This window comes from Neoarius graeffei, chromosome 1, assembly GCF_027579695.1.
Source record: "Neoarius graeffei isolate fNeoGra1 chromosome 1, fNeoGra1.pri, whole genome shotgun sequence".
Taxonomy (NCBI): Eukaryota; Metazoa; Chordata; class Actinopteri; order Siluriformes; family Ariidae; genus Neoarius; species Neoarius graeffei.
Genome location: NC_083569.1, coordinates 34,160,131 through 34,304,309, shown reverse-complemented (window position 1 = coordinate 34,304,309; position 144,179 = coordinate 34,160,131). Strand labels below are relative to the sequence as shown.

The following is a 144,179-nucleotide window of genomic DNA, read 5'->3' as shown; positions in this document are numbered from 1 at the left end:
CCAGCCCGCTGATTGATCTCACTAAAAAGGGGGCACCAGATCCGGTCCAGTGGACGGAGCAATGCCAGCAAGCTTTTTCTGAGGTAAAGGCTGCACTGTGTGGGGGGCCACTGTTACACTCCCCTGACTTTTCTCTCCCTTTTATATTGCAGACGGATGTGTCGGACAGAGGGCTGGGGGCTGTTTTGTCCCAGGAGGTGGAGGGGGAGGACCGCCCCGTCCTGTACATAAGCAGGAAGCTGTCAGTGCGTGAGGGGCGCTACAGCACCATCGAAAAGGAGTGCCTGGCTATCAAGTGGGCAGTCCTCGCCCTCCGCTACTACCTCCTGGGGCGCTCTTTCACCCTCTGTTTGGACCACGCGCCCCTCCAGTGGCTCCACCGCATGAAGGATGCCAATGCGCGGATTACCCGTTGGTATCTGGCACTCCAGCCCTTTAATTTCAAGGTGGTCCACAGGCCAGGGGTGCAGATGGTTGTGGTGGACTTTCTCTCCCGTCAAGGGGGGAGTTGGCTGCAGGCCGGATGGCTGCCCGGCCTGAGTCGGGCGGTGGGGGTATGTGGCAGCAGGGGAGTGGTCAAGTGTCAGTCTGTGACCGGAGGGTGGAGTCAGGGAAGGTAAGTGGCAGAATCACTGCACCTGATGTTGGTTAATCTGTGTTTGTGTGTCTTCCCCAGTGACTGCACCCTATATGAGGAGAGAAAGAGCAGAGGAAGGCTCTCTCTCCCCAATGAGATGACTGGTGTGTGGGTGTGCGCGAGTATGCTTAGTAAAGCTGAAAAGCTAAAATAAAGAGGTTGGTAAACTGAATTCTGGCCTGCCATCTTTCTGTGCTCCACCCACACGAACTGCTACAAGCATCAAAAGGATTTCAATGTTGAAAGCTATCAGTCAGGAGAAGGGTACAAAAAAATTTCCACGGCATTAGATATACCATGGAGCATAGTGAAGACAGTCATAAAGAAGTGGAGAAAATATGGGACAACAGTGACATTACTGGGAACTGGACGTCCCTCCAAAATTGATGAAAAGACAAGACAAAAACTGGTCAGGGAGGCTGCCAAGAGGCCTACAGCAACACTGAAGGAGCTGCAGGAATTTCTGACGAACTGGTTGTGTACTGCATGTGACAACCATCTCCTGTATTCTCCATAATTATGTCTGTACTATGGGGTAGGTTCAAAGAAAAACATCCAGGCCCGGCTAAATTTTGCAAAAAAAAAAATACAATCAACTCTCCCAAAAGCACGTGGGAAAATGTGTTATGGTCTGATGAAACCAAAGTTGAACTTTTTGGCCACAGTTCCAAAAAGGTATGTTTGGCACAAAAACAACACACTGCATCACCAAAAAAAAAAAAACACCATACCTACGGTGAAGCATAGTAGTGGCAGCATCATGTTTTGGGGTTGTTTTTCTTCAGCTGGAACAGGGGCTTTAGTCAAGGTGGAGGGAATTATGAACAGTTCTAAAGACCAGTCAATTTTGGCCCAAAACCTTCAGGTGTCTGCTAGAAAGCTGAAGATAAAGATGAATTTCATCTTTCAGCATGACAATGACCCTAAAAAAGTTTTGGAATGGTCCAGCCAGAGCCCAGACCTAAATCCAATTGAAAATCTGTGGGGTGACCTGAAGAGGCTGTGCACAAGAGTTGCCCTCGCTATCTGACAGATTTGGAGTGCTTTTGCAAGGAAGAGTGGGCAAATATTCCACTCCTACCCAAAAAGTATGAATGTTGTAATTAAATCAAAAGGTGCTTCAACAAAGTATTAGTTTAAAGGTGTGCACACTTATGCAACCAGCTTACTGTACATTTTTAAAAATGTTTTTCCCCGTAACAGATTTGTTTGTTTTTCAATTGAATTGTACAGGTTATAGATCACATTAAAGGTGGAAAAAGTTTTGAAATTATTTATCGTTGTCTTATTTTTTACATCAGAAAAACCTATAATTTTAACAGTGTGTGTACACTTTTTATATCCACTGTAAGGATTCCTTTTTGCACAGTAAAGTTTTAACTGGCATTTGTGTCTCGAACCCCGTAGTGCAGTGCTTGACAAAGGTTTGCCAAAGTAATCCCGAGCCCATGTGGTTATATCAATGATAGATGAATGACAATTCTTGAAGAAATGCTCTCTGATGGATGGAAGATCATGGGTGTACAGCTTAGGTTTACCTTGCCCTTTATGCACTGAAATTTCTCCAGATTATGTGAATTGTTTAATGATATTATGCACCACAGAAGGTAAAATATCCAAATCCCTTCCTATTTTTCTTGGAGGAACATTGTTTTTAAACATTTCAATAATTTTCTCATGCATTTGTTGACAAACTGGAACTCTACAGCCCATTTTTGCTCCTCAAAGACTAGGCCTCTCCTGGATACTGCTTTTGTATCAACTCTTGATTACAATCACCTGTTGACATCACCTGTTTCAAATCACAACATTATTTAACTGTTTTATCTCATTACTAGCCATAAAGTTCCTCAGCCCAACTTTTTTGGGAATGTGTTGCAGGCCTGAACCACAGAAATGGATGTATATTAACAAATGAAATGATATTGACGAGACAAAACATTAAATATCTTGTGTTTATCCTGTCTGCAATGAAATACAAGTCAAAATAAATTTAGAAATCACTGCCTTCTTTTTTTAAATTTGCATTTTTAATACCATCCCAACTTTTTCTGATTTTGGGTTGTATCCTGGAAATTGTAGTCCTAAACCATTGTAGCAAAAGTGTTTGTATAAATTGCAGTCCAAAGCCATCTTCATAGATTCTAAGTACATCTTTAGACTATCCATTTGGAGCCATGCTCAGCAGGAACAATGTGATGAGAACTCCAATCAGATGTAGGGAATCAAGATAGATGGATCAGACAGGTCCTGAGGGCAGAAGGGGTCACTGGTATCTCAGAAGTAACATTGTAATGAGAGAGAGAGAGAGAGAGAGAGAGATGAGGATGGAGAGAGAGAAACACAGATTGTTAGGTACACTCATTGTCACATAATGTTAAGAACAGTGTACATTGTGTTCTGAATGCAATCAGTGACTCTGGCAAGACTAGTTTTGAAAGCATAACTAAAAGGGAGAGCCAAAAAGTAACACAGACATGAGGGCACCCATTGACATAAAGCAGTCAGCCACTCCAGCATCAACAAACCTGAGTGAATGTGTGAGAATGGGGGTAAGAGCATCCCAACATCTCAGTTAACCAAAATACTCTATGCTTGTGAACCCTTCAGATCTGCTTCTTTACTTAATAAATGGCTATTTACAAAAGGCTTGACTAAACAAATATAATTTCAGCTTAGACTTAAACACTGAGACAGTGTCTGACTCCTGAACACAAGTTTGGGGCTTTGTAAGAGAAGGCTGTGCCTACTGCTGCAACATTCAATGTTTGAGGTACAAACAAATAGCCTGCACCCTTTGATCTATGATGGCATGGTGGGTCATAAAAGTCCAGTTCACTCAGGTATTGTGGTGCAAGACCATTCAGTGTTTTATAGGCTTTATACAGTGGTGCTTGAAAGTTTGTGAACCCTTTAGAATTTTCTATATTTCTGCATAAATATGACCTAAAACATAATCAGATTTTCACACAAGTCCTAAAAGTAGATAAAGAGAACCCAGTTAAACAAATTAGACAAAAATATTATACTTGGTCATTTATTTATTGAGGGAAATGATCCAATATTATATATCTGTGAGTGGCAAAAGTATGTGAACCTCTAGGATTAGCAGTTAATTTGAAAGTGAAATTAGAGTCAGGTGTTTTCAATCAATGGGATGACAATCAGGTGTGAGTGGGCACCCTGTTTTATTTAAAGAACAGGGCTCTATCAAAGTCTGATCTTCACAACACATGTTTGTGGAAGTGTATCATGGCACGAACAAAGGAGATTTCTGAGGACCTCAGAAAAAGCGCTGTTGATGCTCATCAGGCTGGAAAAGGTTACAAAACCATCTCTAAAGAGTTTGGACTCCACCAATCCACACTCAGATTGTGTACAAATGGAGGAAATTCAAGACCATTGTTACCCTCCCCAGAAGTGGTCGACCAACAAAGATCACTCCAAGAGCAAGGCATGTAATAGTTGGTGAGGTCACAAAGGACCCCAGGGTAACTTATAAGCAACTGAAGGTCTCTCGCACATTGGCTAATGTTAATGTACATGAGTCCACCATCAGGAGAACACTGAACAACAATGGTGTGCATAGCAGGGTTGCAAGGAGAAAGCCACTGCTCTCCAAAAAGAACATTGTTGCTCGTCTGCAGTTTGCTAAAGATCACGTGGACGAGCCAGATGTTTTGTGGATGGATGAAACCAAAATAGAACCTTTTGGTTTAAATGAGAAGTGTTGTGTTTGGAAAAAGGAAAACATTGCATTCCAGCATAAGAACCTTATCCCATCTGTGAAACATGGTGGTGGTAGTATCATGGTTTGGGCCTGTTTTGCTGCATCTGGACCAGGACGGCTTGCCACCATTGATGAAACAATGAATTCTGAATTATACCAGCGAATTCGAAAGGAAAATGTCAGGACATCTGTCCATGAACTGAATCTCAAGAGATGGTGGGTCATGCATCAAGACAATGACGCTAAGCACACAAGTCATTCTACCAAAGAATGGTTAAAGAAGAAGAAAGCTAATGTTTTGGAATGGCCAAGTCAAAGTCCTGACCTTAATCCAATCGAAATGTTGTGGAAGGACCTGAAGCGAGCAGTTCATGTGAGGAAACCCACCAACATCCCAGAGTTGAAGCTGTTCTGTACAGAGGAATGGGCAAAAATTCCTCCATGCTGGTGTGCAGGACTGATCAACAGTTACCGGAAATGTTTAGTTGCAGTTATTGCTGCCCAAGGGGTTCGCACCAGATACTGAAAGCAAAGGTTCACATACTTTTGCCACTCACAGATATGTAATATTGGATCATTTTCCTCAATAAATAAATGACCAAGTATAATATTTTTGTCTCATTTGTTCAACTGGGTTCTCTTTATCTACTTTTAGGACTTGTGTGAAAATCTGATGATGTTTTAGGTCATATTTATGCAGAAATATAGAAAATTCTAAAGGGTTCACAAACTTTCAAGCACCACTGTACTTGAACATCCAGACAGCAAGGAATTACAATAATCCAACCAAGATGTAACAAAATCATGAACTAGTTTTCAGAAGGACCATCCAGATTTACTACATAGTCAGAAAGCTCACTCCTAGCTGTATGTGGTCCTGGTACAAGTAAATCTGTTTTGTTAGAATTAAGTGGAAGGAAATTAATAAACATACAGTGTCTAGTGTCCTTCACACATTCCTCAATTTTATTAAGCTAGTGTCTCTCTTCTGGCTTGGCTGAAACATATAATTGTGTGTCATCAGCATTAGAGTGGAAGCTCATACCGTATTTACGGTACAAATAATATTACTCAAAGGTAGCATATATATATATAAAAAAGCAGTGAGCCTAAAACACAACCTTGTGGAAAATGAAACTTTACCTGAATATGTGTAGAGAAGTCACCATTTATATCCACAAACTGATAATGATCAATCAAATAAGACCTGAGCCAGGAGAGCCCCATTCCCTTAACTCCAACAACATTTGCTAGTCTATCAAGAAGAACAGTATGATCAATGGTGTCAACAACTGCACTAAGGTCAAGCAAGGAGACACAACCCTGATCAGTGGGTAGTAGTAGGTCATTTACTACTTTAACCAGTACTGTCTCAGTGCTATGATGAAGCCTAAATTCTGTCTGATACATTTCATGAATATTATTCCTATGAGCATAACTGCTGTGCTCCAGCTTTTTCTAGGATCTTGGCAATAAAGGGGAGGTTTGATACTGGTTTATAATTATAGACAGCTGACAGGGGTCAAGGTCAGGTTTTTTAATCAGGAATTTGATAACTGCTTGTTTAAAGGATTTAGGTACATAACCAGTGCTCAGGGAAGAACTGATTATTTTTAGAATTGAACTGATAATTTTTAGAACTGATTATTTTGTCTTGAATAAGACATTAAAGTTGTGTCCCTCTTTTGCTATATTTAAGAGTCATACTAAAGCTGATTATATAAATAACCCTGCATTTCCCTAATTTGTTTTGTTTCCTTGTTTACTACTGGAAACTCCACATTTAATTTATATCCATGCATGATTACCTAAGTTACGGCAAATTTTTTATTGTACTATGTTCTCACTATATTGTTTTATTTATTTATTATCTATATTTATTTATTTTGTATAATTGATTTATCTAAATTGTTATAAGTTGATAAAGGGAAGCCTTTATATAAGCATAAGCTTCCGGCCTCCCTTGCACTGTTATATCTCATTTATATTTCATTGTTATGTATTTATTATTTTTTAAGTGCGAAATAAATAAATAAAATAAATAAATAGAAGATGTTTGATTACATCTGGTAGTGTTTTTTGAACAAGAAAGAAACTTGTAGGTAAGGGCTCTAATATACAATGTGATAATTTTGATGAGGAAATTAGTGAAATTACTTTGGTCTCTCAAAGAGGGCTAAAATATTCTAATTGCTGATCTGATATATTGTTAGTTAGGGCTAGTTATCATATCATCTGGCTTTAAATTTGCAGTCTGAATTGTTTTGTCTGGTATTTTCAATTTTGCCATTGGAAAAAATCATGAAGTTGTTGCTACTATATTTTGATGGTGTACTTGCGTCTGTGGTCTTATTCATAGTTAAGTTTGCTACAGTAATAAGAATTTAGGATTATTTTTGTTATCTTCTATTAGAATAGAAAGATAAGTTTATCTAGCAGCACTAAAACCTTTTTGATAGTTCAGGCTGCTCTCCTTCCATGTTTGCCATCATTTATGTTCAAAATTTTAAATGGTCTGTTTTAAGGTGCATGTGTAATCATTTTACCAGAGTGCTAGCATTTTCTCTCTAACTATTTTTCTTTTAAATGGAGCTACATTATCTAGAGTGTAGCGGTACTTTGATGGGGCGGCACAGCGGTGTAGTTAGCGCTGTCACCTCACAGCAAGATGGTTTCAGGTTTGAACCTTATGGCTGACAGGGGCCTTTCTGTGTGGAGTTTGCATGTTCTCCCTGTGTCTGCATGGGTTTCCTCCAGGTGCTCTGGTTTCCCCCATAGTTCAAAGACATGTAGATTAGGTAAAATACCCAGCCACTGGGGTTGTATAAGACTGCATATTTAGTGCTGGTCCCAAGATAGATTGGGGAGGTTTGCGTCAGGAAGGGCATCCAGTGTAAAACCTATGCCAAATCAATATGCAGAACAGATCCCCTGTGGCAACCCTGAATGAATGGGAGCAGCCAAAAGAAAAAGAAGTAGAGGTACTTTGACTCTGCTATGGGAACTTGCACCAGGAGATAAAGTGCTCATGTTACTTTTCACGTCAAGCTCGAAATTACTTGTGAAGTGGAAGTGGCCCTTTGAGGTTACATGGAGGATTGGGGAAGTCGACTCTAAGGTGAATGGACAGAGGCAAGGCACTACAAATATACTACCTCAATCTCCAAAAAACAGAGTGGTGGTTCTCTGGTGATGGTGGCACTGGAGAAAGAGGAGTTGGGACAAGAGGGGCTTTTTAAAAACTTGGCTCAGCCATATCCTGTCCCATGTGGAGGTCATCTCTCACCATCCCAAAGAGCACAGGTTGCCCTTTTGCAAGGGAAATTTTTTGATGTGTTTTTGCCTCTACCTGGTCACACAAACCTTCACTTTTGATTGAGACTCCCTGAAGTGTAGTGGTACACAGCTGCTCTTACCATTTACTAAAGCACAAGATAAATGAATCCACAGCTATAACTGACATGGGAATAATCAAGAGCCTCACAGTAATTGGAGCAGCCCTGTGGTTTTGGTGCCAAAGGCTGACAAGTCAGATTTTGTGCGGACTTTAGTCAATGCAGTGTCTAAATTTGATGCATACCCCATGCCATGCATTGATGAACTGCTCAATCAGTTCGACATGACTCACTTTGGTTCAACACTGTCATGTATGCCATGAACAACTCCCTTGAGTTTATTGTCCTTGGTCTTCCCTGGTTACACCTCCATAATCCCCACATTAACTGGAGTGATGAGATCATCCTCGCTTGGAGTACTTTCTGCCTGGCCTCCTGCCTATCATCTGCTCAGACTCACCTGGCTCCTCCTGTCACCAGTCCTAATGAGACTACTGATCTTTCTCATGTACCCCCCAAATATCTGGACCTTCATTTGGTGTTCAGCAAGGCTTGCACCACCTCTCTCCTTCCTCACTGACCCTATGATTGCACCATAGAACTGTTGCCTGGAACCATACCTCCCAGGGATCATACATCTACTCTCTTTTCCCCTTGGAGTGGGAGTCCATGGATAAATACATCTCAGAGTATCAAACAGCTGGCATTATTTGCCCATCATCCTCTCCAGCTGGAGCAGGGTTCTTCTTTGTGGAAAAGAAAGACAAGTCCCTCAGGCCCTGCATTGACTATCGAGGACTTCATGCTATAACTGTCAAGAACTGTTACCCTCTACTATTCATGTCCACAGCCTTCAAGTTACTTCAGGGGGCTCAGTTTTTTACCAAGCTGGACCTCTGCAATGCTTACCACCTGGTAAGAATAAGAGAAGGAAATTAATGGAAGATGGCATTTAACACGCCTATGGGCCACTACGAATATCTGGTTCTTCCGTTTGGGCTCACTAATGCCCCTCTGTCTTTCAAGCCCTGATCAATGATGTCTTGCGAGATTTCATTAACCAGTTCATCTTTGTTTACCTTGATGATATCCTCATTTTCTCCCCCACATTGGAGATCCATCAGTCCCATGTCAGACAGGTCCTGCAACAACTCTTAGAGAACCAACTCTTTACCAAAGCAGAAAAGTGCAAGTTTCACAAGCACACTGTGTCCTCCTTGGGCTTTATGATTTCCCTTGGGGTGGTCCAAATGGACCCCGACAAGGTCAAGGCAGTCCATGAGTGGCCTGTTCCTGCTTCCCGTAAGGAACTGCAACACTTTTTAGGGTTTGCTAACTTCTATCAAAGGTTCATCAAGAACTATAGCACCATTGTTGCTCCTCTGACTGAACTTGCATCTTCCAAGCACCCCTTCTCTTGGACTGTCCATGCTGAGAAAGCTTTCTCTTCTCTAAAGAGCAGAGTCACCACAGCACCAGTTCTCATCATCTGTGGACGCCTGACACTGGTGTCAGGGCTGTTCTGTCCCAGAGGTCAGCCATCGCATGACCCCAGCGGAACACAACTATGGCATTGGGGATCGTGAATTGCTAGCTATCATCTGGCCCTAGAAGAATGGAGGCATTGGTTGGAGGGGACTGTCAAGCTGGCCCTAGAAGAATGGAGGCATTGGTTGGAGGGGACTGAGATTCCATTTATCATTTGGACAGAACATAAAAATCTCAAGTACCTCAGGACTGCCAAACATCTCAATGCATGCCAAGCCAGATGGTCACTGTTTTTCTCCTGCTTCAACTTTGTGCTCTCCTGTTGACCTGACTCTAAGAATGTTAAGCCAGATGCTCTTTCCAGGCAGTTTCATCTGGACTCTCAGCAAGACACCTCTGAGCCCATCCTCCCTGCCCATTGCTTCATGGCTGCCACCTGACTCAACATAGAAACTACTGTCCAAAACGCCCTATCCAGCGATCCAGGACCAGGCAATGGTCCACCCAACTGTCTGTATGTGCCCCCTTGCGTGCACTTCCAAATACTTCAGTGGGGACACAACTCCCTCCTAGCCTGTCACCCTGGGGCAGCCCAGACCCTTGCTGTCTTCAGACAATGCTTCTGATGGCTGACCATGCAGCAAGATGTTAGGATCTTTGTGGCAGCCTGCAACGTCTGCTCCAGGAATAAGACTAGCAACCAAACTCCTCAAAGTCAAAGTGAACTTTGTCAATCAGACCATGTAACAGAATTACACAGAGGATTGAAATTGCGTTTCCCCAAACTCCAAATGTGTAGTATTAAAAAACTGACACACAACTAAACATAAAAGTGCACACAGACATCAACAGATAAGCAAATTAACACAACATATAGACAGACAGTAGGCATACAGTTCCCAGAATATTCACCGTGATCCAGAAATGTTGTCAAGTTTGAGGTAATGTAGTCCAGAATTGTAGTTCCAGAAATGTAGTCAAGTTTGAGGTAATGTAGTCCAGAATAGTAGTTCCAGAAATGTAGTCAAGTTTGAGGTATGTTACTGGGGTGCAATAGTACAAGGGTACAATAATACAAGGTGCAGTATGGTAAAGTGCAAAGTGAAGAATAGCAGCATGGAGATACAGTTGTGCTCATAAGTTTACATACCCTGGCAGAATTTTTGCTTTCTTGGCCTTTTTTCAGAGAATATGAATGATAACACACAAACTTTTTTCCCCACTCATGGTTAGTGGTTGGGTGAAGCCATTTATTGATAAACAACTGTGTTTTCTATTTTTAAATCATAATGACAACAAAAAACATCCAAATGACCCTGATCAAAAGTTTACATACCCCAGTTCTTAATACCGTGTATTGCCCCCTCTAACATCAATAACAGCCTGAAGTCTTTTGTGGTAGTTGTGGATGAGGCTCTTTATTTTCTCAGATGGTAAAGCTGCCCATTCTTCTTGGCAAAAAGCCTCCAGTTCCTCTAAATTCCTGGGCTGTCTTGCATGAACTGCGCGCTTGAGATCTCCCCAGAGTGGCTCAATGATATTGTGGTCAGGAGACTGAAATGGCCACTCCAGAACCTTCACTTTGTTCTGCTGTAGCCAATGACAGGTCAACTTGGCCTTGTGTTTTGGATCATTGTCATGTTGGAATGTCCAAGTACATCCCATGCGCAGCTTCTGGGCTGGTGAGTGCAAATTTGCCTCCAGTATTTGTTGATAACGTGCTGCATTCATCTTTCCTTCAACTTTGACCAAGTTTCCTGTGCCTTTGGAGCTCACACATCCCCAAAACATCAGCAATCCACCTCCGTGCTTTACAGTAGGAATGGTGTTCCTTTCATCATAGGCCTTGTTGACACCTCTCCAAATGTAACGTTTATGGTTGTGGCCAAAAAGTTCAATTTTGGTCTCATCACTCCAAATTACCTTGTTCCAGAAGTTTTGAGACTTGTCTCTGTGCTGTTTGGCGTAAATTTTTGTTGGTCTACTTGACTGTGGTTTGGTTTTAACAGAACCCCTGATTTTCCATTTGTTAATCACAGTTTGAACACTGCTGACTGGCATTATCAATTCCTTGGATATCTTTTTGTATCCCTTTCCTGTTTTATACAGTTCAACTACCTTTTCCCGTAGATCCGTTGACAATTCTTTTGCTTTCCCCATGACTCAGAATCCAGAACCATCAGTGGCTGGATGAAAGATGCAAGAGTCTGTCTGGATCCCAGAAACTCACTCAGCTTTTATGCACACACACTGATTACAAGCAAACAGATCACAGGTGAGGATGTTACCTTTAGTAGCCATTCAAACCCATTTGTGTCAACTTCTGTGCATGTTATCAGGCCAAAATCACCAGGGTATGTGAACTTTTGATCAGGGTCATTTGGGTAGTTTCTGTTGTCATTATGATTTAAAAAGAGAAAACACAGTCGTTTGACAATAAATGGTTTCACCCAACCACTAAGCATGAGTGGAAAAGATGTTTTTGTGTTATCATTCATTTATTCATTCATTCATTATCTCTAGCCGCTTTATCCTTCTACAGGGTCGCAGGCAAGCTGGAGCCTATCCCAGCTGACTACGGGTGAAAGGCGGGGTACACCCTGGACAAGTCGCCAGGTCATCACAGGGCTGACACATAGACACAGACAACCATTCACACTCACATTCACATCTACGATCAATTTAGAGTCCCCAGTTAACCTAACCTGCATGTCTTTGGACTGTGGGAGAAACCGGAGCACCCGGAGGAAACCCACGCGGACACGGGGAGAACATGCAAACTCCGCACAGAAAGGCCCTCGCTGGCCACGGGTCTCAAACCCAGGACCTTCATGCTGTGAGGCGACAGCGCTAACCACTACACCACTGTGCTGCCGTTATCATTCATATTCTCTGAAAAATGGTCAAAGAATCATAGATTCTGCCAGGGTATGTAAACTTATGAGCACAACTGTAAATAAGTATTGTAAACTTGTATGTTCTTGTGCAAAAAAGAATATTGGCATATGTGCATATAAAGAGCATTGTATAGACATTGAGTATACTGTTTGACAGTTTGCTGGTCTTTTGTGTGTGGGGGGGGTATGTTCTTGGAGTTTTCATGAGTGACTTGGGCAGTCTGATGGCCTGTGGGAAAAAGCTGTTGCTGAGTCTGGTAGTCCTGCAATGCATGCTGCTGTAGCGCTTGCCAGATGGTAGGAGGGTAAACAGTTTGTGTGCAGGGTGTTTGGTGTCTTTGATGATGTTGATGGCTCTTTTGCAACAGCGGGATGAGTATAGGTCCTGGATGGATGGTTGGGCTGATCTGGTGATCTTCTCTGCTGTCCTCACCACCCTCTGTAGGGCCTTCTGGTCAGCAACAGGGCAGCTGCAGTACCAGACTGAGAGACTGCTGGTGAGGATGCTCTCAATGGCACCCCTGTAGAAGGTGTTGAGTGCAGAAGGGGGGAGGTCGGCTCTCCTCATCCTGCATAGGAAGTGGAGGCATTACTGTGCTTCCTTGACAAGGGAGGTGGTGTTAGTTGTCCATGTCAGGTCATCTGTGATGTGCACCCCCAGGAACTTGGTGCTTTTCACTGATTCCACAGCACTGCCATTGATGGTGAGGGGTGTGTGTGACATGTGATTTTTCCTGAAGTCCACAGTTATTTCCTTTGTTTTATTGACATTGAGGTGTAAATTGTTGACGTCACACCAGTTGATGAGTTGGTGTACCTCCTGTCTGTAGGCTGAGTCATCGTCGTTGCTGATGAGGCCCACCACTGTTGTGTCATCTGCAAACTTGATGATGTGGTTCGAGTTGTCTGGCACAACGGTCATGGGTCATCAGTGTGAACAGCAGAGGACTCAGCACACATCTGTGGGGGACCCCAGTGTTCATGATGGTGGTCTCTGAGGAGTTTTTGACAACACTTACTGTCTGTGGTCTGTTGGTGAGAAAGTCCAGTAGCCAGTTGCATAGCGGGGTGCTGATGCCTATAGCACTGAGTTTATTCACCAGGTGTTGTGGGATGACTGTGTTGAAGGCGGAGCTGAAGTTGATGAACAGCATCTGCACGTAACTGTTTTTGTTTTCCAGATGAGCCAGGCTGATGTGAAGTGTTGTTGCTATGGCGTCATCAGTGGAGTGTTTGGGACGATATGCAAACTGGAATGGGTCAAATGTGGTGGGTAGGCTGGATGTTATATGATCCTTGACCAGCCTTTCAAAGCATTTCATTATGATGGGAGTGAGTGCTATGGGCTGGTAGTCGTTCAATGTTGTGGCTGGGAATTTCGGTATGATGGTGGTGGTTTTGAAGCATGCTGGTAAGATGGCTTGGCTCAGAGAGGTGTTGAAGATATCTGTGAGAACATCTGTAAGTGAGTCAGCACAGTCTCTAAGCACACGCCCAGGTATATTGTCAGGACCAGCAGCTTTCCTGGGGTTCACCTTTTGAAGGGTCCTCCACACGTCAGCAGGGTCCAGGTGAAGTCAAGTCAAGTTTATTTGTATAGCGCTTTTAACAATAAACATTATCGCAAAGCAGCTTTACAGAATTTGAATGACTTAAACCATGAGCTAATTTTGTCCCTAATCTATCCCCAATGAGCAAGCCTGTGGCGACGGTGGCAAGGAAAAACTCCCTCAGATGACATGAGGAAGAAACCTTGAGAGGAACCAGACTCAAAAGGGAATACATCCTCATTTGGGCAACAACAGACAGCATGACTATAACATTAACAGTTTTAACATGGGGGCGGCACGGTGGTGTAGTGGTTAGTGCTGTCGCCTCACAGCAAGAAGGTCCTGGGTTCGAGCCCCAGAGCCGGCGAGGGCCTTTCTGTGCGGAGTTTGCATGTTCTCCCCGTGTCCGCGTGGGTTTCCTCCGGGTGCTCCGGTTTCCCCCACAGTCCAAAGACATGCAGGTTAGGTTAACTGGTGACTCTAAATTGACTGTAGGTGTGAATGTGAGTGTGAATGGTTGTCTGTGTCTATGTGTCAGCCCTGTGATGACCTGGCGACACAGGGTGTACCCCGTCTTTCGCCCGTAGTCAGCTGGGATAGGCTCCAGCTTGCCTGCGACCCTGTAGAAGGATAAAGTGGCTAGAGAGATGAGATGAGTTTTAACATGAAGACAGTTTCGTTGATGTTGTAACTCTTCATTGATGGAAACTTGAGTGCAAAACTGTTCATGACAACTGCAGTCCTAAAGTTAGCAAGTTAACTGTAGTCCTCAGCCATAAAAGCATTACTGTAAGAGTCCAGAGCATCCTCCAGGTGTAACCCTCAACTGTCCTCATGGGGCCGTCCTCCACAGGAGCGATGTGATAAAACTCCAACCAGACACAGGGCACCAGGATGGATCAAGCAGGTCCTAGGGGCAGAAGAGGTCAGCATCTCAATCCCAGGACCAACATGTAACTCAGAGGGACAGATTGGGGGGGGGGGGGGGGGGAACACAGGTTGTTAGGTATGCCCTAAAAATTATACAAGTATTAAATCTGTGTGGTAGGCTCGCAGAGACGAGAGTCTTGACATCAGGCATAATACACAGCAATGGCATGTTAATATGGTTAAAAAATATCATGACCTGCTCTGGCTGGATGCTTGATTGGGTGATGGGAGCACACTCCTCAGCAATGATGGGATGCAGATGGGACCCTTAGGGCTGGCCAAGACAATTCAGTTACATTGTCTTACAATTCAGTTACTGTACATTGTCTTACATTGTGTTACACTGTCCGAGCAGTGAGGGGTTTTTGTTGGTGTGGTGGTGTTGTTTTCTTCAAACCGGCTGAAGATGATGTTAAGTGAGTTTAGGAAGTCTGTGCTATCCTCACACAGTGGGGGTATTGGCCTGTAATCGGTTACTGACTGGATGCCTTGCCATAGGCATCTGGGGTCTTTTGTGTCAGTGAAGTGTGATTGGATTTTCTGTCCATAGGCATGCTTGGCTGCTCTCACGCCCCGGTTCAAGTTGGCCCTAGCAGTTCTAAGAGCTACTTTGTCCCCGGACTTGAAAGCAGTATTCCGTGCTCTCAGGAGCTCACATACCTCCCTGGTGAACCAGGGTTTTTTGTTGGTCCTTGTGGTGATGTGTTTGATGATGGTCACATCTTCCATGCATTTGGATACAGTGGCAGCCATTGAATTTGTTCCACGTTTCCGTGACTGGCCCTCAGCAGGCCCTTGGCCGTCCCCTGACTGGTTCGTGACTGTCTGCCGATTGGTCCGTGCAGATAATTTATCCCCCACAATGACGTAGTCAATGCAGTCCTGACTGGAGACGCCCCTAATTAGCTTGTGTGAAAACCAGCTGCTATCCCTCATTTTTCCATGGGGAGGAGCAGTGATTGTCCGTTTCACAAAGCAGGTTTATCAAACGCTGAGAACAGCTGATTTCAGTTAGTTAATTCAACCCGGAGGACTTTCACCGGGAGTTAAAAAGCCATAAGATTTTAATGCGCTCATACAGCGAGTTTGAATATGTTTATATATAATTGAAATAAAAGATAGATTGATTGATTGAAGTGTGCATGCTCTCTACATAAACACTGTCTAGTGCAGCATGGATAGGCATAAATAAATAAATAAATACAGCCTCCACTACTGTCTAGTCCCAGAGAGGCTCGGCGTAGGCCACTGATGAAACTATTTGGCTGTCCTACTACTAGGCAACTACTTGTCTCAATACTAGGCCTTTTGTAGTAGTAGTAATCAGAGGTGGAAAGAGTACTAAAATATTATACTCAAGTACAAGTACTGTTACTCTGATGAAATTTTACTTAAGTACAAGTAAAGTTACCAGACAAAAAATCTACTCAAGTAAAAGTAAAAAGTAGATCATTTAAAATGTACTTTGAGTAAAAGTAAAACGTTACTTTTAACAATGGGTGTTTTCTGCCTCCATTGTGTTGTGCAAAAATGAAAAAGAAGAGGAAACAAGGATATATGTACATCTCAACCCAGATGTTTTATTTAAAGGAAGTGTATCAAATTGAATGCTTAGGATAATGCTGCATTAAAACTGAGACAAACAAAAAAGGTCAATACACACAGTCATGTCATTTACATCGCCCTGACCACACACAAAGCATTGTACACAAAATATGAAAGTGAAATGTTGCACCGAAATCTCGTAGCTTGCCTGTGTGCACTGTGTGTTATTGAACAATTCAATTCAAACATTATTTGTTTTGCTTAGTATTCCTTTCTGGCCTGTTGGATGTAGAATGGTAGGAGGACTGATCACGTCAGGTTGGCGAGCTAACTTGCTTGCATGATTAGCCAACCAAATAACAGACTAGTTACCATTATGTTACAGTACCAACAGGTTGCTACTTCAACATTAGCAATGCCATCCACTATTTTTGGAATATAACCAGCCTATTGTCGGTTTTACTATGGAAAGGAAACATTATGATCAGGGGCGCAGATACGTTTTTTGAACTGAGGGGGACAAAAAACTGGGGGGACAAAAAACTGGGGGGGACAAAGCTGCCAGCAAACCAACCCCAACCCCGATATGCCTGTCAAACTTGTTGTGGGTAACCATAGCAACCAAGCTCGAGCTCGCAACCTGTGCAGTCTGCGCAGCTCAACCAACCGAATATCAGTCTTTGTTTTGTTTTATGTGAGTTGTTGCAACTATGTATACACTGCTGTGCACCTCAATAAACCGAATGGTAATTAGTCTTTTGATTTTTCCGTGAGGTTTGCCTTATGCAAAGAAAGACAGCATAGACGTTTTTTCCTCCCTATAAGTGGGGGGGACCGAACGAGGTGAATTTAAATCTGGGTGGGACGAATCCCACCCGTCCCACCCTCTATCTGCGCCCATGATTATGATGCCAATGACAATACTTACCTCAACATGCTTGCGCAGATTAGACGTTGAATTTTTGTATGCCGCAATGGTTGTCTTCTTGGGCACACATAATCTGCATTGCATAATGAAACTGTCACCCCTTTTCTCTACGAAGCTGAAGTGATCACGTATGTAGGGCCAGGGGTGCACTTCATTACTGGAAGAAATTGCATTTTCTGCAGGGTCGTCCACCACAGGTTCCTCGGTCTCCTCCATGTCCGCAGGGGCGCTTTATCAACACCCGTGGCCCAGGGGCTAGGCCCCTCATAGGCTACCTGTCAACCCTACCCTTACCGTTGGACAGGAAAACACTCGTATTTTATTTGCAATATGTGTCAAGCATTTACAGTGTAAGCGCGTAATTAGCCTAGAAGCCTACGATAGGTTACGTTTGGCTCAGCGTAGCTGCACAAGGCCCACGCTCACATCGCTCAACACATCCGACCACAAAGGGAGAGAAGAACACGTGCATTATCATTACAGAGCCGGTTCTGATTATTACCACGGACAGGACAGTGATACTGCATAACTTTCACGCAGGGGCATGTCCAGAGATAACCACACAAGCGCGCGTGCGCTAATGTAGACCTGTGTGTTGTAAACATAAAACACACACACACCTACAGACAAGTCCTTTTAAAAAATAAAATACATAAAAATAGCTCAGCGGCATGAAAACAAACATTCACTGCAAGACAAGGTGCCCTAGAATCGCCATCAGTTTTTAATATCTATATGGACTTTGTTCTCAGGATTGCACAGCATGAGATATCAAAACTGTACCCAAATACAGGCTTCAAGTTCAGATATTGCATTCCAAATGAGGTATCCACAAGAGAAATGCGTACGAAAGCATGAGCATCAGGAGAGGGTTGCATAACAGAGATTCTATACGCAGATGATCAGGCCATACTCGCTGGATCCATCGAGGAGCTTCAGAATATTCTTCAGTTGTATGATAAGACCTACACCCGCTTTGGTTTACAAATATCATATGTCAAAACAGAAACAATGGCTTTTAACGTCAATGAGGATATCAAATGTAAACCAAGTATCATTTCCCTTGGCGGCACTAATATTAAAAACGTCCGCACCTTTAAATATCTTGGTTATAATGTCAGCAACTGTGATGAATCCTCACACTTCCTGCATGCTAGGATAAGTGCTGCATTCATGAAATGGAATGAACTGAAACAAGTTCTAACCGACCACCGAATACTACTAAAAACCCGTATAAAGTTCCTAGTGGCATGCGTTCGATCTCGTCTCCTGTACAGCACACAGGCATGGCAACTATCATCCAGTGAAATTCACAGAATTGAGGTAGTATGGCACGGCTTCCTAAGGAAAATGATTAAAGGTGGATATAAACAAAAGAATGCCCCTGACCAAAAGAACACTACAAATGAAGATATAGACTGGAGCTACAAGATGTCCAATGCTGACCTCCGGAAACTGACAGGAACCCAGGATATAAAACTATCCTGCTACGTACAACAGCTAAAATATATTGCTCACGTTTGCCGGATGGGCAATAACCAAGTGCAAAAGCAGCTCCTGTTTGACAAAAATGGTTACAAATGGACGAAATGAGAAAATCTGCTGGGCATAGACACCCAACAGATAAGACGTATGATGATGGACAAATCAAACTTTGAGCAACTGCTGCAACTGCTACAGCAGAAGCACCCCTAGAGAGTTTAACTTTTGACAGGGGAACATGATGATGATGATGAAGGTACTTGGCTCGGCAGCCACATGAAACGTAAACACCATGGACAGCAGCCAAACTCATAACTCTACAGACCGAAATACACGAAACCAAGTCCTACTAGGGTCTATTTTACCGATCTATGTTCAAGCATCATGCAAGTCTTCCTTCTCCTTGAAGACCGTGCATTCAACTGCCTTTTTGACATGACTGCATAGAAATACCACTTGCAACAATATTTCACGCACTCCATCAAGAAAAAAGTTAAACATGATGAACACGGGCATACTGTTTTGAGCATACGATTTTTTAAAAAGAAACTAGCTACATCAAAGTCCTTCAATAAACCCATCCTTTAGCGCAAATGAGCTTAACCTAGTTCAAAGCATGACGCTAGCAGTAGCTGCATAAGGCAAAATCATGTGGGCCTTTCGTCAACAACAAGCCACGGCGGGCAAACATTAATAATCAAGCGTCCTTACCTTAAAACGCTGTCTTGACCACAGAACTTCTCAAGTATTTCACTTAAATCCACATGGGTTAACAACACACCCAACACAGCTAGCAAGAAATGTGGATCTGCGCTAGCTTTGTATTGCTGTTCCCCTCAGTATGCTTACTCTGTCTGCTGCCCGAACTGTGAACATTATAGCCTACAATCTTTTCATCAATTTCTTCAGTAGATGCCGTTTTAGACATTTTATTATCCCCATCGAAACATGCTATTATACTAGCAGGATTATAACTCAAATCACACGACACATATTCAAATCACAACTGATTTATTTTACTGTTGGACAGATCATAGCATATCTAGCCTAGCTGCACATAGCCTAGCTGCTGGTAGGCTGATAACTGATAAGTAGCTGATATTCTGAACAGATTGGTGATCCTTACCTTAAAAAAGTCTGTGACTTTAGGCAACGATTCTATCATTACCTGCATCTCTCTCTTTTTTCCTTTTATGCGCCCCGCTAACATGTGAACGCTTCATCTTTCAAAGCCTCTAAATTTGTGTCTCTGTAGTCTGCAGTCTTTGGTGCGCTTTCGTGCATGACGTTACATTTTGTTACATTTTATTCTGGTACAGTTGTGGGTGTTCGTTTCGCGAACCACATCCACCATGTCTCTTACAGCAGGCTACTGTGCGCTCATTTATTTCTAACCTTATTTCTATCCGTACATTAATGTAGGCCCACGATTCCGACAGTTTATTATTTTATTAATATTACAAGGCCCCTGATTGGCTGTGGCCCAGGGGTTTGAGCCCCCCGAAGCCCCCCCCTTAAAGGGCCGGTGCATGTCCGCCATCGTCTGTGTGAGACTCTTGCGCGCGACAACTGTCCTTCCCATGATTCATTTCCAGAACGCATTTCCCCTTCTCCGTTTTAGCCTTTTTTTATTTTTTGTTTATTCATTTTTTTACTCAGTAACGGTTGTGATGTAAAATGTACCGAAGTACACTACTTAAAAGAAAACATACTTAAGTAAAAGTACACTCTTTAAAAATTACTTGAAAAAGTATAAGTACACAAAAAAGCTACTCAAGTACAGTAACGCGAGTAATGTAATTCGTTACTTTCCACCTCTGGTAGTAATAATGATATTTGCCTACTGAAAAGTGATCAGGTGAAAAGTTGAAGCCGCAGCAAGACCTTTGCTATTAAGCCTTTTGTAGGTTAAACAGGCTTCGGCAGACAACGTCCTGGAAAGGCTGTGTTTTTCTTTGGTTTGATTAGCCTACGATTTAATCTTTAAACATTATGGTTTCAGCAGTTCGCTTAAATATTGGAGGCTGCGGAGTCAGGCTGCAAGATTTCCCGATACTTGTTTAAGATGACAAACTTCATAGTAAGGAGAAAATAATTCCACAGTATTTACTGCCTTGTCAGTCTCAAATTAATAGTGAAGGACCAACGCGAATTAAGTCCCAAAAAAACATCTCGTAGGCCTATATTTTACATTTTCAAAAAAGTCCGGAATCGGAAGTCGGTCAGTGGAGTGTAATGAAGTGTCTCATTCACTAAGCACAAAAGGTCGGAAAACAGTGGAGAAAACAGCGATTGCTTAAATAGGCTACTAATGTTTTACATTAGTAATTTAATGTATGTGACAAATAAATTCATTGATTAAATAGATAAAGAAGCGAATACTCCGAAGCTCAAAATTCAGGAAAGTGGCTCCGGTGTCACAAGTGCACAAGAACAGTTATTTGAAAGTTAACCTAATGAATTTGTGCGTGTGTGTGCGATTTCATGAAAAACCGGGACAATTGGCATTCGGTGAAAGATTCACACCTATGACTCATTATATTCGTGCGTGCCCTCTCGCCCACTGTTGCTTCGTTTTCCCGATTTACACGCGTGTCTGAAGATGGAGTTTTCAGAAACCTCCACTCTGCCCAGAGTTTGCAAAAGTAGCTGTTTTCAGTGACTGAAACCTCCGTATAGGTGTGAATGAGAGGTGCAACTGAATAAATAAATATGCGTCTTTTTTATCCGGCTACATGTAGGCTATCACTGCTCAAAGCCTCTAATGTTGAAATGGTAGTAATATTTGTTAAAATAATAGTAGGCTAATTTCCACATTAATCGGTAAAATGGCACAAGGGATGTGATGGGGGGATGGCTGTTTTATAAGGGGAATGATTTGAGATTTTTATTTCAGAAGGGGGATGCCTCCCCCCACATCCCCCCTCAACTTGAGTACTGCGTATAAGGCCACCGGACATAGGCCCTTCGATTTCCATCACTAGAGCGCGTCAAATTACTTTCGGTTTTGCCAGCATGGACGCGCTTATTTTAAATGAAGGCACAGATGTGTCAGACATCGACAAAACAGTAAAGAATAAGTGGAGATGGGCTTGGCTAAATGAAATGGGCGATAATGGCAAGCCATTTAGTTCATGGTGCAAAAAGATGAAAATGGCAGGTGTGTGCTTTTGTGTAGTTTGCCATAAAAAAAGTCTATGGAAGCAATGGCAAGAAACTAGATGCCTTTGGCTTCACTGCGAAGAAGCAGAAAAAGTGAACTTTCACTTTACTTTTCTTGCAAGTTCTTTCTGTTCCACTCTTTTGAAAGCATGGTTAAAGTTCGACTGCACTTGCACTTTTCTCTTAACCACTATTGTGCATTACTAAAGTATTGTTGAAATAAATTTGCACTTTGCGCTGAAAACTTGATGTTTCATCATTTATAGCCAGTAATGACAATGGTAAAGTCTTGCTTTAGCTTTAGTCATTGTTAAAATTATGTAAATGTACTATAAGTAGGGGCCGAGGGGATAATGGACAACACGGCGTTTAAAATTTGACGCATCGCTGATGTGGTAGGGCCCAACGAAATGGAGCTTTTTTTTCAGTCAGATGATTTTTTTTTTTTTTTTTTTGCTTTAATCCATGAGTGCAGACATCCCAAGTCTCCCAGAAGTTCCGGGAGTCTCCCGCATATTGATAGTGGCTCCCTGATGCCCGCAAATTGGAGAATATCTCCCGGAATCTAGAGCAAGTGAGCAAGAGCGTGCACACGAAACATTAATGTCTACATCGCGCATATGATGGAGTGCGCGAGGGAGCCTGTGTGTGTGCCTGTTCATGTAGCGCATGCTCGACAAAAAGCATCCTGACTGGTTTACAGACATCCAAACTCATTTAGAACAGTGTAGAAATGAGCAGGAGAAAAACAGGGAGGGCTCAGAAAATGACTGCAGGCCGGAATCGAACCTGGGTCCCCGGATTTATGGTGTGGCGCCTTATACACCTGAGCCACAAAGTCCTGCTGGTATTGCTTTTAAATAGCCTACTTAAATCCTTAAAATGAGTCATGTAACGCATGTCTTCTGTGATCTGATCTCCAATGGTGAAATAAACCGGTTGTGATATGAGTACAGTCTGTTATTTTAGAAGATAAATTTAATATATAATTTAATATATAGCCTAATGAAAAATAATATTTTATAATATAATATCATGACATATTACTGTCTGTAACTGTTCATCACTAAAGCGTTTTCTAAGATCATAATGTCTGATATCACATCTCATCTCATTATCTCTAGCCGCTTTATCCTGTTCTACAGGGTCGCAGGCAAGCTGGAGCCTATCCCAGCTGACTACGGGCGAAAGGCAGGGTACACCCTGGACAAGTTGCCAGGTCATCACAGGGCTGACACATAGACACAGACAACCATTCACACTCAAATTAGAGTCACCAGTTAACCTAACCTGCATGTCTTTGGAGTGTGGGGGAAACCGGATCACCCAGAGGAAACCCACGCAGACACAGGGAGAACAGGCAAACTCCACACAGAAAGGCCCTCGTCGGCCGCTGGGCTCGAACCCAGGACCTTCTTGCTGTGAGGCGACAATGCTAACCACTAGGGATGGGACATGATTTTCGAATAGTCGAATATTCGTGACGAGTTCGAATAATGAATAGTAATTTCGAATGCCGTTTTGGCTTACGTTACATTCCACTAAAAAAAAATGAGCGCGGAAAGGCGTTTCCTTGTTCCTAACATACTCTGTTGCATTAATTCGGCCAGAGGGTGCCGCTATCGTACAGTAAAGGTAGTCAAAATAACAGAAGAAGAATTGCAATTTGCAACATGTGGTGCGATGCAGAGATGCAGCGAGGTAGCAAAAGTTCCGTATGGTCCTCATTTACTTTGATAAATGAAAATGAAGTGGAATGCAACATCTGTCAGGTAAAGCTGGCATACCACAGATCAACCACCACCATGCACAACCACCTGAAAGCGAGACATCCAGTAGAAGTGACTTCGGGCCAGCAGTCAGTTGCCGCTTTCATGGTGAGGTCATCTAAGTTGAATGCCGCCCGTGCCGAAAAAATATCAACTCTCCTCACTAAGATGATAGCTAAAGATATGCTGCCTGTTAGCTTTGTGGAAGGAGAAGGCTTTCAAGAGTTGATGAACTTTCTTGAGCCTGAATACAGAGTTCCATGTCGAAAAACAATCACTAGCAGGCTGGAAAAACTTCGTGATGAAAATGCAAGCATCCTACAAAGGAAATTAGCGAATGCCCATAAAGTGTCCATAACTACAGATTCGTGGACGGCGCTGACAACGGAATCCTATGTCACCATCACCTGCCATTACATGCTAGACTGGGAGATGCAGAGTGCTGTTCTGCAGACCAAAGCCATGCCCGAGAGACATACGGCTGAGAATCTCGCAAATGTACTGTCTAACGCAAGGGACCACTGGGGTCTCACTGGAAAAGTCATCGCGTGCGTGCATGATAACGCCAGTAACATGGTTCTAGCCAATTCCGACGCCGGGCTGGGGTGGGACTCGCAGCCTTGTTTTGCACACACTCTTCAACTGGCTACAAACGACGGTTTCAAACTGCAAAACATAAACCACGTCGTAAAAGCTGCCAATCGTCTGGTGTCTCACTTCCATCATAGCACGGTGGCAACAGAAGCTCTGAAGCAAAAGCAACAGCTCCTAAACGTTCCTGCACACAAGTTAGTGCAAAGCTGCTGGACGAGATGGAATTCGATACATGACATGTTCGAGCGCTTGTTAGAACAGAGATGGGCTGTGTGCGCTGTCTTGTCAGACAGAAATGTCACCAAATTATCGGATGCGCGCACCCTGGAATTGGCCGATGATAGCTGGGGTGTGATGGAGGAAATTTTGCCTGTGCTGTACTCACTCAAATGTGCCACCACTGCGTTATGTGGAGAGTCGAATGTGTCGCTCTCTATGATTTTTCCAGTGGTTGCAAACCTACTGTCCAAACATCTCGAACTCCCAGAAGAATCTTCCAAAGTCACCGATTTCAAAAAAGCGGTGTCTGCCTCATTGAAAGAGCGCCTTGCACCTGAAAATGCCAGCAGCGCACGCAAGGTCGCATACATTTCCTCATTTTTGGATCCCAGACACAAACACCTGAGGTTCGCAACTGACGAGGTGAGAAACACAGTACAGGCCGAGGTGAGAAACCTTCTGTCCATGGCAGATGATGAAGAGGCCGGAGAGGCGGCGGAATCGCATGAAGGGCCCAGCGAACCGAAACATTCCCGAAAGGATGGCCCATTAACAGCAGCAATTGCCATCATATTTGGCGAGGATTACAGCACAGAGAGGGCAACATGCGTGACTGAATTGACTCAGTACTGCCAGGATACATGCCCACCGCTCCACACTGACCCGATGACATGGTGGAAAGACAATCAACAGAAATACCCTCGCCTGGCAAAGTTGGCCAGCGCCTACCTGTGTGTGCCTGCAACGTCCGTGCCATCGGAGCGTGTGTTCTCCGCAGCTGGTCTAATTGTCAATAGGCTGTGTACCCGTCTCCATCCCGACCACGTCGACATGTTAATTTTTTTGAACAAAAATATGTCTTAAGTTTATTCTGCTCCGACTGTTCGAATGCTTTCATTATCGTTTCCTAAACGGGCAGTTTCACCCGCGGTTCCTTCTAACAGACGAAAATAGTTGTGGCTGCATAGAAATGTACAATAAAATTGGAAGCCTATATTATTGTTTGATACTGTAGGCTATGTGAGGTGAATGGAAGTTTGTTTTTTGATGACTCATTAAACCGTTACCACTTTCACCCTGTCTGTCATGTGTGCGCGCGTTTGGGTGGGGCGGGCGGGGTTCTGTCGATTTTCGAATCGAATTTCGAATATCTTTTAGCGAATTTCGAATAGTGTTTTTGATCAAAAGTCACATCCCTACTAACCACTACACCACTGTGCCGCCATGTCTGATGATATTATTTTTTATTACATATTAATATTACAACATCACTTTTAGCGATTTTAACAAAAGGTCTGCAAACATGTTGTTTTTTTTTTTTCTCAAGACCACATTTACACTGTAATGTAATCATATGAAAAATACCATTACAGACTGGTGGAGCAGCGTGCCGAAAATAATATGTATTTGGTCCAAGGTGTGGGTTTTTTTCATACGTCGCTGGCTCCTTTGCCAGTAGCGCATCACTTGCGCAGGTCTGAGGTTACCCTGCAATTTTCAGGTTGTTCTATTATTATTAGGCTACTGCATAAAAGCGGTCACATTGTGTGCTCAATACCTGTATACAGTGCTGAAATAAACGTTTTGCAATGAATAAGAAGTGTTTTGAGTTAACAGCATATTTTTAACACTAGAAGGCCCAAAGTGCAGACTTTAGTCTGCAATGAAATCCCCCCCAAATTTGTGAATAAGTCTAATGTACCATTACCTGCCTCCCATTGTTGTGTAAAGAAGCCTAATTATTGTGTTACCTGAGAAATAGCCTCTTTGTTTCTAACCCTAACCAGACTTCGTCACAACCAAGGCAATCAAGAAGGATCAGTTCTAACCCTAACCCCAAATCCTGGCTCTAACCCCAACCTGAGCTCACCCCTAACCCAACCCCTAGCCCAAAACCTAGCCTCAAATAATAATGGAATAATAACCCAAATATAACATGGGGGTGCTGACCAGGCACTTATGGAGCATTGAGGATGGGGCTTGGGAAGGACAGTGCACCCTGCAATAATAACAGAAGCACTGAACTTTGTGTATGCTGCCACAAATACACCTGTGGCAAATGTACCGTAGGAAAGACTCACCATGGGAATGTGGAAACTACTAGATGGGACAACTCTATGCTACATTTCTGTGCTTTGTATAGCCTCCATGTGTAGTGAGTCTGCTTTTCTTAGTGTGAAATAAATGTTTATTTTCTTCCTGAAGTTATACCGTCTGTAGTTTTTCCAAGCTGAAATTGTGTTTTTTGGGGCACTCAGTCCTCTGTCCTCTGACATTGTAAGCTTGGCAGAGTAAATTGTCACTGAAATTAGGGTGTAACCTAAAACCAAATTACCATTCATGAATAGCAACCTCAGTGGGGGGTGGAGTGGCTGTTCACAATACAATGGAGACAGTTAGCACCTTGAGAGGAATACACAATTTTTGCAGAGAGGAGGGGGCAGGCAGCAGAAGTGGGCCTTTTCACATACGGTAACACATTATCAACAAAGAAAGAAAAAACACAATGCCAAGGATCAGGAAAAGAACCACAGCGCTGTGATTAGTTGGGCTATCAATGACTGACAGAGCCCCGGGACGTAACCCGGGATGCAACACTTCCGGCACCGACGAGAGTGGCAGCAGGTCTCAGTAGCTCCGTGTTTTGTTTGTCTTTTTAGCTCGTTTCTGTGTCATTTTTTATAATTTTATAATTCCGTTTCTTTTCTTTCTAACTTCTGCTTGCTGCAAGAAGTGTTTTTTATTTCTATCCCATGGATATGGATAATACTATGCAACATTCCGGCAACAGCAAACTTGTTTACACAAGGAATCAGCTGTTTGCGTTACGTAAGTTTGCCAGCAGAGCAGCCCACGGGGATATCCCTAAGGAACTGTTTTGTTTTCGTGGATGCAGAGCTGGAGTCGCAGTTAAAGCTAGGCGACGTGAGAAGAAGTGGAGATTTAAGCCCTCTGTTCCAGCAATCGTGATGGGAAACGTTAATTCACTGACCAACAAAACCGACGAGTTGGCTGCTCTGGTAAGAAATCAAAAGTTGTTTAGAGAGTCGAGTCTGATTTGCCTGACGGAAACGTGGCTAACTAGCCTCACGCCTACTGCTAATGTTGACTTGCCGGGCTTCAGTGTGGTTAGACTGGACAGAGATATTTTACTCTCGGGGAAAAAGAAAGGCGGTGGACTGATCATGTACATCAATAACAAGTGGTGCCATCCGGGACATGTTACGGTGAAGGAGACAGTGTGCAGCAAAGATGTGGAGCTATTGGCAGTGAGTTTGCGTCCTTACTACATCCCAAGAGAGTTTTCACATGCCGTCGTTATCTATGTTTACATACCACCGCGAGCCGTACCCGACAATGCCTGTGATGTCATTCATACGACTGTTGCGAGGCTACAAACACAACACACAGATGCTTTCTTCGCAATAACTGGAGATTTCAACCATGTTACCCTCGACTCCACCCTAACAAATTTCCATCAGGTTGTCAACTGTGCTACAAGGAAAAATAGAACAATTGACCTCCTTTATGCAAACGTGAGGGACGCATACAGTGCAACTCCCCTTCCCCCACTGGGTTTATCTGATCACAATCTGATCCACCTTCAGCCAGTGTATGTTCCAAAAGTACAAAGGCTACCAGCTACCACACGCACCTTCAGGGAATGGACACCAGAAGCAGAGGAGGCGCTGAGAGACTGCTTCGACACCACTGACTGGAGTTTACTACAGGGCAGTGATGACCTGGAGGAGGCCACAGCATGTACAACGGATTACATAAACTTCTGCATGGACATTGTTGCACCAACTAAGACTGTGTGCTGCTACCCCAATAATAAACCCTGGATAACCAGGGATGTCAAACAACTCCTCAACAAGAAAAAGAAACTCTTCAAGGAGGGCAATCTGACGGAGCTGAGGGATGTACAGCAGGATCTCAAAAGCAGTCTGAGGGAGGCCAAGGTGGCATATGGGAGGAAGGTGGAATTGAAAATGAAAAACAGCGCTAAAGAGGCATGGCAGGGGATCAAAAACATTACTGGTTGTGGGAAGAAGAGAGGCATGGCTGATGGCGACTTGTCTATTGAGGTATTTCACCTGACGTCACAGGGTCACGTGACGCCCCGGTGTCCACCATTTTGGACGGCAAGCTAGCTAATGTCAACAACAGTAGCTAGTATGTTACTGTAGCAATATTTACGTTCAGTCATTTGGATGACTGTTAAAACCTTTCAGTCTCAAGTTTTTCCTTTACTGGATTTACTAGTTTACTGAGCTAGCGCGCGATGGCTCCCGGCTCGGCCGCCGAGCGCGCGATGGCTCCCGGCTCGGCCGCCGAGCGCGCGATGGCTCCCGGCTCGGCCGGAGAGCGCGCGATGGCTCCCGGCTTGGCCGAGCGCGCTAGCTCAGTAAACTAGTAAATCCAGTAAAGGAAAAACTTGAGACTGAAAGGTTTTAACAGTCATCCAAATGACTGAACGTAAACATTGCTACAGTAACATACCAGCTACTATGTTGTTGACATTAGCTAGTGCTAACAGCTAGTTGCTAATACACTGCTACAACTACACCGACCCTAATAATACAGTTCTTGGTCATTGCCTGGTAACAGCAAATTTATAACGGGCCATGTCTCAACAGACTAAGAAGTTATTTCAGTGACATTTAATAACATTTTGTTTATCCTGAGGACCGAAAGTAAATGAAAATGTGAACAAACCTTCGCTGTAATAAGATGGCGACCACCGGCTCCAGGGACGACCCGCTGATGTAGGCATGTTACCCAGCCTGACACAAAATATTTGTAGGCATCCAAACTCGTATACGCTTTCAGATCAATACCTGTGTATGGCGATGGGTTTTTAACGACATAGGTATACAGATCACGTGGGCCAAAGTCAGGTAAAGACGAGGGCTTCGTGTACTTCCGTACGTCAGTGAACAATCCTGGTGGAAGCAGGTAAACGTCGTTCTCTAAGCCTGCTAACCTCAATTTTTGCAAATACCTCTCCCTCTGCTCGCCCTGTAAATGCCCTACGTCGCTGGATAGTGAAGGTGTTTTCTGCATCTCGCTCCTTTTTCTTTTATGTTTTTCATTTGTCGCCTTCCTCGCATTCAAACTGATTCGAGCCGTGCTGTCCAAAATGGCAGCATCACATGACTTGGTCACGTGAGTGAAATACCTCAATGGCCAATGACCTAAACCACTTCTACAACCGGTTTGGCAACTCTGTGATGGGGGCAGCCAATTCTATTGTCACCCCTATAGCCCCCCCACCCCCGCTACCCCCATGTGATAACGACCCGGACATCGACTCCAGTGACTCCATTTTCCACCCTGTCCCCTCATCTCTGCTATCAGAAACAACCTACCCAACACCCACTTCCCCACACCCAAACCCAGCACACCCACCACCTACAGTCACTAGAGGCCAAGTGAGGGGGGCACTGAAAGGACTGAAGTCCAAGGCGGCTGGGCCTGATGGCATCTGTGCAAGACTGCTAAAGTCATGTGCAGAGTCACTAGCCGAACCACTTCATCATCTGTTCAATAGGAGTCTGCAGGAAGGCAAGGTACCTACACTGTGGAAAACTTCGTGTCTTATACCAATCCCAAAGAAAGCACATCCCAAAGAACTCAATGATTACAGACCGGTTGCTCTCACCTCTCACCTAATGAAAACATTAGAACGTGTGCTGCTGCGCAACCATCTCAAACCCCAGGTACAACATGCACTGGATCCTCTGCAGTTTGCCTACCAAGAGAACGTAGGAGTTGAGGATGCTATTCTGTATCTTCTTCACAGGGTGCACTCTCACTTGGACAAGGGTGGATGTGCTGTGAGAATCATGTTTTTTGACTTCTCCAGTGCTTTCAATACCATCCAACCACTGCTGCTGAGAGATAAACTGGTGCAGATGGGAGTGGAGCCTGGCCAGGTAACCTGGATTACAGACTACCTCACCGAGCGGCCCCAGTTTGTTAGACTGGGAGGCCTTACATCTGAAACGGTAGTCAGCAGCATAGGAGCACCACAAGGAACAGTGCTCTCCCCGGTGCTCTTCACTCTGTACACAACTGATTTTAGCTACAACTCTGCGATATGCCACATGCAGAAGTTTTCAGACGACACTGCAATTGTTGGTTGTATCAAGGAGGGTCAGGAAGAGGAGTACAGGGGTCTGGTGGAGGACTTTGTGGGATGGTGCCGGACCAATCAGCTGCACCTGAACACCACCAAAACCAAGGAAATGGTGGTGGATTTCAGGAGATCCACCCCGCCTGTGGTGCCGGTCTCTATTGAGGGAGAGAATGTGGAGATTGTCTCCACTTACAAGTACTTGGGGGTGCACCTAGACAATAAGCTGGACTGGTCTACAAACTCCGAGGCACTCTATAAGAAGGGCCAAAGCAGACTCTACTTCCTCAGGAGGCTGAGGTCCTTCAATGTCTGCAACCGACTTCTGCTGATGTTTTACCAGTCTGTCATGGCCAGCGTGCTCTTCTACGCTGTGGCATGCTGGGGTGGTAGCATTAGGAGGAGGGACGCTGGACGCCTAGATAGATTGGTGAGGAAGGCAGGTTCGGTGGTGGGCATGGAGCTAGAGACCCTCACCTCAACAGCAGAGAACAGAACTCTGAACAGACTGGATTCTGTAATGGACAATCCAAACCACCCCCTTCACACCATTTTCACCAACCAAATGAGTCTTTTTAGCCACAGATTCCGTGCCCCCTCAAGCAGGACAGATAGGCTACGGAGGTCCTTTGTCCCACGGGCCATTCAACTGTTCAACAGCACACAGAAGGACAACAAGGACATTATCATTAGGGACTGGACTGCCTAACACTCATGTCCTCCATTTATTCCAGGCTTCTATGCTTGTTTGTGTGTGTGTGTGTGTGTGTGTGTGGGCCTGAGCTGGCGTGTGTGTGTGAGTGTGTGTGTATACTGTGCAATACACTTTTCACTGGATTTCTCACTGTGAAAACTGATAAGTCTGTTCTTGTTCACTGTAATCCCTGTGTGTGTGTGTGTGTGTGTGTGTGTGTGTGTGTGTGTGTGTGTGTGTGTGTGTGTGATGTGTGTGGGTGGGTTTTTTGACTGTGCAATACTTTCTTCACTGGACTTTTTACTGTTACAATTGAGAAGCATCCCCTCTCTCATGGCTGACACTTGCTATTTGTTTACTTGTTATTTGTTCACTTAATGTTTTACTTTAATATCTCTCTTTGCACCATACTAGAAGTTTTTGCTCTTTGTTGAATTAGAGTAATTTAGTGTTGATTTAGTGTAATGTTGATCTAGTGTAATTTCTTCCCTCTCTGTATCTTAATATGTTTTTTTTTTTTTTTTTGTATTTTTGTATAAGCTACTTGACACTTTAATTTCCCTCTAGGGATCAATAAAGTTACTCTACTCTACTACTCTACTACTAACTAAGCATTATAAAGTTAAAAAATATTATTTTTATTGAAAAAACAAGAAAGTAATGATTTCCAAAATTTCTAAAATTATTTTACCTAATGCAATTTTCTGCTTTAATCCACATTTGCTGGTGTTGAGTGTTTTTTTTTTTTGCTTCTCAAAATCATCTCATCACAGATCATTCGCTGCTGTGTGCGAGCTTCCCTGCCCCCTATTTGTTGAAAATCTTCTGTAGATGTCGGGGTTTTATATTGATTTATTATTATAATTGTTAATAATTAAACGTGATAAATCTGGTTATTAGGAACAAAGGAAGGCATAGTGGGAAGTGATATGGTAACTGTCTCTTGTCGGTTCAAATACGATACTGTTTTGTGATTACACTGTACCGGTTAATAAAAATAGACAAATGGCATGAACCTCTCTACTGTCTCTTATTACACTAAAGAAAGGGCCTGGCCGAGTCATTGCGTATTACTGAAAAAAAGAAAGAACGAATGATACACGGATTGTGTATCATTCGTTCTTTCCATTTTTAATTGGCAATCAAAAAATGAAAAAAAATCGTTTTTCATTTCAATTTTAGGCTCATATAAAAAAAATGAAAAACCAGTCATTTTTTCATTTTTTTGAGTTAAAATAAAAACAAATAACAAAATAACCAGTCACTTTTTCATTTTTTGATTTTTGATTGCCATTTGAAAATAGAAAGAACGAATGATACACTGATTCATGTCCTCAAGCAAAGTTGGTCTGACACAATATGTTGAAAGTGACAAAATGAATGCCATGTTGTTATTGTTATCATTATTTATTATTACTATCAGTGGTCGAGTTGTAAAATCAAACCGGGGGGATGGTGAAATTTTTAGTCGCGTGTCGACCCATCGGTCGGTCCGTCGGTGGGAAACTGGTTTGCTTTTAGGAGGGTTTGCATGCAACGTAGGTCTGTGGACCTTGTTCATTTACCAGACATACAGTATTTTGTGCTGATAAAGTGTGTAGTACACACTGTGTACCGTTTTTATTGTTATAAAAAACATAATACACTGGCATTTTACTGTAAAACATGCACAGTGTGGATGTCGTGTCATATTTAGTCAGTCTCCTGGCTGACATACCTACCACATTCTCCATATTAGGGTGAAATGCAGATGACAAATTTGAAGTGCAACTTCATAGTCATGGTAGGCTCCTTTTAAATCATTTGGTAAATAATTTATTAAAACCTCAGCAGGCAATGTAAATGAACAACTGAATCTTTTCATATCAAGTCAATAGAATTTTTATTCAAAGCTGAACATTGGGAACATTGAATTAAATACAGAGGTAGGTAGGTAACCAATAAGCTAAAACAAGCAACAGTAAATTGTAAATCTTCAGCTCTTCAGCTGTTGGTTCTCCTGTATTGTCTCACACTCCGGGTCCTCCAGCTCCTGTCGCACTGTGTTGCAGTTGCTGCTGACTGTCATCTGGAATAAAGAGCAGTGGATAAGATAATTTAATTAAATATAATTATAATGTTATTTCTGTTTTATTTATTATCTGAACGAGGATTTGAGCTTTGAAAAATGACCGGATTCTGTAAAGTTGATTCCCGCTGTTATCTAGGTCACGTGACACCGTAACATTGATGGTTACCAAGGAGCTGCCTTGGATACTTTGATACTTTGCTTCGATACATACCAGCACTTTGATACATACTGGATACAAGCTAGCAAAATGAGTTAAAAGCAGGCATCTTTGGAAAGTTTCTTTGGAAAGGGGAAAAGGCCCATTGAGGAGACAGAAGAAGAGCCTATGACAAAGAAAAAGAAAGCTGCATTTTAGCAGACACTTTGTCAAGTCCTACACCAATCCTGCTCTGCCTTACATGTTGTGACCGGCTCTCTAATGAGGCAATGAAGCCTTCAAAACTGCTAGTGTCATTTATTTTAGCCTTCCTGTCTTGAATAACACTTTTTGTTGCCTGAAGAATAACAAACGAATGTCCAGGCTGATTAAATTAATGGCCTTATACAAGAAATCAAAGCTAACATGAACCTGAGTAAGCTATCGATAGCTGGATAGACTCCAAACTAACATTCATTATGATAGCTGTGTTGTTATCCGCCGCCCACAAATTAGGCTCCATATCAGTAACTTTACAGCATGATAGTGGGCTCACAGAAAGTGTGACTGATATTCGTAACTCTTGACTTACCTCCTGAAATGTTTTTTTCTTGTGATCTTAAAGCCGAACTTGCTTAGGTCTTGCTGTCCACTCCGCTTGGCCATGATGCTGCAATCCACTGCTGTTACTGATGCCGAATGAAATAAAAAATAATGGAACCCCAACTGAATGTCACCTCCTCAAACGCTTCGCTTGCGCGTGCCCTCTCTCGCGGTAGCTTACTGTATGCTCAGTTTCAGCAAAGCTACGTGGAATGGCATTTCTAATTCCAATGTTAAATAGAAGTAATGTCCACATTTATTGATAAAATTGCTCAAGGGAAGGGGGGGGATGCCCATTTTAGACGGGGGATGATTTTGACCATTTTTTATTCCAGGGGGGAAGGCATCCCCCCCATCCCCCCTCAACTCGAGTACAGATTACTATTATATTGAGAATAATAATTAAGAGATCATCAGCTTAACATTAACAGCTTAATATATTAAATGAATAGGATGTATGAATAAATTACTTGATATATACATGCACATGCACTTTTTCTGTTTCATAGACGCAGAGATGATGATGGACTGTCTCTGAGGATCATGGGAGGGCTAATGTAGCGTGGGGAATAGAGAAAATCAATAATCGTAAATTAGAGTTATTATTTCGTTTTGGTTTCCCTGTCTATTGTTTGTTCTGTTTTGAGTTGGAAAAAGGAAAACAAACACCAATCCCTCATTTTTTGGTCATACAGAAAAACAGGAAAACAAAATATTGAGTGTTTTTTTGTTTTTCAGATTAAATGGAATACTTGAATGATCGGATGATACAAGGACCTACACTAAAAAGTGCACAGTGCTTCATTGCAAGAGTCATTTTTTTTAAATATTTATTTTTGAGCGAGTAAACCCAAGGCAAGAATCAAACCATGTTTCAGGAGTTACCGGTACAGGACATGTGCAGTAACCACCAGACTACCAAGACCCGCAGTTTCGTCTGCTCCTGCACTGAAAAAGTAACCTACCATATAGAATTTACCCAATAAATCTGAGGTAACAATTTGCATTGACTTGTTTGAGGTAGATTTAATTCCATATATTGAGTATAAAATAACTGAAATAAAAAGCTATGAAATACTTAAATTGGGTAAAATTTACCTCACATTTATGTATCTATTCTACAGCTACTTTCTCACTGAAATCGGGAAGCGCAGTATAAAAGCTTCACACATCATTTCAAGATTTTTTTTTATGAGAGAAGCGCCATCTAATGGCGACACTGTGGAATCGAATGAATGGGCGTATTTAGAATTAAAATGGGGGAGGAAGGGGGGGTCTGAGCCATTCATGGCAGCCGCCTGGCGTTCAGCTGGGAACTGCACGGCAGTCACATGGCGTGCGGTTGGAACGGGAAAAATTCAGTTGCTGCTACTGTATGTATCCCGTCACAGACTCAGTGTATTCCGTTATGTTGACATGCTGGTTGGTAGTGGCAGCCTCCCTAAAAATATTCCAGTCTGTGCAGTCAAAACAGTCTTGAAGAGCTGAGGTAGCCCCCTCTGGCCATGTTCTGATCTGTTTCACAGATGGCTTGTTCCTGGTTAGCAGTGGTCTGTTAGCTGGAATTAGCATAACAGAGACATGGTCTCAGTTTCCCAGGTGGGGGTGGGGAACAGCTCTGAATGCCTGTTTAATGTTTGTGTAGACCTGGTCAAGAGTGTTATCTCCCCTAGTTGCAAAGTCCACATATTTGCGATAATGTGGAAGTACTGTCTTCAAATTGGCCTGATTGAAATCGCCAGTGATTATATAGACAGAGTCTGGGTTAGAGTCCTGCACTGAGCTCACAGACTGATACAATGTAGACAGTGCGTCCTTTGTATTTGCACTGGGAGGAATGTACATAGCTGTAATGGTGATGGCTGAGAATTCTCTTGGCAAGTAGACTGGACAACATTTAACTGTTAGAAATTCTATATCCTCAGAACAGTGACTTGAGATAACTTTGAAGTTAGTATACCAGTTGTTATTAATGAAAATGCACACACCACCTCCCCGAGATTTACCACTGAGAGCGTGGCTTCTATCCGCCCGGAACATTGTTAGTCCGTCCACCTAAATGGCGTTGTCTGGTACAGTGTGATTAAGTCACGTCTCAATGAGGATGATGGTGCTGCAGTCTCTCACCTTTCTTTGTGTAATTCAATCCAGTCTGAGGTAGTCCATTTTGTTTTCCAGTGAATGAACGTTGGATAGCAGGATTGAAGGAAGTGCGGGTCTGTATGGTTTAGCTTTTAGCCTGGCGCTGATACCCGCTTGACAGCCCCGCTTGCTGGGTCTAGCACACCGCTTGCAACGCATGCTAGGTCTCTCCCACCGCTTGCATCGCCTCCAGTGTCAGCCGGTGGCAGGAGGAGAGTCCGCTGCCTTGCAGGCCCCTGGGTCTTGCCGGTGTAGAATGCCTAGCTCACCGAGTGCTTTGGGTTCCAAAGCTAATCATAACTCCGGAAAGATCATTTGAAAGGTTGAAGTTTCATAGTCTGAGTACTAAGCTTCTGTTGTAGACTATTCTCGTACAAGACTGTGACGGTACAGACAACACATTTAACATAAAATGCACATCGCTATCAGGAGCTGGAGTAGCTGCTGCCATACAAGGCGCCGCCATCTTAGAAAACTCCTGCCAGACTATTAAGATCCCTGCCTGTACTTGCCCATCCTTGTTCCCACATTGTGGTGGATTTTGTCACTGGCCTCCCCAGCTCCAAGGGTAATACTTGCATCATGATGATCGTTGATTGCTTCTCTAGGGCGGCTCATTTTGTTCCCCTCCCTAAGCTGCCTTCAGCTAAAGAGATGGCAGAACTGTTTATCTACCATGTGTTTCGGATTCATGGTCTGCCTACGGACATTGTGTCCGACAGAGGCCCCCAGTTCTCTTCTCATTTCTGGAAAGAGTTCTGCAAGCTCATTGGGGCCACTCCCAGCCTCTCCTCAGGTTACCACCCCTAGACTAATGGGCAGACAGAGCACACTAATCAGAAGCTGGAGGTCACTCTATGGTGCCTAACATTTGTTGATCCATCTTCCTGGAGCCAGGCACTCCCTTGGATCGAATACGCCCACAACAGCCTTCCCTCATCATCCACTGGGCTGACTCCCTTCCAGTGTTGCCTCGGTTATGAGCCCCCTCTTTTCCCTGAACAGGAGGAGGAGGAATATGTTCCTTCAGCCCAAGCCTTTGTCTGATGCTGCCGCAGAGCTTGGATGCATGCCAGATGTCACCTATTATGCGTCAATCACACATACAAAAGGATAGCAGATCGACATCACAGGCCAGCTCCTGTCTACCACCTGGGACAAAAGGTCATGCTGTCTACAGCCAATCTCCCTCTCAGGGTCCCCTCACGCAAGCTGACCCCCAGGTTTTTGGCCCCTTCCACATTTCTAAGATCATTAACCCCACAACTGTTATATTGGCATTGCCTAAGTCTATGCAGCAGCTTCACCTATCTTTTCATGTCTCTCAACTGAGACCCCTGGTCTCCAGCTCCTTCTCCCCCCTTCCAAGACCCATCCTCCTCCCAGGATCATCAATGAAGGGTAGACCTACACAGTCAGGAAACTACTAAAGGTCTGTCAAAGAGGTCGGGGGCTACAGTATCTGGTCAACTGGGAGGGCTATGGCCCAGAGGAGAGGTGTTGGGTGCCGGCACGTTTCATCCTCAACCCTGTGCTCATCAGGGATTTCCACCACAAGAACTCAGGAGCCCTGTCTGGGATGCCCAGAGGCATCCATAAGAGGGGTGGGTATTGTCACGATCCAGCTCAGAGCTACCAGATCCTGATCTGCGCCTTTGCATTCCACTCTGCACTATTCCCCATTCTGCGCATGCTGCGTTAGCACATCTGTTAGGTGTTTGTCATCAGCCACTCGATATAAACACACCAAGGAGATTCACTCAGCATGGATAAATACTCGCTGTAAGTTTTGTCTAGTTCACATTCATGCTCTGTTCCTCAACTTTGTTTACGTTTCTCAGATTACAATTTTGCCTGCTGTTTTTGGGACCTGTTGCTGTGACTTTGGCTTGGGACTTTGTTTATGTTTTGGATTACAATTTTGCCTGCCATTTTTTGGGACTTGTTGCCATCACTCTGATTGGGGTCTTTGTTATTTTTTCCAGCTCAGGTTTTTTCTCTGGGATTATTGTCATTAGGCACTCTGCCCTTGTGCCACCTTCCTGGATTTCACTGAATGGGTTTTGGACTGTGTTGCTGCATCTGTCACCTGCCTGCCCTCCTCACAAGCCCACTCCTCAGGTACACTTCTGCTCATTTCCTGTAGCTGCACATTGGGTCCTATCTGTTTCCGTGACCTCCAGGTCATGACAAACACTGGATTTAAACAAGAGGTGTGTGGCAGCGGGGGCGTGGTCAAGCATCAGTCTGTGACCAGAGGGCAGAGTCAGGGAAGGTAAGTGGCAGAATCACTGCACCTGATGTTAATTAATGTGTTTGTGTGTCTTCCCCAGTGACCGTGCCCTATTTAAGGAGAGAGAGCGAGAGCAAAGGGAGCTCTCCCCCGAACCAGACGCTGGTTGTGTGTGCGCGTGTGTCTGTGTTTTATTAACAAGAGACCACTGAAAAGTGTTACAAATAAAAAGGTTTACCAACCTGAGCTCTGTCCTGCCGTCTTCTGTGCTCCGCCCATTCATAAGAACTGCCACAGTGGTGCCGTGGTCAGTCAGAATCTCTTTCGGGATTCCAACTCGGGAGATAAAGCGGAAGAGCACTTCCGCAATGCTGCGTGCTGAGATATTGCAAAGAGGCACCGCTTCCGGGTATCGCGTTGCATAGTCCACCAGAATTAATATAAAGCAGTACCTTCGTGTTGACCGATCTAATGGCCTGACGAGATCCATCCCAATTCTTTCGAACGGGGTCTCGATTAATGGTCAAGGGTGCAAAGGCGCTTTTGGAATGGCCGCTGGATTTACTAACTGGCATTCGCGGCACGCCGTACACCACCTACGGACATTGCCGCGAATCCCTGGCCAATAGAACCAGGCCATTATTCGGGCTACTGTTTTATCCTGCCCTAAGTGTCCAGCCATGGGATTAAAGTGAGCCGCCTGGAATACCAATTCCTGGCAGCTCTTCAGAATCAAAAGCTGCGTGACTTGCTCTTTAGTCTGAGTGTCCTGCGTCACTCAGTATAATCTATCCTTCATAATTGCGAAGTAGGGGAAGGACGGGGTGGCGTTTGGCTGGAGCGTTTGACCATCGATTACTCTCACTTGGTCAAATGCATGCCGCAGGGTCTCGTCTCGCGACTGATCTAATGGAAAATCCGCGAGGGATTCCCCAATAGAGAGAGGAGGAGCCGGTGGCTCCTCATTCTGACGCGGAGATGACATAGACAGCTCTGTGACAGCTGCTCCCGCCAACGCGACGCCAGGACCTCCCCCTATTAAACTACGGCAGGACCCACTCTTCAATAGATGACTCATTAATTCCCCAAATCCCAGCCAATCCGTCACCAAAATTATCGAGTGGGTAAGGCGAGGATTAACCACCACCTTTACTATAAATTTTTCCCCTCGAAAAAAAATGTGGACCGACACTAAAGGGTAGTTGTGAACATCCCCGTGCACACACAACACCTTCACCAATAGTGATCCCCCAGTGCCTTGTCTTGCACCAGGTTTTGGTGGATTGAGGTGTGATTACAACCAGAATCCACCAACGCCTGATATGTATCCCCTTGGACACTCACCGGTATGCAATATGCTCCGGCCTGATCGAGGGCGGCTCCTGGTGCATCAGGGGTCCGAACCACCGTGCCCACCTCCATTACCGAGCACTGCTGTTGGAGGTGGCCCGTCTCCCTGCAGCGCCAGCAAACCAGCCTGGGCTTTCTCTCTGCACTGGTGCTCTGGGGCTCACTCACCTGAGGGGGGGGAGAGACAGACACAGAAGGGAGAAACAGGAGGGCACCACGGGTGCGGCGGGCCGGCTGGGGTGGCGCCGGCCCCCGCCTCCGTGGTGGGGGAACAGGGCGAGGATGAGACACAGGAGGAGAGGGAGAGAAAGAGAGAGGAGAGGAGAGGAGAGAAGAGGTTGTCTGCTGTCCTGCCGTTGGGACAGCCACCAAAGGGTCCTCCGCCAGCTTGATTGCCTGATCCAGCGACGCCGGGTGGTGGCACTGGACCCACTCTGCGGTTCCGGCTGGTAAGCGCACGATGAACTGCTCCAGTACCACCTGGTCGATGATTCCCTCGGCGTCGCGGTTCTCGGCCCTCAACCACTGCCAGCAGGCATCCCGGATTTGCTGGCCAAACACGAATGGCCAGCCGAATTCCTCCAAGCGCAAAGCACGGAAGCGCTGCAGTTGTTGCTCGGGGGTGCGCCCCACATGCTGGAGGACGGCCCGGCGAAGGTCCGTGTAGGCCAGCCGGCGGTCGGCAGGGAGCTGTAGCGCAGCCAGCTGTGCCTCTCCCGTTAGCAGGGGGAGGAGGCGCGCCGCACGCTGTTCCACCGGCCACCCCGAGGTCTCTGCTACCTGCTCAAAGAGCGTGAGGAAGGCCTGGGGGTCGTCCTGTGGGCCCATCTTTGTTAGGGTGAGGGGGGAAGGGCCCACAGTGGTGGAGTTGGTGGACCCCGCCGACGCAAGAAGGTGCCGGAACGCCTATCGATTTTCCTGTTGAGCCAACACCAGGGCCTCGAACCGCTGTTCCTGCTCCTTCCGGAGGGTGACTAGCCGTGGCGAGGGTGTGGACCAGGTTGGCGAAAGGGGAGGACTCCATGGGGCTGTTCTACTTCTGCGCTCCAAGCTCCCGGGTTTCAGCACCACTGTGGCAGTTCTTATGAATGGGCGGAGCACAGAAGACGGCAGGCAGAGCTCAGGTTGATAAACCTTTTTATTTGTAACACTTTTCAGTGGTCTCTCGTTAATAAAACACAGACACGCGCGCACACACACACAACCGGCGTCTGGTTCGGGGGAGAGCTCCCTCTGCTCTCGCTCGCTCTCCTTAAATAGGGCGCGGTCACTGGGGAAGACACAAACACATTAATTAACATCAGGTGCAGTGATTCTGCCACTTACCTTCCCTGACTCTGCCCTCCGGTCACAGACCGACGCTTGACCACACCCCCGCTGCCACAGGGTGTTGGCAGTTTCCCTTGACTCCCGTATCCTGAGATAAATGGCCTTTTCCACTCCATTTACACTACACCAATTTGTCACCCTTCCATTTGGTTTGTTTGGAGCACAGCACTGTTTCATTGTCTCATGGACAGAAATCTCTGCCTGTACAGCACATATGCCACTGCTTATTTAGATGATATAATCGTGTACAGTAATGATTACCAATGGCATTGACAACATCTGAGAACAGTTCTGAGATCCTTAAGGTGGACAGAATTCATGGGAAACTCCAAGAAGTGTGCAAAAAAAGTGTGGGATTATGATATCTGGGTGTCCACTTGGGCAATGGGCAAGTGCATCCTGAAATTGCAGCGATTGTGACACAAGACCAAAAATTGGGTTAAACAGTTCTTGTGGCTAGCTGGCTATTATTGTAGGGTTGTGACTAATTTTTCAGACGTCACCAGCCTGTTGACTGCTCTCACCTAGAAAGAATCACCAGCTCCAGTCCAGTGAATGGAGCTGTATGAGCTGGCTTTTTGCAAAGTAAAAGTGGTTTTGTGTGGGGGTCTGCTGTTACATTCTCCTGACTGTTCTCTCATTTTTGTTCAGGAGACTTATGGATTGAATAAAGGTCTGGGGGTTGTTTTGTCCCAGGTAGTGGAGGGGAGAAGTGCTCCATGTTGCACATCAGCTGAAAGAAGAGTAGGTACAACATGAGAGAAAAAGTATCCAACCACACCCTCCCTCCAAAGCCACTCCTCCAAAACACATGAATGTGCATTGCCTGATTACTGCCAGAGGAAAAGAGAAATAGGGGGAGGGGATGGACTGTGGCACATTGTTGTCATATCCAACTACCTCATGTATGTAAATATAATGAATGTAAACAATGAGCATGGCTATTGTTAGTCCTTGCAGCTGTTAACTAGTTCACTAACTTATTAACTTCAGCAATATGTCTCCAATATGTCTGTCGAGCCTTGTGGAAGACTCTGGTCATGTGCAGTGAGTGCATGGTTAGAATGCACACAGGTAGACAGGCAAGTAGGTAGACAGGCTGTTAGGCAAGCTAATCATTTCATTTGGTCTAAATGAAATGATTGGATGGGCTTTTTACATCCCTGCGACTGCCACAGATGATTTTCTTTTTATTGTTAGAGCATCTGAATTATTCATTGCTGTTGGGATGTAATTTCAAGAAATATTACAAAACATCCTTCTAAAAATTACCTGCCCCAGCTTTAAATGACAAAATGAGTTAATTGCATAAAATGCATGTGTCTGTGTGAAAAGCAAGAGGGGGTGAACAAAAGAAAACAAACAAAAAATACATGTAAATGTAAATATTCTGATGTAGTTTAAGAATATAAGAGTATAAAAAATAAGAATATAATAAGTTGTCCAAAATCAAAAAAATTAGTAATTGTATGTGTAGAATTTTGAATTGATATATTTTTATGTGATGGCGTATGTTGCAAAGATGCAAAGAAAATTAAATGAAACACTTAAATACTTAAAGTACATATTTTTCACTTTTGATTAGTGTCAGTCCTGTGTGCTGTGGCGCATGCACCTGAAAGTGCGCCTCAGCCTCAAGCGCGCTGAGTGGAATCCAGCACGCACACCGTGAACAAGGCGCACCTGAACTCAATTAGAGAACACTGTGTTTGCCTATTTAAGGACTGCACCGATGCAAATGCATTGTAAAGTATTAAGCTATGTTAAGTATGCATTATCGAGTCTTTCTACCCGTGTTCTTGGTTTCCTGGTTTCTTGATTCTTGTGCCTGTTTCTTGTTCTCGTTCTAGTTTTACCTTTGATGTACTGTTTGCGCCTCGACCGATCCTTTGCCTGTTTTCACGTTTCTGCTCTAGCCTGCCAATTTGGACTATTTGCCTTTGTGTGTGTTTGTATATTTATGCACTTTATTAAACTGAACACTTCTGCACATACAGCCACCTCTCTCATGTACCTGACAATTAGCTTTTGAAAAATGTACTCTAAATTTATTTACATTTATGGCATTTGATACATGTCCTTATCCAGCACGACTTACAGAAGTGCTTTAAAATCTCTATCAATAAACATATTTTCATACTGGTTCACAGGGTCAGGGGCTACAAAGTACCATCAGCCTAAAAATCCTTTTGGTGAGTATAGTATAAAAAAGATAATTATTTTAAATAACAAAATGCCAATTTAAGTAGGTCTTGATTTATTTAATGGCAATTTAAATTTAAAATTAATGCCAATTTAAAATGGCCAGGGGTTTTTCTCAGGGCCGTGCAAAGACCTTTGGAGGGGCAGGGGCTCAACATTCAAAAAAGGGCACTTGGAACAAATTTTTCACACAAGTTAACTTTATTCAAAACTAAATTTCAATTGCAACTGAACATTCTGTGTCTTTTAACAGAATATGTTGTGGACGTCGTCATTCAGCCTTAAGTTTTCGAAGCTGCTAGAATATGTTATTAACGCCGTCGTTCAAACTAAAGTTTCCGAATCTGCCACGTTAATGAAATGGATGGAGCAAACGCTTTAAATATAGCCTAGGCGGCTTCATTAAATGATAAACAACCCTACGCATTTACTGTTGTGTTCTAAGCTACACAATATTGCATGTTCAGATAAGAAATGAAAGGAGACTTTCAGTGTGACCTTACCATGCCGTTCCTCGCACTGTCTCCCACTGTCAACCGCCTGCATGCGCTTTCTGCACGGAGGGTCACTGAATGCATGACGTCACGGATTGATGCCTGCATTTACATAGAAAAACGTTATTTTATAAATTTATAATTTCATATATTATTGTCAAATTGTAGAGAATATTGATGTTGGAGCTAACTTATCTTTTACAAATATAAAAAAAAAACAACAAAACAGTCCCTATGAAAAGGGCACTTTGGACAGCAAACAGAAAAGGGGCAGGGGCTAGAGCACCTGTAGCACCGGTTCATTGCACGTGGGTGGTTTTTCTAGAAAAATTTAGTATGAGGGTGCTCACCATGGCGAGGGAGCGAAGCGACCGGGGTGCAGGGGGGTTGTCCATCCCCCCCCCCGCCGTACAAAGCCTTTGAAAAATTGAGGCTACAATGGGACATTCTAAGGCTATCTGAGAGGGAAATTGTAACAAATTGTTTGTCAACATTGAAAAAGAAAGAAGTAATCTTCTTCTGCCCCGGACAGTCTTTGGCTTTCTTCCGTTTCGTGCCGCAGGATGACATCTTTAAATGCCCAAGTGTCAACAAAAACAACTCGCGAACTACTTCTGTCAAAAGCTCCCGCGCCAGTGGGTGAAAGGTCATTCAGTCTAGAGAAATCTCGCTCTACAAGTCAGCTGACCTTGTATGTAACCCATGTCAAATCTTGCGAGAGCAGCCGCAACAAGTAAACAACATGGTGCCTCAGTCTGGAAAATGCCAATTCGGATTGTTTTTGCACCATCTGGCGGTGTATCTACTATGATTGGAATATTTTTGGAGTAATTATAATGTATTTGATGATCAGACACATTGTCACGTGGTGTTGCTGGGATGTTTTCACGGAGAAAAGATCGTTTTGAGAAAGATTGCATGTTGTGCAGTAGCATATAAGTGCATGGCCTAAGTGTGACTTGGGGTTCAATCGGCATTTCGGTAAGAAGGCGCAGCACCCCTGTTCCCCGGTTTAGACGAAAGCCTGATGGCAATTAAATAGGTTCAAGTACATGAACAAATAGGTCTTTAGTTGTTGTTTGATGACAGGCAGTGACTCAGCTGTTTGTACAACTAGAAGTTTATTCCACCACCTAGGTGCCAGAACAGAGCCTTGATGCATGCCTTCCTTGTACCCTGAAAAATGGTAGGTCCAGTTGTGCAGTGCAAGAGGATTGGAGGGAGCATGGTGCAGTGCAAGGTGTGATACATAAGTGCTTAAATATGGGTGGGTATTGGTCTGTTTTTGCTTTCTTGGTAATCATCAGTGTGTTAAATCTGATGTGGGCAGCTACAGGAAGTCAGTGGAGGGAGGATAGCAAAGGGGCAGTGTGGAAGAACTTGGGAAGGTTGAAAACAAGTCATGTGACTGCATTCTAGACCTGTTACAGAGGTTGAATGGCACACAAAGGCAGAACTACCAGGAGCACGCTGTAGGTCTGAGTGAGCAACTGACTGACCTTTGTGGATAGAAACAGTTGATTCCTCAGAATAGTGTAAAGCAGAAACTGACAGTTTTACAGTGTGAGCTGCTGAGAAGGACAGTTGATTGTCCATGGATACCCCAAGGTTGTCTGCAGTGACCGATGGTGAGATCTGAGAATTTTCTAGGGATATCACAAGAGTTGATGGAGATGTACCCCCTCGGATGAACAACAGTTCAGTTTTGCTGGGATTAAGTTTCAACTGATTAGCATGCCATCCATGATTGCAGTAGAACCATAATGGTTGAGGGAGGAAAAGAGAGGATCAGTTGAGTGTCATCAATATTGCAGTGGTATGACGACACATGTGAGGATAGGAACCTCAGCAAGAGAATGGGTATAGGGGAAGAACAAAAGTGAACCAGGTGCTGAGCCTTGTGGGACACGAGTGGCAAGTCTGTATGGAGCAAATGCGGAGCCCCTCCAAGTCACCTGATATGACTGTCCCTTTGCCATGCTGTTTCACGAATTTCAAGACTCTTTAGGTTGGATGAGATAGTCTTGGGGTTGTCTGTATTAAAGCATTTTTGTGTCAAGTTAACAAACATTTAATGGGAAGAATAATGGCACATGGAAAATGTTTGTCCCCCATATCCAGCCCTGTCAATAACTGCCAGCAGCTGGAGATTTTGCCACCTATAAACACTTCATCGCTGGCTACTTGCAGTGGCATTTTCAAAAAATAAATTTTTTTCCTTGTGTTTTTATGACAGGCTTTTTTTTTAATTCACTGAGAAAAGTGATCTTTTTAGATAACAAGAATCGTATTTGTGCTACAGCAATGACCAATTTTTACAAGTATCTGTGGCAGTACTGCACATGCATTATCTAGCTGAATTAGATTTACACTTCATAAAAGTGATATCTGTTGATTGGCGTATTTTGTTGCTAGTAAAAAATCAGATGGTTTGTTTTACAGATCTTTATTGTCATTAATGAAGTACAAAGTTAACAAACAAGTAAAAAAGTGCAATTTGTGTTACCTTTTGTTCAGATTAATAGAATTAAAATTGAATAGAAGTTTCAGTAACATTTTTGCATTGTGTTTAATAGTAGTATAAATACAGACATATATAAATCATATTAAGAATAATTAACATTGAATCAGGTTTTAACTCAAATTTCTCATTTGAAATATTTTGTCTCTTAAGTTCTGATAAAGTTTATTAAATATATCAGTCTCACAATATCTCTTTATTTTCTTTGTTATTGCTCTTATATTGAAGCAGAAGGGTTTCCATTTTGCGGGTGGCACGGTGGTGTAGTGGTTAGCACTGTCGCCTCACAGCAAGAAGGTCCTGGATTCGAGCCCAGCGGCCGGCAAGGGCCTTTCTGTGTGGAGTTTGCATGCTCTCTCTGTGTCCATGTGGGTTTCCTCCGGGTGCTCCGGTTTCCCCCACAGTCTAAAGGCATGCAGGTTAAACTGATTGGTGGCTTTAAATTGACTGTAGGTGTGAATGTGAGCATGAATGGTTGTCTGTGTCTATGTGTTAGCCCTGCGATGACCTGGCGACTTGTCCAGGGTGTACCCTGCCTCTCGCCCATACAGTAGTCAGCTGGGATAGGCTCCAGCTTGCCTGTGACCTTGTAGGACAAGATAAGCGGCTACAGATAATGGATGGGTTTCCATTTTTCCTATTGAAGCCTTGGCCCCTGCAGAATTTTGAAGATAGTCTTGACCTTCACAATCATAATTGAATATTCAAGAATTTACTGCATATATTATAAGTTGACCCATGATTGACCTATAAAACTTGAAAATAGGTCAAATTAGTATGAAATCATCAGAGAGACTTTACTTTCATTTTCATTAATTTTATATTTTCCACATATTACCCACCTTAATCATGAGATCAAGAAAAACATTTTATTTACTCTGAGATGTGAAATGTTGCATTCTGGATCACTCAGAATGCACTGTTTTGCACCTATATTTAAAAAATTTTCAAGGACAGAACCCATGGACAATAGTTGTTACCTTGTTTCACATTTGCACTTTGGGTCTGCTTACTGCATTACATTAATGACATTTAGCAGATGCTGTTATCCAGAGTGCTGTACAACATACCCAGAGCAGCCTGGGGAGCAGTTGGGGGTTAGGTGCCTTGCTCAAGGGCACTTCAGCCATTTCTGCTGGCCCAGGGAATCAAACTGGTGACCTTTTGGTCCAAAAGCTGCTTCTCTAGCCATTAAGCCATGGCTTCCCCTACTACTACTACTACTCTTTTTCAAATGCCCCCTACTCCAAAAGTTATTGACAGGGCTGCATATCATGCATTATTATCCATACAGGAAACTTTTTTTGATTGAATAAATACAGTGGTGCTTGAAAGTTTGTGAACCCTTTAGAATTTTCTATATTTCTGCATAAATATGACCTAAAATTAGTTCTAAAATTCTAAAATTCTGTGGTGTAACAGATGCCTTTGGTCTTACTCAACATATAAACAAAGCTACTCATATCTTGGGACATACACTCGACCTTGTTCTATCCTATGGTTTTTCTGTGGATAACATTGTGATTGAGGATGCCATTTTTTCTGATCATAAACCTATTATGTTTAATGTTAGTTTATCAAATGCTCTGCAAACTGCCAAAATTCAAGGTCGTCACTTTCGTCACATTAACACTCAAACTGCATCCCAGTTCTCAGATAGTTTCATCAGTAACTCTGTTGCAGCTACCATTGCAACAGCGGCATCATCCTCTTCTGGGCCAGACGAATTAGTCAGTCTTTTTCAATCTTCTTGCTCTTCCATACTTAACTCTGTAGCTCCTCTCACATTCACCCGCCCTAAGCTAAAGTCTCAATATTGGTTGGATGAGGCCACCCGCTCACTCAGGCAAGCCTGCCGTAAAGCTGAAAGGAAATGGAAAAAAGACCATCTCACCGTTTCCTTTGAAATTTTCCAGTTGACTTTAGCTTCCTTCCAGACTGCAGCTAAAAAAGCCAGAACTACGCACCTCTCTGACTTAATTAGTACACATTCCAACAGACCCAATAGTCTGTTTAGCACTATTAACTCTTTTCTTAACCCTCCTAACTCTCCAGTTGCTGACGTATCCACTGAGACCTGTGAAAAATTCCTTAAGTTTTTCACTGATAAAATAGAGAACATCAGATCAGTGTTTACGCCCTCCTTATCAACTGCTCTACCTGTTCACTCTCGTGCACTAGCTATTTCTACTTTTAACCAATTTCAGCCCATCTCTCTCAGTGAATTGCGGGAACTAGTTTTACATATGAAACCCACTGGATCCCCCTATGATGCCATTCCCTCCTGTATCATAAAGGATGTTTTTGATGCTGTTGGGCCATCGATTCAAATAATTCTAAATTCATGTCTCACATCTGGTACTGTCCCTACCTTTTTAAAGCATGCAGTCGTCCAACCCCTGCTTAAAAAACCCAACCTCGATGCCCAATGTTTGCAAAATTATCGCCCCATCTCCAAGCTCCCTTTTTTTTCAAAAGTTCTAGAAAAAGCTATACTGTCACAGCTGATTCCTTTTCTGACCACCCATAACATACTTGAACCTTTTCAGTCAGGATTCAGATCCCTTCACAGCACTGAAACAGCCCTGCTTAAAGTAACTAATGATCTGCTCCTCACTTTAGATTCTGGTGATAATGCCATTGTGGTTTTACTCGACCTTAGCGCTGCATTTGATACTGTTGACCACAACATCCTCCTCAGCCGTCTAGACCAGCAGGTGGGCATCAGGGACACTGCTCTTCTCTGGTTCAGGTCCTACCTTAAACATAGGACCTTCTCTGTTTCTATTGGCCATTTCTCCTCATCAACTGCCTCTGTCTCCTATGGGGTCCCCCAGGGGTCCATCTTGGGTCCCATGCTTTTCAGTCTCTACATGCTCCCACTTGGTGACATCATTAGAAAGCACAACATTTCCTTTCACCTTTATGCTGATGACTCACAATTGTATTTGCCCTTAAAATCTAGGGACTCCATCCAATCTCTCCTTGTCTGTCTTGAAGACATCAGAAATTGGATGGCTAACAACTTCCTCCAGCTAAATGGTGACAAGACTGAAGTCATTATTTTTGGTCCCTCCAAGGCAAGATGCACTACAGTGAATGATTTAGGTCACCTCACTCCTCATGTCACACCCTCTGCCAGAAACCTGGGTGTCTTCCTTGGCTCCGATCTCTGTCTTGACAAACAGATTAGCACTGTGGTCAAAAATAGTTTTTACCAACTCAGAGTGATTTCCCGCCTCAAATCCTTCCTATCTCATAATGATCTTGAAATAGTCATCCATGCTTTTATCACATCACGACTGGATTATTGCAATTCCCTTTATCTTGGCCTCCCTCAAACCTCACTTAGACGTTTACAGCTGGTCCAAAACGCAGCTGCACGTCTTTTAACTGGTACCAGGAGACGTGAGCACATCACTCCCATTCTGGCCTCCTTGCACTGGCTCCCAGTCTTTTTCAGAATACAATTTAAAGTTTTATTATTTGTTTTTAAAGCACTCAGTGGGCTGGCCCCAGCCTACATCAATGACCTTTTACAGCCCCACTCAGTCCAAAGGTCTCTAAGATCCTTTAACGCAGGGCTTCTTCATGTACCTCGCTCGCGGCTGAAGCAGAGAGGTGACAGAGCTTTTTCTGTTGCTGCTCCACGCCTCTGGAATCAGCTCCCACCGGACATCAGATTTGCTCCCTCCATCTCTGCCTTTAAATCTAGGCTAAAAACCCATCTCTACTCCTTGGCCTTTCCTTAACCATCAGCTTATTGTTATTGTTGTTGTTATTATTATAGTTTCATTTTATTTTATTTTATTTTTCTTTTGATCATTTGTCTTTTAAATATTGACTCTGTACAGCACTTTGGTCAGTGTATGCTGTGTTTAAATGTGCTATACAAATTAAACTTACTTACTTACTTACTTACTTACTTACTAAAACATCATCAGATTTTCACACAAGTCCTAAAAGTAGATAAAGAGAACCCAGTTAAACAAATGAGACAAAAATATTATACTTGGTAATTTATTTACTGAGGAAAATGATCCAATATTACATATCTGCGAGTGGCAAAAGTATGTGAACCTTTGCTTTCAGTATCTGGTGTGACCCCCTTGTGCAGCAATAACTGCAACTAAACGTTTGCAGTAACTGTTGATCAGTCTTGCACACCGGCTTGGAGGAATTTTAGCCCATTCCTCCGTACAGAACAGATTCAACTCTGGGATGTTGGTGAGTTTCCTCACATGAACTGCTTGCTTCAGGTCCTTCCACAACATTTCCATTGGATTAAGGTCAGGACTTTGACTTGGCCATTCCAAAACATTAACTTTATTCTTCTTTAACCATTCTTTGGTAGAATGACTTGTGTGCTTAGGGTCGTTGTCTTGCTGCATGACCCACCATCTCTTGACATTCAGTTCATGGACAGATGTCCTGACATTTTCCTTTAGAATTTGCTGGTATAATTCAGAAATCATTGTTCCATCAATGATGGCAAGCTGTCCTGGCCCAGATGCAGCAAAACAGGTCCAAACCATGATACTACCACCACCATGTTTCACAGATGGGATAAGGTTCTTATGCTGGAATGCAATGTTTTCCTTTCTCCAAACATAACACTTCTCATTTAAACCAAAAAGTTCTATTTTGGTCTCATCTGTCCACAAAACATTTTTCCAATAGCATTCTGGCTTGTCCACATGATCTTTAGCAAACTGCAGATGAGCGCCAATGTTCTTTTTGGAGAGCAGTGGCTTTCTCCTTGCAACCCTGCCATGCACACCATTGTTGTTCAGTGTTCTCCTGATGGTGGACTCATGGACATTAACATTAGCCAATGTGAGAGAGGCCTTCAGTTGCTTAGAAGTTACCCTGGGGTCCTTTCTGATCTCGCCAACTATTACATGCCTTGCTCTTAGAGTGATCTTTGTTGGTTGACCACTCCTGGGGAGGGTAACAATGGTCTTGAATTTCCTCCATTTGTACACAATCTGTCTGACTGTGGATTGGTGGAGTCCAAACTCTTTAGAGATGGTTTTGTAACCTTTTCCACCCTGATGAGCATCAACAACGCTTTTTCTGAGGTCCTCAGAAATCTCCTTTGCTCGTGCCATGATACACTTCCATAAACATGTGTTGTGAAGATCAGACTTTGATAGACCCCTGTTCTTTAAATAAAACAGGGTGCCCACTCACACCTGATTGTCATCCAATTGATTGAAAACACCTGACTCTAATTTCACCTTCAAATTAACTGCTAATCCTAGAGGTTCACATACTTTTGCCACTCACAGATATGTAATACTGGATCATTTTCCTCAATAAATAAATGACCACATATAATATTTTTGTCTCATTTGTTTAACTTGGTTCTCTTTATCTACGTTTTGGATGTGTGTGAAAATCTGATGATGTTTTAGGTCATATTTATGCAGAAATAAAGAAAATTCTAAAGGGTTCACAAACTTTTAAGCACCACTGTACATGTATTCTATTCCCTTCTAGCAGGTTCCATTCATTTGGTTCGATAGCATACAATATTGTTTGCATATCGCTTATCCTATGTGTATTGCCTCACTCTACCCAATGGAGAATGAGCGTGGAATATGGTTTACAATATTGCATGGTTGTCAAGACAATATGATGTCACACTTCAGAGACATAAAACTTCCGTGTTACCAAGTGACTGACAATTTGTAAACAAACATGGCCACCAAGTTTGCTTCATTAAATATGGAAGATTTTGAGAGAATTTTGAAAGAGAAAGCTGCGTTGAAAACCTGAAAGGAATGTGTTTGTATAATAATAATAATAATAATACAACCCCGATTCCAAAAAAGTTGGGACAAAGTACAAATTGTAAATAAAAACGGAATGCAATGATGTGGAAGTTTCAAAATTCCATATTTTATTCAGAATAGAACATAGATGACATATCAAATGTTTAAACTGGGAAAATGTATCATTTAAAGAGAAAAATTAGGTGATTTTAAATTTCATGACAACAACACATCTCAAAGTTGGGACAAGGCCATGTTTACCACTGTGAGACATCCCCTTTTCTCTTTACAACAGTCTGTAAACGTCTGGGGACTCAGGAGACAAGTTGCTCAAGTTTAGGGATAGGAATGTTAACCCATTCTTGTCTAATGTAAGATTCTAGTTGCTCAACTGTCTTAGGTCTTTTTTGTCGTATCTTCCGTTTTATGATGCGCCAAATGTTTTCTATGGGTGAAAGATCTGGACTGCAGGCTGGCCAGTTCAGTACCCGGACCCTTCTTCTACGCAGTCATGATGCTGTAATTGATGCAGTATGTGGTTTGGCATTGTCATGTTGGAAAATGCAAGGTCTTCTCTGAAAGAGACGTCGTCTGGATGGGAGCATATGTTGCTCTAGAACCTGGATATACCTTTCAGCATTGATGGTGTCTTTCCAGATGTGTAAGCTGCCCATGCCACACGCACTAATGCAACCCCATACCATCAGAGATGCAGGCTTCTGAACTGAGCGCTGATAACAACTTGGGTCGTCCTTCTCCTCTTTAGTCCGAATGACATGGCGTCCCTGATTTCCATAAAGAACTTCAAATTTTGATTCATCTGACCACAGAACAGTTTTCCACTTTGCCACAGTCCATTTTAAATGAGCCTTGGCCCAGAGAAGACATCTGCGCTTCTGGATCATGTTTAGATACGGCTTCTTCTTTGAACTATAGAGTTTTAACTGGCAACGGCAGATGGCACAGTGAATTGTGTTCACGGATAACGTTCTCTGGAAATACTCCTGAGCCCATTTTGTGATTTCCAATACAGAAGCATGCCTGTATGTGATGCAGTGCCGTCTAAGGGCCCGAAGATCACAGGCACCCAGTATGGTTTTCCGGCCTTGACCCTTACACACAGAGATTCTTCCAGATTCTCTGAATCTTTTGATGATATTATGCACTGTATATGATCATATGTTCAAACTCTTTGCAATTTTACACTGTCGAACTCCTTTCTGATATTGCTCCACTATTTGTCGGTGCAGAATTGGGGGGATTGGTGATCCTCTTCCCATCTGTACTTCTGAGAGCTGCTGCCACTCCAAGATGCTCTTTTTATACCCAGTCATGTTAATGACCTATTGCCAATTGACCTAATGAGTTGCAATTTGGTCCTCCAGCTGTTCCTTTTTTTGTACCTTTAACTTTTCCAGCCTCTTATTGCCCCTGTCCCAACTTTTCTGAGGTGTGTTGCTGTCATGAAATTTCAAATGAACCAATATTTGGCATGAAATTTCAAAATGTCTCACTTTCAACATTTGATATGTTGTCTATGTTCTATTGTGAATACAATATCAGTTTTTGAGATTTGTAAATTATTACATTCCGTTTTTATTTACAATTTGTACTTTGTCCCAACTTTTTTGGAATCGGGGTTGTAATAATAATAATAATAATATTGGCTGGCTTTTTGCATGGTATATCAGATATATTCCATTCAGCTAGCATGATATTGAACTCGTCTTCGACTTGTTTGATTTCATGCTAGCCGAATGGAATATATCTGATACACCATTCAAAGCCAGCTAATATTATTTAAATGTAGTTCAACAGCTTTGGAATCTGGGCTTTTCCTGTGACTATCCTTGACTTGCAAGTGACGTCAAAGAAAAATACAAACCCGGATGTTGGCCATGTTGGTGGATATACAAATGCGGGGTCAAGCGACAATCCATACAAAACATAGTCGTGTGCAACTCTCTTTGTTTTTCCACTGCTTTAAATGTCCTTTTAGCTATGCCATATCTTTGTGCTATATATGGTTGAGGTCACAACAGTACTTGTGACCATGGCATATTCCGATTGTTTAGAATTCCGTCTATGATTCAGAAAGAGGGCGAGGAAACTCTGAGGCTTAGTACGGAGAGGAGACAAGCACGGTTGAACAACATCAGCAGGGCTGATCTAACAAAGGCTAAAACCAAAATAGCTCATGTTTGCTGTAATCGTTTTATCTCAGGTGTGATTCAAAAGCTTTCTCAATAATATCATGGAAGAATTTTATTTCATGTTGGTAGAATTTTGCTATAAAATGAGCATTCTCTTGTCGTGGTTCACTCGGTCGTTATTATAATTTTAACATGTGTATTACTATTTCGCTTCTAGGTGCGCCAACAAAATAATACGATAGAAACAATTCAGACTGGGCACTCACTCAGAAAATGGGCTATGTTTCGTCCAAGGTCACACCTGATTCTTCAGCAGCCAAATCAGATAGAACGTGATATCTGGTTTTTCGATGGGCGGTAGAAGCGTCTTATCTTCAGAAAAATCTGACATTTTAAAATAATATGGGTCAAAGCCACACATATCTTTCTTCTCTTTGTATCAAATCTTTGCTCAACTGTTCAAATTGTGGTAATACTGAGAAAATTCAGCATTGTTTACAGACACGCTTTCAGCAGTTGCCATCCTAGTTGCTTTGTATATCCATGTGGAATATCCCTGATGTGGGTGGAGTACAGAAGCACAGCAGGCGGGAACTGAAGTTCTTGCAACTTTATTCTTTTCAGCTGCACTCATGTACTAATCACTCACACAGACGTGCACACACACGTGACACATACCCACACTGCCTGACTCAGGCCGGGGAGCCGTCAGGTCTCAAGCAGACCCCCCCCCGGGACAGGAAGTCCACCACCACCAGCGTGAGGGTGCAGGACCCTGTCCATAAGCCACTGGAACATAGCGGGTGCCCCAAATAACCCAAAAGGGAGCATAACAAATTGGTGTAATCCAAACAGTGTGGAAAAGGTCTCTTTCTCTCGGGATAGAGGAGTCAAGGGGATCTCTCAATATCCCTTCATTAGATACAGTGTCGAATAAAAGTGAGCAGCGCCTAACTGATCAAGCAACTCATCAATGCGAGTCATTGGGTATGCGTCAAATTTAGACACCGCGTTGACTTTTCTATAGTCCACACAGAACCAGACCGATCCATCGGTCTTGGGAACCAGGACCCCTGGGCTGCTCCAGTCACTGTGGGACTCCTCAATTATGCCCATTTTGAGCATGGCCTTGAGTTCATCCGGAACCACCTTTTTCTTGTGTTTGGGCAAGCGGTAAAGGCGGCTACGCACTACCACCCCCGGGGGCATCTCAATGTGGTGTTCTATGAGGTGGGTACGACCGGGAAGGGGCGAGAACACGTCGGAAAATTCCTTTTGCAACTTGGCCACCTCCGTGAGTTGAGGCCGGTGAGAGGTGGTCTCCACAAGGGACTGGAGTGGTTCAAGATGTTACTTTTTTTTTACCTCTGGCCCCAGCTCCGCCTTCTCCGGAACTACTGATGCCAACGCCATGGGGACCTCCTTGTTCCAATGTTTTAACAGGTTGAGGTGGTAAATTTGCAATGCTCCACCCCTATCCGTTTGCCTCACCTCGTAGTCAACGTCCCCGACTCGTTGTGTGACCTCGAAGGGTCCTTGCCACTTGGTGATTTATTTGGAGCTCGATGTGGGCAATAATACGAGAACTTTGTCTCCTGGTGTGAACTCTCTAAGGTGCGTGCTCCGTCATACAGCCGAATTTGACATTCTTAAATTCTCCTGGGTTAGGTGTGTGAGTGTGTGGAGTTTTGCACGCAGCTCAAGAACTTATTGAATTTCGTTCTTACTGGGTGAAGGTCCCTCCTCCCAGTTTTCCCATAGCACATCCAAAATGCAACATGGCTTATGCCCATATAATAATTCAAATGGTGAAAAACCAGTGGAGGCTTGCGGGACACCTCGTATTGCAAATAAGAGGGGCTCGAGCCATTTATCCCAATTATGTGCATCCTCACTTACAAATTTCCGGATTATGTTTTTGAGAGTTTGATTAAAACGTTCCACTAAGCCATCCGTTTGTGGGTGAAAGACACTGGTGCAGATAGCGTTAATCCCCAATAACCCATACAGTTCGCGCAATGTGCGTGACATAAATGTAGTGCCTTGGTCTTTTAGGATTTCTTTCGGAATCCCGACCCGGGAGATAATATGGAAGAGTGCCTCCGCAATACTGCATGCAGAAATATTGCAGAGAGGCACTGCTTCTGGATATCGCATTGCATAGTTCCAGAACTAAAATAAAGCAATATCCACGTGCTGACCGATCTAATGGCCCAATGAGATCCATACCAATTCTCTCAAATGGGGTCTCGATTAGAGGGAGAGGGCGCAAAGGCTCTTTTGGAGTGGCCATGGGATTTAATAATTGGCATTCGCGGCACGCAGCACACCACCGACGGACATCCCCGCGAATTCCTGGCCAACAGAAATGGGCCATTATTCAGGCTAGTGTTTTATCTTACCCTAAGTGACCAGCCATGGGATTAAAGTGAGCCGCATGGAATGCGAGTTCCCTACGGCTCTTTGGGATCAACAACTGGGTTATTTGTTCATTAGTTTGAGTGTCCTGCATCACTCGGTATAACCTATCTTTAATAATAGCAAAATAAGGGAAGACCGGTGTCACGCTTGGCTGAAGAGTTTGACGATCGATTACTCTCACTTGGTCAAACGCATGCCGCAGAGTCTCGTCTCGCAACTGCTCTAATGGGAAATCCTCAAGGGAATCCCTGAGAGAGGGAGGAGGAGCGGGCTGCTCCTCACTCCTCGTGTCACTCTGACGCGGAGCTGATGTAGACGGCTCTGTGACAGCTCCTCCAGGATCTTCCCATGACATACTAGTGCAGGACCCACTACGTGTTAAATGTTCCATCAGCTTTTTAAACCCTGGCCAATCAGTCCCCAAAATCAATGAGTGGGTGAGACGAGGATTAACCGCCACCTTTATTCTATGCATTTGGCCCTGGAATAGAATACAGACAGACACTAAGGGATAATTGTGAATATCCCCGTGCACACACACCACTTTCACTGTTTGTGCTCTCCCCAATGCCTCACCTTGCACCAGGCGTTGGTGAATTGAGGTCTGATTACAACCGGAATCCACCAACGCGTGATATGTATCCCCTTGAACACTTACCGGTATGCGATACATTCCTGCTTGATTGGAGGCGGTCTCTGGCGCGTCGGAGATCTGGATCACAGCTTACACGTCCCTTGCGGAGCCCTGATTCTGGAGATGCTCCGGCTCCCCCCTCCCCACGCCAGCATACCGGCCCAGGCTTTCCGTCTGCACCAGTGTTATAGGCGTCACTCACCTGAGGGGGGAGAACACAGACACGGAAGAGGGAGACAGGAGGACACCATGGGTGTGATGGGCCAGCTGGGGAGGAGCCGGCCCCCACCTCCACAGTGGGGGAATGGGGCGAGGGCAAAAGAGAGAGTGAAGAGAGGGGGAGAGAAGAGAAACGAGGAGAGGCACCTTCGCCTTGTCCGCCTGCCATCGGAACCACCGCCAGATGGTCCTCTGCCAACCCAATGGCTTGCTGGAGCGACACCGGGCGATGACACTGGACCCATTCCACCATTCCTTCCAGAAGCCGAGAGATAAACTGTTCCAGTGCCACCAGGTTGATGATCCCATCGGCTTCGCAGTCTTCTGCCCTCAGCCTTTTATTTCGTGTTGGTAGAATTTTGCTATAAAATGAGCATTCTCTTGCCATGGTTCACTCTGTCATTGTTATAATTTTAACATGTGTATTACTATTTCGCCTCTCAGAGCGCCAGCAAAATTATATGATAGAAACAATCCAGACTGGGCACCCATTCAGAAAATGGGCTGTTTTGTCTAAGGTCAGACTTGATTCTTCGGCAGCCAAACCAGATAGAACACAATATCTGGGTATTTGATCATCGGTAGAAGTGTCTGTTGGTGTTTCTACTCTTTCCCACTTTGTTCTGGATATGTGTGCGCTTTTAATGGCTACCGGATGTTTACAACCATCCTGGCATTTTAGCGGAAATTATGTCACGTTCCGGCGTGTACATAGGGCAGGGGTTTTCAAAGTGTGGGAGAGTCAGCCCCCCCCTCAGAGAGCAAATAAACAACAGCACCCCCCCCCCCTTAGAATTTTTGTTGTTGCTATACTTAATGTTCCATTCGTATTTTAAAAAATGGTTGTTGTACACATTTTAATTTTTTTCTTTTACACATTTTAAACATATGAGCTTTTTTAAAACATCTTTTTTACACATTTTAAACATCTGTGCTTTTTAAAAACATTTTTTACACATTTTAAACATCTGTGCTTTTTTTAAAAAAAAACATCTTGTTTTACACCTTTTAAACATCTCATAGCATTGTTAGCTAGCACCTCTTGGCAGACAACACACTGTGGCAGTGGAGCATCTTCAGATCCAGTCCATGAAAATCCAAACTTTAAATAATCGTGGTCATACTTCCTTCTTTTTTTGCTTGGCCCAGACTGTCTCCTCACTCACTGTAGCTTTAAGCCCCGTCTACACGATCATACATTTGTCCATGGACATTGTCATACAAATGTATAATCGTGTGGACGGTTTTCCCAACAAACTTGAACAACGTCATACAAATGTTCACAACATCTTACAACATTTTGGGTCATCCACCAATCAGATTGTTACATGACAGGCAGTGTAGATCACATGACCCGAATTAACAATCTGATTGGTGGATGACCCAAAATGTTGTAAAATGTTGTGAACATTTGTTGGAAAGTAGAAACACGATTCTAAAAATTTGAACAACATCATATAACGTCATACAAGTATGACGTTGTTCAAGTTTGTTGGGAAAACCGTCCACACGATCTGGGTGCGATTTGCTGGGGGGGATGGGGGGATCATCCCCCCCTCTGGTTTTTATCTCTGCTGAAAAAAAATCCTCGGGGACAACCCCGTCAATAAAACAAACAAACCAAAAAAAAGTTGACATGACAGGCATGTTGTGACACAGTTTTCTATGGTCTACATTGCACTCACTTTCAGAATGACCTGAAGTGGCAGCTTTGATGTTCACGAACGTCCCCAGCAAATAGATACATTGTAGATAATAACAATATCTTTGCGTTCTATGCAGGGATGCAAACAGCGCGCCTTTTGGCGGATGCCGCCTTTTTCACGGCCGATTTTTTTTTTTTTTTTTAGGGGGGACGTTGGAGTGTCTGATTATAATTTCAAAGTAAATTCTGTATTAAAATGACTAAATAAGCAAATCCGTTACAGTCCATGAAACAGGAAGTATAAGGATGAGAAAAAAAAAAGTTTAAATCGGAAAACTGCGCACAATGTGAACTGCGCCATCAGAGCAAACTGTTCATTTAGTATTCATGTATTTTAGTGATTTTCGAGTCACTGTCCATTTAATCCGGAGGGAGAGAAACATCACAGCAACGCGACAAGCAATGCGAACTTTGTTGTGTTAGTGTTCGTGCATTTAGTCAGAGAGATAGGAAGATGAATTTACTATCTCTGGTTTAGTGTTCGTTTTCATTTAGCGTTATTCATTTGATATCATCGGATGTTATTGAGCTGTTAGCCTATTGTTACCTTAATTTTGTGACGTTTCATGATTAAAAAAAAAACATCCCCCCTTCTGGTTTTTTGACAAATCGCACCCTGCACACGATTATACATTTGTCCATGAACATCATCATACATTTGTATGACGATGTCCATGGACAAATGTATGATCGTGTAGATGGGGCTTTAGGTACTAAAAATCGATCCATTTTGTCTCTGGCAAAGGCTAGCTGAAGTTTGCTAAATGCCCGCAATAGTAACTTATTCTGGTTTATTTTTCCTCACGTTGCGCCCCCCTGAAGAACTCTGGCGCCCCCTAGGGGAGGCGCGCCCCACACTTTGAAAAGCCCTGACATAGGGTATTCCTGCAAATGGCCTACAGGTGGGCTTCGAAGCAGAAAAGGTCGAGAACCCCTGATCTCTAGAACTGATAACTTCACTTCCCCACCACACGGTGGCAGTAGAATCATGTTTGTTCGGTTGAACGTGTTCTTCTTCGGTGGATTGAGATGTGTTAAAAAAAACGGTTAAGGTTGTCAACAAATATCGTTGTACTAACAAATGCTCGAGTTTTGTTGCGTGGTTCAAGTTCGTTCCTGTTTTTAATGACAGTTCTCCACTGAACCTTTGATACAAACAAAAGCGCTGTTTTGTCGTGACAACTCTCAGCTCGGCCTTTGTGCGTTAAGGGGCTAAAACATAAAGCAGCTAAGCTAGCTAGCATTCGCCGCCCGGATGCGGTGAAAGCGCCTGGGGAAGCAAACGGCAGCGCGGCTTTTTGCTACAGACGGACCTCGAGAAGGAATCCAGAGGCGGTTTGAAAGATGTCAGGCTGTCGGCAACAGCAACAACATCCTGGTGGTGCTTCGGGATCAGTACCGGGGACGAGCTCTGGAAGCACGGCGTCTGCTAATGTTGCTAATAGTGGTGGGAGCAGCGCTAATGCTAATGGCAATGGCATTTCTTCACGAAGTCTCGGATCCGGGAACGAGGTGCAGCTACTGGGCGCACAGAGACCCAGTTTATCCGGCTCCAACTATAGCAAGAAAAGACCTCTCTGTAACGGTCTTATTAATCCATATGAAGACAAGAGTAATGATTTTGTGTGGTGAGTGTCGAAACAGTCATGATACAACTAGGATTTCAAGGTCCAAACATGGTTTCTTCCGAGTTAGTGAAGTAGCTCGGGTCTCTTCTTCTTCTTCTTCTTCTTCTTCTTATTATGACTTAGAAAACATATCTTCGTTTTCCTAAAATGTGATCATTATTTACGTGTTTAGCTGCCTATTAATGCTAGGTACTCGTAATGGCCTTTCTCAGCTGGCTAACTTTTAAATAGCTGCATCAAAATCATTGACATTTGGTGAAAAGGCAGAGATGGGGACAGATACACTACCGTTCAAAAGTTTGGGGTCACTTTGAAATGTCCTTATTTTTGAAAGAAAAGCACTGTTCTTTTCAATGAAGATCACTTTAAACTAATCAGAAATCCACTCTATACGTTGCTAATGTGGTAAATGACTATTCTAGCTGCAAATGTCTGGTTTTTGGTGCAATATCTCCATAGGTGTATAGAGGCCCATTTCCAGCAACTCTCACTCCAGTGTTCTAATGGTACAATGTGTTTGCTCATTGCCTCAGAAGGCTAATGGATGATTAGAAAACCCTTGTACAATCATGTTAGCGCAGCTGAAAACAGTTGAGCTCTTTAGAGAAGCTATAAAACTGACCTTCCTTTGAGCAGATTGAGTTTCTGGAGCATCACATTTGTGGGGTTGATTTAAATGCTCAAAATGGCCAGAAAAATGTCTTGACTATATTTTCTATTCATTTTACAACTTATGGTGGTCAATAAAAGTGTGACTTTTCATGGAAAAAACACAATTGTCTGGGTGACCCCAAACTTTTGAACGGTAGTGTATTACACTTTATTCATCACACACTTGTGAAATTTCCTCTCTGCGTTTAACCCATCTGAAGCAGTGAACACACACATACATACCCAGAGCAGTGGGCAGCCATGCTAACAGCGCCCGGGCAGCAGTTGGGAGTTAGGTGCCTCGCTCAAGGGCACCCCAGCCCAAGGCCGTCCCATATTAACCTAACCTGCATGTCTTTGGACTGTGGGGGGAAACCGGAGGAACCCATGCAGACACGTGAGACGGTGAGAACATGCAAACTCCACACAGAAAGGCCCTTGCCGGCTGTTGGGTTCGAACCCCGAACCTTCTTGCTGTGTGAGGCGACCATGTTAACCACGACACCACCGTGCCGCCCACAGCACAGCAGCGGTGTGTTTACCATTAGTTAAGTCTGACCAACATTCTTTGAATAATGCCATATTTCATTTAGTGCAGCATGTATTCGACCACTAGTTCTCCCCATTTAGGCCCTGTCCACACGGCAACGGATTCAGGTGAATCTGATAAAATTGTTTATCGTTTCGGCCTGGCGTCCACACGGCACCGGCGTTTTGGGTGCCCCAAAATGAAATCTTTGGAGAACGGGTTCCAGAGTGAAAAAAATCTGGCAACGGCGCCATTGCGAAGTCGTCTGGATGAGTAGAACGGATTTGTTTACGATGATGTCACAACCGCATGACTGTCAGTGCTTCATGCCGGGTAGAAGTGTAACGAACTCTATGCGAGTTGTCAACAAATCCTATAACTTGGTTCATGAAACGCGCTTACAAAATATTTTCACTGTGAATATTTATTGTGTAATGGTGCAAAGTGAGAGAGACAGAGTGAGAGAATAGCCCTTAGGGCAGAGTCTTTAGTCCAAACACTGCGGAAGCAGTACCAAACTGCGCACCGCCCGTGCGCTTTCCAAAAACAAAAACAATCCTGCCCGCAAAAATAGGAAAAAAAAAGGAGCGATCTCACCTCTTCAGCTGTTGGTTTAAGTCCGACAATACATTCCTCAAAAAGGGCGTAGAAGAACAAAGTAATCCATCAACGTGTAGCATTCAATTTATTCCGGACCATTAAAGAATTCTGGAGGATATCAGAATGTTGGCGTACCGGCTTCCATCTACCCCCATTCATTCCTCTTTCCGCGTCTTTCGTTTTACGCTACTGATTAATAATCAAAACTTTGTGGCTGATGCTACAGAAGAGGGGGTTTATGCGCATGCGTCTACTTCTATTGTTCTGGTGTCTCCGATGGGACCGTCTTACAGCGCACGTAGAGGTGTGGCATGTGTATTGCATCGTTTTCAGCAAGCGTTGCGTTGCCATATGAACCTGATATTTTACTGATCCGTTGCCCATGTGGACGCGATATTTAAAAAAAAATCTCGTTGCCGTTGTCGTGTGGATGTAGCCTTAATGACTGACTGACTGATTTAATGCCACTTTGTCTAAACGTCAAAGTTTGGGACATGTTTACTTTTTAATGATTTGACTAGATTTGCATTTCCTGAAGGAAATACGAGAGCGGCGGATACAATTATCGACTCATCTTTTGGTCAGTGCAAAAGTAGAAAAGACTTTCAATACGTAAATTGTGCATGAATAATTACTCAAACTTCCATTGGGTTACGGGTTATTCCCCGATGACTTGGTGTATCTGATCACGTGACATCGTTCCACAATTATTGACATCCAGATGATTATTTATATTAAACTTGGTATGTGGTATGAAGTGAACAAAACAGCTTTTATTTAAAATTTGTTTTAGATAGACTTGTATTTAGTACAAAATATCCTTTTTTTTTTTTTTTAAACTTCCTGGGAACCAAGGGGGAAAAAAGTCTCAATTTGTCTTGTGATTTTTCCTTATCAGGAATTTCCCAGCAACCCTCCTAGTCATATGATATATCATTGGAAAGCCCAGGATGTACTCTTTACAACACGCCAGGATTCAAGTGAATAGCTTGGAAGAGTAAGAGGGTGTGCATGTAAAACAGATGTCCACTACAGAGGACACAAGCCCATGGGTTGGTTCTCAGGAGGATATAAATACAGTGGTGCTTGAAAGTTTGTGAACCCTTTAGAATTTTCAATATTTCTGCGTGAATGTGACCTAAAACATCAGATGTTCACACAAGTCTTAAAAGTAGCTAAAGAGAACCCAGTTAAACAAATGAGACAAATATTATACTTGGTCACTTATTTATTGAGGAAAATGATCCAATATTACATGTCTGTGAGTGGCAAAAGTATGTGAACCTCTAGGATTAGCAGTTGATTTGAAGGTGAAATTAGAGTCAGGTGTTTTCAATCAATGGGATGGTAATCAGGTGTGAGAGGGCACCCTGTTTTATTTAAAGAACAGGGATCTATCAAAGTCTGATCTTCACAACACATGTTTGTGGAAGTGTATCATGGCATGAACAAAGGAGATTTCTGAGGACCTCAGAAAAAGCGCTGTTGATGCTCATCAGGCTGGAAAAGGTTACAAAACCATCTCTAAAGAGTTTGGACTCCACCAATCCAGTCAGACAGATTGCGTACAAATGGAGGAAATTCAAGACCATTGTTACCCTCCCCAGGAGTGGTCGACCAACAAAGAGCAAGGCGTGTAATAGTCGGCAAGGTCATAAAGGACTCCAGGGTAACTTCTAAGCAACTGAAGGCCTCTCTCACATTGGCTAATGTTCATGAGTCCACCATCAGGAGAACACTGAACAACAATGGTGTGCATGGCAGGGTTGCAAGGAGAACAAAAAGAACATTGCTGCTTGTCTGCAGTTTGCTAAATATCACGTGGACAAGCCAGAAGGCTATTGGAAAAATGTTTTGTGGATGGATGAGACCAAAATAGAAATTTTTGGTTTAAATGAGAAGCATTATGTTTGGAGAAAGGAAAACACTGCATTCCACCATACGAACCTTATCCCATCTGTGAAACATGGTGGTGGTAGTATCATGGTTTGAGCCTGTTTTGCTGCATCTGGACCAGGATGGCTTGCCATCATTGATGGAACAATGAATTCTGAATTATACCAGCAAATTTGAAAGGAAAATGTCAGGACGTCTGTCCATGAACCGACTCTCGAGAAGGTGGGTCATGCATCAAGACAACGACCCTAAGCACACAAGTCGTTCTACCAAATGTTTAAAGAAGAATAAAGTTAATGTTTTGGAATGGCCAAGTCAAAGTCCTGACTTTAATCCAATGGAAATGTTGTGGAAGGAACTGAAGCGATCAGTTCATGTGTGGAAACCCACCAACATCTCAGAGTTGAAGCTGTTCTGTATGGAGGAATGGGCTAAAATTCCTCCAAGCCGGTGTGCAGGACTGATCAACAGTTACTGCAAATGTTTAGTTGCAGTTATTGCTGCACAAGGGGGTCACACCAGATACTGAAAGCAAAGGTTCACATACTTTTGCCACTCACAGATATGTAATTCTGGATCATTTTCCTCAATAAATAAATGACCAAGCATAATATTTTTTGTTTTATTTGTTAAACCAGGTTCTCTTTTGTCTACTTGTAGGACTTGTGTGGAAATCTGATGTTTTAGGTCATATTTATGCAGAAATATAGAAAATTCTAAAGGGTTCACAAACTTTCAAGCACCACTGTACATGGATGTCAGTGCTTACGTAAATCAAGTAATTCTAATGCTTGTAAACAAATGAACTGATGTTGAACCTATGTCAGAAAATCTTTGTTCCACTTTCTACCCACTAAGTATTTTTGTAGATCACATTTTTACCTCCACCAAGGAGGTTATGTTTTCGGTAGCATTGGTTTGTTTGTTGGTTTGTCTGTTAGCAACATTACGGGAAAAGTTATGAACGGATCGCTCTGAAATTTTTTCCAGAGGTGTGACTGGGCACAAGTGACAATCGATTAAATTTTGGCGGTGATCCGGATCACCTTCTGGATCCTGGATTTTTTTAAAGGATTCTTGGCGGAGGTCTGCGCTCTCCGAGTGCTTTTCTAGTGTTAATCATGCGTTTTGTGTTAATTTCTAGTTTAGTAGTTTACTAATAAATGTCAACAGGCAAATATTGTAACCACATGAAAATCCAGGTCAAAGGTCGACCCCCCCCCCCCCCCCCCCCCCCCCGGGAAATTAAATTATATTTTAAACTAGAAAAGCACTCGGAGAGCGCAGACCTCCGCCAAGAATCCTTTTTAAAAAAATCCAGGATCCAGAAGGTGATCCGGATCACTGCCAAAATGTAAGGGATTGTTACTTGTGCCCAGTCACACCTCTGGAAAAGATTTCAGAGCAATCCGTTCATAACTTTTTCCGTAATGTTGCTAACAGACAAACCAACAGACAAACCAATAAACGCTACTGAAAACATAACCTCCTTGGTGGAGGTAAAAATGTCTACTGATAATTGTATTATGTGGTGGATATTTACAACAAGCTGCAAAAAAAAAGTTCTGAATAGAAAAAATCTGAATATTTCAAGCATGTAACTTATTTAATTTTTTTATATATGCTAGGAATTTAATTCTGGTCTAATTCTATTTATTGCAATAGGATTCCAAGTATTCTGCCAACATTCCATTCTGTTATGAATCAGAAATTATTATAAATTACAGCATTTTTATTTTTTACACAAAGATCGATCCATAACAGTTGTAAATGTCGCTTAATTCCACAGGGTGTTGATAATGGTGGACACCAGTGAAAGTGATCACTATTATCGACGCCTCACATGACTTCTCAAACGCAAGTTTAGATACAAAATGGCGACTGTCAAATGAGAGTAAGAAACTAAAGTAGTTTTCGACAAGGAGATCATGAAATATCGGTGAATTTGAGAAGTAGAAACATGTCCATGATCTTTCCACCATGCTTACCTGCGATGATGACGTCTGGGTTTTCCTCAAATTGCTGATCATGCTAAAAAAAAAAATGCCATCTCGGGAAACAAACGGCATCATCAGATAAGATCCAAGGGTGAGGGGGGATCTTCTGGTTAATAGATTAACCAGTAATAACTGTTGTAACTGAACTTTTTTTTTTTTTTTTACTTGGTAGATCTGAAAAGGTGTTTAATTATGGACTGCTGATAATTGTAGCTGCCACTCTGTCTACACACGTGTTTTGTTTTTTATATGGATAAAGCGGTTAGCGATAATGAGATGTATATGAGAGAGAGAGAGAGAAAATGATAAAATAGATGGGGAGGTTAGACCATAACATTGTGCTTTATTTCAGCAGTTGAATCCTATATAATAAATTTGGCAGTTCTATCTTAAAAGTTGAAGCAGCTGTAAAACCTATGGATTGCTGTAGAAGGATCGAGGGATGATTGAAAAAAATAGAATGATGAGACATGAGTGTCATTAGTATGAATAGCATCACTGTACTTTTGCAGTTGAATCCATATGTTTTGTGACTTTACCTTAAATTAGAAGGGCACTCAGAGTGGATACCTCTGCCAAGTCACATATTAGAATATCCCGGCTCCAAATGCATATCTGGATTTGCATCAAAATTTAATCAATTGTTCCTTGGTTCATGGCTCACCTTTGCTTAAAATGTCATCAAAATTCATTCATTACTTTTTGACCTATGCTGAGAAAAGGCAAAAATAAATAAATCTTGGATCTGGTTACAGCCAAGTTTAAGGTAAAGATGTAGGAGTAGTAAAATCAATGGTTTCTAATGGATGGATGAAAAGTCATGAAGGAAAGAGGAGCAGAGGCAAAGTTATGTTGTATTTATGCAAGGTACATAACGACCTAACATTTACCAACTTCGGTGGTTCTAGCTTTTAATCTCTAGGAGCAGTTAGGTGTTGAAAAATGAACTGAAGTTGATGGTGGAACAGAAAGCAGGAATGATATCAGTATGAAAATGGGTAATGTGCTCTGTAGTATGGCCCGGAACATGTAGTAAGTTTGGATGCATCATTTCAAAAATGGACTATAAGGCCATCCTTAAAAAAAAAAATCCGTTTCCTGTCCACGGGGTGAGCAAAAAAATTTTCGGGAGGGAGGGATTTAAAAAAAAAAAAATTTATATATATATATATATATATATATATATATATATATATATATATATATATATATAAATAAAAATATATAATATAAATAAAATGAGTGATTCCACGCTTATGGGTACTGAAATGGGGACATGAATTTATTTTTAAAAATTCACCTAAAACGACTTCTTTTTTTTACCATCAGGTCACAAAACATGTAATCTTTAATGAATGATATGTTAAAAGATAACTTTAATTTTCTGAGATGTAATAAAAACATTTATATGCCAAAGTCAGAACGTAACAGAAGTGTTGTGGACATATAGATTCTCAATTTTAACAATGTAGAATTACTTTTTGAAATATAGGAAGGTGATGTTTTTAGCAAATATAATTAATAAACATGTGTAGTAGAATAAACATACACATTCTTTCAATAAGATTAACATGGTATATAGCTAGATTGTAATTAATTTGTAACAGACGCGAGATGGACAATCGTAACAGAAGTAATGTAACAGACATCATTTTGGAACTCATAGGCTTGACTTTGGCATATAAATATGTTTTTATTACATCTCAGAAAATTAAAGTTATCTTTTAACATATCATTCATTAAAGATTACATGTTTTGTGACCTGATGGTAAAAAAAGAAATGGTTTTAGGTGAATAAGTTCATGTCCCCATTTCAGTACCCATAAGCGTGGAATCATATATATATGTGTGTGTGTGTGTGTGTGTGTGGATGGATGGATAATAAATTGCAATGCTGTTTGCTTTTTCTTTCAGTACTTTTTTTTATATTACAAAAGCAGACACATTTAATAAAATGACAGTTTAATCAACTGAAACTTGTACAAAAACTAAGTTAGCATTTTAAATGTTGACTGCAACATTTGCAAAACTCTTACAAAGGTACTTAATGTCCGACACACTGACTTTTTGTAGTTCTAAATCGACCGTTAGGCCTAGTTCGGATGAAATTACACTATTAAAATGATCACTGAATGATTTGTTTTTCTGAATTTTTACTATTTTGTTGTTCGCTAGAATACCATTTTGCGATTTCACACTTAAGCAAATGTTTGAAAACTCCAGATCTCCTTCCTTCATGGTGGCCGCCATTTTTTTGTGCCACACAGCGCATGCGCAGAGCTGATTCAGTTCTATATTCTCCGCGGAGTGCAGGGCTTTCCACAAGCGCCGGCTGCCAGCCATACAGCCGACTACACAATTAAGTCCAGCCGGCTACTTTAATGACTATTATTTTTGTAGCCCACAGGCTCTAAATATTAATTTTCAATTTTAATAAAATTAAATGTTTATCTAACGGACTGACAATGTCAAACTGAACCGCATTCATTTAAGTTGTGATTCGTGCTGTTTGTACCGATAATAACCACAAATTCCTTGCCGACTCGTTGATCAGGGGAGAGTAACTCATCCGCGGCCCCGACATCCAGTGAGCGCGCGCGCGCACACTCGGCGGAGGCAGTAGTGTGTCGGGGCCGTCGGAGGGAACAGAAGCAGAGATGACGCTTATTTTGTCCCCGGTAAACCAGTCTTCTGTCATTCAATTACGTACTGGCATCAAAAGACACCGTTGGTTGTAAATGAAACCAAACTGAGTCGTTGGAGTGTATTTTCATACACAAATGGAGAAATGTTCGCTGAGTGTTTTTGTGTAGCCCCACTGCAGACCGTTGTCGTTGTTAATTCATAGCATGCTCAGCTGCGTGAATGTGTCATGCACCGAAAATAAGAGATTTACAAGCCAGGAACGCCTCATGATGCAATACGCAAGAAAAGATTTACTGCCATTTTCCTTTGTATTTGAGTAAAGTGAATAAATAAATGGTCTGTGGAAAATACATTTAATCCTGGGAACTGCGTGCACAGGAGTTTTTGTGTTTACTCCCCCCCCGGCTGGTTATTTGTCATGGCTGGCTAGTATGAGCCTTTAGTGGAAATCCCTGGGAATGCGTAAATGTCAAGTTCGATTTTAGATTTACGAACCCGAAAAAAATGTCGAAAAACCAGCGTTAAAAAAAAAATTTCAACCGCACAAACGGCACTCACCCGGCCGGTGGACCGGAAACAGAATGTTTTTTAATAATGGCCTAAGGGGAGCAGTTTGAAAACTTTCCCATTCAAAGTCTATGGGGGGGACAAGTTACACCTGTGAAAGCAAATGTAGAAATGAAACACGCCTAGTTCCTCATTGTCCAACCTCAGAGAAGGGTTCCAGCTAACTTTTAATTATAGTTCTTGCAAAGGCAAGTGGAATATCAAAATGAAAATCATGTCGTTTACAAGCCCTACGCAAGAAAGTTTGAAGGAGATTTGTATAGGTAATCAATTCAAGCTGATTTAATCATATTGTTTAGAATCAGAAGCGAAGTGATGACAGTAAAGCACTTTGCAAGAACTATAATTAAAGTTAGCTGGAACTCTTCTCTAAGGTGGGACAACGAGGAACTGGGAGGCAGGCTTCGATAACAGGTGTGTTTTATTTCAACATTTTGCTTTCACTTTTCAGTGACTACACTTCTGTGTCCAAACGCAAACAATTCTGGGTGTTTCGGCTCATGCTCGCTCGCTCGCTCGCTCTTTTGACTGACTCACTGACTGAAAGACACCCATTAATAGACAGCCAATAATTAGACACAGGTGTAACTTGTCCCACGTGACCTGCTGGTTCAACCTGACTCCTCACTGTTCACAGCCGACGCTCGACCACACCCTTGCTGTCACATCAGTATATCCATCACTTCATATATTATGTGTGACTCCTGCAGTGGAATATTATGTTTAGGGAATAATTAGGCTCATCTTTATTTCGGATTAAAATGAACGTACCTTATACTGTACATCTCATTTCATTCCCTGTTGAACTGAAAAAGGGTTGGAAGAGTGGTTAAACTGCATGTTGCATCAAATTTGATTTTTTTTTTTGTAACTGGAATAGTGTGATTGTGTTTAAGATCCTTTTTTTTAAGATTTTAGCATCTGTGGATGAAAGTTAAATACTTCCTCTTAAATTTTGTGTTTCAGTCCCATATGTTTTGACATGATAGAGGAAGCTCATATGACTAAATGTGGTCACAGTTTCTGGTGAGACTTTAAAACTCCTTCTCCTTTTCTTGGATATAAAGAATAGTTTTGGTGTTGACGTTTTAATTTCATAATTAATGTGGAGTTTGTGCTTGCCTTTTTTCTTCAGTTACAAATGTATACGACGGAGTTTAGAGGACAGCAACAGGTGCCCGAAATGCAATTACATTATTGACAACGTGGATCAGCTGTACCCCAACTTCTTAGGTGAGTGCATGATGGATCAACTGGTGTTGGCTTTTTATTTTATTTATTTATTTATTTATTTTTTCCCTTTTAAAAGCTCAACACTTTCTTACTCTTTAATGTTCTCTCAATCTTCACAAAAGTTCCCTATGATTGCTAAAGTGCACATGGACTCCACCAACATCTCTGCACAGAAATATATTTCTATTGCTGTGTCTCTTTTTCTGCCACGTGAATGGTGTGAAAGGCGTCTTGTGATCAGATGACGCAGTTCACTTCTGGAGGTGGTCTGAGACACTTGTCCATATTACATTTGTAGTATGAACGGTAATGCATACTGATGTGTCCCAGACAGCATCAAAAGATCGGCTTGTCTCCAGTGTTCAACTGTTTAGCCATGATGTTGCTGATGTTCATAATGGGCTGATTTTTTTTTTTCCTCTTTTTTTAAAATGTGCTCTGTGGTTTTGATGTTTTTCAGACATTACTGGTATATCTGCATTAGTAATAAAAATATCTATGAAAATGCACCCAGCTATTATGACTGCTGTTAGCATTGTCTCCTTTTTAGTTCCTCATTCCAGGAAAAAGAGGGCATGGCTCACCCTTTTTTGTTTTTGGTCACTTAAAGTTTTAAATGAACTCTGTACACCATCCGTGTTTTCCCCATACTGACTTCCTGACTTGTTGTAATATGCATGAGTAATTTTCATGTTGCAAGTGAACAGATTTTCACCATATGCAACTTGTTGATGCGCACAATGGTGGACTCATATGAGCAACGTTTTTGTTTGATCAGCCGTCATGCCGGCTGTCCCTTTTACACCGATGTTGATTCAGGCTCTGTGACTACCTCCGCTGCTGGCTCAGGCTACATCCACACAACGGCGATTTTTTTTTTTTTTTTTTTTTAAATATCGCGTCTACATGGGCAACGGATCAGTAAAATATCAGGTACATATGGCAACGCAATGCTTGCTGAAAACGATGCAATACACATGCCACACCTCTACGTGCACTGTAAGACGGTCCCATCGGAGACACCAGAACAATAGAAGTAGACGCATGCGCATAAACCCCTTCTTCTGTAGCATCAGCCACAAAGTTTTGATTATTAATCAGTAGCGTAAAACGAAAGACGCAGAAAGAGGAATAATAATAAGTTAAATTTATATAGCGCCTTTCAAGAAACCCAAGGATGCTTTACAATTATAGACAAAGAAAAATAAATAAATAAAATAAAAATAATAAATAAAGTAAAAAGTCCACCGAGTAGGGGTCAGGATGTAATTCCCATGGTGTAGCAGCCACAGTCCCACCAAAAGGCGCACTAAAACGAGTCCCACATCTCCAGCACCGCCACCGTGATGCCGTCAGCAACATCGCTCAACACCACGCCGTGGATCCACAAAGCGAGCACAGAAGCTCCGCCACGCAGAGCGCTGGTGTGTCCCAAACCGCCTACGCAGCCGATGCGACGCCACCGAGTAACATCGCTCGGAACATCACGCCAAGCATTAAAGCACAGAGCGCTGGACAACCACAATGCAAAATGAGCAATGAGCTCACTGCAGTCCACAGCTGGGAGCGCAGGCATCACCCACGGTGATCCAAGGCCTGGAGGGAACGGACGCCCAAAACTGGGTCTGGAGCTACACCACAAACCTGCAGACGAAACACTCAAACATCAAACTACACAAACACACAGAAAAAAAATGAATTAAAAAATGAAAATAGAAAAAAAAAAAAAAAAAAAAAAAGCTCTGGTGAGAAGCGGCAGCCAGAACGCGCACGACGTACTCTCAACCGGAAATGGGAAAAAAAATTTTTAAAAAATGAATGGGCGTAGATGGAAACCGGTACACCAACATTCTGATATCCTCCAGAATTCTTTTATGGTCCGGAATAAATTGAATGCTACACGTTGATGGATTACTTTGTTCTTCTACGCCCTTTTTGAGGAATGTATTGTCGGACTTAAACCAACATCTGAAGAGGTGAGATCGCTCCTTTTTTTTTTTTTTTTTTTTTTCTCCTTCCCTATTTTTGCTGGCGGGATTGTTTGTTTTTGGAAAGCAGTGAAAATATTTTGTAAGCGCGTTTCATGAACCAAGTTATAGGATTTGTTGACAACTCGCATCGAGTGCGTTACACTTCTACCCGGCGTGAAGCACTGACAGTCATGTGGTTGTGATGTCATCGTAAACAAATCCGTTCTACTCATCCAGACGACTTCGCAACAGCGCCGTTGCCAGATTTTTCCACTCTGGAACTTGTTCTCAAAAGATTTCGTTTTGGGGCACCCAAAACGCCGGTGCCGTGTGGACGCCAGGCCGAAACGATAAACAATTTTATCAGTTTCACATGAATCTGTTGCCGTGTGGACAGGGCCTCAGAAGTGGACAAACAACGACCCTCATTTATGTTCAGAGGCATCATACAGAACAGCGAGGCAGAATAAAGGCACAACATTTCTGCCTCTAATGGGCTATGTAAAAGGGGCTTTTATTTTCTGTCAACCAAGAGGTGACAGGTTGTGCATGGTCCAGATTCGGAAAAGATTGCTCGTCATCTGTGCATGCTCATTAATCCACCTAATATAAATCATTACGCTAGCTTCCAAATCCCGGCCACTATACGTGTAATGGAGCTTGATTCAGAAGCACCTCTAGTTACAAGCATGCAGTAAGTGCTATATAATTTGGTGGTGCTGTTGCTGTTCCCAGTGGGTTTGCATTGTATTACCCACTACCCATAAATACAGGCTCATATGCTCCGATATTCCACTGTTTTATTGTTGGTTAAACAACAGCATGTTGCGTATAAAAATGAATGTCTATGCTTTAAAAAAAAAACCAAAAACTTAGTTGATTATGTCAACTATAGTTGTAGCCCTAGTCTTTTTAATTGTTAGGTGCAAAGACAGTTCACATACGTGCCAACCTTTAGTTACCCATGCCCTTATAAAATCTGTACTTTTCCCTTACATACACCCATGAGCCCTCATCTCATCTCATTACCTCTAGCAGCTTTATCCTGTTCTACAGGGTCGCAGGCGAGCTGGAGCCTATCCCAGCTGACTACGGGTGAAAGGCGGGGTACACCCTGGACAAGTCGCCAGGTCATCACAGGGCTGACACATAGACATAGACAACCATTCACACTCGCATTCACACCTACAGTCAATTTAGAGTCACCAGTTAACCTAACCTGCATGTCTTTGGACTGTGGGGGAAACCAGAGCACCCGGAGGAAACCCACGCGGACACGGGGAGAACATGCAAACTCCACACAGAAAAGCCCTCGCTGGCCACGGGGCTCGAACCCAGACCTTCTTGCTGTGAGGCGACAGCGCTAACCGCTACACCACCGTGCCGCCTCCCCATGAGCCCTTATACACCAGAAAAAAATTCCAATATATAATCCAAAGCACCGATTGTTTTATTCCACGTTATAGACTCCTATTGTACTAGGCATATTTATCACACTGCATCAAGTTAAAGGGCTCAAGTAAGCATGTACTGAATAAAAAGAAATTTTAGATCCCAGAGAAAACAACTGAATTAAAAAGGACTATATGTACTGTCAAGTAAACAATTATCTACTAAAGAGAGTGACTGACTGAACTATAAGCTTAATTATTTAATATACATTGCATCAGTAATACCAGAATTATTGATGTAAATTTTGCAAATAAAATGTATTAATATTAAATGGTTCATAAAAATTACACAAAGTTCTATTTGATAAGTCTTGACATCACCTACAATATTACATTCCACCAAAGAAAATTACTTGAAACAACAGCAGTACTAAGTAGTTATGTTAATTAAAATGGTAGGTTACATGTAATAAATTATATATAAATCATGTCAAACAGTAAATGAAGGTTCGTAAAAGTTCCATTTGAGAAGTGTTGACACCACAAGCAGTGTTTAGATCCAACTAAAGATGACTGAACCACATCAAGTATATTATGTAAACAAGGATAAGTGAAAATATTAATAAATTATGAAGTTTGAATTGAAAATCTTCGCAGTAATTTATAAGAATTTAAATCTTATTCCTTTTTGGAGTGTTCTTTGTTGTACAAAGATGTTGCAGATTTGGCACTAGCTATAATATCACTGCTTGGGTAGCAGTTGTAGCTCCTCATCACAGTTCATTTTAATTTGCAGATATGCAGTTCATGTGTCTGCAGCCATATTTTTTCTGTACTCAGTATGAATTTTCCTAACCAATGAAAAAGCCCTCTCACTATCTGCATTGCTATGTGGGAGGCACAGCAAAGCAGTAAAAAGTTGTTTCAGCAGTGGAAACCTGGCAACACCCAGAGCAGTTTTTGCATCGAAGACCTTTCCCCAATATACAGCTATTTATTTTCCTGGTCAATAAAAGAAAATCAGAGCACGGCAAACATGTAGATGGTGTTAAATTGCTTCCATCCCCTACTACACATTTTAGAGACAGGTTACCAACGGTCGTTACCACCATTACTCTTCCTTCAATACTTTTCCAGTTTACTGACGACTAATGGTAGTAATGAGTGTTGGTCATCTGTGTCTACATATAATGTCTATCAGCAATTAAAATGTTTAGGGAAGCGAAACCAGAAATCGCCGGGTAACTACAGTTGCCATTGTATAAACGGTGACTCCCAGTATCGCCTCCCTAAATTATCATCATAATGGAGAAAGCTTTCCTACATGCAAACAGTTAAAAAAAAAACCCCACAAATGCTTACCTGTGCAGTATTTGAATCGGGAAACGTTTTTTTTTCGCTAACTGTAAAGAATGGTCTGCCACAGTCGGGGGGGGGATGTTGTGTTCCACGAGAAATTGGCAGACCACAGCCATCACAGAAGTCTGGGCAATCCGAGCCGATGTATTTAAATGACAGAGAAAACCATGTGCAACTATAAAACCACATAAATCGAAAATGGTTTCGTTTCATTGGGCATGCGTGTTTTGAAAAAATAAATGGTGGATGCTAGGAGAATTTTTCTCAGAGTAACGGAAAAAATCTCTGATACAAAACGTAATTTTCCTGTCTGAAAATCAGTGTACGCCGTATTAGCCAAAAAATTGCATTTTCCCGTATAAAATACAGGGAAACCGTATAACTTGACATGTATGCATACAGTACCAGTCAAAAGTTTGGATACACCTGCTCATTCGTAATTTTTTTTTTTTTTTTTCCCCCTCTGTATTTTGACTATTTTCTACATTGTAGAACAATACTGAAGACATCAAAACTATGAAATAACATTTGGAATTATGGGGTAGACTGTTTAAACAAAATGTTTCATATTTTAGATTCTTCAAAGTAGCCAGCGTTTACCTTGATAACGCTTTGCACACTATTGGCATTATTTTAACCAGCTTCATGACGTAGTCACCTGGAATGCGTTTCCATTAACAGATGTGCCTCATCAAAAGTTAATTCGTGCAATTTCTTACCATTTTAATACATTTAAGATGAAACAGTAAATTATAAAAATACAGTAAATAGCCCTATTCCACAATTGTAGTAATCCATATTATGTCAAGAACTGCTCAGCTAAGTAAAGAGAAACGACATCCATCATTACTTTGACATGAAGTGACTTTTTTTTTTTTTTTAATTAATAAAAATAAAGAAAAGTCATTGAATTAGGTGTGTCCAAATGTTTTACTGGTATTGTACGTGTGGGGCAATCTGGTAAAACCGGTCAACTATCACATTGAATTCGGGCATATTGCAAACATCCAAAAATCTCATCTCATTATCTGTAGCCGCTTTATCCTGTTCTACAGGGTTGCAGGCAAGCTGGAGCCTATCCCAACTGACTACGGGCGAAAGGCGGGGTACACCCTGGACAAGTCGCCAGTTCATCACAGGGCTGACACATAGACACAGACAACCATTCACACTCGCATTCACACCTACGGTCAATTTAGAGTCACCAGTTAACCTAACCTGCATGTCTTTGGACTGTGGGGGAAACCAGAGCACCCGGAGGAAACCCATGCGGACACGGGGAGAACGTGCAAACTCCGCACAGAAAGGCCCTCGCTGGCTACAGGGCTCGAACCCAGACCTTCTTGCTGTGAGGCGACAGCGCTAACCACTACACCACCGTGCCGCCCACATCCAAAAATGATGGAAAAATAAAGACTTGACCAAAGTTAGGGTTTCCTGCTTGTAACATGCTCTGATGCTACTTTTAAGAAAGCATAAATATGTTTCACTGAAATGCTGTAGAAATGACCTTACCTATGCTTTTTGCAGAGCTATGGTGAGAGAAATAAGATGCCAGTTTACCCAAACGTGGCTGTACATCAGTCAGGCTGTTTTAGATATTTTAATTGCTAATTTGTTAGCTAAGTGTAATTTTCTCATGAAGTACAAATGTTATGCTTGGATCAAGTCATTGGTTGTGTCATAGCATAACAGACGTGAGTATTAGATTAAATTTAACAACATTCTAAATACCGACTGTGAAATTATCTGAGGCACGTGCATCAATGCTTGCACTATAGAGGTGGCCGCAAAAACGCATGCAAAAGTAACACTGTGTTCTGTTTTCAGAATGGTAGAAAGTGTCCACATTCCACCATATCTTCTAAGGCTGCCCCACACATACATGCTACTGTGAAAATTATGGTTTTGCTTACTATTGCTAACTTAAGGATATCAGGAGGGTGTTAGGTTAGCACATACAGGCTATGCAGCATGGGTGTTACATAATTTGTTTTATTGTTTTGCAGTTAATGAGCTGATCCTTAAGCAGAAACAGAGATCTGAAGATAAGCGACTGAAACGGGACCACCCCGTAAGTGTGCGTCAGCATGTCCTTTCCAAAGTTACACTGGAGTTTGTTCCAGACATATGGTCAGGTCCATGTATTTGGACAGTCAATTTTTTCATAATTTTGCCTCTGTACACCACAACAATAGATTTGAAATGAAGCCATCAATATGTGATTTGAAGTGTTGACTTTCAGCTTTAATTCAAGGAGGTTAATAAACATTGCATTAACCGTTTAGGAATTACCGGTACAGCCATTTATACATGGTCCTTCCATTTTCACAGGCTCCGAAGTAGTTTGATTGCCAGGTGTAACTTGTGTGTTATTTCTTGACCAAATTAAGGCGAAAGGTCTGGAGTTGATTGCAAGTTTTGAATTTGTATTTGGTAACTGTTCATGGGAATGCTCTTCGATATTTGAAGAGCATAATGTGCAGTAATTAATGTTCTGTGTTTATAGAATGGAACCAAGTGGCAGTTTTTCCAAGATGTTCTTGGCACAGACCAGGAGCATCTGGATTTAGCAAATGTCAACTATATGTTAGAACTGCTGGTGCAGAAAAAGAAGCAGCTTGAAGCGGTTGGTATACCTTTTTTTTTTAAATGGCTAAAAGGCATTTGATTTTTTTAATTTTTTTTTAAATTTGTCATTCTGTAATGTCCTATTACTAGTTAAGGGACCTTACCTGATCTTATGACCTTATTGGTAGGTGGTGAAATGGACAAAATTGATGTCTTAAAGTTCACCACAATTAGAAATGATAGACATTACCAGTACATTTACTTTGTGATGTGCGAAGCTCCATACTTAAGAGAATATGGTGCATCAACCTGATTGATAGATATACGTCATATGGTCGCAAAAACTATGTGCGTATGTACGAATGACATACATGTACCACCACAGGGAACCAGATCGTAAATATCAGGCAATGTAGCGCATAAACACTTGGCCACTGGACGACACAATTTGTATTTTTTACTAACCCCATTTCCAGAAAAGTTGGTATGTTTTCCAAAATGCAATAAAAAAGAAAAATCTGTGATTTTTGTTAATTCATGTGAACCTGTATTTAATTGACAAAAGTACAAAGAAAAGATTTTTGATAGTTTTACTGACCAACTTAATTGTATTTTTGTAAATATAAATGAAGTGAGAATTTGATGCCTGCAACATATTAAAAAAGTTGACAGAGGCAAAATAAGCCTGAAAAGTTTATAGGATGTGCACGTAGCACTATTTTGGAAGATTCCACAATAGGCAGGCTAATTGGTAACATGATTGGGTATAAAAAGAGCATACACCAAAGGCTCAGTCTTTGCAAGCAAGGATGGGTCATGGCTCACCCCTTTGCGCCAAAATACATGAGGGAATTTTTCATCAATTCAAAAACGTTTCTCAACACAAGATTTTTAGGTCTTTCAAAATCTACAGTACATGTTATTGTGAAAAAGATTCAGAAAATTCTGAGACATCTTGGTGAGTAAAGGGCAAGGTCAGAAACCACTGTCCAAGGTGCGTGACCTTTTGAGCCCTCAGGCAGCACTGCCTGAGAAACCATCATGCTAATGTGATACATATAGCAACATGGGCTCGAGAGGACTGGGGGGGGATTGTTCTCACTTAATGCAGTACGCTGCTGCATCTGGAAATGCAGCCTGAAACTGGATTATGCAAGGAGGAAGCCATTCATCAATTCTATGTAGAAACGCCACCAATTTCTCTGGGCCCAAACTCCTCTCGAATGGACTGAAAGATGGTGGAAATGTGTGCTGTGGTCAGATGAGTCCACATTTCAGCTTGTTTTGGGGCAAACCGGACATTGAGTTCTCCATGCCAAAGGTGAACACGACCATCCAGTTTATCAGAGAAAGGTGCAAAAGCCAGCATCTGTGATGGTATAGGGGTGCATCAGTGCCCATGGGATGGGTGAGTTGCATGTGTGTGAAGATGCCATTGATACATTGGTGCGCATATTGGGGTTTTAGAGAGACATGTTCATCAAGGTCTCTTCCTGGGAAGTCCATGCGTTTTTGAGCAGGACAATGCCAGGCCTCATTCTGCATGGGCTACAACAGTGTGGCTTTGTAGACATGGAGTGTGTGTGCTTGGCTGGCCTGCTGCCAATCTAGATCCGTCTCCGATTGAGAATGTATGGCGCATCATGAAGAGGAGAATCGGACAATGGCGACCCCGGACCGTTGAGCAGCTAAAGTATGAAGCAAGAATGGAGACGCATTCCAATTGCAACACTGCAACAATCAGTATCCTCAGATCCCATTTGATTTTAAAAATGTTATTAAAAGGTAAGGTGATGTAATGTAATGGTAATAATGCCTCTGTCCCAGCCTTTGTGTGTTGCAGGCATCAGATTCTAACTTTGTTTATATTTATGAAATACAATTAAGTTCGTCAGTAAAACTATAGAAAATATATTTTCTTTGTACTTTTGTCAGTTAAATATTCATGTGAATTAACAAACAAGAAGACGGTCATCTATATCCCCCACCGTATATACCAGGTTTCAAGATATTTGTCACATTTTTCAAGTTCTGCTGCAGGAAACCAACCCTACCTCTTTACACTGACCTCAGCAGCCCATGGCATAAGCCCACCAGACCTTTGGTCCAGGTGAGCTAAAAATTAAAATTTCTCATTTCTTAGTCTGAAAAAGCACGTACGTTACTTAACATATATCAACTTTCAAGACCATATCACTCATAGTTTTCAAGTTCTGCTCCGGAAACAAAACCTACCCCTAAGACTAACCTGAGAGACAAAGTCTGAAATTGTTTCTATGAAAAATTTAAAATTTCTCAAATTTTAGTATGAAAAGGCACCTCGACATCACCTCGTTAACATGTATACCAAGTTTCAAATCCGTATCATGAATAGTTGTGGATGTACACTCTGGACACGAACGTTGCTCTTAGAAACTAAGTCAAAATCAATTTTTTTTTTAATGTAAAAATTTGAAAAATACTCTTTTTTTTTTTTTTTCCTTTTTTTTTCCCCAAAAATCCAAAATGGCAAAAGGCCCTAGTTCACATGTAGCTTGACCAAAGGTCTGGTGGGCTTATGCCATGGGCTGCTGAGGTCAGTGTAAAGAGGTAGGGTTGGTTTCCTGCAGCAGAACTTGAAAAATGTGACCCATATCTTGAAACTTGGTATATACGGCAGGGGATATAGATGACTGTCTTCTTGTTTGTTAATTCACATGAATCTTTATTTAACTGATAAAAGTACAAAGAAAATATATTTTCTATAGTTTCACTGACTAATATATAAGTTTCATGCAGATATCTTGAGTAGTTTTAAAGATACGGCCCGGAAACGAAAACATGACCGGATGGACGGAACCTGTTTCTGGCAGGGGATAATCACAGATTTTTGTTTTTGTTGCATTTTGGACAATATCCTAACTTTTCTGGAAATGGGGTTAGTACGTACATAAGCGCTGGATAAAAACCCATTTTATATTTTTATTTGCTTTTTAAGAAGTGGGATTATTTACTCACACATTTCACAGAAAATATTGATACTTTTTTCCCCCAGAGCATGTAACATCTCTTTGCATTGTATTTTTTTTTTCTTTTTAATAATTTTTTTTAACCTGAACGGTTTCTTACTCTGCACACTCAGGTAAATGTAATTGCTGTTGAACTATGCAATAATTATGAGCATCTTTCCTTAGTTTTAGATAATCTAAAACTGCTGCATATTGATTAGTTCTCATGTCCGATAATATTCTATCATAACTATATAGTAATGATGTAAAGTGAAGGTGCTGGTTCACTGCTGTCCACCAGACACCCAGCAAAGTCGCATCATAATAAATGTCCTGGTGTTGTTTCTGGTACATGCCATGTGGTATCAAAGAAAGGAATAAATATGTATTTGTAACTGCAATGTGTCTCATTTTTTTGTATCACTGTCGCAGGACAGTGCAGCAGTTTATTGATGCAAAATACACGACACTACACAACTTGATGGTTCATATGTTATTTTATTCAGGTTGATTTTGTACCCTTGCAAATATTTTGCTCATACACTTATCAGGAGCTCCATTGTTAGGATTTATGTATGTGTAACAAAAATGTGGTGGTTTTTTTTTTTTAAATTGATATTACAAACCCGTGTGTGTACATGTAAGTCTTGCAAAAGTATTCATCCCTTTGGTGTTTGTCCTGTTTTGTCGCATTACAAGCTGGAATTAAAATGGATTTTTGGGGTGGTTAGCATCATTTGATTTACACAGCATGCCTACCACTTTAAAGGTGCAAATTGGTGGGTTTTTATTTATTTTTTTTTTGTGACAAACAATTATAGATTTAAAAAATGATAATGATAAACCCAGAAATCTGGAGTGTGCATAGGTATTCACCTTTTGTATGAAGCTCATAAATTAGAGCTGGTCCAACCAATTAACTTCAGGAGTCAAATAACTAGTTGATTAAGATCTACCTGCGTGCAGTCAGTGTCGCATGATTTGTCACATGATGTCTGTACCGGTATAAATCAACCTGTTCTGGAAGGACCCTGACTCTGCAACACTATTAAACAAGCAACATGAAAACTAAGGAGCACTCCAAACAGGTCAGAGACAAAGTTGTGGAGAAGTATAGATCAGGGTTGGGTTATAAAAAAAAATCCCGAACTTTGAATATCCCATGGAGCACTATTAACTCCATTATAGCAAAATGGAAAGAATGTCAAACAGCCCACCAAAACTCTCAGAACGGGTAAGGAGGGCATTAATCAGAGATGCGGCAAAGACACCAAAAATAACACTGAAGTAGCTGCAAAGATCCACAGTGGAGATGGGAGTATCTGTCCATAGGACCACTTTAAGCCATACACTCCACAGAGTGGGGCTTCATGGAAGAGCGGCCAGAAAAAAAGCCATTGCTTAAAGGAAAAAAAAAAGAAAACACATTTGGAGTTTGCCCAGTAGCGTGTGGCAGACTCCCCAAACACATGGAAAAAGATTCTCTGGTCAGATGAGACTGAAATTTAATTTTTTGGCCATCATGGGAAATGCCGTGTGTGGCGCAAACCCAACACTTCCCATCACCCTGAGAACACCATTCCTAAGCATGGTGGTGGCAGCAGCATGCTGTGGGGATATTTTTTTATCTGCAGGGATAGGAAAGCTGGATGGCGCTAAATACAGGGCAATTCTGGAGGAAAACCTGTTTGAGTCAAGCCAGATGTTTGAGGCTGGGATGAAGGTTCATATTCCAGCAGGACGATGACCCTAAACATGCTGCTGAGGCTACACTGGAGTGGTTTAAAGGGAAACATTTAAATGTCTTGGAATGGCCTAGTCAAAGCCCAGACCTCAATCCAATTGAGAATCTGTGGCATAACTTGAAGATTGCTGTCCGCCAATGCAACCCATCTAACTTGAAGGAGTTGGAGCGGTTTTGCCTTGAGGAATGGGCAAAAATCCCAGTGGCTAGATGTGCTCAGCTAATATAGACATTCCCCAAGAGACTTGCAGCTGTAATTTCAGCAAAAGGTGGCTCTACAAAGTATTGACTTTGGGGGGGGGTGAAGACCTATGCACACTCCAGATTTCTGTTTTTTCATCTTTATTGTTGGTGTCTCAAAAAAAAAAATCGCACCTTTTAAAGTGGTAGGCGTGTTGTGTAAGTCAAATAGTGCTAACCTGCCAAAAATCCATTTTTTTTATTCCAGCTTGTAATGCGACAAAACAGGACAAACATCGAGGGGGATGAATACTTTTGCAAGGCATTTATTTGATTTATTTATTTCACAGACTTTTTCAAAAATAATTCTTTATGCATCGCTGTCATACAGTCCTACACAGAATCCAAACAAAGCATAGAGCCTAGCTTTAATGGCTTTGGTCAAGGCCCCAACAGTGGCCCTCTGCTCTTGAGATTTAATTTCCCAGCCTTACTGCAGCATATAACCTAGATTACAGACATACCTTTGTTCTCCTCTATTAGATAGCTTACCTGATGTAAATGTGGAGAGTTGGTTCTCTGAAAATGTCATACATGTGTTTGTTTCTGCAGGAATCGCAAGCAGCTCAGCGTCAAATCCTAATGGAATTCTTGAAAGAAGCCAGGAGGAATAAGAGAGAGGTTGTTTTTCACATACAGTACATCCATTAGTTTTCAAACCTGGCAGAAACATAACAGGAAACATGACATTGTTCTTTTCTTACGTAGCAACTGGAGCAATTACAGAAAGAACTGAACTTTTTGGAAGAGGACATAAAGAGTGTTCAGGTAAATTGAAGCTGTTGAGGAATGGCATCATGGTCACTCTTTGATAGTTGTACTATTGGTAAGCTCATAGCTAGGGATTTTGTGTACTCTCTCTCTAGGATATGAATGGGCTGTACTCACCAGGGACTGATATGGACCCCAATTTGGACAGCACTGTTCCCCAGTGTGATGACGCACACTCTCCTGCACCCAGGTAAGGCCAGTTAGAGCCTCCAGTTGGTTTTAAAGGGGAACTGAAGGCAAATTTTATCAAAATTCTATTTCTCATTTTATAAAATGTAGGAATGCATTTCTGACAGCTTTTTTTATCACTGCTATAGCAAGTTATGAGTGTTTTTGAAATATGCTATGTAATATATCAGTTCATATGTCAAAGCAATGCCTGTAAACAAGATTCGCTGAGACCTGTGCAAGACTTCGTAGGACGGAAGTAAAACGTACACCAGAAATCAAAGTGATCAACATCTGCCAATGTTGTCAAGACGCGGGCGCTCTCCTTCGAATGCTGACATAATTAAGCTGGAAGTTTTCTTATATAGTGGGGACGCCATTTTGTAGTGCTGTCCGAAACCTTAGTGAGGATTATGTGGGGAATGCGCTCGGTATAATCTGTATTTATTATTTTGAAAACCCACCAGCCGCCTGATCTGGCACATTTTAATTGTGCAACAGTAATGACGTAAATACCAACTAATCCTTATCCTGTCATCTTTCCAACTCTTCTCTACTCCACGTTGGTTCGAAGTCATATAGAATAATCTCAATCACTGATGAAGCTGGCAAATCTCGAAATTAGTCTAAATTAGAATGATATGGTGATCTGCTCTGCTGTGTAAACAGTTTTCAAAATGGCGGCGCTGACACTTCACGTTTGAAGTCTTGCACAAGTCTCGTGAAGATCGCGCAGATAAGTGACGACTGCTGTGGACCATGCGAACTACATTCAGCGTGGATAGAAACCGAAAAGGCAGATAAGTGTAATATAGACCCCTTCGCATGTTTGTAAACAAACCGACCGTTGCCAGGATGTGCGCGCAGCCTGGACTCAGAAACAATGGCGCTGCCCATAGACCGGCATTATGAGCTGTCAGATTATGCAAAACAATTGTCGTTACAAGATCGAGAATGCTACATAAATAAGTTAACTCTAACAAGTGGACATCGCCTACCGGATCCGTATTTAATTAAAGAGTGGACGGACGATGTTAGTAAGTTTTCCTCTGATACCTGAAGGCAGTCATACTATTTACAAAAAATGTCAAACTCAAAAAAAAAAAACCTATTTACAAAAGTAGCCTGCCATCAACATTCTGGCTACAGCGAGACTACAACTTGATTAACAATGGGACATTCATATTCATTTTGTTTTAATCAAATTATGCCAGTGATGTGATGGCAATGTGGCTTTAGCTACAACAGCAAATACCAACACTAAACAGCAATTTGCAGGAGGTAATGGCATGAAAGGAATGATAGTGTAAAGAGTGCAGCTAAGAGAAATCAGAGCTGCGTAAAAAGCGAGAGGCAGAGATCAGAAATGAAACTGAACGGGGTGGGAGCTAGGTTAGAGCAGTCAATGTAAGTTGGCATTTAGAGTGAGGGCACACAATTTTACCTTTCCATCCTTGCTTTAAAATTGTGATTTTCGGCATACACAAATAATGATGGCACAAAATCTGGACTGCTTGAGTCAAGCGAGACCTCTCCTACAAACAAAATTGCATGCAAAGCTAAGGCCAAGTTTACATTAGACCGTATCTGTCTCGTTTTCTTCGCGGATGCACTGTCCGTTTACATTAAACCGCCTGGAAACGCCGGGAAACGGGAATCCACCAGCGTCCACGTATTCAATCTAGATCGTGTCTGGTCCGGTGCTGTGTAAACATTGAGATACGCGGATACACTGTGCTGAGCTCTAGCTGGCGTCGTCATTGGACAACGTCACTGTGACATCCACCTTCCTGATTCGCTGGCGTTGGTCATGTGACGCGACTGCTGAAAAGCGGTGCGGACTTCCGCCTTGTATCACCTTTCATTAAAGAGTATAAAAGTATGAAAATACTGCAAATACTGATGCAAATACTGCCCATTGTGTAGTTATGATTGTCTTTAGGCTTGCCATCCTTCCACTTGCAAGTGGTAAGTGATATGCACTGGGATCACACACACAGCGGCTCAGTCCCAAATCACAGCTTGTGCACTTCACTCGCGCGCTCTGTGAGCTGCGCAGGGCCGGAGTGCGCACCCTCCAGAGGGCACTCGCTGTTCAGGGCAGAGTGATTTGGAGCGCAGGATGCCTGCGGAGCCGAGCGTATCCGTGTATTGGCGTTGCTGTGTGCACGCGAATCGTGTATTGGTGTTGCTGTGTGCACGCTAATCGTTTTAAAAACGTTAATCTGATGATCCGCTGATACGGTCTAATGTAAACCCCACCTAAGTTAACATGCTAACAATATTCATTACATTGTGTAACTATGACCCAGCTAATCAGACAAACGTTACCAAAGTATTTTGCTACATCAATAAACGAAGACTAGAAAGAATAAAAAAGAAATATTTAATAAAAAGCCTGATCTTACCTGTGATGAAGTGGGTGCTGCAAACCCGCGCATTTTTGATGGTGCTTTCATCCCAGTCTACACGTTTGATGGCTTGTAGCCATAGACGTCGTCGATTTTTTTTTGGAATGGGTGAGATCCTGCTGGAATTCTGAACATTTTAACCCCATCACTGCTACGATTCTGACACCCAACAACACAACAACTAGGCATTTCTTCCAAATATTTCTTCTCGTTTCTACCGTTGCTGAGTCTTTTTTGGGTCCAGGCTGCGCGCGCAATTTCCTCTTACGTATGAATGACGTTTACTGCGAAGGGGTCTATAATATGCCAATACAAGTCACGATATAAGGTTAATAAAACCGAAAACGTAATTGAATAACATGTTAATTAAGAAATAAAGCAAGTTTAAGAGTGACTTCAGTTCCTCTTTAAAACCTTGCAACAGTGAAAAGAATACTTGGATATTGTACCTCAGCTAAAGCCTGCAGGGCCACTCTGCCTTTGAATGACTGTGGTTGCTAAGGGTTGATTGTGTCTGCAACTCCATACTGGATACTGCCCGTATACTGACCTTGGTGGAAAAATTGTAAGTCATGCGCAGTACATTTGCAGTATATGACAGTTACCCATATGATATACTACTCTGGTGAAAATTTTCAGTACATAGCCAGAGCTCACTTGGTCAGCTGCTACATCCCATGATGCAATGGGGTGATCTCAAAGAAATGAATTACGCGTGTAATGCTGTGTTCATGACATGCCAGAAATTGGGAAAATACAAACTCGGAAAAAATATAGTATATGCAGTGTAATTAAGTATATCCATAGTACATAAGATTAAAGGTAAGGAAAGATGAATAATATAATTAAAATATTACAATAATTAAACAGGTACTATAAGTGTATTCATGTAAAAGTTAATATGCTTCAGAGGCCTTGCAGGTAAGCTGAGCTGTTGCTGGTGGCATCTATGTTTTCCAATTTGATCAAGTCAGCACATGTTTTTCAAAGTCAGAAGTTCTTGGATGCAGCATAAGCCTGCCACCAGCCCCCTGTGTGATGTAGACTTTTGCCGCTTTTCCACTACCAACGCGGCTGAGTTGGGCTGAGCCGTGCGGTGCTGAGTTGGGCTGAGTCGAGCCGAGTGGGGCTGTTGGAGTTGCATTTCGACTACAACCGCGCTGAACCGTGCTGGCTGGAAGTGGGTGGACACATTGGGCGGAGTTAGCGAAAGTGGGTGGACGTCACGTGATGTCGTTAGGCGGCGCAAACAGTGACATCAGTGACCTTTTAAGCGGTAGTCTCACGACCCGGATAGTAAACAATAAACATGGAGGACATGGAGTCGTTAGTGTTGCTGGTCTTGGTGCTGTGGCTTGTTGTCACCGACAACGCCAACAGATACTGGCAAGAGCGTATAGATGAGGCGAGGCGCATAAGGCTTCAGAAATTCTCGTAATTCTTCTTCTTCCGGGTTTACGGTGTTTACAGATCCCAGCGTGCTCGCGGGGCGTGTGTGGGCATGTGAGGACACTCCTCCTCACCAGTCAGTGCACAGGGGAGTCTCTCCCCACGCCCCTAGCCCCACTCGGCTCGGTTTGGCTCGCTTCAGCCTCACTGCAAAACCGTGCGAGTTTTGGGTGCTGAGTAGGGCTGAAGTGAGCTGAGTCGTGCTGTTCTGAGGTAGTCGAAACGCAAGCCGTGTCAGGCTGAAGTGAGCTGAAAAAGGGTAGTGGAAAAGGGCCATTTGATGACAAGGATGTGCTCGTTTATAGTACATTACGTGGATGTTATCATACCTGTGTACTCAGCTGAGCAGTAGCCTACAGTACATGGTGTATACTGGACCAGTACGTGGTACACCAGTATGGCGTTTTGTACATAGCCATGGTTTGCCAAAATTAGAGTGGAAAAACTTGAGTGTCCTGCAGAGAGCCCTGACCTGAACAACCCCATTGAACACCTTTGGGATGAACTGGAACACAGATGCCACACTCCAGAGTCTAGTGTAGAAAGCCTTCCCAGAAGAGTCCAGCAAAATTGGAATAAATCTGAAATGGGATGTTCAGAAAGTACATCTGGGTATAAGGGTCTGATGTCCAAATTTTGGTTAGTGTGTGTGATGTGCAAAAATGTATCTTATGGCAAGTTGTTCCGTTTTCACTTTGTCTAACTGTTTCCTGCATTAGCCACAGTACCATTTGACTTCCTGCGGATAGGCCTAGTGTTAGCTGTTTTGGTATGTGTTAGGTAATTTTAAAATTCCAACAACACTGCTTCAGCTGATAAACTCGTATTACTTGCTAAAATGTCATGTCCTTGACTTAGAGTGGTTTATCACCTAAATAACATCTGGAATTTCAGCTCAGACTGTTGTTGAATGCCAAAACTATCCTCAGTTAGCAGGGTAACTTACTGCCTAGCAGCTGGCCAGTTGGAACATGCAGTCTGGTTTACCAGGGGAAGAGGGTGGGCATCTGATGCTCATACTCATAAGTTCCTGTTTATATAATTGCACTTTTTGACTGGAAAGAAGACAAATTATTTGTAATTGTACTATCCATTGTCACCCAGATTAGGATGAGTTCCCTTTTGAGTCTGGTTCCTCTTGCATTTAAAATTTATAGCCAGGATTTCTGTATTTCTTTAAAATAATATTTTTTGTAAAGAACACTATACAAATAAAATTTAATTTAATTTGTACACTTGGGCATTTTCCAAATTGTGTCTTGATCGAGTCTGTACTTTAGCAAAGTGTGGTGTGTGTGAGAGAGAGAGAGAGAGAGAAAATGCCACATCAAGTCACATTTCCTGATGGAGTGTAAAGAAAAAAAAAGATTTTCAAACAAATTATTAACATTTAGGTCATTTTCAGCATCTGAATTAAATATCAGCTCAGTAATCAGATAGCATGGATTAAAGTTTCCCGTCGCTACGACAGATTTCCGTCAACTGGGAGCGCTAAAGGTCAATAATGAGAGTGATGCAGATCCGAGGGAAAAAAAGGGGGTAGACCCATAGGTCTGACACCGATGTGATTTAGAACTTCACCAAGCTGCTGTGATTGCCTGTTGTTGAACCCTTTCTTGTGCTATGTTTGAGTATATGTAAAGGAATAAGTTGTTGCGCTAGATAGGCATAAATAAATAAATAAATAAATAAATAAATAAATACAGCCTCCGCTACTGTCTAGTCCCGGGGAGGCTCGGCGTAGGCCACTGATGAAATTATTTGGCTGTCCTACTACTAGGCAACTAGGTTACTTGTCTACTACTAATAGTAGTAGTAATAATGATATTTGCCTATTGAAAGGTGATCAGGTGAAAAGTTGAAGCCGCAGCAACACCTTTGCTATTAAGCGTTTTGTAGGCTTCAGCAGACAATGTTCTGGAAAGGCTGTGTTTTTCTTTGGTTTGTTTAGCCTACGATTTAATCTTTAAACATTATGGTTTCAGCAGTTCGCTTAAACATTGGAGGCTGCAGAGTCGGGCTGCAAGATTTCCCGACACTTGTTTAAGATGCCAAACTTCATAGTAAGGAGAAAATAATTCCACAGTATTTAGTGCCTCGTCAGTCTCAGAAATTAATAGTTAAGGAGCAACGCGAATTAAGTCCCAAAAAAACATCTCGTAGGCCTATATTTTACATTTTCAAAAAAGTCCGGAATTGGAAGTCAGTGGAGTGTAATGAAGTGTCTCATTCACTAAGCACAAAAGGTCAGAAAACAGTGGAGAAAACAGCTATTGCTTAAATAGGCTACGAATGTTTTACATTAGTAATTTAATGTATGTGACAAATTCATTGATTAATAGATAAAGAAGCGAATACTCCAAAGCTCAAAATTCAGGAAAGTGGCTCCGGTGTCGCAAGTGCACAAGAACAGTTATTTGAAAGTTAACCTGATGAATTTGCGCGTGCGATTTCATGAAGAACCGGGACAATTGGCATTCAGTGAAAGATTCACACCTATGACTCATTATATTCGCGCGCGCCCTCTCGCCCACTGTTGCTTCGTTTTCCCGATTTACACGCGTGTCTGAAGATGGAGTTTTCAGAAATCTCCACTCTGCCCAGAGTTTGCGAAAGTAGCGGTTTTCAGTGACTGAAACCTCCGTATAGGTGTGAATGAGAGGTGCAACCGAATAAATAAATATGCGTCTTTTTTTATCCGGCTACATGTAGGCTATCACTGCGCAAAGCCTCTAATGTTGAAATGGTAGTAATATTTGTTAAAATAATAGTAGGCTAATTTCCACATTAATCGGTAAAATGGCACAAGGGATGTGATGGGGGGATGGCCGTTTTATAAGGGGGTGATTTGAGATTTTTATTTCAGAAGGGGCATGCCTCCCCCTACATCCCCCCCCCCCCCCCCCCCAACTCGAGTACTGCGTATAAGGCCACCTGACATAGGCCCTTCGATTTCCATCACTAGAGCACGTCAAATTACTTTCGGTTTTGCCAGCATGGACACGCTTCTTTTAAATGAAGGCACAGATGTGTCATACATCGACAAAACAGTAAAGAATAAGTGGAGATGGGCTTGGCTAAATGAAATGGGCGATAATGGCAAGCCATTTAGTTCATGGTGCAAAAAGATGAAAATGGCAGGTGTGTGCTTTTGTGTAGTTTGCCATAAAAAAAAGTCTATGGAAGCAATGGCAAAAAACTAGATGCCTTTGGCTTCACTGCGAAGAAGCAGAAAAAGTGAACTTTCACTTTACTTTTCTTGCAAGTTCTTTCTGTTCCACTCTTTTGAAAGCATGGTTCAAGTTCGACTATACTTGCACTTTTCTCTTAACCACTGTTGTGCATTACTAAAGTATTGTTGAAATAAATTTGCACTTTGCACTGAAAACTTGATGTTTCATCATTTATAGCCAATAATGACAATGGTAAAGTCTTGCCTTAGCTTTAGTCATTTGTTAAAATTATGTAAATGTACTATAAGTAGGGGATAATGGACAACACGGCGTTTAAAATTTGACGCATCGCTGATGTGGTAGGGGCCAACGACATGGAGCTTTTTTTTTTTTTTTTCAGTCAGATTTTTTTTTTTTTGCTTTAATCCATGTAATATTGTCTGAAGAACAAATTTAAGAAAAAATAATCTGCCAAGTGTTGCCTTCTCATGCAAAATATTTTTTTTTCCAGCAGTAGCATCATTGAACCCACAGAGTATATCCAGGCTCCCCAGTTTGGAGGAAGCACACAGGTAAATTTGCTAATAATATCAAGAGAGTTCATGTCAGTATTACCTTATTAATATTTTAGATTGACACAGGGAGTTCTTTTTCACCAGAGAATAATTTTACTTGAGAGTCTGACCATATTTATGAAATGTGTCCAAAAGGGTATAAGACAGACATCATACAATAGCACTCTGGCCTCTCGGAGAAAGAGGCTAACGGCACACTTCGAAGACCTGGAGCAGTGCTACTTTTCCAACAGGATGTCTAGAATCACAGGTGAGGACAACCTTGGGTTGGTAAAGTTGGGGCGTTCAGCTCCAAAATATTTTCATCCTCGGTAAAGATGGACGTACAAAAGGTTATAGAAAATGTTATGGTTAATTAGCTTGGTCTCGCGCTGAAAATGAGTGAAATTTAACTTTTAATTGAACCTGTATTAATTCAAAGCTGTAATTTCTGCTGATGAACAATGCACCAGGTATTGGATATCAATTTGTGTGTGTGTTCAAAATGAATAGGAAATATACTATTGTAATTTACTTAAATTTGATGTAATACAGCAAAAAAAGAAATAATCACTGAGGGGTGAATACTTTCTGGAGGCATTGTACAGTACCAGTCAAAAGTTTGTACACCCCTACTCATTCATAGGTTTTTCTGTATTTTGACCATTTTCTACATTGTAGAACAATACTGAAGACATCAAAACTATGAAATAACATGGAATTATGCGGTAAACAAAGCCTTGATGATGATTTGTACACTATTGGCATTATCTTCACCGGCTTCATGAGGTAGTCACCTGGAATGCTTTTCAATTAACAGATGTGCCTCATCAAAAGCTAATTAGTGGAATTTCTTGCCCTCTTAATGCATTTTAGATCACAGTAAATTATAAAAATACAGTAAATAGCCCAATTCCACAACTGTAACGATCCATATTATGACAAGAACTGCTCAACCTAGTAAAGAGAAATGACATCCATCGTTACTTGAAGACACAAAGTGACTTAATTCATAAAAATAAAGAAAAACCATTGAATTAGGTGTTTCCAAACTTTTAACTGGTATATTCTACTTCTTTTAGTCAGCATAGCTGCAATGTACATTTTATTTTTTCATTTAATGAGCAGCATTAATTTCTATTGTAATGCTTATTTTGTCATTAGTCTTTTCTAGTGAGTGTTTGTGTCCGACTGTATGCTAGTAAACAGTGCGTACGTGACGCTTGCGGTTTTAGTCTTGTATTTAATTGTAAGCCTATACATCTGTTTTACAGATGACAGCAGAACTGTTAACCAACTGGACGACTTCATGGAGTGTCTCTCCAAATTCACACGTTACAATTCTGTACGCCCTTTGGCCACTCTGTCTTATGCAAGTGACCTCTACAATGGTTCTAGTATTGTTTCTAGGTAATTATTTCTTCATATGCAGTACTTTTTTAGAATTTGGAAGTGATTTGTTTCAAGACATTTTTTGGTGCAAAGAAAAAATCGTGGTGGTGTGTTTGTGTGTGTTTTAAATTTTTTTTTTGTAAGTTTTGCAAGCAGCTATAGAGGGCTACCGCATGACGTCACCGCGCTGCGAGATTTTATTAGGCGCTATATTGGAAGACCAAGTACATGCACTCACAATATAAAACAAACTATGAGCGAGAGTGAAGTGACACGATGGATGATAATTCGGGTTATGTGAGTACATTACCAGCTGCAGAAAGGGCACGGTATGTGGAGAAACTGGCTGTGATTGATGGGTTTGACCCATATGATAAGACTTGCGGCAAGGGAGAATGGAAACATAAGGAGGACCTGACACCAATTCTGCCATCTGTTTGCTACCCAGACATTGTAAACTATTTGTTGTTTACACCCAGTGCCTACACTGCTGATGACTTGAAGGCCTACAAAGGGCTACAGGCTTACAATTATGTTGTTAGTGGCTTGGTTCGTGATATTACAGCTGTTGTTAAGAATAACCTACACATAGTTATGGCCAAGGTAATCTTGTTGATATCTTTTAATAATATATCTTTTCAGTTGAAAAATTAATGCTTTTTGTTACTATTAAGGTATCCATAATTTAGGTTAATTTATCCAAATTATACATATGTATTTATGATCTATGCCTACACAACAACTATGCTTTATTTATATAATAGGAGGGAGAACAAGCCCCAAACCATCCTAAATTATTATTTTTATTAAATTGTAGAAGTCTGGGAGGCTTGCTCCTCATACAGTTATCAACTTGGGGCCAATTTAGCATGTTTTAAATCTGAATTTCTTGTGTTTGCTTACCTCAAAGTGTCCGCAGATCATGCACAGACTTATCCATTATATCCACAGTTTTTTGCCAAGTCTCACACAGGTTTCTTTCAAGTCTACTGTTGGGCCAATAAATCATAAATAAAACAGCTCAGATTTGTTTGTTTAAGTCGTTTGCCACTCCACTTTATTCTCGTGGGTTCACACACCGATGCCGTTATTTCCCCCAATCACGAGTTTGTTGGTCTTCCAATATGGCGCAGGGTCTGTTTACTTCCGGTTTCGGGTGACGTCAGTGAAATCCCTCTATAGCAAAGCTTCAGCGTTCCTCCTCCAGTTATTAGAACTTTTCAAGAAAATAATAGTCTAAAATAAATTACACACACTTATTAAAAAATTTCCACCTAACCTCCTGGAGAAACCATTAACCTTTCATGTAACGAATCATTCTTCATACAGTTGAGGCCAAAAGTTTACATACACCAAGGCTGAAGTTATTCAAGCTCATTTTTTTCAATTGTCATGTGCATTGGGAAGGCTAAGGGACAGGGTTTTTGACTGTAGAAACCTGACTGTTGCAACAAAGCTCCAAGGTATACTATTGGTGTGTCGTCCCGCTAATGATGTATGGAAGTGAGACCTGGACCATATATCATCAGCACGTCATGCTTCTCAGGACTGTCCAACAACGGCATTTGAGATCTATACTCAAAATCAAATGGAACTGCTACATTACAAACAACGAAGTACTGAATTGCACCAACACCACAAATATCGAGATCATTCTCATCCGGAACAGGCTTCGTTGGATGGGCCATGTATCACGCGTGCCAGATGAGTGACCGGCGAAGACACTTCTCTATGGTGTTCTGGAAGAGGGCTCCAGGAGAGTCGGTCACCCTCTTCTGAGATATAAAGACACTTTGAAGGACATCCTAAAGCGTGGTGGTGTATTAGATTCATGGAGTGATGCAGTGGTTGACAGACCAGCGTGGCGGGAGCCAATTGCATGCGTTAGCCACAAAAGAGATGACAGAAAGCTCTCTAATAAGGAGAAAAGGGAAAGACGACATGCTAAGAGAGGAAAAGAGAGACGAAACTAATTGATGAACTGGCTTATTCTCTTTTATCCATATTTATTGTATGATGTCCGTATCAGTCTTGATGCGTTGTTGTGTGGATTTATTTATCTCCCCACTCCCCCCAAACTCCACATATTTCATGTTGCCATACATTTCTTTTGCCAAGTCATTTAGGGTATGTACATTATTAACATCAGAGGTCATTTTAAAATGATTGAGTTAAATTTCAGCTTTAATTCACTATAATAGAATTTCACTGGGTCAGACATTTACATACACCACGCTGACTGTCTCTTTAAACAGTCTGGAAGAGTCGAGAATTTGTTCACCATGATTGGTAAAGAAGGCAACTGGACTTGCTTGAAATTCTTGATGTTTCATCTCTCATCCAAAAGGCTTCTTCAGTTCTGTCTGAGTAGTGGGGAGTTCCAGGTATTTATCCTCTATACATAGTTTTCACTGACATCACGGCATTCCGGGGAAAGCCCTCCAACCGCCATCTTGTGGGTCAAACAAAACGGACCATCGCCATTACCGGCTACGTTATCTCGGACGAATTCATGAAGTTATATAGTCAGCTTTCTAAAATAAAGATCAATGTCGGCAAAATCAAGCAAACAGAAGTATATAGATACATTAGACGACATCTCACGACAACGGTATGCAGCCAAACTGGCCTTGATTGGGGGAATTGACCCCTACAATGTGGACAAAGATGCATTTTCAAGTGACTATGCAGGGCTGCCAAAGCCTGAAACTGCCAAAGCCTGCTCCAAACCCTGAAACTGACTTCATCAAACTTTAAAGGCTGTCTGATATATACAACTTTATATATTCTACAGCACGCCTTTTGGCAGATGCCGCCTTTTTCACGGCTAAATCGCGCAGATCCGAATTTTTTTTTTTTTTTGGAGGGGGGCGTTGGAGTGTCTGATTATAATTTCAAAGTAAATTCTGTATTAAAATTACTAAATAAGCAAATCCGTTACAGTCCATGAAACATAGGAAGTATAAGGATGAGAAAAAAAACAGTTTAAATCGGAAAGCTGCGCACATTTGTGTGAAGCTGCACAAATGTGTGCAGCTTTCTGATTTAAACTGTTTTTTTCTCATCCTTATACTTCCTGTTTCATGGACTGTAACGGATTTGCTTATTTAGTAATTTTAATACAGAATTTACTTTGAAATTATAATCAGACACTCCAACGCCCCCCCCCCCCCTAAAAAAAAAAAATCGGATCTGCGCGATTCAGCCGTGAAAAAGGCTGCATCCGCCAAAAGGCGCGCTGTTTGCTTCCCTGGTTGATTAAACACAAATCAAATCATACAGAATAGACCTAAAATGTTTTTGAAAAATGACCCTTGCGTGAGTAAAGTGACAAGTGTCAAATAGAAACGTGACAAACGAGCGATATTAAGTGTACATTACAATGTAAACGTACACTCAGCGGCTCCAGTTAGGCATTCTCCAGAGATTGTTTACATGATGTTTTGGTTTCCAAAAACAAACTTAAACACAATTGATTGTTTGTTTATTTAAACAACTTACCACTTATAAAATGATCGGAGCAGACTTTGCTGTGTTTGGAAGGCTGATAGTCCTTGCGGTTGATTCTCGCAAGCCATAGATTTCTCCTTTGTATGCTGAGTTTCTTTGTTTGCTCGCCTTCATGCTCCCGTACAGTGGGAATTCCATAAAAGCTCCGCTTGACGTCATCATCTGACCTATTACGACAGCCATGAATACAACAGGTGTGCACCATTGTAACGCGCGAGTACAAAGTCTTCAAAAGAACCCAAGCAGGCTATTTAAAGCTAGCAATGTGTGCTCAGTGACCCGTACGGTAAGCTTGACCCACAAGATGGCCGCCACTAGGGAATCATTGAGGTCACCTGGGTCGTTGAGTCATCCTGTAGGTGTAGGTCCCCTGGGGGCTGGGTGTGAATGGTGTTAGCAGCCTAGAGTCGTTAGGGTGATCTGTGGGTCGTTGGCTCTCTCTGCCATCATGAATTTGTTGTCATTTGTCAAAGGTTCTGATTGGCTAATGGCATAATTAAGTTATGTGGGTGTGCATATGTAGCTTGAAAAGGGCCAACCTTTAGAGCAAGTGGCTTTCTACCCTTGATACCACAGGGAAATCCAAGCTAAGCCAAAACCTCAGAAAAAAATTACATCTGCACACGTCCGAGTCCTCCTTGGGGTCAATTTTCAAACAACTTGAAAGTACCATGAGCATTTCTACAAACAATTCTATGCAAACATGGAAAAAAAATTGGGACACTACTTTGTTCAGGAAATTAACTCTGTGGAATTAACAAACGTTGGTCAAGAAATTCAACTGAACCCCAAAACGGCACCAAAGGAATTGGTGAAAGGTTTGGAGGCCAAAGAATGTACAAAATATGTACATCTATCATTAAGAGAGTCCGACTTTATTATGGCTTGAAAGGCTTATTGTGCAAGGCAGAAGCCCCTGCTCCAAGACCAGCATAAAAAAAAAAGCCGGACTGAAGTTTACAGGTGATCACCAGGACAAAGATCTAGCCTTTTGGAGGAGTGTTCTCGAGTCAGATAATGGCACCATGAGGAATGATTTATGAAGCCATAAAAAACCACAAGACTTCAACCAGAAAGTTAAAACTTAGTCCCAGCTGGGTCTTCCAACAGGACAGTGATCCTAAACATTACCACCAAAGCTGTAACAAAATGGATCAAAGGCAATAAAGTGAAAGTGTGGTCATTACAAAGCCCTGACCCTTTAGAATCAAATAGAAAAGTTGTGCACTGAACTGAGAAAGTATGTCTGTCATGGGAGACCCACAAACCTGAATGACATCAGTTCTGTCAAGAAAAATGGGCAAGAATTTCAACCAATTGAGAGAAGCTTGTGGAAGGCAACCCAAGAGTTTGATTTAAATTTAGCAATTAAAGACGATGCCAAAAAATACTAACAAGGTGTATGTAAACTTTTAACCCACTGAAAATTTGGGAAAGGAAATAAAAGCTGAAATAAATCTGTCTTAAATATTATTTTGAAATTATCTTTTATGCACATAAAGTAAATGCACTAATTGACAATGCAGGAAATGTATAGCAACATGAAATGTATGGAGTTGTGAACAATTAAGTTTGCATTTGAAACTTAAGTTGCGTTAGTCTAGGTGTATGTAAACTTGAGGCCTCTGCTGTACAAAGATCTCTGGAAATTCCAGTTTTTGTTTTTTTTATAGTTTAGTTAATTCTTGTCAAGTTTCAAAATCTGTGACCTGCTCCTGACGTGTTGTATAGCCTGAGGGAGGAGCTGCGTGTTAACAAGACAATATTGTTTTTGTTAACAAATCATGAAAACTCTCTTAATTTGTGAACACATTGTGTTTTTGGTTATGTTTGTGGAGAATGGCATCAACTAAATTCAGTAGAAAATATTATTGTTACCATATTCACACCAACGGTCTGTTTAGAGTAGTCAGTCAACTTGCACGTTTTTTTGGAGGAGACCCTCACAATCATGGATACCCCTTTTCGACCATCAGGGAACAGGTTCTTGAACCGGTTATGTTAAGGATTCTTAGCCCATGTTTTCACCAGTTTTGAGTGGAACCATTATAATCAAGAATGCGTCATGAATGGAGGGCGTTGCATAATGCAAAACGGGAGTGCACAGTAGTTGCAAGATGTTGGAACGCATTGATTCCCTGTGGTTTTTTTTTTTTTTAATAATTGCAGATATTTGTTTTCCTTTTTTTTCTGAAGAGCTATCTTTTTCCATTGTGTTCTCCATTACTGCACTCTGCTTCCTTTCCAAACTAATGGCATGCCCACTGATGACGTCATCCTGTGTCACACTGGGGGAAGCTATATTTTGGTTCCAGCTGGGAATCAACCTTTTCAGGTTCCAAACCAGTTTATTCTTGGTTGAAATGCTCTGAAGGGTTCAAAATTTGGTGCGTGAATCAGAACTGAACCTGTTCCCTGTTGGTCAAAAAGGGGTAAGCAAGAACATGTAAGATACAGTAACCTGAGCTCAGGATTGCACTTCCTTCAGGAAAAGTCTTGCACACCAATAATTTAATGACTTCTTAACAATAGCATAATCACAAAATTAAGACATTAAATAATGTGCAAAAGAAAATGAATCAGGATCTCCTTCTGTACAATATGGATAATTGGAAAGGGATAATTGATAACTATGAACTATTGAGATGCACAAAAAAATGGCAGTGAGCAAATAAAGAAACTTAAATTGCACTTTAAGACTTGTAACATCTTCACACTTGCAACATTGTCTTCACAGCATTGAGTTTGACCGTGACTGTGATTATTTCGCCATTGCTGGTGTCACCAAGAAAATTAAAGTTTTTGAGTATGGAACGGTGATCCAGGATGCTGTGGACATTCATTATCCTGTCAACGAAATGACATGCAACTCCAAAATAAGGTGAAACAATTGTCAGTTCATATAAAGATACTTGAGGTGCATTTGTCAAAACATAATTGATGGAAATCCATCACTTCCATCACCTCTCTCCTTCTCCTCCTCCTTCTTCAGCTGTATCAGCTGGAGTAGCTACCACAAGAACCTGTTGGCAAGCAGTGACTATGAGGGAACAGTGATCCTTTGGGACGGGTTTACAGGCCAGAGGTCAAAAGTTTATCAGGTACATTGCCAACTGAAATAAAATATTCTGTGTGCTTTTGATGATCAGCTATAGCCACATTTTAGAGTTGTATTAAAAAAAAGTTTTGCTGCTTTGATCATAGTGATAGGATCAAGGTCAGAACAGGGTCATATGTCTGAAATGGTTTTTCTTCAGTAGTTTCCATCCTGTTTGAAGTACATTTTAAGGATATTGCTGGCATACAAATTAGTAACAATAAGGAGTAAACTTGTGGTGCAGGCATTTCTATTGATTTCTCTAGCCTTGGGTTCTATCTATTTAAATGTACACTTTATTAAAGCTACTGGAGAATAGTACAATGTAGCACTTATACTCTAACCATAATGACATACCATCTTATCAATACATCCTACTTTCTCTATTCAGTTTTTTTTTTTTCAGCATTTTAATCTCTGTAACCCATTCATGTTATCGTTCATTCCTTGTGTATATAAAATCACATCTAATTGAATTCTTTTGGACATTTTTTTTTTTTTCTAGGAGCACGAGAAGAGATGTTGGAGTGTTGATTTCAACCTTATGGATCCCAAACTTTTGGCTTCAGGCTCAGATGATGCAAAAGGTGTGTAATTGATGATCCCACTAATAATGTATGTAGCTCACAATAACATTAAGATTTACTGCTGTTGAATGTGTAATTAGAATATTAATTCTTTTTACTTCCCCACAGTCAAGTTGTGGTCCACGAACTTGGATAACTCCGTTGCCAGCATTGAAGCCAAAGCCAATGTGTGCTGTGTCAAATTCAGCCCAACATCTAGGTATCACCTTGCATTTGGCTGTGCAGGTATAGTATTCATTTGGCTGTTTAGTGCCACTTAGTAATGACCCTTGTTCCTTTCCAGTACCAATACTGGTAGTACCCAGAAAATATTAAAACTTTATATAAAAGATATTATACGGTTGTGCGAAGATGTGAAGTTTATCTTTGAGTGTTGAGCATATTCACAAGTGAGTGCAGTGAAAGAGTGAAATATTTTTCAACACGAGAAGATAAATTTCATATCTTCATGCCACCGTGTAACGTTCTTTATATGATATGGACACATCCACAAAAAAATAGGCAAATTTAACAAAAAGAATTTTAATTTTGAACAGGTTCGCCATTTTGACAGTGTGCATCCAGTCGGCGAGAAAACACTAGGAATGATTATACATACAATCCACTGTTTCCATGGAATAAAAGCATTTATTTTTTTCGTGGTGCGGTTTCCATCAAATCCTGCACTCTGATTGGCTGGCAAGAGGGTCTGTATCCTATGGTACGGACCTCTGGCGACTCACTCGTTCACAACAACAAATATAGTAGAATTTTTTTGTCAACATTTTATTTATTTATTTTTTTATATAAGATTTATTTATAAGGTTATCAAAAATCTTATAAATTTTTGCCAGCATTTCTAGCATGGATAGTGATGATGACCATCTTCACAGCGAAAGCGAGTTTTACTACCCTGAGGAAGAAGAAATAAAAGAAAACATTTCAGGAGAAAGCTAAAAACTTCTAACTTGCTAACGCTGAGCAAAAACATGGCTGAATCCTGAATGACTCCTATTTGTATAAACAGGGGACTACATAGGTGGCAAAATATAGGGTTTTTTTTTCCCTGCCATGGAAGTGCACTTGTATACTGAGGAGGAATCCATTTGTATTACAGCCGTGAATGAGGATTCAAAATGGCATTAATTTTACAGCATGGATAGTGATTAATGACAGTGTTCACAGCGAAAGCGAGTTTTACTACCCTGGGGAAGACAAATTTAAAGAGAACATTTCGGGAGAAGGCTAAAAACCTCTAACTTAGCCAAGCAAAAACATAGCCGAATCCTGAATGATTCCTATTTGTTTAAATAGGGGACTACATAGGCAGCAAAATGTAGTGGTTTTTTTTGTTTTGTTTTGTTTTCCTGCCATGGAAGTGCACTTGTATACCGAGGAGGAAGCAATTTGCATTACAGCCGTGAATGAGGATTCAAAATGGCAGCTCGGCTTTCCCTTTCAGGCGCTCTCATTTTCTGTTAGAATTTGGTAAAGAAAAAAAAATATTATTTAGCAGCTTAATCCATATGCTTAGTCCGTATGGTGAAATACCATGACCTCGGCTCAGAGGGCCTCGGTCAGTACTTTCAAGACCTCGGTCACGGTATTTCATGATACGGACCTCCCAGCTGGTAAATAACATATATATGAATATCCAATGGAGCACCATTAAATCCATTATCGCAAAATGGAAAGAATATGGCACCACTACAAACCTGACGAGAAGGCTGCCCAAACTCACAGACCAGGCAAGGAGGGCATTAATCAGAGATGCAACAAAGACACCAACGATAATGCTGAGGGAGCTGCAAAGATCCACAGTGGAGATGGGAGTATATGTCCATAGGACCACTTTAAGCTGTACACTCCACAGAGTGTGACTTCATGGAAGAGTGGCCAGAAAAAAAGCTATTGCTTAAAGGAAAAAAAAATAAGAAAACATATTGGCAGACTCCCCAAACACATGGAAGAAGATTCTCTGGTCAGATGAGACTGAAATTTAATTTTTTGGCCATCATGGGAAATGTCGCGTGTGGCGCAAACCCAACACGTCCCATCACCCTGAGAACACCATTCCTACAGTGAAGCATGGTGGCGGCAGCAGCATGCTGTGGGGAGATGTATCTGCAGAGACAGGAAAGCTGGTCAGGATTGAAGGAAAGCTGAAAGGCACTAAATACAGGACAATTCTGGAGGAAAACCTGTTTGAGTCGACCATATGTTTGAGACTGGGATGAAGGTTCACATTCCAGCAGGACAATGACCCTAAACATACTGCTAAATCTACACTGGAGTGGTTTAAAGGGAAACATTTAAATGTCTTGGAATGGCCTAGTCAAAGCCCAGACCACAATCCAATTGAGAATCTGTGGCATAACTTGAAGATTGCTGTACACCAAAGCAACCCATCTAACTTGAAGGAGTTGGAGCAATTTTGCCTTGAGGAATGGGCAAAAATCCCAGTGGCTAGATGTGCTAAGGTCAGGACTTTGACCTGGCCATTCCAAAACATTAACTTTATTCTTTTTTTTTAACCTTTCTTTGGTAGAACGACTTGTGTGCTTAGGGTCATTGTCTTGATGTATGACCCACCTTCCCTTGAGATTCAGTTCATGGACAGATGTCCTGACATTTTCCTTTAGAATTCGCTGGTATAATTCAGAATTCATTGTTCCATCAATGATGGCACACCGTTCTGGCCCAGATGCAGTGAAACAGGCCCAAACCATGATACTACCACCAGCACGTTTCACAGATGGGATAAGGTTCTTATGGTGGAATGCAGTGTTTTTCGTTTCTCCAAACATAACGCTTTTCATTTAAACTAAAAAGTTCTATTTTCGTCTCATCCGTCCACAAAACATTTTTCCAATAGCCTTCTGGCTTGTCCACGTGATCTTTAGCAAACTGCAGATGAGTAGCAATGTTCTTTTTGGAGAGCAGTGGCTTTCTCCTTGCAACCCTGCCATGCACACCATTGCTGTTCAGTGTTCTCCTGATGGTGGACTCATGAACATTAGCCAATGTGAGAGAGGCCTTCAGGTGCTTAGAAGTTACCCTGGGGTCCTTTGTGACCTTGTCGACTATTACATGCCTTGATCTTTGTTGGTCGACCACTCCTGGGGAGGGTAACAATGGTCTTGAATTTCCTCCATTTGTACACAATCTGTCTGACTGTGAATTGGAGGAGTCCAAACTCTTTAGAGATGGTTTTGTAACCTTTTCCAGCCTGATGCGCTTCACGTCCTCAGAAATCTCCTTTGTTCATGCCATGATACACTTCCACAAATGTGTTGTGAAGATCAGACTCTGATAGATCCCTGTTCTTTCTTTAAATAAAACAGGGTGCCCGCTCACACCTGATTTGTCATCCCATTGATTGAAAACACCTGACACTAATTTCGCCTTCAAATTAACTGCTAATCCTAGAGGTTCACATACTTTTGCCACTCACCGATATGTAATATTGGATCATTCTCAATAAATAAATGACCAATTCTAATATATTTGTCTCATTTGTTTAACTGGGTTTTCTTTATCTACTTTTAGGACTTGTGTGAAAATCTGATGTTTTAGGTCATATGCAGAAATTTAGGAATTCTTAAGGGTTCAAAAACTTTCAAGCACCACCATATCTGATATATATATATATATATATATATATATATATATATATATATATATATATATATGGGCGGCACGGTGGTGTAGTGGTTAGCGCTGTCGCCTCACAGAAGAAGGTCCGGGTTCGAGCCCCGTGGCCGGCGAGGGCCTTTCTGTGCGGAGTTTGCATGTTCTCCCCGTGTCCACGTGGGTTTCCTCCGGGTGCTCCGGTTTCCCCCACAGTCCAAAGACATGCAGATTAGGTTAACTGGTGACTCTAAATTGACCGTAGGTGTGAATGCGAGTGTGAATGGTTGTTTTTGTCTATGTGTCAGCCCTGTGATGACCTGGCGACTTGTCCAGGGTGTACCCCGCCTTTCGCCCGTAGTCAGCTGGGATAGGCTCCAGCTTGCCTGCGACCCTGTAGAAGGATAAAGCGGCTAGAGATAATGAGATTTTATATATATATATATATATATATATATATATATATATATATATGCTGCAAAAATAAGAAGAGAAGAACTGTGGCTGGTTCTGCAAGATGCTCAATAAACTAACTAGCAAATTTCCTTATAAAAGTGTACACAATGTACGTGTGACTACTAGAAAGTGTCAATATTAGAAACTAAGTTTATCGTCCCAGTAATCCTTGTATAACTTTGACACTGAAAGAAAAGCATGTTTGCTTGATATCTGATCATATTGGATTCATTCTTTATTTTCACTGATGGTGGATCTTGGTATTTTTATGCAATTTATCAGTGCAATACCAATACAAGATTACAGGATTGATCAGGTTTAGTCCTTCCCTACACTGAGTTGCCAGTTTTGCCAGATTGCTTTGTGTTTTCTATAAACTGGGCATCAGTATCTTCTTGCTGTGATGTAATTAGTAAGTGAAATATAGTAATTTCTGTCTTCACAATGCTAATGGCATCAAATTCTTCATTTTATGTGCATCAAGACCACTGTGTCCACTACTATGATTTGCGGAACACTAAGCAACCCATCATGGTATTCAAAGGTCACCGGAAGGCTGTGTCCTATGCCAAGTTTGTCAATGGAGAAGAGATTGTCTCTGCGTATGTATATGGCTAAACCTTCCTTAAGCTGTATAATTATTTCTACAATTTTAAACAAGTTCTATGTGGGACAATAGTAGTTCAGGCTGGAAAAAGCTGTGCTGAAATGAAAGCATGTACAATTGCTGTGTTTTCCCACAGCTCCACAGACAGCCAGCTAAAGCTGTGGAATGTGAACAAGCCCCACTGCCTGCGCTCTTTCAAAGGCCATATTAATGAGAAGAACTTTGTAGGTTTGGCCTCCAATGGAGACTATGTAGCATGTGGTGAGTGAGCCATAGCAGAAGTTATACACCCTATTATATACCTCCTTATTAGACTCAACTGTCCCCTGTCTCTCCCCCTTTTAAATTCCTGGATTCCTGCCTTTTATTCTAGCTTCTCAGTGACATTGACAAAGTGTTCTAATTAGTTATGAACACTTTATATCTTGCTGCCTTAGGTTTTAATACTCCATGAGCATTGGTTGTTGTGGGTGTTTTTGTTTTTTTGAGAATTATATGTATGTACATTTTTACATCGTAATTGAAGTTTTCACTCTGCTGCCCCCAGGAAGTGAGAACAACTCCCTATATCTCTACTACAAAGGGCTCTCCAAAACATTGCTGACCTTCAAGTTTGACACTGTGAAGAGCGTTCTGGACAAGGACAAGAAGGAGGACGACACTAACGAGTTTGTCAGTGCCGTATGCTGGCGGGCTTTACCAGATGGGGTAAGGTTTCTGGGTCCAAGTTCTGAGTTTATAGTGAAATTGTGTCTAAAATGAGTCCACAAAACTTAAATGTTTGTGAAATTTTGGTACACAGATTGGTAAACATAACCACATGTTTTGGATGTGCCTGAAGTAAGAATGTTTTGTGAACAGGTGTTTTGAGGGGCTTAAAGATGTATTCTACCAAAGTTTCACAAAAGATGCAAAGGCAGCACTGCTAGGAGTAATACTGGAAAGCATTAATGGAAGTGCCAAGAAATAGCTTTTACAAATGTTGCTTACAGCAGCAATTAAATGTACAACCCCGATTCCAAAAAAGTTGGGAAGCTGTGTAGAATGTAAATTAAAAGCAATGTGATCTGCAAATCATCAAAACCCTATGTTTCATTGAAAATAGGGCAAAAAATAGTACATATCAAATGTTTTAAGTTTATGCTCATTTTGCATTTGATGCTAACAGCATGTTTCAAAAAAGTTGGGGCAGGGGCATGTTGACCACTGTTTTGCATCGCCTCTATTTTTATCAACACACTGTGTAAATGTTTGGGAACTGAGGAGAGCGATTGCTGTAGATTTGAAAGAGAAATGTTGTCCCATTCTTGCCTGATATACAGTTTCAGTTGCTCAACAGTTCAGGGTCTCCTTTGTCATATTTTGTGCATAATAATAATAATAATAATTTTTTATTTGTAAGCACCTTTCAAAATACCCAAGGACACTGTACAGTTTAAAATTTAAGAACAGTACACAACTGTACACAAACACTGAGGACACTGTACACCCGAAGAGAACAGATGTACAGACAGAACTAAGTACAGAAAACATTTAAAAGAGGTGCTACAAGAGCACCACAAAGGAGGGGCAGCACAAAAATAAAAAGGAGTAAAATATGGAAATTTTTTAAATGAAGCAGTGGGAACAGTTAAGAGGCAGTGGGGAGAGCCATTCTGAAGAGGTGTGTTTTCAACAGAGTTTTGAAGGTGGATAGTGTTGTGCATTGGCGCAGTGCTAGTGGAAGGGCATTCCAGAGTTTAGGGCCAGCCACACTGAAGGCCCTGTCACCCATGGAGCAAAGCTGAGCAGCTAGTAGATGGGCATCAGTGGAGCACAGGGTGTGAGATGGTCTGTACAAAGTTAGGAGATATGATGGATAAGAAGGGACCAGGTTATGGAACGATTTGTAAACAAGTAGAATAATTTTGTATTGGATGTGGTACTGGACTGGGAGCCCATGTAATTGCTGGAGGATGGGGGTGATGTGATCCCATGATCTGGTACGGTGGAGCACACTTGCAGCAGACTTTTGGACATACTGTAGCCAGTTAATTCTCTTTGCTGAGACTCCAAAGAGTAGGGCATTACAGTAGTCTAACTTGGATGTAATAAATGCATGGATGAGTGTCTCGGCAGCTGATGAGGTGAGAGAGGAACGGAGTTTGGAGATGCTTTTAAGGTGGAAGAAGGCTGTTTTGGTAATTTATTTTTATTTATTTATTTTTTATATGAGAGTCAAAGGAAAGTGTAGAATCAACTATGATTCCTAGGTTTTGGCTTTTTTTTACTTCAGCAGAGGGTAGTGGTGAAGTAACCAGGGAAGGATAATTGTAAATATGCCAGTTTATGTAGGATATCGGGGGTTTGTATGAGAGTGGCTTCTGTCTTGTCTTGGTTAAGTTTGAGAAAGTTATGGGTCATCCAACTATTGACGGCAGTGAGACAATTAAATCGGTTGGAGAGTGGTAGGGTGTGAAAGTGCTTAGTATGTGTGTAAATCTGAGCAGTGTCAGCATAGCAGTGAAAGTCTAGGCCATGTTGGCGTAATATGCTGCCAAGGGAGCGGATGTAAATAATGAAAAGTAAAGGTCCTAGGACAGAGCCCTGGGGGACGCCATGGGGGAGGGATGAATTGGGGGGCTTAAAATTACCAATAGAAACAAACTGTTCTCTTGCTGTGAGGTATGATTTAAACCAGGAAAGTGGTGTGCCAGTGATGCCAAGTAATGTTTCCAGACGGATTAAAAGGTAGTTGTGACAGACCGTGTCGAAGGCAGCTGTGAGATCAAGTAGGATGAGGATGCTTACGTAGCCTGTGTCAGCAGCTAGGAGGTGGTCATTTGCGACCTTTCCTAGGGCAGTCTCAGTACTGTGCTTTGCCTGAAACCCAGACTGAATCTCTTCCCATAAGTTGTAATGGTTTAAGTACCCTTGGAGCTGATTGGCTACAGTCCGTTCAAGGAGTTTTGCAATGAAAGGGAGGTTAGAAATGGGTCGATTAGTTTTTCAAGTCATCAATGGCCCCTTCAGGGTTTTTTTTTTTTTTATTTATTTTCATAAACAGGAGTGATGGCTGCTGTTTTGAGAGAGGGTGGAACAGTACCAGTGAGGAGAGACAAATGTATTATTTGGACCAACAGGGGGCAGAGAAGTGGCAGGCAGGTCTTGACCAGTGGGGAGTGGGCTACAGTTTGTTCAAGGAGTTTTGCAATGAAAGGGAGGTTAGAAATGGGTCGATGGTTTTTAGCCTTTGCAACAAGGTCAAGGACAATGCATTCATTGACTTGGGGGGGGGGCAGAGAAGGATCCAGCAGGAGCTGTGAGGGGAGATGGGACATCATTAAAGGTGGTGGGAGTAGATTGGAGCAGATTGTAAATGGAGCTAATTTTGTTGTGGAAAAATTCAAGAAACTCGCAGCAGAGATCAGTTGAAGGAGTAAGTGGGAAAGGTTTCGCAGGTTGGCGTAGCCTGTTAATGGTGGAGAGCAGGGCTCTGGGGTTGCTTTGTCCTTTGGTGATAATGGTGGTGTAATGCTTGGGCTTGGCTTCATTTAGACTACGTTCAGACTGCACCCTGAAACGACCCATATCCGATTTTTTTTGCCCATATGCGACCTGTATCCGATTTGTTATTGACAATCTGAACGACACAGATCCGATTTTTTCACATGCGACCCAGGCCGCTTGGATATGTGGTCCTAATTCCGATGCATATCCGATATTTTCACATGCGACTGCAGTCTGACCGGACAGGTCGCATTCATGCGACCTACACGTCATCAACAAGAGACAAACGTCACTATTCTGCGTTGGCTAATCCCGCCTCTTTGGTGGAAAACAACAACATTTGTACAGTTTTCAGAATTTAAATAGACTTTTATAGAATTGATCAAGCTAATGGTGGATTTGGTAGGGACCTGGATGTTTATCTGTTAGCCTGATTAAATAAAACAGTTTCTATAACTGATTTATAACTTAAACCATCCTGTCTGTACCACATCGCCAGGTCTCGCCTCATCTCCATAGCAAACTGCACTGGTGTTTATGCACCTTGAGCCAGCGCTGAGAGAAGTTGCAGAATTCAGCTGGCTATAAACAATCTAAATAAATATTTATAAAAATGTAGAAAAAGTTTATTAATATGACGAAATAAATATGTGCAAATTATTAAGCCTGAATTAAGAGTTTGGTAATACAGCGGCCGTATCCCAAATGACTGCCTACTGAAGCTCGAGTGCACTATATAGAGTTTAAAAATCCATTACTTCCTAGTAACATGTAGTGCACTTATATAGAAATTAGAGAGACGTTTAGGAGTCAACCCTCGTTACCAGGCTACACGTTTTCATTTCAATTCAGAAACAAAAACACACACGAGACCTCACACTTTAACCAGATAATTAAACAAACAAACAAAAAAAGAAAATCATTAAACTTGAAGAGTGTGCTTTTTTTTTTTTTGTTTACGTATTAGGTAGAAGTGCTTATTACGTGTCAATTTGCGCATGCGGGACACTTTTGGGTCGTTTTCTGTTCATATTGGAGATCGCATACAAGTCTCATATAATTGGTAATGTGAATGGCCTAACAAAAAAATCGGATTTCACAACAAATCGGATATGGGTCGTTTCAGGTTGCAGTCTGAACGTAGTGTTAGAGACTCCTTGTAGGCTAAAACATGGTCATTATATGCCAGGGCATGGACTCTTAGGCCAGTCTTCTGGCTAATGCCGCTTTTCCACTACAAACGCGGCTGAGTCGGGCTGAGCCGTGCCGTGCTGAGTCGGGCTGAGCGGGGCTGTTGGAGTTGCATTTCGACTACAACCGCGCTGAACCGTGCTGGCTGGAAGTGGGTGGACACATTGGGTGGAGTTAGCGAAAGTGGGTGGACGTCAGATGATGTCGTTAAGCAGCGCAAACAGTGACATCAGTGGCCTTTTAAGCGGTAGTCTCACGACCCGAATAGTAAACAATAAACATGGAGGACATGGAGTCGTTAGTGTTGCTGGTCTTGGTGCTGTGGCTTGTTGTCACCGACAATGCTTACAGATACTGGCAAGAGCATATAGATGAGGCGAGGCGCATAAGGGTTCAGAAATTCTCGTAATCCGTAATTCTTCTCCTTCCGGGTTTGCGGTGTTTACAGATCCCAGCGCGCTCGCGGGGCGTGTGTGGGCATGTGAGGACACTCCTCCTCACCAATCAGTGCACAGGGGAGTGTCTGCTCACGCCCCCAGCCTCACTCGGCACGGTTTGGCTCGCTTCAGCCCCACTCCAAAACGGTGCGAGTTTTAGGGGCTAAGCAGGGCTGAAGCGAGCTGAGTCGTGCTGGTTTTTGGTAGTCGAAACGCGAGCCGTGTCGGGCTGAAGTGAGCTGAAGCGAGCTGAAGTGAGCTGAAAAAGGGTAGTGGAAAAGGGCCATAAGTCACCCCAGCTGACGGCCAGCAGCCTTCATTTTGTGAAGCTCAGGTGTAAACCATGGGACAGAGTGAGAGAAGGAGATGGTGTGTGTTCAGAGGGGAAGATGATTTAGAGAATCAGCCAGATGGGTATTGTACAGCAATACTAAATCATCTGGAGATGAGGTTAATGGTTCAGTATTAAGGTTAGATTGCAGTGTGTCTAATAAGGCAGCTACAGTGATGCTCTTTGTGTTCCTATATGTAAAAGGGCAAGAGGCACAGAGATGGTGGAGAGGCCCAAGAACAGCAATATTAAAAAGAACAGCCCTATGGTTAGAGATGGGAAGATCTTTAGGACAGAGTTTAGATGTGGTGATGCCAGTGGTGCAGACGAGATCCAGTATATGGCTTTTAGATTGGGTGGGAAAATTAACGTGTAGCAGATTCAGAAAATCGGCAGCAACGTTACAGCTTTTTGAATCTACATGTATATTAAAATCCCCAAGAACCAGGATAGATGGCTGTGTAGGACAGACAGATGAGAGTAGCTCAGAGAATTCACTAATAAAATCAGAAGTCACTTTTGGAGGCTGGTAGACGAGCAATAATAATGGAGGTAGACCACCAGTAAATTTCAGAGAAAGACATTCAAATGATGAAAAATCCTGTATGGGCACTGATACAATCTTAGAACTGGAGCGATAAAGCACAGCGAGGCCGCCCCCATGCCCAGTTGTACGTGGCTTATCAATAAATTCATAACCAGGTGGAGTAGCTTCATTCAATGTTATAAATTAATTTAGGTATCTGCCAGGTTTCAGTTAAACATAGCAAGTGGATAATCATGTGAAAAATTACATCATTAATGGATGGTGGGTTTTTGGGTTTTTTTGTGTTTGTTTGTTTTTTTTTTTAATTCAGAGACTGTACATTGAGTAAGGCACAATTCGCATTCATAGAAGCAACGGAAATTTGGGAGACTTTGCTTAAAGTTATGGGGCACAGGTTCTTAAAGTCCACAACACGACGCTCTGCATTATACCGATTTGAGTTCCGAGTCTGACTCCAGAACGAGTCACTGTTGTTCGTGTGGTGATGGCAGGCGAAACTCCAGCCAGAACCCCTGTGTCTGTATTTAGGGTGACGCAGGATGCCAAGGTGTTGGTGTGCAAGAAGGGTTTCAGGAACTTTGTTTTGCAGACTGTGGAGATAAGCAGACGAGTATCTCAAAGCCATTTCCATGTCTCTGGAACACCAGCATAATGTTCACTGTAAGGCCAGCAATAGTGCCGTAACTTGCAAAGAGCCAGAGCAGAACTACGATTGTAGAATGTATTTGCGTGGATGGCGTGCGATATGTAAAAATCCGATACGCTTGGTGGATTAAACCACCAATGTTCCAGCCTAATCCAGCTAGTGCAATACTACAACAAATGCACGCTAGACCAAACCCCTATGCCTTGGCAGTCTAGTACGTTAGACAAGAAGTGTAAACCACTGACATTCTTAAGGACAGGTGACCGAGGTAGCCAGGTCCTGCAGAGTGGAACAGCACCAAGTATGAAACTCGGCCACTAGTAAAGCAAACAAGAAACTAACCCAAAGAGTGATGTTCTAATCAGCAGAGTACCCATGAGAGGGCTTGCACAAGGCAATACCAGGAGCGGAGCCGGCGTAGCAGCAGTCCAGGTTGTGTTGGGTAAACAAACACTTCAGGCAGGTAGACAGTTCAAAGAGTTTCTTGTTGGCTAGACAGTTAGCTTATCCTTGGCAGTAGAGTGGATAGTAGACCTAGATATAAATCTATACAGATGAAGTAGTAGAACCACAGCTTGTGTTCCTGAGGCAGTGGCTCAGGTAGCTCAGTCCTGTAAACAGGTAGCCTATATTCCAGAAACAGCAGAAGCCAGACAGGTACTAAACAGCAGCAAGTTGCTCTGATTCTGAACATAATGGAGGTGTAAAAAAACAAACTAACTGTGTTTAAAGTAACGATGACCGGCAGATAGTGTGAAGAAAATCACTTAAAACAACACAAAGTGATTCCGTGGAGTAATGGCAGCCAAACATGCCAGCATTCACTCCCGGAGGTGAAACGGAAGTGTGCCAGATGTTTTAAATGTGAGACAGGTTTGGACTGCAGGCAAGCCAGTTTAGCACCTGGACTCTTTTACTATGGAGCCATGCAGTTGTAATACATGTAGAATGTGGTTTGGCATTGTCTTGCTGTAATGAGCAAGGCCTTCCTTGGATAAGTTGTCATCAAAATCCATATCATTCAGTATTAATAATGACTTCCCAAATGTGCAAGCTATCAAGGTCATGTGCTAATGCCCCGCACACCATCACAGAGGCTGACTTTTGAACTGTGAGTTCATTACAAGCCAAGTGGTCCCCCTCTTCTTTTTCCCAGAAGATGCAGTGTCCATGATTTTCCAAAAAGAATTTAAAATTTCGATTCGTCAGACCACAGAACAGCTTTCCACTTCATCTTAGTCCATCTTAAATGAGCTTGAGCCCAGAGAAAGCGGTGATGCTTCTGAATATTGTTTCATGTATGGTTTAAACTTTCATTTATGGATACAGTGATGGACTGTATTCACAGCCGATGGTTTTCGGAAGTGTTTCTGAACCTATACAGTGACTTCCACTACAGAATCCTGTCTGTTTTTAAGGCGGAGTCGCTTGAGGGCCTGAAAATCACAGGCATCCAATGTTGGTTTTTGGCCTTGTTTCTTACATATAGACATTTCTTTGGATTCTCCGAATCTTCTAATGATGTTCTGTAGATGATGTCCCCAAATTCTTTGCAATTTTACATTGAGGAAAGTTATTCTTAAATTGTTGCACTATTTGCCCCACACAGTCTTTCACAGAGCAGTGAACCACTCCCCATCTTTACTTCTGAGAGAGTCAGCCTCTCTGGGATGCTCTATTTATACCCAGTCATGTTACTGACCTGTTGCCAATTAACCTAATTAATTTTTTTTTGACACATTAGTTTTTCCAGTCTTTTTTGCCTCTTCCCACCTTTTTTGAAACGTGTTGTTTCTGCCAAGTTCAAGATGAGCATATATTTTTAACAACTATAATTTCAGTTCCACCATTTGATGTCTTTTTTTTTTATAATTTTTTTTTGTACTTTACTATTGTGCTATTTTTGTACTTTTTTTGTACTATTTTCAATGAAATATAGGGTTTCCATATTATTCCATTATTTATTCCATAATAAAGCGTCCATCGAATGGAACAAAGAACATACTCATTGAGACTCCAAAAAGATATTAAAAGATGGAGTCCTGCCATCAATATATTAATACAGTGAAGTGTTCCAAATCCTCCCACAACTTCTGAATTGCACAAGTATCTTCATTTTACCAACTTGTCATATACGACTACACATTTGTGCAACTGCGCTATAATGAACTCTCTTACTATGAATTTTCACATATAACAAACCAAGTTTGTGTCCCTTGCCTTTAGTGACAATAAGTCAGACTTTTCCAAAAAAAAAAAGTGTTCCTCTTCCCACCAGAGACAAACAATAAGTAATCCAGTCAAGTTAACAATGTGTATTGACACCATAAAACAAAGGCTTAACTAGCCTTGTTTAGGTGTCCGTCACTAACAAGCATCAAGAAAGGTGATCAAAAGATTGATAAAAGGAAGAAATGACTGCTGACCTCATTGGTGATTTGCAACACATGAATGAACTGAATGGTGAAGATTTAGAAAACATAGCAAGTCAGTGGGTGGACATTGAGGTTACCGGTGTATCGTTGTCAGTCATTTCTATAACAGATGAAGAAATCATCTCCTCCGTTTGTGAACCTTTAACTCAGTCAATGAACTTGGAGTGACTCGGAAGGAGAAATTCGTGATGAGGAGATTGAGCCGAAAATTAAAGCAATCCAGGATTGCAGCTTTCTTCAGCAAGTCAAACTGATGGGACACTAGTATTGTACTGTAACAGCTTCTATGCTGGGGTACTGGGAGACAGACACGACAGGTCATGGTGCATTTTGTTACTTGTCTTTTACTTTCACTTTTCAGTGACTTTAGGTTGCACTCGCGTGTAGGGGAATGCAGCTGTCTCTTGTTACTGGCCATCTGAAAGACACACAGACACATGAATAGAGATCTTGCAGTCACGTGACCGGAAAGTACACAGCCGCCATCTTGTCGGTAAAAAACACAGCTGAATACTGCTGCACTCGTGTACAGAATGGATCAATTTCAACCGACGGACTACACGGCTCATTTTTCTAATGAACAGATAATTAGATATATGTCTAAAATAAACGATCTACAGATTAGTGACCCTTATGGCTTACCGGACGGAGTTTTCACGACCGTGTCAGTGGATTTTGAACTGCCAGCGGAATATCCGGACGTGTATAATTACCTCATTAACTTTCCCTCGCTGTTCAGTGGTGAAGCACTGCGTGCTTATAAATCTCTGGACAGTTATCTTTACAGAAATTCAGGATTTGTCAGCGACTCAGATGTGGCATCTTGTAAACAAGAAAATAACAATCCTCATTGGACGGGTAAGTCACTTAAGTATTGAGTATAGCACTGACCAGCCGATTATAGAATAAAATAAAGTAATTCCAGCTGTAATTCCAAATCGTCCGTCTTGTTTACCATGGATCTGGCGTTGGAGAGATAGAGGCTTAGCAGTGGAGATTTGAGTGGCTGTTTTCTGAGCTTAGTCAACAGGCCGGCTCTGCAGCCTCGCTTTTGCTTCCGCTCCCGGCGCCGCCTCCTTCACTTTGCTTCCGATAACAATCCACGGAGACCCCGCTGGTCTCGCTATCTCGTCCGGAATGTTGTGCATGCGATGGAAATCGCTACAAACCGTCATTTTCTGCTGGAAACCAATGTCCAGTAAGTCCATACGGTTGTAGTGGATATTGAAGTCCGGTACAGACGAACAACACGCAAAAATACACATAAAAAAAGTGCACAGGTAGGGAGAGCTTGTAGCCGCAGCCGTTGTAGTAGAATTGTATATAGTAGGGTTTTCCAGAAGAAAAGGTAGAAGTAAAAGTATAAGTAGAACCAGAAGTAGAAGGCAGAAATATGGCGTTTGACCGACAAGATGGCGTCTGTCACAATCTGGATCGGCTGTGACGTCACATGCAAGCGCTCCATAGACAGCCAGTAATTGGGCATGGATGTAACTCATCGCATGTAACCTGTTGGTTCAACCTTACTCCTTGCTGTTCACAGCTGACATTTGACCATGCCCTCACTTCTACACGTACTTTTACTAAGTGGAAGTTTACATGAAAGTTTTTAATTGAATATTCACATTTATTTTTGACATTGAAAAGAGTGACTTATTTCCTTTACTTCATGAAGATGTAAGTGAATTAAGTGTAAATATAAGTTGCACACAGTTGGTCTTGTTTTATGTAAGAGTGAGTGAGTGGTGTGACAAGTGGGTCCATTTCAGTATTATGAACTTTTTGGTATAAGAAACTATTTGGACATCCTCAAGGAGTTAATTGTAGTGGGGTTGCAATGTATTTAGATATGACTGAAGGGGGGAAAAATGGAAAAACAGTTGGAAAAATTGTGAATATGATTTTAGGAGTTGCTGAAATAGAAACTAAGTTTTCAAGTACATGTTCATTAGTAAATTTTTAAAAAATGAGGAGATGCATAATTTAATATTTATGGAGTAAACAAAGCTAAAATGATCAATTTTAGGTGTAACAAATCTTTAATTCACCTATCTGGCTAAGGTGAGTGCTGTTTCCCCAAAAGCCTGAAAGCTGTAATAAGCTTTAGGTACCCAGGTCCAGAAAATAAAATGTGTAACTAAGTGTTAATTGTCGCAAATAAATCTTGAATGGTGACTGGTTCTATGTTTTAAATGTGGATATGTACAGAATGTTTGTGGCTGTAGTCTTAGTATTTTTTCTGTTGCACAATTCACAGGAGTCCAATGTGCTGATTGCAGCCAACAGTCAAGGAACAATCAAGGTATATAATTATAAAATATTTTAAATAAAGTATGCTTTTTCTCATTTATGATCATCCAAATCCCCCCCCCCAGTAGTCTATCTATACCATATTATTTTCAGTTACGGTACTCTTTTTCTGTCTTTCTGTGAAGAATGGTTCCTCTGGTACCATTTTTGTTCTTGTCTTACACTTGCTGAACTTAAAGCGCTTGAAAGACGTTAATTGTTAAATCTTTTTTTTTTTTTTTTTGCCCAATTGGAAAAATATTTGTATGTACACTCACTGTCCAGTTTATTTGGAACCAGTACACAGAAATGTGTATACACAGCTAATCAGATTTCAAACTTCAAGATTCTGAAGTGTGACCAGAAATGTGTACAGATGTGGCCTCTGAGGGCATTAGAGACTGAGATTAGGCTGGTTTAAAGTCTTGGTTTTTTTTTTTTTTTTTTTTTTTTTTTTATATATTACATGTTTTCACTCAGTCACACACAACTGAGGAGTAGAAGTAACAAAAAAAATTGATAAAAGAGTGACAAATGCATGTGAACTGGAAGTGTTAAATTGTCAGTTGATTTGATAAACTTGAATGACACACTATTTCAATTCACGTGTATTTTCATCACCTCCATTTTTATCAAACAAATTTGTTACTTCCACTCTTGAGGCTATTTTCCTTCAATGATAAATTGCAATTTTGTGTTGTGAATAATAAATGAATATTGAAACAGCTTTGCTTTTATCATATGACTGTTGAAATCAAATCAGCTTTAAATTGATCAAATCACGTGGTAATTTATCATTTTTTTCATTTTGCATCCAATTTTCCTCTATTTTTCAATTCACGTGCATTTTCATCACCTTTTTCTTTTTTCCAATTAGTTAATTTTTGTTACTTCCACCCTTCATATAAAACACTTTAGGGCCAGTATTTAGCAGATGTAAGGGTTTGTAGACTCACATTCACTTTATTAGGAACACCTGCTCATTTATGCAGCAATCAAATCGGCCAAACCTGTTGGTAGTAGCACAGTGCGTAAAATCAAGCAGATACAGGTCAAGAGCTATATATAATGTTCATAGCAAACATCAGGATTGGGGAGGGGAGTGATTTCTGTAATTTTGATTGTGGCATGGTTGTGGGTGGCATGGTTGTGGGTGCCAGATAGGATGGTTCAGTATTTCAGAAACTGCTGGTCTCCCGGGAATTTCACACACAACAGCCTCTTGATGATGCACAGAATGGTGCAAAAAAAATAAACACTGAGTGACAGTTCTGTGGGTGGAAATGTCGTCTTGGTGAGAGAGGTTAGAGGGAATGGGCAGATTGGTTTGAGCTGCCAAGAAGGATTTTGTAACTCAAATAAGCACTTTTTTAAATTTTTATTTATTTATTTTAAACAACTGTGCTGTGCAGAAAAGCATCTCAGAATACACAACACCTTAAACTTTGAAGTGGATGTGCTACAACTGCAGAAAACCGTGCTGGGTTCTACTCCTGAAGCTACGAGCAAGTATTTGAGGCCATCATGGGAATTGGCTCACCCAAACTGAGCAACTGAAGATTAGAAAAATTTAATTTGGCCTTTTTTTTTTTTAATAAGTCTTCAACTGTCTAGTTTGGATGAGTCTGTGCCCATGTGTACAGGTGTTCCTACTAAAGTGGACTGTAGTTGTACATACCCACATATCTGATAAACACTGGCCCTAAAGTGTTTTACATGACTGAATGGAAAACACATTTTTAACTTTTTTTTTTTTTAAATTTAAATCTTGAAGTTTGAAATCCGATTAGCTGTGTACACCAATCAGCCATAACATTATGACCACTGATGGGTGAAGTGAATAGCACTGACTTATCTCATTACAGTGGCACCTGTCAAGGGGTGAGATTAAACAGAAAGGTGTCAGCATTAACGTTTTCAGCAGTTTGTGCTACAGTAGCTGTTCTGTGGGACTACACCATATGGCCTTTGTGCCCCATGCAAATCAATGAGCCTTCAGATACCCATGACCTTGTTGCTGGTTCACCAATTGTCCTTCCTTGGACCACTTTTGGTAGGTACTAACCACTGCATACCAGGAACACCCCACAAGATGTGCTATTTTGGAGATGCTCTGACCAGTCATCTAGCCATCATAATTTGTCCCTTGTCAAAGTCGCTCAGATCCTTACGCTTGCCCATTTTTCCTGCTTCCAACACATCAACAACTGACTGTTCTCTTGCTGCCTCATATATCCTACCCCTTGACAGGTGCAATTGTAATGAGAATCTTTTTCACTTCACCTGTCAGTGGTCATTGTTATGGCTGATCGGTGTATATTCACTTATGTGTGTCGGTTTTCATCAGGAAAACATATTTTGAGCAAGCTGTCACAATACGGTTTTCAGAGCATGGTATACTCACTGTGCTGACAAAATTACCCAGAGTCTGCCCTGACAGTCAAATACTCTGTGGAAGGTGGCACAACATGAACCACATTCTGTAACGAAATGCTGGTTTGTGAGACTAAGTTCATCTAGAAACTGAGTCACTCTTCAACAAAAACTGAAAAGAATTTTTGAATATTCACTCGCTCATTAATTTTTATTCTCCACTTTGCCCTGGTCAGGGTTGTGGGTCCTTTGACAGTTTTGGAATTTAATTTAAGAGCATCTGTATGAACCCTGTTAAACATCTAGAACTGTTTTTCTTATTCAAGTGTTTCTTCTTCTTAAAGGTACTCGAGCTAATTTGAAGATCCAGTAAAAACAATCAGGGCATTTTGTCAAACCAGAGGAATATTGCTAATGGATTGTGACTGAGCACAAAAGGAAGGGAAAAAAAAAAAAAGACCTCTGGATTCTTAATGACGTTTTCAAAGACATGTGCTCCGGTATCAGGACTGTTTGAGACTTCCAGGGAATAGATGTGGACATTTTATAATGGAAAAGGAAATGGTGATTCTCCTTCTAAAAGCCTCTTTTGGAATAAAATGCTTAATTACAGGCATGAATAAACAAAGACTGAGCCTTCAGTAGAGGCAAATGTGACAAGCTAGAGCTATGTGAGTACAAAGCCAAAGCACAAGACCAGAACACAATGAAATGCTTTTTGTTGTACAAATAATCAATTGCCATATAATTTTGAGCCTGTAGTATCCATATATTCTTTCATTTGATAGAGTGTCTGTCAATAAAATTTCCACTCTGTTTGGACAATGCCGCTGGACTCTCCAAAATAATCACAGGGCCTTCTTCAGTTTATGTTGCCTATGTCAAGGGACCTCAAGACATGGCTGCCTCATGCAAATAAGGCAGATTTCCTTTAAAATGCTTTGTAAGTCATGTGGAAAAGATACTAAATTGATTTTTTTTAACTTTGTCATTAGTTGCCATGACTTTCTTATTCCTTTCCCCCTAGTGGACACTAGGGATGAGTAAGATGATGTTATGACACTATGTATTCTCTATAGGGATTATTTAACAGTCACCCAAAAACATTGCTGCTCTTTTTATCATTAAAATTCTGTACAAGTATTATTTATTTTTGTAATTTATAGAATTTTTGTCAACTTCACAACCAATTGTAGGTTTTTTTTTTTTTTTTTGAGCTTGGACTTCTGTTGCATCCCAATAATTCCCTTTATTGTGTACCCATTCTATGATTTTAACCATTCATTTGAATGAATAAATGATTATCTTTGCATTGATTTATATTTTTGTCTTGATCCTATTTTTCTCCCAGAGTTCAGTTAGATCTTTTAAGGAAAACTTGTCCTTTGTTTTGCATTATTTTGTAATTGTCTGTGCAATGGAGTTTTCATTTTGTTTTACTATATTTCATGAGTTATTGAAGTACTGTCAAAGTATCATGAGTGAGAATTGTATAGTGTGTATATTATTTAGCCTCTTAAAGGTGACATACCCCTTTTCCACAGGTTGACACAGTTTCCTGTGGTCTTAATGAAATGTCTGACATGCTTTGGTCAAAATACCACAAGGATAAAGCACCACATCACCCTTATCATGTTTGGATAGCCCTGTTAAAAACGGCTGATTTTAATGCCTGTTCCTTTAAATGATAATGAGCCACTGCTCACCATAAGCCAGTCAGGTATCACTTTTTATTCATGAATATTCATTTGCAAAGGAAGTTCTCCTTTGAAGTGGTAGCATATTTCTAATGAGCTCCCCTTGTGACATAGGAAGGGTAGCCAAATCTGAATGGCTTGTTGAAGCATGTTTTCTGAAATGGACAGAACAAAAGAAACTGACTGGGTTGTCTTATGTTTGTGGGTTGGTAGGCAGTCCAGATACACAAGTGTATGTGCAGAAGCACTGAAAACTTAGTTTTCAGTGCTTCTGTACATACACTTGTGTATCTGGACTGCCTACCAACCCACAAACATTACATAAGACAACCCAGTCAACCCACTGAAAAAAAAAAGTTTTTCATAACCTCCATTTTAAGTAAGCTTAAAAAGACCTTCGTTTCAGTCATGTTGTGTGAGCACTCCTGTAGTGGACTCTGAATGAAAAGGAGTAATCTTAGAGACTAAATTTTCTTCCTAAAGACCTGTCTATATTTCGTTACCCATGTCAAAGTCTTGTAAATTAGAATGACAAATACTCCTCCAACAATATTTCTACAAGTTAACACTAATATTAGTTAAGTAGTAATTTAAATGCAGTGGTGTTAAGGGCCCTGTAAATACACTTTCTACATTATCAACATTTGTGGTAAGATTACTTGTGCACTTGGTGTAGTGCAGACAGCTCTATAATTATTGGCACCATTGGTTTGGGGGGGGGGAAAGGCAGTTTGTGGTTTTTATCTCGCACCAAAAATTGTAGTGAAATCTAAATTAACTTGTTTTATTTTAAGAAAATTACCTCTCGTTTATTAAAAAATTATTTATTTATTTATTTATTTACTGGCGGCACGGTGGTGTAGTGGTTAGCGCTGTCGCCTCACAGCAAGAAGGTCTGGGTTCGAGCCCCGTGGCTGGCGAGGGCCTTTCTGTGTGGAGTTTGCATGTTCTCCCCGTGTCCGCGTGGGTTTCCTCCGGGTGCTCCAGTTTCCCCCACAGTCCAAAGACATGCAGGTTAGGTTAACTGGTGACTCTAAATTGACCATAGGTGTGAATGGTTGTCTGTGTCTATGTGTCAGCCCTGTGTTGACCTGGCGACTTGTCCAGGGTGTACCCCGACTTTTGCCCGTAGTCAGCTGGGATAGGCTGCAGCTTGCCTGCGACCCTGTAGAACAGGATAAAGTGGCTAGAGATAATGAGATGAATTTATTTACTTACTTACCATGTTTTAAGTTCCAGAGTGTTTAGGAACTCAAGTGTTCATCCATGACTTCATGTTTCAGTGGGGTAGAAGTGTGATCTGAGACAGAAGCCTAATTCTTTGTTATTCATCAAAATGGGAAAGATTAAAGAATATACAAATTCAACGATTCAAAGTGTGTTGACCTTCATAAGATAGGCAATGGCTACAAACAAAAGCACATACCTGAAAATGTCCATATCCACTGTTTTTAGGCAATAATTTAGCTATTTTAAGGGGGATCTCCAAATCTCCAATTAAACACTACAAGCAAAAGTGCTTGGAGTCTGTGAGATGCTCCTGGAACATTGGGAACGGGTTCTATCATTATATTCTTTAAGGAATGTGCAATAATCACCTAATCACCATTGAAGTACAGTGTAGTATGTATGGTGCTATGAGGCCATTATTCTTTCAGTGGCTTTGGGAACCTTCTTAAGATACATGGCATCATAATCTCTTCAAGAAGTTATAATCTGTCTGCTTCTGCCAAGAAGCTCAGTTAAGGTTGTGGTTAGATTTTCATGGATGCGTAAAACATGACATCACAGTGTTGTCAGGGCCAAGGGTTTGTTGGCGAGCCTCCTGCAATGAGTTCATAGCATGTGCTTCATGCTCTCACTCACAAAAAGAGCTCTACAAATTATGGCATGAATATATTATGTTGGGTATGTTGGGTATATATTAAGTATATAATGTTTATCATTTTTAACAATATTTGTTAAAATATGAAATAATTTTAGGAAAACTTTATACTATAGTATAGTGGGGGGGCATTAGGCCTTGCTGTATATCACCAGCATATCAAACATTTATTGCAGATTAATCAGGAGCCAATTAGTATGTGTGATAACCCAGTAAAATGAAATAGAAATTGAAAGTTGGACTCTTCTGCTGAGGGCTTATTGCCCCACACCTGTGGGGAATTGGCTCTACGGTGTTTAAAAAAAAAAAAAGAAAAGAAATTTGTTGGAAAACTGATGTACTTTTATCATTGAATTTGATGGCAGTTAATTTGTAATTGTTTCTTCCATAACACTTAAGTTACTGTCTTTGTACTATACTGTTTGCCCTACATGGTTTATATGAATATATAATATTTGGGTGCATGTTCTTTTACATGTTTCAGTAGTATCTATGCCGTTTGATTTGAAAGGAGTGTCGTCGTCTTCTCCCCAAGTTTAGAGGTTCCTTTTGTAATATATCTGACAACCCTGCCAAACAACAAAAAAACAGCAAAAGGGACCAGCAATTTCATCAGAGGGAAAATGTTGCCTGGAATGTTGCTTTATTTAGCAAAGATAAAGCAGTTACGTGATCCAGAAGGAAGTGTCTCAACTGATATTTTTCCTTGAATGTATTTAACCTGCTGATTGCATAACTGAAAGCAAGCAAAAACAAAGTTTAAGCATTCAATTTGGAAGTGTAGCTTGGATTGGTTAATAATGCGCCACCACAAATATTAATGGATTACTTTTTCTTTTTTGTTCCCTGTCTTAATGGGACAGGGACACTTATTCCAGAAGTGTAGTGTATTGTTTCACCAACAGGTGGCAGTAATCACCCTGTTGGTAAATGTAAAGAAGTCATGAAGTTTGTTGGCCTTTTTTTCCCCACACTGCCATTATTATGAATATGAAAATCCTAATTAGTACCATTTCAGAAATTCCTGTGAACAATGTCAACAAATACAGCTTACAATCACTACAGCATCCCTAAAGGCAATAATTAAAGGCAACAACAAAACATGAGATTTACTCATTTCCCACTGACGTGCTCAGGAGAAAGAAATGGATTTGTGCTGAGATGAACAAGAGGCGCGGCACGGTGTAGTGGTTAGCGCTGTTGCCTCACAGCAAGAAGGTCCAGGTTTGAGCCCCGTGGCCAGCAAGAGCCTTTCTGTGTGGAGTTTGCATGTTCTCCCCCTGTCCGCGTGGGTTTCCTCCGGGTGCTCCGGTTTCCCCCACAGTCCAAAGACCTGCAGGTTAGGTTAACTGGTGACTCTAAATTGACCGTTGGTGTGAGCGTGAATGGTTGTCTGTGTCTATGTGTCGGCCCTGTGATGACCTGGCGACTTGTCCAGGGTGTACCCCGTCTTTCGCCTGTAGTCAGCTGGGATAGGCTCCAGCTTGCCTGCGACCCTGTAGAACAGGATAAAGCGGCTAGAGATGATGAGATAAACAAGAGGCAGAAGGTATATCTGATTGTGGCAGGAACAGTGGCTACTACCAATGGTTAACTTACCTGAGGTTTTATCCAAAAACAGCATAATCTCACTTCAAACGGTGCTATGAACTGTCACCCTAATTCAGGCCATTCAATCAAACGACTGAGACAGATGCAAGCTTCCTCAAATGCATATAATTTATTGATTTCACTGTAGTCATGAAAGATAAAATCAAGTTCAGAGAGCACAAGGACTCTGGTATGAGGGCATGAACAAATAGGTCTTGGAAGGCCACAGTGCAACAGTGGCTTCTCCAGTTTTCATCCCAAAAAGAAAAAACCCACAACAAAACAAATTTCCACGATCATAAACTGTCTTCAAATCTTTGTGGTGCCACACAAACAACCAAATCAAACCCAAACAGAAACACAACCAAAAGAAGGCTGTCAAAGTACAGAGTAAACCCCATGCATTTGCCCCTCGGATGTAAGTGCCAAGCCAAGAGTTTACAGTGCTATTAGAAGGTTAATAAATATCTAAAATTAATAGAAAGATTAGACAACAAAAACAATTGGTATCATGCCATTTATACACACCCACTAGACACCATTCAACCCACACAAACATGCGACATACACTCCACCAACACACATGCACAACAGCAGACAAGACTGGGGGAAAGTGTCCCACGCAGTGGCGCAGCTGTAGCATGGTTAAAAGAGCAATGTTAGCCAAGCAGCAAGGAATTAGGAGCTAGAAGTAAGCCGCCGGTGGTGAAGCAACACAGCTGGGTGGCTGCAACAGCCAAAGAAGCACAGCAGCAAAGCAGCCAACAGGTTTCTGAGACGATGCGTTTTTGAGCTTACAAATCAGGAAACACTATGGCCATCCACTGCATGACTGTGCGTCTTCACCTGCCTCACATACGAACGTGTTACAGACTGCACAAGTCACCAGGCCCACTTTCCATGGCGGAAGCCCTTAAAGAACACTCTAGACCAGGGGTGCCCAAAACGTCGATTGTGATTGACTGGTCGATCGCGAAGGTAGTTCCGGTAGATTGCGTGCCAGTTACAAAAAAATTACGTAAATTAACGTGCAGCCAGTCCGAGATCATACACGCGTCACCACGCGTGCACATTCAAATGTGCTGCTGCAAAACTCATGACCTCGTTAGCCTTCCAATTTATATCTACTATAGAAGGGGTATAAAAATGAGTGCGGGAGCTGGACCAAGTAAGAAACCAAAAACTTACCACTTCCATGTGGAATGGGAGGAGGAATTGTTTTTCATTATGTCACATTTGAAGTGCGTTTGTCTGATCTGTCAATATACCATTGCTGTCCCAAAGAAAGGAAATATGGAGAGGCATTTTCAGACTGTTCATAAAAACTATGACACTGACTTTCCTCTGAAAAGTGAGCTGAGAAAGCGAAAGGTGAGGGAACTAAAATCACAGTTATTCGGACAGCAGTCATTTTTCACACAGTCAACTTCAAAAGCAAAGGCAGCCACCGAAGCATCGTTCCGGGTGAGTCACTCCATCATTAAGCAAAAAAAGTCATTCCAAGATGGAGAGATGATAAAAGAAGCCTTTACTGAGGCAGCTGTTGTTTCGAAACCTTAAAAACAAACAAGAAATATTAGCTTCAGTAAAATCTCTTCAACTATCAAGAATTTCTTCAACTCCTTTGTCCCTCATGTCAGACTCAAAAACTCCTTTGTCCCTCATGCCATCAGACTGTACAACTCCTCTCTGGGGGGGAGGAGGGGTAACAGGAGGACGGGAAGGAGCAGTAGCCTAGCCTAACAATAAGCAACACCGGACAGTGTGCAATATAATGTGCAATATCTTTCCTGCTGCCCCCCCCCATATCTTAACCTCATCTCATCTCATTATCTCTAGCCGCTTTATCCTGTTCTACAGGGTCGCAGGCAAGCTGGAGCCTATCCCAGCTGACTACGGGCGAAAGGCGGGGTACACCCTGGACAAGTCGCCAGCTCACCACAGGGCTGATACATAGACACAGACAACCATTCACAATCATGGTCAATTTAGAGTCACCAGTTAACCTAACCTGCATGTCTTTGGACTGTGGGGGAAACCAGAGCACCCGAAGGAAACCCACGCGGACACGGGGAGAACATGCAAACTCCGCACAGAAAGGCCCTCGCCGGCCACGGGGCTCGAACCCAGGACCTTCTTGCTGTGAGGCGACAGCGCTAACCACTACACCACCGTGCCGCCCCATATCTTAACCTTTTATATGTAAATTTATTTTAATTTATCTAGAAGTTTTCTCTATTTCTTTTCTCTGTTTATCTGTAATGATGCTGCTGGAATCTTAATTTCCTTGAGGGAACCCTCCCAAAGGGATCAATAAAGTTTTATCTAATCTAAGTACAGTTACACTGCGTTATGAAGTTATGGCTGATAATGTGACAGCTTTGGAGAGACATCATGGACTGCGAGTGTTTTTCACTGCAATTAGACGAATCCACAGACATAAGTGATCCAGCCCAGTTGTGCATTTTTATTAGGATGGTGTTAACAGATATGTCTGCAAAAGAGGAGCTGTTAACGATACTGCCCATGAAAGGACACACGCGGGGAGAGGACATTTTTCAGTCTTTCAAAAACTTTTTGGAGAAAACCCAGCTCCCAATTTGCAAATTGATCTCAATCACCACGGATAGTGCGCCCGCAATGGTGGGCTGCTCAAATGGATTTATCGCCAAGTGCAAGGAGGATGCTGATTTCCCCGACTTCCTTAATTACCACTGCATAATACACCAACAAGCATTATGTACAAAAATGCTAAACATGAAAGGGATAATGGACGTGGCAACGAAAATTGCCTGTTCTATTTGTGCGAGATCTTTTCAAAAACGGCTTTTCCATGCACATCTGGAGAAGGCTGACTGCGACAACTCTGAGATCTTGCTACACACTGACGTGAGATGGCTTAGTAGAGGAAAATTCCTCCAGAGATTTCGACAGCTCTGTTCAGAGATAGGTTTCTCCTTGACATTAAACATTCAGAATACAAGCAACTTAATGACGAGCAGTGGCTACTAGACCTGGCATTTTTTAACTGATCTGACCAACATATGGAATGACCTTAAGTTAGAGCTGCAAGGAAAAAACAAAACCATTGTTAATATGATCAGCTCAGTTAATGCTTTCAAACGAAAAATGTAGCATCTGTCCTTCAAGCTGCAGTGCCATGATTTGGGGAACTTCCAAAATCTCGTGTCAGAGCTTGAGACACAGAGGCATGTGCGCAACTTGACAGTGTGCACTACACAGAGCAGATTGAAAAAGGTATGTCAGACTTTGACATATGGTTTCAAGACTTTGCTTTAGTTGAGCCAGTAGCTACATTTATGTGCTACCCATTTAGGGAAGATTTTGAGGTTGATGCACTTGCATCAAAAATTGCAACACTGTTTCACCTGAACTCGTCTACAGTGGAGGATGAGATTTTGACACTACAGGCTGACATTCAGGTGAAGTCCAAGGCTCATGGAGAGTTTTGGAACTTACTCACAGAGGAAAAGTACCCAAACATGAGGAAACGTGCTACCTCCTTGACTGCATTATTTGGCTCCACTTATTTATGCAAGTCAGCTTTTTCTCACATGAAGATTATCAAGTCCAAATACCATTCCAGCATGACTGTTGATCATTTGGAAGTCTGCTTGAGGCTGGCAACCAGCTGCTACTGTCCGGACTATGCAACCCTGGCTGACTCCATGCAGTGCAAGTCATCAGAGTAAGGTAGTGACCATAAATGTATTGAATTGTATTGTACCATAAAGCTTCATTCACTTTTGCAATGTACGTCAACATATATTGTATAAATAAAGTATACTCTGGAAATATACAAATATATATTTAGCATTTTTTAGTGCAGGTAGATCATTTTGACCTGGTCATTTTACAAGTAGCTTGCATGCTGAAAAATTGTGGGCACCCCTGCCCAAGACAAATAAACCATAGGCCCACTTGATGTGTCTGAAACTCTTAATGAACTCCTGGCACAATCTCAACACCTGACATGCAGAGAAACAAAACAGGTTGCACGTCTCCCGACTCCAGGAGCTGCGGACAATCAGACGACCTCCAACACCTGTACTCTTAAAGGAGACGCACTGATGCATGAATAGAATAGAATAGAATAGAATGCCTTTATTGTCACTATACACATGTACAATGAGATTAAAAGCAACTCCAATAACAGTGCAAACAGTGTGTAGAGGAAAAAAAAAGAGGGTGTAAGGGGGGTAAGGTAAGGTGCACAGTCCTGAGGTGTATGTGTTGTGTTTCACATTATGGAGTGAGGTATTGCACATTATAAATTATTGCACAGAGAGAGTCACATTATAAAGTATTGCACATTATAAATTATTGCACGAAGAGAGTCACATTATAAAATAAAATATTACACATTATGAAGTATTGCAAGGTAAGGTAAGGTGCACAGTCCTGAGGTGTATGTGTTGTGTGTAAGGTGCACAGTCCTGAGGTGTATGTGTTGCGTTTCACATTATGGAGTGAGGTATTGCACATTATAAAGTATTGCACAGAGATAGTCACCCTATAAAGTATTGCACATTATAAATTATTGCACAAAGAGAGTCACATTGTAAAATAAAATATTGCACATTATGAAGTATTGCACAGGGGGGTTAGACTATAAAGTCAGAGCATATCCGAGTTCAGGACAGTTATGGCTTTTGGAAAGAAGCTGTTTTTGAATCTATTTGTTTTTGTCCTGATGCACTTGTAGCGCCTCCCTGAGGTCAACAGGTCAAACAGATCAAAGCCAGGGTGGGAGCTGTCCTTGATAATGTTCTTAGCTCTGCTGAGGCAGCGGGAGGTGTAAATGTCCATCAGGGAGGGGAAAGGGCAGCCGATGATCATCTGTGCTGCCTTTATTACTCTCTGGAGCCTCACCCTGTCTACAGCAGTGCAGCTGCTGTACCATACTATGATACAGTATGTCAGCAGGCTCTCGATGGATGAGCGGTAGAAGGTCAGCAGCAGGTTGGAGTTTAGGTTGTGCTTCCTGAGGACTCTCAGTAAGTGTAACCGCTGCTGAGCCTTCTTAATGACTGCTGTAATGTTTTCTGACCAGGAGATGTCGGCGGAGATGAGGACGCCGAGAAACCGGAAGGTGTGGCCCCTCTCCACGTACTTGTTGTTGATGTAAAGGGGGGCTAGGTTGGTGTTGTGCTTCCTGAAGTCAACAATGAGCTCTTTGGTTTTCTTGGTGTTCAGAGCGAGGTTATTCGAACACCAGGCTGCCAACTTCAGGACCTCCTCTCTGTAGGCTGCCTCGTCTCCCTTTGAGATGAGTCCGACCACTGTGGTGTTGTCAGCAAACTTGACGATGAGATTGTTGTTGTTGTGGGTCGAACTACAGTTGTTGGTGTAGAGGCAGTACAGGAGGGGGCTCAGCACACAGCCCTGTGGAGAGCTGGTGCTCAACGTGCGGGTGGAGGAGAAGTGGGGTCCAAGTCTCACAGTCTGGGGCCGGTTGGTAAGAAAGTCCTTTATCTAGGCACATGTGAGAGGGGGGAGGCTGAGAGTGTCCAGTTTACTGATGAGGATGTCCAGGATTATTGTGTTGAAAGCTGAACTGTAATCCACAAAGAGTATGCGGACGTAGCTCTGCTGCTGCTCCAGGTGGTTCAGCACAGAGTGTAGAGCTACGGCGATGGTGTCCTTTGTGGATCTATTCATGCGATATGCGGATTGGTAGGGGTCAAAGTCTGGGGGGAGGTGGTCCTTGATGTGCTGAAGAACTAGTCTCTTGAAGCACTTTATGATTACCGGAGTGAGGGCCACAGGACGGTAATCATTCAGGCTGGTGACGGGAGACTTCTTCGGCACCAGGATTATTGTAGCTGATTTTAGGCAGGGCGGGATGACTGTCTGAGCCAGGGAGAGGTTAAAGATCCTGGTGAAGGTAGGGGCGAGCTGGTGGGTGCACGCTCGAGCACCTTACCAGGTACTCCATCTGGGCCGGCAGCTTTCTTGGGGTTCACTGCCAGGAGCACCTGTCTGACATCATGCTCCTGAACAGTGAATGGAGTGGTGTAGGAACTGTGTGGTGGTGGGGGCAGGGCTAGAGCAGATGAGTGCTGCTGAGATGTTTCAAAGCGAGCAAAGAAACAATTTAGCTCCTCTGCCAGCAGCGCACTCCAATCTCCTGTTGACGCATCATAGTCTCTGAAGTTCGTGATGTCTTGTATGCCCCACCACACCTCCCATGTGTTGTTGCTAGACAGGTGGGACTCCATACTCAGCCTATGGTCCGCCTTGGCTTTTTTAATTCCTCTTTTCAGGTCAGCTCGAGTGGCTCTGTACAGAGCTCTGTCACCTGACCTGAAGGCAGTGTTGCGAGCCCTGAGGAGTGAGCGGACCTGGCTGGTCATCCAGGGTTTCAACCTGTGCCACACCCCCGTGTTCACCCAAATTAAGCATCATCCTACCACAAGTTGTTGACATTTCAAAGAACTTAACTACGAGGCAACTACTGGCATTACATGGTGTTATAGCCTCATGATTTGAATGGACAGATCAAACATATCAAATTCAGAACAACCAGCAGTATGTGTATTTTGCATATACTGTATTTTTAAAATGTATACACTAAGAATACTCTTGGTCTGTTTCATGTACAGTGCTCAGTGTAAATGAGTACACCCCCTTTGTAACATTTTAAACAATATCTCAATGAACACAATTTCCAAAATGTTGACAAGACAAAATTTAATATAACATCTGTTTAACTTATAACATGAAAGTAAGGTTAATAATATAACTTGGATTACAAATTTTTCAGTTTTACTCAAATTAGGGTGGTGCAAAAATGAGTACACCCCACAAAAAAACTACTACATCTAGTACTTTGTATGGCCTCCATGATTTTTAATGACAGCACCAAGTCTTCTAGGCATGGAATGAACAAGTTGGCGACATTTTGCAACATCAATCTTTTTCCATTCTTAAACAATGACCTCTTTTAGTGGCTGGATGGAGAGTGATGCTCAACTTGTCTCTTCAGAATTCCCCATAGGTGTTCGATTGGGTTCAGATCAGGAGACATACTCGGCCACTGAATTACTTTCACCCTGTTCTTCTTCAGAAATCCAACATTGGTCTTAGATGTGTGTTTAGGATCATTGTCATGTTGGAAAAGTGCACGACGACCAAGGGCACGGAGTGATGGTAGCATCTTCTCTTTCAGTATAGAGCAATACATCTGTGAATTCATGATGCCATCAATGAAATTCAGCTCCCCGACACCAGCAGTATTCATGCAGCCCCACATAAGAACACTGCCACCACCATGTTTCACTGTAGGCACCCTGCATTTTTCTTTGTGACGCCATACATTTTTAAAGCCATCAGTTCCAAAAACATTTATCTTGGTCTCATCATTCCAGAGTATAGAGTCCCAGTAGTCTTCATCTTTGTCAGCATGGGCCCTGGCAAACTCTCGGTGGGCTTTTTTGTGCCTGGGCTTTAGGAGAGGCTTCTTTCATGGACGGCATCCATGCATGCCATTCCTCTGCAGTGTACACCGTATTGTGTCACGGGAAATAGTCACCCCAGTTTGGCTTTCTACTTCTTTAGATAACTGCAGTGAACTTGCATGCCGATTTTCTTCAACCCTTCTCATCAGAAGATGCTCCTGTCAAGGTGTTAACTTCCATGGACAACCTGGATGTCTCTGTGAGATGGTTGCAGTTCCATCTTTCTTAAATTTTTGTACCACTTTTGCTACAGTATTCTGACTGATAAGTAAAGCTTTGCTGATCTTCTTGTAGCCTTCACCTTTGTGGTGTAAATAAATTATTTTCCTTCTCAGGTCTTGTGTCATTTCTCTTCCATGTGGTGTCATTGCTGACAGCATGAAATGGGAAGGAGTTTTCTTTAAGTAACACTCTTTTGTAGTCAACTGTCTGCTGGACACCTGTGTAATGACTAATTAGACTCACCTGTGATTGTATTCTTGTAAAATTAGACATTTGTAGTCTACAATTTAGCTTTGCTCCAGAGACTTTCAGTGGGGTGTACTCATTTTTGCACCACCCTAATCTGAGTAAAACAGAAAAATGTGTAATCTAAGTTATATTATTAACCTTACTTTCACATTACAAGTTAAACAGATGTTATATTAAACTTTGTCTTGTCAACATTTTGGAAATTGTTTGTGTTCACTGAAATATTGTTTAAAATGTTACTTTTTAGCGGAGGCCATCCACATCTGATCTGCTTTAATATCAACAGATCTTCATTTAAGGTACGTGAATCTTTTCATCATGGCACACCTTCAGCCTGTTCAGTGTGCTGAGTGCAGGATGTTTAGTCATTCTTCCTCCGTCACTAGCGATAGCTTTATTAGCTTTACTTGTGATAAGTGCAGATTAGTTAGCTCTCTGACGGAGAAGATTACAGTGCTAGATGCGCGTGTCCAGGCTTTAGAGCAGGTTAGTGAGCGTGAGAACAGTGTAGTTTCTGTTAGGGAAAGTCTGGACGCCCTAGGTGGAGTTAGCAATCCCCCAACTCCGGCATTAGAGCCCTTACAGCGGGGCGAATGGGTGACGGCTCGGCGGCATAAGTGTAGAGCCAAAGCTACCGCTGAGGCTCGCCCACGGGAGCACCACTCCTCTCCGCGTCACATGTCGAACAGGTTTGCTCTCCTTAGTGATGCACCCACTGAGAAACCTGAAAGAGCTCTGGTTATAGGGGACTCTATCATACGGCACGTGAAGTTAGCTCAGCCTTTAGGGGCACCAGCAGCTTTAGTCAGGTGTATACCGGGAGCCAGGGCGCCGGACATAGCAGGTAATCTTAGGGTCCTAGGCAAGCACAGGTTCTCAAAGATAGTTATCCATGCAGGAGCTAATGATATACGCCTTCGTCAGTCTGAGGCTACTAAGAGTAACTTTGTAGAGGTGTTTAAATTAGCGAAGGCGATGTCCGATGCTGTAGTATGCTCTGGCCCCATCCCAATGCGGCGTGGCGATGTAGCTTACAGCAGGTTATGGTCGCTGAACTGCTGGCTGTCCAGGTGGTGCTCTGAAAACAGTGTGGGCTTTATAGATAATTGGGCTAATTTTGAGGGCACTGCTGGCTTGTTAGGGCGGGACGGTATCCATCCCACTCGGGAAGGTGCTGCTCTCATTTCCTGCAGCATAGGTCATAGTCTCAGAACAGGCCTAGTTAATTTCTGACAATCCAGAGCCAAGGCCAGGGAGCAGACGAACAGGCTAAACCGACTGTCTGCTAGCTGCACAGAGTCGTCACTCAGGGCCCACTACATTGAGACTGTGTCTGTTCCCCGAGCTCAACAAAAAGGTAGAAATTTTCAGAGAGTTTGTTCCAGTAACCTAATCAATATAAAATTAGATCATACTGACTACAGCTGCTGCCAGCACCTTTGATCTAAAGGTGGGGCTATTAAATATTAGATCTCTTACATCTAAAGCACTAATGGTTAATGAACTCATTACTGATCAGGAGTTTAATGTACTGTGTTTAACAGAAACATGGATTAAGCCAAATGAATATATAGCATTAAATGAAGCGAGTCCTCCTGGATACAGTTATATACACCAGCCTCTTCTAACTGGCAGAGGAGGAGGCGTCGCGGTTATTTATAATGATTATCTAGGTGTAACACAAAAACCTGGTTATAAATTTAATACATTTGAAGTTCTTCATACTCATATAATGTATGTAGCCTTGAAAAATAAGTCTACCCAGTTAATTCCATTGCTTATAATTTACAGGCCCCCGGGGCCATATTCTGAGTTTCTTTCTGAATTTGCAGATTTTATCTCAGATCTGGTTATTTCCTTAGACAAAGCTTTAGTTGTCGGAGATTTTAATATTCACTTCGATAACCCAGAAGACCCTTTAAAAACAGCGTTTGTGTCCATCTTAGACTCAGTCGGGATTAAGCAGAATGTCATAATGGTGGTCACACCCTTGATCGAATACTAACATTCAGATTAAACGTAGATAATATAGTCATACTTCCACAGTCTGAAGTTATCTCAGATCATTGTCTCATCTCATTCAAGATATGTCTGAGTAATAATATATGCACCTCACCATGCTACTGTATTAAACGTACTTTCACGTCAACTACTGCACAGAGCTTTATAAATGATCTCCCAGAGCTGTCAACTTTGATTGGGTCACTGTCAGCCCCTGCAGAACTTGATCAGGCAACTGAATGCTTAGAGTCAACATTCCGCCATACTTTAGATAATGTAGCTCCTCTAAAAAGGAAAATGGTCAGAGACAAAAAATTAGCACCCTGGTATAATGATGACACTCGCACATTAAAACAGACCACTCAAAAATTGGAACTTAAATGGTGTCAAACAAAATTGGTAGTGTTCAAATTAGCTTGGAAGGAGAGCTTCCTGAAGTATAGAAAAGCTCTTAGTGCTGCGAGATCAACATATTTCTCCTCCCTAATAGAAGATAACAAAAATAATCCTAGATTCCTATTTAATACTGTAGCAAAATTAACCAGGAATAAGTCTACTATCAACACATGCACACCTGCAGTATGTAGTAGCAATGACTTCATGAATTTTTTTAATGACAAAATTGAGAATATCCGACAAAAAATTCAAACTACTAATTTAAGGTTAGACAATGAAAGTGACCTTGTAGTTAACTGTATAACTGTATCAGATCATCAGTTAGAATGTTTTACTCCCCTAAAAGAAACTGAATTACTTTCATTAATCTCTACATCAAAAGCCTCAACTTGCGTACTAGATCCCTTACTGACACATCTATTCAAACAGATAATGCCTGGAGTAATTGAACCGCTTCTAAAAATAATAAATTCTTCTCTTATGATTGGCTATGTACCCAAATCCTTTAAACTAGCAGTTATCAAACCCCTGATTAAAAAACCTGACCTTGATCCCTGTCAGCTGTCCAATTATCGGCCAATATCAAACCTCCCCTTTATCTCCAAGATCCTTGAAAAAGCTGTGGCACAGCAGTTATGCTCATATTTACATAGGAATAACATCCATGAAATGTATCAGTCAGGATTTAGACCTCATCATAGCACAGAGACAGCACTGGTTAAAGTAGTAAATGACCTACTGTTGGCGTCTGATCAGGGCTGTGTCTCGCTACTTGTGTTGCTTGACCTTAGTGCAGCATTTGATACCACTGATCATTCCATTCTTCTGGATAGACTAGAAAATGTTGTGGGAGTTAAGGGAATGGCCCTCTCCTGGCTCAGGTCTTATCTAACTGATCGTTATCAGTATGTTGATATAAATGGTGATATTTCTAGACGTACTGAGGTAAAGTTTGGTGTTCCACAAGGTTCTGTCTTGGGTCCACTGCTTTTTTCTCTATATATGTTACCTCTGGGTGATATTATTCGTAAACATTGTATTAGTTTCCACTGTTATGCTGATGACACACAGTTGTATGTCTCTGCAAAACCTGATGAGAGACACCAGCTTAATAGACTTGAGGAATGTGTTAAGGACATTAGACACCAGATGCTTATTAATTTCCTTCTGCTTAACTCTGACAAGACTGAAGTACTCGTGCTAGGACCACATACAGCTAGAAGTAAGTTTTCTGATTACACAGTGACTCTGGATGGCCTTTCTGTTTCTTCACGTGCAGCAGTAAAAGACCTCGGAGTGATTATTGACCCCAGTCTTTCATTCGAAACTCACATTGATAACATCACCCAGATAGCTTTCTTTCATCTCAGAAATATTGCAAAGATAAGAAATTTAATGTCATTGCATGATGCAGAAAAACTAGTCCATGCTTTCGTTACCTCCAGGTTGGATTATTGTAATGCCTTACTGTCTGGATGTTCCAATAAGTGCATAAACAAGCTCCAGTTAGTTCAAAATGCAGCAGCAAGAGTCCTTACTAGAACTAGAAAATATGACCACATCACGCCTGTCTTATCCACACTGCATTGGCTCCCAATCAAATTTCATATTGATTATAAAATACTACTATTGACCTTTAAAGCACTAAATGGTCTCGCACCACAGTACCTGAGTGAACTTCTGCTCCTCTATGACCCACCACGCCTACTTAGATCAAAAGGTGCAAGCTATCTGCTGGTACCTTGTATAGTGAAGGCTACATCAGGGGGCAGAGCCTTTTCTTACAAAGCCCCACAGTTATGGAACAGCCTTCCAAGTAATGTTCGGGAATCAGACACAGTCTCAGCATTTAAGTCTAGGCTGAAAACATATCTGTTTAGTCAAGCCTTTTGTTAATAGTGTTTATGAGGTAAAGGAGTAGATCTGGAGGGTCCTCAGACATAGAGTGTTTTGGTAAACTGGGATGTATGGATGCTGTCAGTCCCCACTCGCTTGCTCACTCGAGTTTGTTGACGGTGTAGTGGCTGGCTGCTTTATGTCCCGGGGCTCCCTCATGCCTGTGTTACCTTCTGGCTCTCTCCTTTTAGTTATGCTGTCATAGTTAGTTGCCGGAGTCCCTGCTTGTACTCGGTGCAATATGTATACTGCTCCTACTTATTCAGGTGACATTGGGCATACCTAACAACCTGTGTTTTCTTTCCCACCCCCCACCCCAAATCTGTCCCTCTGAGTTACATGGAGTCAACAGGAAATCTTTTGGTGGAGAGGGTGGAGACCTCGACTGGCTATCGTAGCCTGCAGGGAATCGGCCGTCAGACATTCTGTCGCATGTCCCAGACCCGGTGAAATGTAACTGAATTGTCTTGGCCAGCCCTAAGGGTCCCATCTGCATCTCATCATTGCTGAGGAGTGTGCTCCCATCACCCAATCAAGCATCCAGCCAGAGCAGGTCATGATATTTTTTACCATATTAACATGCCATTGTTGTGTGTTATGCCTGATGTAAAGACTCTCGTCTCTGCGAGCCTAGCACACAGATTTAATACTTGTCATTTTTAGGGCATACCTAACAACCTGTGTTTTCTTTCTTTCTCTCTCCCCCCCCCCCAAATCTGTCCCTCTGAGTTACATGTTGATCCTGGGATTGAGATGCTGGCCTCTTCTGCCCCTCGGACCTGCTTGATCCATCCTGGTGCCCTGTGTCTGGTCGGAGTTTTATCGCACCGCTCCTGTGAAGGACGGCCCCATGAGGACAGTTGAGGGTTATACCTGTTAAAACTATTAATATTATAGTCAGGCTGTCTGTTGTTGCCCAAATGAGGATGGGTTCCCTTTTGAGTCTGGTTCCTCTCGAGGTTTCTTCCTCATGTCGTCTGAAGGAGTTTTTCCTTGCCACCGTCGCCACAGGCTTGCTCATTGGGGATAGATTAGGGATAAAATTAGCTCATGTTTTAAGTCGTTCAAATTCTGTAAAGCTGCTTTGCGACAATGTTTATTGTTAAAAGCGCTATACAAATAAACTTGATTTGATTTGATTTACTTTTCAAAAGGGGGTGTACTCATTTACGCTGAGCACTGTAACATCAGTGAATGACCATGCTGCCATATTTATGACCAAATTTCAGATTTGAAATGATATGATGTGACAGTAGCCTTTGACAAATAAGCAATTTTACTCAGTTCCAAAAGACCCAATTTTAGCAGCAACCGAGTGAGAAAACTGGATTTAGTAAATACTGTTTTCTGCAATGAGCACTTTCCAGTGATGTACGCTTGAAAGCACTCAGACTCTTGCGGGTGTATGGAGATGGATTGTAGATTAAATGCAGAGGGGAACCATCAGGGCCTTCCAGCCTTTCAGAGAAGGCCCAAACATATCAGCATTTCAAATGTTATATTTAACTTCTTTCATTCTTTAATTGCTTTCATAATTTCATGATAATTATTCTCTTCTAATTTTAATTTGGCCTCATTATCTATCAAATTTGCTTCACAAATGAAAGGGGTACTGTCCTGAAAACATTAAAATAGAGTTCTCTGACAAGGGACCATGTATGGAGCACTTGCATGTGACGTCACATCCGATCCAGATTGTAAACAGACGCCACCTTGTCGGTCAAACGCCATATTTCCGCCTTCTACTTCTGCTTCTACTTCTACCTTTTCTTCTGGAAAACCCTACTATATACAATTCTACTACAACGTCAACTCCACTGAAAATCAATAAAACATAAGACGAGTGGAATCCTGTGTCCGAGTCCTTCCCTTTCAAGTGTGGGAAACCCATGATGCTCACATACACTTGACAGTAGGCTGCCATGGGACCCTGACAGGTGTGCAAAATGGATTGTTGCTATCAGGTATACCATATATACAGTAATAATGATAGACTACAAGCTCTTCCTACCTGTGCACGTTTTTTATGTTTTTTGTGTGTATTTTTGCATGTTCTTCGTCTGTACCGGACTTCAATATCCACTACAACCGTATGGACTTACTGAACATTGGTTTCCAGCAGAAAATGACGGTTTGTAGCGATTTCCATCGCATGCACAACATTCTGGACGAGATAGCGAGACCAGCGGGGTCTCAATACTTAAGTGACTTACCTGTCCAGTGAGGATTGTTATTTTCTTGTTTACAAGATGCCACATCTGAGGGGGGCTGACAAATCCTGAATTTCTGTAAAGATAACTGTCCAGAGATTTATAAGCATGCAGTGCTTCACCACTGAACAGCGAGGGAAAGTTAATGAGGTAATTATACACATCTGGGTATTCCGCTGGCAGTTCAATATCCACTGACACAGTCGTGAAAACTACGTCCGGTAATTGATAAGGGTCACTAATCTGTAGGTCGTTTATTTTAGACATATATCTAGTTATCTGTTCATTAGAAAAATGAGCCGTGTAGTCCGTCAGTTGAAATTGATCCATTTTGTACACGAGTGCAGCAATATTCAGCTGTGTTTTTTACCGACAAGATGGCGGCTGTTTACATTCCGGTCATGTGACTGCAAGAGGTCTATAGCAAGTTTCAGACATGAGACATGGAATGTTGGCAAAATGCAGCTGTGAGGTGGTAGTTCCTACCTGTAAGAGACCTCATTAATGCGTCGTAGTACCTTGTATGGCCCAATATACCGTGCCTGTAATTTCTTGCATGTGTTGGGGGCCTTGTAAATACAGTGAATACATTGCTACACATACAAAGTAGTATATGTAATTAACTCAAAATAACAAAATAAGGGTTATCTCAGCTCACAACTATATTGGTCAAGTTTTGGGTGAAGTTGGTGAGGTGATGCTGCCTGTCTTTGAACACACCAAGTAGATCTCTCTTCACCCTGAGACAACATCTCACACACCACCCTCATCCACTGATCATGTTCTAAAAATAACAAACACAAAAGAAAATGCAAGCACAATCATTAAATTGCACACATATTCAACTTTTCTCATTCTTGGTTGAAATACATTCTATTATATTTTTAATTCAGGTTTTTAAAAATGCTGATGTGTTTTCTGGCCAGATGTCTGACACCGTTTTCCCGTGGCCAGTGCATCAATGTCTGGTTTTAGGTCTTGTGCTGAGGCAATCCGTAAAACTGCGTGGAGGTTGGCATCGGTGATGCATGATCTGTGCCTGGTCTTGTTTAGATTCATGATTGAAAACGTCTGTTCGCACAGATAGGTGCTCCTAAACATGGACAGAACATGGGCAGCATGAAGTCGGAGCTGTGGCATCAAACCAGGGGGCTTAGTTAGTTAAGTTAAAGTCCTTCCCACGCCCAGTACCTAGTATTCCTAGGCAGTCTCCCACTCAAGTACTAACCAGGCTCAACTCTGATGGTGGCGCATCGGGCGGCGCCGATCTCCGTTTCTATAGCCCTCGGCCTCTCGCCTATTACATAGCTAGGGTTACAGTGGGGGGCTAGTCCTCTGGTAACCATGAGAGTTTAACTCCTCATGCACATCTGTATTGCAGCGTGCCTTGCCAGATGGTAGTGGGTACCATTTTTATGATGGTCTTTGGTATGACCCGACCGTGAATAGAACTCACGATCTCCCGATCGGGAGGCGGACACGCTACCACTAGGCCACTAGTCGGTAAACCAGGGGGCAGTAGACGGTAAAAGTCCTCAATTGCGGCATCCTAGAACTTTGCTCTCAAGCCACCATCACTTTGAAGCTCAATTAACTCCATTTGAAGGTGATGGGGTGCACTGCAAACGTCGGTGGTGAAAGGACTGACAAAGATGACAAAGCTTGAGTGCTGTGCTTTGAAGTCAGAGAAGCACCAATCAAACTCATTCATTAACTGGCTCAGTTTAGTAGCCAACTGAGTACATGAAAAAGCACTGGGAACTGAGGCTGAGATGCTCTGACAAACAGGAAAGTGGGCAAGATTGTCCTGTTTCACTTGGGACTTCCATAGGTCAAGTTTTCACTGGAAAGCTGTGATCATGTCGGACATCTACGTGATGACTTGTTTGCATCCCTGCAGCCTCTGATTCAGTTGGGCGAGATGCTCAGTTATGTTACACAACATAGCAAAGTCACACAGCCAGTTTGGATCTGACAGTTCAGACAAGGGTTTTCCTTTACTTTGCATGAAAAGAGCAATTTCTTCCCTAAGCTCAAAAAATCATTGAAGGACTTTGCTCCTACTCAGCCACCTTACTTCTGTATGGTATGGCATGTCTCCATGCTCTGAGCCCACCTCCTGCAAGAACAGCTGGAACTGGCGGTGATTCAGGCCATGCGCCCGAATGAAGTTCATTGTTTTCATGACTGTGGTCATGATATCATCCAGCTCCAGAACCTTTCCACACAGTGCTTCTTGATGGATAATGCAATGATACATTATCAGAGGCATGTCACAGTTACTTTTTCGCATTTTCTCCTTCATTAGTCCAACCAAGCCTGTTTTTTCTCCACACATTGCAGGTGCACCATCAGAAGTTAGTCCCACCAACTTTTCCCACGGTAATTCATTTTTACTTACGGACTTGTCCACCACATCAAAAATGTCCTTTCCCGTTGTTGTCCCATGCATGGCAACTACATCCAAGAGCTCCTCAGTGACCGAGAGGTCCGACTTCATCCCTCTTATAAAGATGGATAGCTGCACTGTGTCTGTGTTGTCTGTCTGTGCTTTCATTAACAGCTAATGAAAAAGCCAGATAACTGCGTGTCTCCTTGGCCAGCTGTGTTGCCAAATTTCCTGCTACTTCCTTAACTCTGTCGGCAATGGTGTTTCTGGACAAACTGACATTATTAAAAGTTTGTATCTGGTCGGGGCACACCTGCTCACACACCTTCAGCATGCACTGCTTCAAAAATGCACCTTCTGAGAAAGACTCTGAAGCATGGGCGATTTCTTCAGCTACAATAAAGCTAGCTTTCACTGCTGCATCGATTTTGGCTGTAGCTCTTGTGAATATATTCTGCTGCAATTGCAGTTTGCCTTTTAATTCTTGAACAACTTGTAGCTTTTCTTGGAGACTAAATTTGGCATACTTAACTCCATGTTTGGTGTCAAAATGCCGATGTAGATTGTACTCTTTGACGACCGACACCGCCTCATAACACACAAGACATACCAGTCTTTCTCCTTGAAACACAAACATATATTCAGCTTCCCATCTTTTCTGAAACCGCCTTCCATCTGCATCAATTTTTCTGTTCCTGGACATTTTCTCAACTATGGATTTGTTCATAACTGGGGGTAAAAAAATGATAAATTATTACAGTAATTAAAGACTTGTAGATACACTTCGACCTAGTGGTAGGATGCCATCACTTCATGGGTAAAATAATCGACATGCATTATGGGAGACATAGTTTATGGTCAATGCACGCTTTAAAGCAGCATACGCTTATTTTAAGACAGTCATACACCTTTGAAGCTCTTATGGGCCACATAAAATGGCGTGGCGGGCTATATTTGGCCCGTGGGCCTTGAGTTTGACACGAGGTCTAACACATTTAAAACCTGGAAGAACAGTGGTCTGGAAAATGTGGTCTGAAAAAAACTTAAATGACCATTATTGGAGATCACTTAAATGCTTGGTGATGTTTCATTGAAAAAAGAAACAATAGTACTCATAGCTATGTTTAATAGTGAAAGTAAGAGCATTTCCACAAATACAATGCAATGAGAACATGTAGGATTCGGACTAAACAGCTGTGTGGCCATAAGAACCACTTGTTCGTGAAGGTTATCAGAAGAAAAAGCTTCAATTTGCTAAGGAGCATAAAGATTAGACTTGGGAGCAATGGAAAAAAGTCATGTGGTCTGATGAGTTGAGATTTACCCTATTCCAGAATGATGGGCACGTCAGGGTACAAAGGGAAGCAAATGAAGCGATGCACTCATCATGCATAGTGACCACTGTACAAACCTATGAAGGCAGTGCTATGATCTGGGGTTGCTTCAACTGGTCAGGTACAGGACCAGCAAAATTATGTGATAATAAAACAAAGTCAGTTGACTATCTGAATGACAAGGTTATCCCATCATTGGAGTTTTTCTTCCCTGATGGCACCCTGAAAAATGTAAGCAGGAAAAATGCATAATGATCTGAGTGACTTTGACAAGGACCAAATTATGATGGCTAGACAACTAGGTCAGATCATCTCCAAAACAGCAGGCCTTGCGAGTTGTCCCCAGTATGTAGTGGTTACTACCAACCAAAAGTGGTCCAAAGAAGGAAAACTGGTGAACTAGTGACAGGGTCATGGGCACCCAAGGCTCACTGACACATGTGTGGAGCAAAGGCACACCTATCTAGTCTGATGGAAAGGTGTCAGAATACCCAGTGCATCGTAGCTTGCTGTGTATGGGGCTGCATAGCTGCAGACCAGTCAGAGTGCCCATGCGGACCCCTGTTCAGCACTGACAGCACCAACAATGGACACATGAACAGGAGAACTGAACTATGGAGTAACAGAAGAAGATGGTCAGGTTTGATGAATCACATTTTCTTTTACATCATGTGGAAGGCTGGGCACGTGTGCCTCACTTGCCCGGGGAAGAGATGACACCAGGATACACTATGGGAAGAAGTAAAGTCAGCAGAAGCAGCATGATGCTCTGTAGCAATGTTCTGCTGGGAAACCTTGGGTCCTGGCATTCATGTGGATGTTACTTTGACACATGCAACCTCAATAAACATTGCTGCAGACCAAATATTCCCCTTCATGGCAATGGTATTCCCTAATGGCAGTGGCCTTTGTCAGCAGAATAACGTGCCCTGCCACACATCTGCCACAAAAAAAAGAAAAAAAGTTCAGGAATGGTTTGAGGAACATGACAGAGTTCAAGGTGTTGACTTGCTTCCAAATTCCCCAAATCTCAATCCAACTAAGCATTTTGGATAGCTTGTGAAACACAATAAAAAGTCATGTAAGTAGAAAAGTTTTTTTTCTTTCAAGCACATGAAGCCTACAAGACAAAGAAAGATACATTTACAGAATCCTTAATAACTCCCTGCTCAGGATCATGATGGTTTAAATTAAACTCCTACTAACAGTAGTTTGTTTACATTTTGGGAAATAAAACTGTCAGTAGGAGCGCTGAAACCATCAGTGCTAACCAAACTACAAACATGGCCACCAAAGACTATAACGATCAAGATTCACACCACCCCCTGTCACCGGAATACTGAATTCAGCTGTTTGTCATTAGATCAATTACCACCACACTACTTAAGACCCTCTCAAACTCTGCCTCATTGTGAAGTATCATTCTGCTTTCCCAGTCCATACCGAGTCTTTGTATTCTCTGCCTGAGCTCTTGTTATTTTGACTCTCGCTATCCGTCTCACGTTTCTTCTTCCTGGTTTTGTCTACATTACTCCGTTTGCTGATCGACCTACCCTCGCTTGCCTACTCACTACGATTTCTGCTTTTTGATTTGGCTCTACGCTGTTGGTTCATTGCTTCTTCCTGTGATTACATCTGTAAGTGCCTGCACTCTGGCAAAAAACAACTAAATTTGTTAGAAAATATCATGGGGAGGTACAGCCAAAACAAGTGTGCAAGCAAGATTTAAAAAACAATCTCACAGAATTCACAGACTATGCTGTTGGTATTTCTACTACTGTGTTTTGGGTTGGTTTGTTTGTTTTTCCATATAGACAAAGGATTAATTTAAGATGACTGCATTACAGTGAGGGATTACAACTATAAGATTTGAGTGAGGCTGTCAGAGGATTGAACAGTGTGTTGAACTTCACAATATACAACAAACAACAAACATTTGGCTCATAACACCAGATCTTACATCATGGTCTTTAAACAACTGTGGCAGTGGGGGTGCAATCAAGCACTGGTTTGTGAATGGAGAGGGAAGCCAGGGAAGGTGAGTGGCAAAGTGATCACACCTGTGGTTAATTAACATGCTGTGTATGTTTTCCCAGTGATGGGGAGCTGACAAAAGGATAGAGAGGAGAGAAGGAAGAACAGAGCTTCTCTTCACGCCATGTTTGTGTGTGTGCACATCTGTGTGTCAAAGTGAGTCATTGAAAACTGA

At 41.9% G+C, this 144,179-nt stretch overlaps 1 protein-coding gene across 2 annotated transcripts; it reads left to right on the top strand.

Moving 5' to 3' along the window:
- The first annotated feature begins 60,103 nt into the window (after positions 1 to 60,103).
- On the top strand, positions 60,104 to 119,940 carry cop1 (COP1 E3 ubiquitin ligase). 2 transcript variants are annotated; one of them, XM_060931141.1, is made up of 20 exons: positions 60,104 to 60,717; positions 70,570 to 70,629; positions 70,739 to 70,836; positions 77,566 to 77,630; positions 78,066 to 78,185; positions 83,651 to 83,719; positions 83,807 to 83,866; positions 83,965 to 84,059; positions 91,585 to 91,642; positions 91,781 to 91,895; positions 92,899 to 93,034; positions 99,264 to 99,407; positions 99,519 to 99,627; positions 100,129 to 100,210; positions 100,319 to 100,435; positions 104,760 to 104,877; positions 105,019 to 105,143; positions 105,430 to 105,590; positions 116,216 to 116,260; positions 118,965 to 119,940. In XM_060931141.1, the coding sequence occupies exons 1-20, from the start codon at positions 60,434 to 60,436 to the stop codon at positions 118,980 to 118,982; spliced, it is 2,079 nt and encodes a 692-aa protein (XP_060787124.1). In that variant the 5' UTR covers positions 60,104 to 60,433; the 3' UTR covers positions 118,983 to 119,940. The 2 variants fall into 2 exon arrangements, with proteins under 2 accessions (XP_060787124.1, XP_060787115.1); XM_060931132.1 differs by having other exon boundaries at positions 91,582 to 91,642.
- Positions 119,941 to 144,179: the final 24,239 nt, after the last annotated feature.

What these genes read in the sequence shown, in the direction of transcription:
- cop1 (XM_060931132.1), top strand. Translation starts at nt 60,434, where the DNA reads ATGTCAGGCTGTCGGCAACAGCAACAACATCCTGGTGGTGCTTCGGGA. An exon ending in CAGGATGTCTAGAATCACAG is followed by an intron (nt 91,896 to 92,898) that starts GTGAGGACAACC and finishes TCTGTTTTACAG; the next exon opens with ATGACAGCAGAACTGTTAAC. An exon ending in GGTTCTAGTATTGTTTCTAG is followed by an intron (nt 93,035 to 99,263) that starts GTAATTATTTCT and finishes TTGTCTTCACAG; the next exon opens with CATTGAGTTTGACCGTGACT.